The sequence below is a fragment of the Muscardinus avellanarius genome, assembly GCF_963383645.1.
Source record: "Muscardinus avellanarius genome assembly, chromosome: 16".
Taxonomy (NCBI): Eukaryota; Metazoa; Chordata; class Mammalia; order Rodentia; family Gliridae; genus Muscardinus; species Muscardinus avellanarius.
The window spans coordinates 902,831-1,032,037 of NC_137802.1; the positions used below are offsets into that span (position 1 = coordinate 902,831).

Here is a 129,207-nt window from a genome sequence, read left to right on the forward strand (position 1 = left end):
TCCACCTCGGTGTATGTAGATAAATGGAATTTGTATTAAAGGAAGAGGGTCTGAGCCCGGCCACCGCCGTCTGTTTTGTATCCTGCCCGCATCCCCCTGGGTCGGGAGGGAGACCGCGCAGCCGTCGCCTGGAGTGGCCGCCCAGGCTCAGAGCGGAGCCGGCCTGAGAGGGCGGCGCCTCCCAGCCCGCCTCGGGAGGGAGACCGCAGTGAAGTCGCTCCCCGGAGGAGCCACAACATGACATGTTTAACAGGATCGACTAAAAGGTGAAAAGGCCTTAAAAGCTGAAAGGTAATTCAGTGTTCAGTATGTAATCAAACCCGGGCTGCGTCCAGAGTAGCACTTAGAGAAACATTCTTAGCCTTTGAGTAAACTTTAAAAAACGGCTAGGAGCCGGGCGCGGTGGCGCACGCTTGTAATCCCAGAACTTGGGAGGCTGAGACCGGAGGATCGCGTGGGGACGGCACTGAAAATAAATTACATAGGCCCCAAAGAAGTGCCCAGAGGAAAGCGTATGGCCGTGTACGGACCTCTGGGCAGAGTAACAAAGTAAACTGTGCTTTAAACCCGAGCGCCTGCCACAGGAATGAAAAGGAGAAAACCCAAAATCCAGAGGAAGGACTCCAGGGTCGGCACCGCGGCCGGCCGAGGCGGAGCTCAGCCACTCAGCAAGACTGAGCCACCTAGCACACCCTTGCTTCAAAACAGTAAAGAAAGGTCAGGTGGCGGCTTCGAGGGAGAGCGCCTCGGGGGCGCCCCTCGCACCCCAAAGAAACGAGACGGCCACCAGGCCACAGGGAATCTCAACGCTCAGGCTCGAGGCTCCTGAGCGTTTCCAAGTAAAGTAGAAACTAGGTCTGGGAGTGTAGCCCGGAGGTACAAAGCCCCGGGTACCTTCCTAGTACCAAAAAAAAAAGTTGGGCAGGCCCGGCGGTTCTGGTGGTTCAGCCCTGGAGCCCCAGTGCTTGGGAGACAGACTAGAGGCCCAGAGGGTTGAAGACAGGCTCAGCGAGCGGTGAGGCCATGTTCCCAAAGAAAGCTAAAACTTAGGGCCGGGGTGCAGTTCAGAGGTAGAATGCCCCTGGGTTCAATCCCTGGCACCACCACCAAGAAAAGGAACCTAAATAAAAACATGAGCCGAAGCCGGGCGTGGGGCGCCATCCCAGCTTCAGGCGTGGGGCTGCCATCCCAGCTTCAGGAGGCGGAGACGGAGGATCGCGGTGCGCGGCCAGCCTCGGCTGCTTAGTGAGGCCCTCCCAACTCGGGACCCGGTTTCAAAATAAAGATTAAATACAGGGCTGGGGTGTAGCTTGGAGGTCGAATGCCCCTGGGTTCCATCTTTAGTACTGAAAAAGAAAGAAAAAAACATGAGCCGAGGGTGGCGCACGCCTGTCATCCCGGCATTCAGGAGGCTGACACACGAGGATCACAGTTCACCGCCAGCCTCAGCTACTTAGGCCCTCGGCAACTCGGTGATGTAAGGTTGGGGCAGGGCCGGGAGCTAGGAGGTGGAGCCCTCCCGCCCCGGAATAAGAGGAGCAGAGTTCAGAGAGGACCCGGAGAGGGAGGGAGGCATTCTCCCGCCCGCCACCGGCCCCCGCAGCCACGCGGGGGCTGGAGGCCGATCCCCCACGAATAAAGATATCCGTAAGACTTATTATGGATCTCGGCGTGTCTCGATGCGACTGGACACACACACGCTCATACAATCTTACAGGTGAGGCCCTGTTTCAGAATAAAGAATAAAAAATAGGCCGGGCGTGGTGGCCATGCTTGTAATCCCCGTACTCAGGCTGAGACCGGGGGATCGCGGTGCGCGGCCAGCCTCAGCTACTTAGGCCCTTGGCAACTCGGTGAGACCCGGATTCAAAGCAAAGAATACAAAATAGGGCAGGGGTGGGGCTCGGAGGTCAAATGCCCCTGGGCTCCATCCCCAGACCCGCAAAAAAAGGAATAAAAACCAGGGCTGGGGGTGGGGCTCTGCAGGAGACTGCCCCTGGGTTCCATCCCCAGTACTGCAAGAAAACGAAAAGGAAAACATGAATTTGCAATTGAATGAGAGACTGTGAGTTAAAGCCTGGGGTAAGTGCCCAAAAATGTGCTGGGGTAAAACCTGCGCCGCGTTAGTGACGGGTTAAGCTTGGCAGTAAACTGTGAGCAGCCAGAGGTGTACTCGGAAATGTGCGGCCTGCGAGAATCCGTAAGGGAAAGAACTGAGGGGAAACTTCCGACTCGAGAAGCTGGCACGGTAACCAGCAGAAGAGGCGCGCCGGTGCCTCCCTGGGGCCGCACCCGGCCTTCTGCACCCAGCCCCGGTTCATTTCAACGCAGTCTCGCCAGGCGGCTGAGCCGCGCCACTTGCTGACGTCCGTGAACCTGTGGCCTCCTCTCAGCCTCCACTATGGGGTAACAGGTGCGCCCGCGCCCGGCGCGCAGTGGAAGACTGAAACCCGCTGGCGGACTGTACAGAGTTAGGCGCGGTGGGCGCTCGTCAAACCCTCGCTTGGGGGGCGGGGAGGGAGGATCGCGGTTCGCGGCCAACCTCGGCTACTAGGTGAGGCCCTCGGCAACTCAGTGAGACGCTGTTTCAAAATAAAGAATTAAGAAAGAAACCAAAACAGCACTGAAACCCGGCAGGGCGAAAGCATCGTCCCGCAGCCCGCTCGCGGCCGGCCGTGGCGGCGAGGTCTCTCCAGGGCCCGGCCGCCGCCTCCGCGGCTCCACCGATGTCTCTGGCGTTTCTAACCCTCAGGGAGTCCTCTTGCGACTGCAGTTTCGCCCCACAGCTCCACAGCGCCCGCGGGGCGGCGTGCGGCCTGGGCGGCGGCGGCGGGGAGCCCCCGTGACCCCTTCACACGGGCACCGAGGTGGGCGCGGGGAGGCAGCCACCCCCAAAGCCGGCGCCCGTGGCCTTTATTTCTATTTTTGGCCGTAGCAGGGAGGGAACCCAGGGCACTCGACCCGAGCCTCGCCCCCGCCCTGGTCTTTATTCTATTTTGAGGCAGGGGCTCGCGGGGTCGCAGAGGCCTCACTCGGGAGCTGAGGCTGCCGCGGGCCTCCGGGCCCAGCCTCCCGGCGCCGGATGGCGTCCCCGCTTCTCTGAAGGACGACGTGCCTGGGCTCCGAGCCCTGCAAGCGGATCCCAGTGACAGGATTTCTGTTGCCCTTGCGCTGGTTTTCCCGGCCGTCTGCCTTGCAGCTCAGATAAGACTCTACCTTTTAAGTGTTCGCGAGTCAAAGAAACGTCGGTCGGCGGCCGATAGAGTCAGAAGGGCCAAAGCGCGCGCCGTCCTCTAAACAGCGCACAGCCGCTGGATCCGCTGCCGTCCCGCGGAGGGGCGGCCCGCGCCCGGCTCGAGGCGGCGGCCTTGTGTGCCCGCCATGGCTGGCCGCACCGTGAAGAGCGGCGGGCCGGCGCGGCGGCCGCGCTTGTCATCCCCGCGCCTGGGAGGCGGAGACAGGAGGATCGCGCGGGTTTGGAGCCAGTCGCGCTGGCTTAAGAGACCCTGTTTCCAAATAAAATATAAAAAAAAAGTAGGTCTGGGAGTGGAGCCTGGAGGTAGAAGGGCTTCCAGGAACCCCAGCACCACCAAAAAAATTAAAATAAGAAATAAGCCTCGGGCCTTTTGTGTTTTTATTTGCAAACAGGCTCTCACTGAGTTGCCGAGGGTCTCATTAAGTTGCTGAGGCTGGCCGCGAACCGCGATCCTCCTGCCTCGGCCTCCTAAGCACTGGGATGACAGGCCTGCGCCACCGCGCCAGCTTAGACCCTTTTTTTTTTTTTTTTTTTTCCGGCACTGGGGATGGAACCCGGGCCATCGACCTCCGAGCCCTATTTTTTATTCTTTATTTGGAAACCGGGTCTCACTGAGCTGCAGAGGGCCTAAGTAGCTGAGGCTGGCCGCGAACCCCTGTCCTCCTGTCTCAGCCTCCCGAGTGCTGGGATGACGAGCGCGCGCCCGCGCCCGGCTCAGCCCAAACTCTTGCCAGTGGCCGTGTTTATCCTAAGGACTCGCGCCCCGGCGCGGTGCCCGCCGCAGGTGTCGGGGGTCCCGGGCACCGACTCTCCCAGGATTCCAGAAGCTTTTGGAAGCTCCGAGCTCCGGAGCCAGATTCCAACGGCAGAGAGAAGCCCAGGCAGGTGCCTCAAATAAAAGGCGCCAGCCCGGCGCGGGCGGACACGCAGCCAGCCCGGAGAGAGGCGGCCCGGGAACAAACCCACACTCACCCCGACGGCCAAGTCCAGCCGGGCTCCAGCCACCGGCGCCCTGGCCCTGCCAAGGAATACTAGTCAGCCACGAAAAGGGACGAACGATGTCACTTAATGTGCGTGGGGGGTGCTGGGGGTTAAGCCCAGGGACACGCAGTTTCCACCCCGGGCCGTTCCACCTCCGAGCTCCACTCCCGCCCGGCTTCATCCTTATTTTGAAACCGGGCCTCACTGAGCGCGGGGGCCTCGCTAAGCAGCTGAGGCTGGCCGCCAACGCGATCCTCCTGCCGCGGCCTCCCTTTTTACTTTTAAGTGGACGCGGTGTTACTGCGTGGCTAAGCGTCCGGCTGAGTTGCTGAGGCTGGCCTTGAACCTGCGAGCCTCCTGTTTTCGTCTCCCAAGTACTGGGATCACAGGCTGGCTTCCTCCTTTTTCTTTTTTATTGTGCTGGGGGTGGACCCCGTGTCCGTCCACACTCCAGGCCCATTTTATACTTTATTTGGAAACAGTCTCAGCTGCAGAGAGCCTCACTGAGTAGCTGAGGCGGGCCTCAAGCCTTCGGTCCTCCTCCCTCAGCCTTCCACCCAGCTGATTTTAATTTTAATTTTATGTTTTGGTTTGTGTGTACTCTGCCTGCGCTACTTAGTGAGGCCCTTCGCGGCTCCGTGAGACCAGTTCCGCCCGGCCTGGCGCAGGCCCCCGCGCGCCGCACACAAACACCTTTTAATTTGCCAGCGGGGACGTCACAAGGAGATTATTAGTTTTCTGTAAGAGTTTATTCAATTAATGAGTTCCCAAATATCGGCCTATCCAGGCAAGCCAGGGGACACAGACAAACCCCAGCCGGCCTCGCTTCCTCTCTGAGAACCCTTAACTCGGTTATTAGCTTTAAATTAGGGAGTGCCGGCAGCTGCGGGGGTCCTGCCCGCCCGACACGCCCCACGCTGGGCGGCTCGGCCACGCCGCTGGGCCTGCCTCCCCTCTCCGCCGCCCTGTGCTGGTGAGGAGCCATGGCAGAAAGCGTGAAGGCCCAGGCAGGGGAGGGAATCAACCCAGAGGCTAACGGTCTCAAAATATCCAAGAGCCGAGTGCAGGAGGGGCTCTGCTGGCCGGGGCCGTCGGCTGCTGTGTGCGTGAGCGAGCTGCGATCTGTCCTGTGGAATACTACACAGCCAGGAAGAGCAGGTGGCTGCAGAAACACGTGACCCCCCAGTGCTCGGTGCTGAGGGGGGGCGCGGGCGCCCACTCGGGCATCAGGACAGACTAGCCTTTTGGGGGCAAGGCCAGAAAGTAGTGTAGGGATGGAGGTAACGTCCCCTGGTGCACCGAACCTTATATGCAGGCCATCAGGGAACTTTCTAGAATGCAGAGGAGGCCGGCAGGACCCTGCACGCCACCCGCACACACGCCCTGCTCTTCACGCGCCTGGACCGCACCGCGGCGGGGGGCTGGGCGTGGCCCAGGGGTCCCGGGTTCTACTCCCAGTGTTCCTCCTTGCTTGCCATGGGTTCGAGGCCGGCCTCGGCCAGTGCTGAGACTCATCAGCCCCGTGAGACCCTGGCTCAAAACAAAGAGCAGCCGGCGCGGGGCGCGCTCGTCATCCCAGCACCCAGGAGGCTGAGCCCGGAGGATCGCGGGGCGCGGCCGGCCTCGGCTACTCAGTGAGGCCTCTGCGACTCAGTGAGACCCTGATTCAAAATAAAGAATAAAAACAGGGCGGGGGTGGAGCTCGGAGGCCGATGCCCCTGGGTTCAGTTTCCAGCCACACACGTGCGCGCGTTTCCGTCCGCTCGCCCCTCCTGGGCCGTGTCTCGAGATTCCACGGGAAGGTGAGGCGTGCGTGGAGGGCGCGCGGCCTGGGCGCGACACGTTAGGTGCTGTGGACGCCAGCAAGGCGCTCAGTGACTCCCCTCAGCCCTCCATTTTCTAGGTAGGCCGCCATTTTTTTTTTCGGTACTGAGTAATTTTTAATTTTTTTGGTGGTACTGGGGTGGAACCCAGGGGCTTTCTACCTCTGGGCTCTACTCCCAGACCTATTTCTATTTTATTTGGAAACAGGGTCTCACTAAGTTGCTGGAAGCCTCATAGCTGAGGCTGGCTTCGAACCTGCGCGATCCTCCTGTCCCAGCATCCCAAGCGGGGATGACAAGCGTGCGCCACGCCCGGCTTCCCTGCCCTATTTTTTATTCTTTATTTGGAAACAGGGTCTCACGGAGTCGCAGAGGGCCTCCGTCCGTAGCTGCGGCTGGCCGCGAGCCGCGAGCCTCCAGCCTCAGCCTCCTGAAGCTGGATGACGGCGCGCCCACCACGCCGGCCTCGGCCATTCTTTGACACAGGGCCTCGCTCGGCAGCTGAGGCTGGCCGCGAACCGCGATCCCCCTGCCTCAGCCGGGCGCCGCCGCTCTGCAGACGTTGGCCCCGGCCCCTGGCCCGGGCTCCTGGCCCGGTGCCGCAGCCGACCCTGCAGGCTCCCGCCCTTGGACGCCAGGCCGGGCGTGGTGCCGAGCTCCAGGCCTCGCCTCGCCGCCTGCATCACCCTCGGGCCTCTGCGGATCGTTTATTTTTTATTATTATTTCGTTTGCGGGTCTGGGGATGGAACCCAGGGGCGTCCTGCCTCCGAGCTCCACCCCAGCCCTATGTTTTATTCCTTTTATTTTGAAACCGGGTCTCGCTGCGTGGCGGAGGCCTCCCTAAGTAGCTGAGGCTGGCCGCGCACCGCGATCCTCCGGTCTCAGCCTCCCGGATGCGGGGCTGACCAGCGTGGCTTTGTTCTTTATTTGGAAACGGCCTGCACCTGGAGGCCGGAGCAGCGAGGCGTCTCTCAGCCCCTGTAGGGGAGACACGCGCCCCACGCCCGCCAAAGCCGCCTTTTTGCCGCTGGCGCTGGCGGGCGCCCCAAGGACAAGGCCTCCTGTGGAACCTGCCGCCCTGCTCCCTGGCCAAGGGCGCACACACTCTCCTGGGCCAGACGCCGAGGCCACTCCGTGGTCCACGCAAGCGTGTGTGTGTGTGTGTGTGTGTGTGTGTGTGTGTGTGTGTGTGTGTGTGTGTGTGTGTGTGTGTGCGCGCGCGCGCGCGCGCGTGGTCGCCATACATGAGTGAACAGACCTGGGTGTCAATAAAACTTTATTTTTATTTTTGCTTTGTGGTCTGAGGATGGAACCCAGGGGCATTCTATTCTGAGCTACACCCCCAGCCTTTTTTCATTTTATTTTGAAGCAGGGCCTCACTGCTAAGTAGCTGAGGCTGGCCTCAACTGCGATCCTCCTGCCTCAGCCTCCGGAACGCAGGGATTACAAGGGTGCCCACCGCGCCCGGCTCCAATGAACTCTCCTGCCGATACCAAGCGCAGGCCGCCCGGGCCAGGAGGCGCTGAGCTCAGCCCGGGGGGCCTCGGGCTCCCGCCGTCCGGAGCCACCGAGGCGCAGCTGCTCGGACGTCGCCGCCCCCGTGACCGGCCACCGCCAGGGGCCAGAGGACGCGGCCTGGCCCTTCATCTTGGGCGGCCCGTGGTGCGCTGAGCCCCACGCCCTCTGCCCCAAGGGGCACAGGAGCCGGGTTGCGTCTGACAGACCCACCCCCCAGCACATGGGGAAACTGAGTCCCAGGAGTGGAGACCCACTAAGGACACCAAGGATAGGGCAGCCCCTGGACCAGAGGAGACCCAGGGTGCAACCAGGGCGAGACTGAGGCTGGACGCCGCCCGCACACTCTCTGCCAGGCCTGCCCGCACACCTCCCCGTCACCCCCCCTGAGCCTGCTCCTCCCCACCCGCCCGCAGAGCCGCCTCCCCTCGCCACCACAGCGGCTCTCACCACTGTGGCCAGGGCCCGGGTCCTCCTGCAGCCCACGGCCCGCAGAGCGGCTGGGCCTCCCTGGAGCCTGGCTCCCCCGGCCTCCCCGGGCCTTTGCACAGCCCTGCCCAGCCTGCCCTCTCTCTGCTCTGGGTCCACCCACAGCCCCTCCTCTTCCTGAGCCCCGCCCACACCGACCGCCCGGGTGGCACAGGGGTGCAGGACGGAGGGGCGGGGGTCTCGGACACACCTGGTCGTCTGCCCTGCGGGGCACGCTGCTTGGCTCCCCTGGCCGAGGGCAGGAGTGGGCTGTAGGGCCGCCCAGCCCCGCGCAGAGCCCCCCCAGCACGCGGCCCCAGCGCTGGCGGGAAATGAAGAGGCGGGAGGTCGGGGAGGCGGGAGCCGCAGCGCAGAGCCTTTAATTCTTGGAGACCTCGGGCAGGAGCGCAGGCGAGTTCCAGCTCCAGGACCTGGCCGCCTCGTCCCGCTGTGGCCCGTGCACCGAGCGGCCCAGACCCTGCGCGGGCGGCGCCCAGACGCGGAGCCGTCCAGTCCCTTTACAATATAAATAGCGCTTTCAAACTACAAGCGCGCCCCGAGGGGCGCCCGCTCCGTCCTTACAGAGCTCTCGGGGACGGGGCGCTGGGCTCCTTTCTCTGTACAAGCCGGCCGCCCTCGCCCTCGGGAGGCCGTGGGCGCAGGCGGAGGGCGGCCCCGGCCCTGGCCAGGCCCTCTGCACACGTGGCCGAGGGCGGGGTCCCCAACCCGCCTGCCCACCGCCCGCCCCGGGGCCGGGCGCGGAGTGCTCGCTTGCTGGCCGCTGGGCGGGCAAGTTTTAAAACAAAAACAAAAGTGGCCGCGCAGGCGGGCCCGCGGAGCGTCTCGGTTCTGCGGAAAGGAACGCGTGTCTTGTTTCGTCCGTGGGTTTTAAAGCCACAAATCCAGGAAACAGCTTTGGGCGTGCCGTCCCTGCTCCTCCTGGCTTTCTTAAACAATCGCACTGTGGGAAGGGCCTCAGAAGGTCCGTGGAGTCGCGGGCTGCCGGGAGCAGTGCGTAGCACCTTTGACAGGAACAGGGCCGCGGCCGGACCGGGCCGCGCCGTCCGCTCCTCTGGAGCGCTGAGGGCCGCGCGGTGGCCTCTCTGGTGGCCGGGGAGGCCAGGACGGGAGTCACAGCCGGCCGAGGCCGGGCCGCTCGCTGGGCGGAGGGCGCCGGGCGGCGGCAGCCTCAGAAGGGCGGGCCGGGCCGGGCCTGCGTCTGCAGCAGGCTCTCCACGCAGGCCAGGGGTTCCGGGCCGCGCCCCGATTCCCCGGCGGCTGCCAGCGGGGTGCCCACCCGCGGGCGCTTCGCAGCCTTGGCCTCCTCGCCCAAGAAGGCCGGTTCCCGCGTCGCGCCCGTGCTGAGGGACTGCGGGAGCCAAGACACAGGTTAGCACGCACGGCCGCCCCACGGGGCCCTCTGGACAGCGGCCTGCGGCGGCGCCAGGGCAGGGCCCGCACCTCCCTCTGCTGCTCCCCGGAGCACCCGGCCCGGGGGCCAGCGCTGGTTCTGCCTCAGGGGTCAGCGTCCCCCTCACCATCTGCTACCGGGGCTGATCCCAGGAGCACCGGCCTCAGCTCCAGGGCTCGCTAAGTCGCAGAGGGCCTTGCTAGGTTGCCGAGCCCGGCCGCGAACCTGCGATCCTCCCATCTCAGCCTCCGAGTACCGGATGGCAGGCGTGTGCCCCTGCGCCGAAGAGCAAGCCTTGACGCGCCAGCTGGGCGTGCAGGCCTGAGGCTTCCCGGGACAATCTCTCTCCGGCTCCTCCCACCCCACCAGGCGGCGCCGGCGCCGTGCCTCCGTGTGGGGACAGCCAGCAGGAGAAGGGCGCCCTCCAGGAGGCCGGCCGAGGGAGCTGGTGTCCTGGGGCGCCCGCCCTGCCGCCCTGGGGCAGGCGCACACTCACCAGCCGGGACCGCACCCGCTTGGGCAGCTCCTCCTCCAGGGTGAACATGTCCCCGCGCTTCACCGTCAGCTGGGACCCGTCCTCGAACTCCACCTGCAGAGGGGCATGGCTCTCACGCCTGCCCAGCGGCCACCTGGGCCCCGGGGCCAGCCGGGGCTCCTCCAGGGGCGTGCTGGCATGGGGAAGGGTGGGGGCAGATGGCTAACACCCCCCGGGGCCAGCAGTAGAGATATGGTGGGGGACCGGGAGCCGGGCCGGGCTAGGAGGAGGGCACGGACTTGACTCAGCCCCTGGACAGGAAGCAGGAGGCAGAGGGCAGGCTCCAGGCCTGTGGCCGCCAGCCATGGCCCAGCGTGGCGCAGGCGGCCCAGGTCTTGCAGCTTAAAGGCTCGCACGCAGGGCCAGATGCCAGCAGGCAGGGGCATGGTGCCCAAGCGCTGGGCTGGGCAAGGCGGCCTGGACATGGCCCGTGCCTACTGGTCCCTGCCAGGGCAGCAGAGCACAGGGCGGGAAGCCCCTGTCACGGCAGGTGGTCAGAGCTGTAGCCACCGCCTCAAGGGCAGCCACACAGGGCACCTCCTCCCGGTGGCCGCAGGGCCCCGGGGGCTGCCTCTTCCCTTAAAGCACCACTCCAAGGCCTGCACGGGGGCACACAGCTGGGTGCCAGGGGCCTGACCAGCGCATGCAGGCCTGCGCCACAGAGAGCCCCAAACCAAGCCCTCTAAGGCCTGTGGGAGCTGGGCCTCGCTAAGCGCCACGTGGCCACGCGCTCCCAAGGCTGCCCGCCTTACCCCGGGCAGAGAGGACACGGGCACCACAGAGACACAGTGGTGTGGACCCCAGGGAACCTCTGCACAGAGGGGCCCAGGAAAGCAAGACAGCAAGGGTCAGTGGCCTCATCTGCCACTGCTGCGAAGGGCCTTCCTGACTGCACTCTGAAATTGTCTATCACCGGGCGTGGTGAGACCCTGTTTCAAAAATAAAATAAAGCCAGGCGTGGTGGCGCACGCTTGTCATCCCGCACTTGGGAGGCTGAGACAGGAGGATCGCACAGGTTCGCGGCCAGCCTCAGCTATTTAGTGAGGCTCTCAGCAACTCAGTGAGGCCCTGTTTCAAAATAAAAAAAAAAAAAAAATAGGGCAGGGGCTGTCGCTCAGAGGTAGAATGTCCCTGCTGGGTTCCATTTGCAGTACCACCAAAAAAAAAAAAAAAAGGGAGAGGAAATTTGATGTCATTTTGATTAAAGACAGGACCAGCCTCAGCTACTCAGTGAGACCCTATTTCCAAATAAAGAATAAAAAACAGGGCTAGGGCTGAGGGTGTAGCTTGGAAGCAGAATGCCCTGGGTGCAATCCCCAGGACCACGCACACAAAACAGGACCAGGGCCTCAGCTGGCGCCGGGACACGGTCACCGTGGCTCTGGCCTGCGCTTCGGTGTGGAGGGGAGCTGGGAGCAGGAGGCGAAGGCTGCACCTGCGGGCACAAGCGTGTGCAGACACGCGCACGTGCACACACGAAAGCGGGGAAGCTTCTCTGAAAGGCCAGCAGCACCGCCGGCGGCCCTACCTGATAGATGTGGCTGGTCGCCGAGGAGATAAACTTGGCCTTGTACAGGTTGCCGTCGGTCCACCGCAGCTCCACCAACTCGCCCTCGGCCGGGGGCCCCAGCCGCACGCAGTCTCTACTCTGCAGCCAGGACGGGAAAGTGAGGACGGGGCACCTGCGCTGATCTCAGGAGCCCTCGGCCGCAGGGGGCGCCTGGGCCCGAATGCGGGGCCCAGTCGAGGCCTGCAGGGCCGCCTTCCTCGCAGACCCAGGCCGGTGCAGGGCCTGATGGACAAAGGGCCCTCTGCGCTCCGTCAACAGGCGCCGCCACGCAGGCACTTCCGCCCGCCCCGCCGGCGCCGCGCCCCTCACCGTGATGCTCTCGGGGTACAGGTTGTCGCTGTAGGAGCCGTCGTCGAAGTTGACCTCGTAGAAGGTCTGCGCGGTGGCGCCGATGACGCGGCCGCGGTAGTAGAGCCCGTTGCGGTTCTTGGTGATGACCACCTGGCCCAGCGCCACGGCCCGCAGGAGCTGGAGCTGCGGAGAGGGCGGGTGAGCGGCGGGCGGGGGGCGGGGTCCGCGGGGGTGGGGGGCGGCGGGCGCTCACCGTGGGGCCCGGCTTGTGCTTGAGGCAGGTGATGGACACCACGTAGGGCCAGTCGTCGGGCTCCATGAGCACGCCGGCCGCGTGCGCGCAGGTCACGTGGAAGGACGTGGAGCAGCGCTCGTACGAGCACTGGATGCAGGCGCCCGACACCTTCTTCACCCGCCTCCGGCAGTACACGCACTTCTGGGGCACAGGGGGCGCTCAGGCGGGCTCTCCCCGGGACCCGCCCAGGCCGAGGCCAGGCCCACCCGCCCCACACGGGCCGAGGGCCGCCCCAGCTGGCCGTCTAGTGCCCCCGACAGCACCAAGAGCCCCACCCGCGGCGTGGCGAGCGCGCTGTCACCCGCATTCCAGAGGCCGAGACAGGAGGGTTGCAGGTTCAGGGCCAGCCTCAGCTCCCTAGTGAGGCTTACCACAACTGAGACCTTGTTTCCAAATAAAGAATAAAAAATAGGGCTGAGGGTGTGGCTTGGAAGTAGAATGCCCTGGGTTCCTTCCCCCACCCCATGGCCCAGGGCGTGCTACACCCAGCAGACGATCCAGTCCGAACAGGAGGGCGCGGCGGGCGACAGGTGCAGGTGGCACCCGGCCGTGTGACGGCTGCACAGTGGACCTGGCGCACTGGGCGAGCCGGACGGCCGGGGTGCGGCTCAGCGGCAGAGCGTGAGCACAGCCCTGTCTGATCCAAGAGTAAGCAAGGCCTGGCATGGAGAGCTGCCCTCGGCTTCCAGCAAAAGCCCGCAGGTGCCTCTGCCCTGACCCACGCACCCGCAGCCTGCCGGCTCACACGGACCCTTGGCGGCTGGGCCCTGCAACCCCATCTCGGGCCAGGTGAGCCCCGTGGCCGGGGATGGGTGGCCACAAGACCTCCTCATTGGCCGGCTTCACCCACAAGGAGCTGGCAGCCTGAGCTAACGGTGACGCACCCCACGGCCCACAAGGGTCCGCGCAACCACAACACCCGTCCTCGGTTCCCTAGCCTCAAGGACGCACACCAGGCCATCTGTGTCTGTCAGGAGCCCGCAGGCTGCAGCCTGGCAGGGCCGGAGGTGCCCAGGCTGGGCTTCCTCAGCGTTGGGCCCCTCCCGGGAGCTTCGGCTGGGAAACCTCACCCAGAGGTCTGCCAGGCCGTCCTGGGCGCGTGCGCTGGTGCTGCGGCTTCCCAAGGAGGGTGCTCAGGGCGCCGTGGCCGTCTGCAAAGCCACACTGCCAGGCAAGCAGGGGCATGGCTGCTGTGCGGCTCCGCCTGGGCAAGGCAGCCCGCCCTCTTGTAGCAGAGCCTGCGCAGTGCGGTACAGCTGGCTCCGCGTGCCTGCCCAGGGAGCTTCCTGCATGGGCACACCCGCTCCTCCAGGCAGAGCCCCACGCCCCTGCCTGGGGAGGTGGGCGAGGGCGACCCAGGCCGCTGTCCTGGCAGGGCCGGCCGCGGCGGGCAGGCGCGCAGGAGCGAGCTGTGACTCCCGGGGCGGCGGAGCCAGGCGCAGCCGTGTGTGAGAGCGATCGTAGTGCGCCATCACAAGCCAACGGACAGGCAGCTTGCTGGAACATCAGCTGAGCCATAATGCCCTCACCTGCGCGCCACAAACGACCACGCTCAGCCCCGGGGGGGGGGGGGGTGTGTCACCGCCCATCGCCTGGCTGAGCCGGCAGCCGCGCGCTTCCTAGTGGGCCCTGCGGCCGTGCCTCCAGGCTGGCGGCCTCCGTGGGGCAGTCCACAGCGGCCTGGAGTGTGAGCCCCAGGCCTGCCCCAGCAGGGGGAGTGGGCGGGCAGAGCGGGGCGCCAGGACACTGTGGAGGGCAGCAAGTCCACTGTGCCCACAGGACGGCACCGTACCCCGAGCGCCCAGGTCTGGGCTGCGCCTGCTGGGTCAGCGCTCTCCCGGCTCAGGAGGCATTTATTTATTTGTTTATCTATTTCTTCTTCTTTTTTTTTTTTGCAATGCTTGGGATGGAACCCAGGGGCATTCTACCTCCGAGCTACACCCCAGATGCCGGGATGCCGGCCTCCGGGGGGAAGGCTCAGCTCTCCAGAGAGCGACTGTGGCTGACCACACGCGCCGACTGTGCTCTGCTGAGAGGCGGGCTCGGCGCATCAGAGGCAGCGCGAGCCCAGCCCGCAGCGAGGGAGGAGGGCAGTGTGCCAGGCTCCCGCAGGCAGAGCCCTCTGCAGGGAGCACCTCCGACCCGGGCCTGCTTGCACCCAGACCCTCTGTTTGGGGCACTATGAACGGAACCCAGGTGCATTCTACCTCTGAGCTAGGACCCCAGCCCTGGCTTATCTTTTATTTTGAAATGGTCTCGCAAAGTTGCTGAGACTGGTCTCAGAAGTGATCCTCCTGCCTCGGCCTCCAAGTACTGGGATGACAGGCTCGCACCACTGTCCCCAGCAAGTCTCTGCTTTGCGGGGCTGGGATTAAACACATGGCCTTGGGCTTGGCAGTCAACACTCTACCGCTGTGCGTCTGATTCCGTGCCAGGCCCCCAGGAGCCGGCGCAGCCCCTCCCGCCGCAGGCCAGCACCAGCGGGTCGCCGAGGTCCAGCCACCACCCCAGCACTCCGCAGGGCCGGCGGCCTCAGGCGTACCAGTTTCCACCGCTGCTCTGGGATGCCGCTGATGTCCACAGGCTGGCGCTTGATCACGTTCAGGAACCGCACCTCGGGGACCGCGATGGCGCACGTCACGTGGGTCCACCTGGGCGGGCGGGCGGGGTCACAGACCCGTTCCAGGAGGGCCCTGCTCCCGCCCCCGTGGCTGCCGGCTTGGCGGGGGCTCAGGGGCCTCCCGAGCGGCCTGGCGGCTCCGCAGAGGCACCGGGACAGGGCTGGGCACCCACCTGCTATCGGTGGTGGCCTGCAGCGCGCCGCCCCGAAGGTTGCACAGGCAGCACTCCTGTGGGCAGACGGCGGGTGAGGTGGGCCTGGCACCCAGGCACGGCTGTGGCCAGTCCACCCTCCGTAGGCAGGGGACGCGTAGGGTTGGGCACTTACCGCTGTCCAGGCGTGGGCCGTGCACCGGGAACACGTCCACCCTTCTTTGACCAGCTCGGGGCGGACGCCGTAGCAACCTAGAAGACAGGGGGCTAGCCTCGCCGCTGTGCCGCGGGGCCTGGTCCTCAGCCCACGGCGCCTGCCAGTGGCTGGTGGCGTGGGGGGGCAAAGCCCACCTCGCCAGGTTGCTTCTGCTCTGCCAGGCAGGGGGCGCCAGCCAAGACAGGGCACAGCCTTCGACTCAGGACCACTGGGCTGGTTTGCAGACTGAATCTTTTTTTCTTTGTGGTACTGGGGATGGAAGCCAGGGACATTCTACCTCCGAGCTACACACCCAGCCCTATTTTTATTCTTTCTTTTGAGACAGGGTCTCACTGAGTTGCAGAGGGCTAAGTAGCTGAGCCTGTCCGTGAGGCGTGACCCTCCTGTCTCCGCCTCCTGAGTGCTGGGCTGACAAGCGTCAGACTTACAAGCGCCTGGCTGGATCTTGACTTCCACCTCCATAGGCCAGAGCAGGGGCCTGGCCCTGGGCTCGGGTGGGACGGGGGCTGAGGGCTGGAGCACGGGGGGGGGGGGAGGTGGGCGCAGCCTGCTCCAGGGAACCTGCCTCTCCACCTGACCCTCCCCACAAGCCCACCTGCCTGGGAACAGGTCTCCAACCTGGGCCCTGGGTGGCAGAGCTGACAGGCCGCACCAGGAGCCCCCAGAGGAGGTCACCCAGAGACCTGTGGGGGCTTTCTTGGGCGAGCGTGGGACGTGCCCTGCTGTGCCCGCCGGCCTCCTTCCTGCCGGGCCAGGCCGCACTTCAGGACAGAGGCAGCCATGGCAGCACAGGGCACCGCGCCCCAGAGGAGGCGCCCAGGAGGCTGCGGGAGCTGGGAAGGAGCGGGCTTCCCTGTGCTGGCGGCTCCGCCCTCGTGGGCTTCCTGGCTACGCCTGGCTTGCTCGGGTCCAGTGAGCCTGTGGGCGCAGCTGGCAGCAGGACAGGAGAGGGCCGGGAAGAGCGGGCCTGCTCTGCCAACAGAACCCGCAGGCAGCCTGGGCGCGGCGCTGGGCGGGCGGCACTCACTGGCGTGCACCTGCAGGAGGCACGTGGCGCAGGCGATGAGCGGGCTGGTCCCGTCGTCGCCCACGCAGGAGCTGGCGGGCAGCGGCTCCGGGTTCTCGCCGCTGGAGGTGAAGCACATCTCCGGGATGAGCGGCCGCGTCCTCAGGCTTCCGGCCAGGGGGCCGTCCCCAGGGGAGCCCGGGGGCGCCTCCTTCTCCACCTGCGGGGACTGCGGGGCATCAGCAGGAGGTACCCGGGGCCCCCAGCCCCACCCGCCCCTCCTGAGGGTCTGTGTGTGTGATCCTGGGGTGCAACCCAGGGGCTTTCTACCTCCGGGCTACGCTCCCAGACCTCTTTTATACTTTATTTGGGAACGGTCTCACTAAGCAGCTGAGGCTGGCTTTGAACCTGCGCGATCCTCCTGTCTCAGCCTCCCAAGCGTGGGGATGACAAAGCTGCGCCACCACGCCCGGCTCTCCTGAGGGTTCTAAGTGCAGCCCTGTCCTGCGCCAGCCCCAGAGCCCAGCAGCCTGGCTGCAGCCGCGGGCGGGATGTGACGACAGAAGACGCCCGCGCCGGCTGCCGCAGCCTCTCGGCAGCCCAAGGACAGCGCGTGACTGGAGGTGTCCACAATTACATCTTGCTTGTTTTGGTTTCAGGGCCCGAGCCCTGCACGGAGGTGGCACCTGCGGGGCCTCTCGATGGGCCAGGGCCCTGCCTGCCGCCCCCAGCCCAGGAGGGGCAGGCCCCAGGGCAGCGTGGCCAGTGTCTGCAAAGCTGGGGCAGAGCAGGTGAAGTGCATGGTCCTGTCTTCGGGGGAGTAAAGCCAGGGGACAGGCACGAAGGGCGGACTCGAGGGGTCAAGAGGAACACTGGAAGCCAGGTGCAGGGGCTGCCTCCAGCCCAGCCACTCAGGAGACTGAGGTGGAGGGTTGCAAGCTCAAGGCCAGCTGGGCACAGTACTGAGACTGACCTGTTTCAAAATGAGGGGAAAAGAGAGGAGAGGGCCGAGTGTGGTCACATAGCGAGACCCTGTCTCAAAACTAGGGAAAAAAGCATGGGGGAGGGCGCAGGCATGGGGTGGGCCCGTGATCCTGAGACTTGGGAGACTGAGACAGGAGGACCTCACGCTGGAGGACGGTCTCGGCAAATTAGGGAGACCCTGTCTCGAAATAAAATGAAATGGCGTTAGGGCTGTAGCTTAGAGGTAGGATGCCCGGGCGGTCAAGCCCCAGTACCCAAGCCAAGCCCACGGGGGCAGCGGCGGGACCTGGTGGCTCTTGACACAGGGCAGGAGGGCCCGCCGGGAGGACGCAGGCGTGGAGGCCGCTCCACACGCCGGCCTGGGCCCGCGGCACCTCAGCGCCTGCGCCCCGCGGCTCATTTCTGCAGCAACACGCCCTCTGGTGCAGGTGGGTGTGCGCAGCAGAGCACCTTTGGGGAGCCTAGCCTGCCCAGCCCTGGAGGGCCACAGAGCCCACGCTCTCCTGAGGCAGCACCGGCCTGAACTCACCTGGCTGGAGGGGAAGAAGAGGGCACAGATGGCGCAGAAGGGCGCGGCGCGGGCAGCCGCCGCGTTGAACTTGCGCTCGGCCTGGAAGCTGGCCGCCTGGCCCTCCCACTGCAGGCCCAACAGGGATCGCAAGGCCTCGGGATGGCTCACGTCCTCCTCCGCAGGGAACGGGAAGGCTTCTAGAACAGAGCGGGCAGGCCGGAGGAATGGCAACTTGAGCGCCCTGCACACGCCAAGGGCCCAGCCACTGCTCAGCTCCCCGCGGTGCCCGCCCGCTGGGTGCCGTGAGCAGGACGCCAGGCCAGGGCTGCCCAAGCTGCCCGGCCCACATGGGCCCTGGGCGGAGACCCAGAGATGGACCCTCCTCCCCACCGCCGCAGGTGCTGCAGCCCCTTGGGTGCCTCCTGGCACAAGCAGCGGTCAGCACTCCGCTGTGTCCACCGCCGGGCAGCCGCGGCCTCCCCCAGCTCTTCAGGCTGCCAGAGGAGCGTGGGGGACGCTGGGCGGTGATGACCCGATGGGCCTTCCAGAGCTGGCCTCTTCCAGCGAGGTCACCTGACATGGGTGCTGGGACCCCGCCGGACGCAGGAGCTCAGGCCGAGGCTGCGGGGCCCAGGACCCAGGGCCCACGGGCCAGGCTGGCAAATCAGCCAGGATGTCGGAAGCCTCCAGCCGCTCCCCGAGCCCCACACGGCGGCATCCTACAGGAAGCTGAGGCCGACATGAAACAGCGTGCAGACGGGGCCGTGCTGACGGCACACTCCACTGAGCTTGTGCCAGAGGTCTGTGTGGTGCGTGGGGTGTTGAGGACTCATGGGGGGTCTACGTCCAAGTTATACCCCAGCCCTGTTTCATAATTTTGTTTGTGTTTTGCAGTACTAGGGGTGGAAGCCAGGGGCGTTCTACCTCTGAGCTCCACCCCCAGCCCTATTTTTTCTTCTTTATTTGAACTGCAGAGGGCCTCACAGTGTAGCTGCGGCTGGCGTGCGCGATCCTCCTGTCAGCCTCCCGAGGGCTGGGTTCACAGGCCGCTCTGCGCGCTTACTGGCACCGCGGCTCAGTGACAGAAACGCAGCACCTGGGCCTCTCCTCGCCCTCTGCGCGTGCAGGCGGGCGGCGGCCCCTCAGGGCAGACACGGCTGTGGGTGGGCCGAGCCCCATTGATCTGAGGCCCCTTTGCTTCCTGCTCTCTCTCGCTTTGCGTATGAGGAACTACTGCCCGTAGCTTCCTGGGCCGGCGGCCCCGCGTAGTCTTCTCCTGTCCCGTTTCCCTGCGGAGGTCGCGACTGGATGCTCCGTGGCCAAGTGGCACCCATTTGCGCGGGGCGCATCTTTCCCCGGCAGACGCCGGCGCTGCCTCTATGCCTGGCTTTGCGCGTTGCGTTGCTATAAACACAGCGGCACGGTCCCCGAGCGTCCTGACTCGATCTCCTTTGGAGGCTACCGTGGGTGGTGGGGCCGGCCACCGGGGCAGCCGCTCCTGGTCTCCGAGGAAGCTCCACACGGTCGACCGCAGGTGCACCCCCACGTCCTCGCCAGCACCTGCACGCAGTGCGTGGCGGGAGGCTGGGGACTGCCGCCTCGCACTGCCGGTGGCTCCCCACTCATCGCCCACTTGTGCTTCTCCTGAGAAGTGCCCGTGCCATGCGCCTGCCCGCGCCGTGGGCGGGCTGCTTCCTGGGCTGGGCGTACTGCTCCTCAGTCTAGCTACCGGCCCTCTCCTGAGGGCCTGGCCGGTCTCTGCGGCTCTCTTCAGACTCTTGCTTTCTTTGCTTCTGGAAACAAACGCAAACATAGAAGCTTTGGACTCTGGCGCCGTCCCACTGACTGACTGTTTCACTTCCCGAGCTTTGGGGATTTTTCTTTGTGTGCGGGTCTAGGGATGAAACCGAGGCGTTTGACCCGAGCTACACCTCCGTCCTATTTGGTATTTTTATTCTTAAACAGGGTCTAAGCTGCAAAGGGCCTCACTAAGTAGCTGAGGCTGTCCACGAAGCGCATCCACCGGTCTCAGCCTCCCGACACCAGGTTACAAGTGAGCGCCACACGCCCAGCTTAGCTTCGGGGGTCTTACCAGTGCCTGCGTGCGGGGGCGCGGGCCTGTGGCTTCAGCCGGTAAGTACGACGCTCCTGATCTATTTCTAGGTCCCTGATGCATCTAGGCTTGAGTCCTGAGTACTTGGAGGGCAGAGGTCTCATTTTATTCTTGTAAATCTAGACACCCCATTTCCCAAACACCCAATGTTAAAAAGGCTATCTTTTCTCTAGCTGTGTTATTGGCACCTTTTTCAAAAACCAACTGGCTGTGTGGACTTTTTTCTTCTCTTTTTAATGGTACTGGGGACTGAATCCCAGGACCTTCTATCCCTGAGCTACACCCCAGCCCTTTTTTTTTTTTTTTTCCTGAAACATGGTCTAAGCTGCAGAGAGCCTTGTGAAGTCCCTAAGGCGATCCTGTCTCAGCTCCCAAGTATGCAGATTAAAAGCCCATGCCTGGCATGGATTTGTTCCTGTATCTTCTGTTCTCTTCAACTGGTCTGTGTCTGTTTTATGTGCTGGTTTTGTCATCATATATTACTATCATAGTAGTCTAATTTGAAATATGGTGTTGTTATATCTCCAATGTGGCTCTTTTTGCTTGGAGTGAGTTGTTTGGACTATTTTGGGTCTTTTGTCTTCCCATGTGAAATTTTTACACTATTTTTTTCTAGCTCTGTGATGAATGACTTTGGAATTTTGATAGAAACTGGGCTGAATCTGTAGATCACCTCTAGTAATAGAGCCACTTTGACAATATTTATTCTGCCTATCCATGAACATGGGATGCCTTTCCATCTTATAAGGTGCCGGGGTCCAGCCCTAGCAGGAGTCGGGGGTCGTATGTTGGTGAGAGAAGAGTCGACTCCTGCTAGGGCTGGACCCTGGCAATAGGGTCTTCGGATTTTTTTGGAGGGGTATTCTATAATTTTTTTTGGTACTGGGGATGGAACCCAGGGGCTTTTCTACCTCCGGGCTATACTCCCAGGCCTATTTTTTATACTTTATTTGGAAACAGGATCTCACTAAGTTACTGAGAGCCTCACTATGTAGCTGAGGTTGAAATCGAACCTGTGCGATCCTCCTGTCTCCGCCTCCCAAACACTGGGATTACAAGCGTGCGCCACCACACCTGGTGGCATTCTATAATTTTATTGTAGAGGTCTTTAACCTCCTTGGTTAGATTTATTCCTGTTTGTTTTCAGAGCCTATTGTAAATAGACTTGCTTTCTGGATTTTTCAGTGGATTCATGGTTGGTAAACAGAAAAGCTACTGATTTTTACAAGTTGATTTTGCATCCAGCTATTTGGCTGAATTTGCATATTAGTATTAGAATATTAGAATTTGCATATTAGGTTTCTGGTTGAGGTTTTGCTTGTTGTTGGTTGTTTGTGTTTGGTACTAGGGATGGAACCCAGAAGAGTTTAACCTGTGAACTACACTTCCAGCCCTCTTTTTTATTCTTATTTGGAAAAAGAGTCTATGTGGCAGAGGCTGGCCATGAACCTGTGGACCTCCTGTCTCAACCTCCCAAGTACTGGGGTTACAAGCATGTGCCACCGTGCCTAGCTTCTGGTCAATTTTTTGTGGTACTGGGGATCGATCCCAGAGGCATTGTGCCTCTGAGCTATGCTCCTAGGTTTTTTTTTTTTTTTGTTTTTTGGGGTTTTTTTTGGTCTTATGGTGCTAGAGATTTAACCCAGGAGCATTCTACCTCTAAGCTATGCTCCCAGACCTACCTTATGTTTTTATTTGGAAACCGGGCCTCACTAAGTCGCTAAGCCTGGCCACAAACATGCAGTCCTCCTGTCTGAGCCTCACAAGTACTGGGATTGAGGCATGAGTCACCATTCTTGCCTCCAACAAGCCTCCTGCCTCAGCCTCCCAAGCGCGGGGATTACAGGTATGTGCTCCCACGCCCGGCTCACCCGTCTTTTCAGAACATTTTTTGGTAGTTTTGAAAGAAGGTCTTGCTGAATTGCTGGGCATGCTGTTACGTGGCCCTTCCATCTCAGCTCCTCCCAAGCGTTGGGGTTACGGGGTGCTGCCATGCCTGGCTCTGCTGAGGTTTTCCTGGGGTTTCTAAGGAGAGGACCATGTCCACTGCCAGCAGGCCACCCTGCCCCTTTCCCTGTCGGTGCCATTTTCTTCTGGCCGGAGGACCGGCTCCAGTCTCGAGAGCCACACGGAGGAGGAGTGGTGGCAGTAGTGTCCTTTTCTTGCTCCTGGCTTTGCGGGCTTTGCTGTGGCCTTGGCTCTGGGCTTACCGTCTGCGCCTTTATGATGTCGAGGTAAGTCCCTTCTATCCCTGATCTCCTCGGGGTTCTGACAGGAGCGGGTGTGGGGCTGACAAATGCTTTCCCTGGCTCTGCGCGGTGTCACATCTGTTGACCCGCACAGGCAGAACCAACGTTGCATCCCTGGAAGGAGCCCACTGGGTGTGGTTGCCATCTTCTGCACGTGGCTCTGAAGGCAAATGCTGGGATGTTAGTAGGAATTCTTGCGTCCACGTCCATCAGGGCTCCTGATCTGTACTATGCTCTCCTTGAGGCATCCTGAGTCAGCCTTGGGCTTCCGTCCGGGCCTTGGCTCTGCCTTGGGAAGCCACCTATTCGGAGCCCGGCTCCCCGTCTGCACACGTGCTCCAGCAGCGATGGCAGGCAGGTGGAGCCCGGCGCAGGCCATTTTCCTGTCCTTGCGAGGCCACCATAGTGCCTTTGAGGACAGACTTCTACCCCTGGCTGTTTGTGCTGAGGGACGAGGCTGAGAGGAGGTTCCCACCAGGAGGAATAGGTTTAGGGCGAGGAAGGGGTGAAGCCCCACCCTCCCAGCCTGGGACTCAACCCACTTCCATAATGCTGAGCTGCAGAGAAGGGAGGGCCAGGCTGGATGGTGGCCTGATGTGGGCCACCGTGTCCACAACGGCACCGGCACACATCCCAGGAGGCCCGCTGGGTGACGGGCACGCCAGCAGATGCCGAGGCTGCCAGGCTGCAGAGGGAGCCTGCAGGCCAGGGATCGGACGGCAGCCCACCAGGGTCACAGGCCAAGTGACAGACAGACAGATGCTGGCTTCTGGACTGTCCTGACAAGACCCTCAGAGAGCCAGGCCCCTCTCCCTACAGGGTGAGCCCAGGGACCAGAGCCCAGCAGACAGGGGTCCGAGCAGGTCTGGCCACATGGTATTTCGGGGGCCTGTGAGTGATCTAGGGGCCACGAAGGAGCATGCATAGAGCCCGGGCAGTGAGGAGAGGGGCCCGAGTGCGGCCTGCACCTTGTGCCAGGGAACTCACAGGCAGGCCTCTGCTGGTAAGGGGGAAGCCCAGAGGAGGCTGGGGGGCAGCTTGGAAGCAGCTGACTGGCCAGGGTGGAGACTGTGACCCAGGGTGGCAGAAGGGCTGTCGGGCAGGCTCTGGTGCCAGGAGGCGGGAGCGGGCCGTGGCCCGGCGCGGGGACCGCAGCTCACCCTCGTCACTTGAGGCCTCCTGCTTGACCACCGACAGCGGGGACCGGGTGGGCGGCCTGCCCAGGGGGTGGCGCCGGCTCTTCCTGATCTCCACCTTTGATTTGGAAAGGGCAGATGGTACCCGAAACAGAAGGCAGGCCCCATCCGGGCGAGGGCGAGGGTGTCCCTGCCCTGTGCGAGCCCTTTTGTGGGACCTACCTGCACCTCACTGGCGTGGGCCTTGGCACCCTCCTCAGACCCCGTCAGCTCCATGGGGGCTGCCTGCTGGCCAGACCCACGGTCCCTGTCTGGCGCGGCCGTGTTGGCACGGGGCAGCACGTACAGCATGGGGATGATGGGCCGCGGCTTCGCCTCCTGCTCCTCGCCTGGCACCTCGGGGGGCAGCACGTTCAGGGGCGCAGGTGGAGAGCTCTCCTGGGCAGCCGCAGGGCCTGGGGGCGGCAGCGGGGACAGGAGGGGGCCGCAGCTCTTTCTCCCGTGGTCACTCTTGGCCTTGGCTGGCCGCACCTTACCCGGACCATCCTCTGTGGGGAGAGAGGCCGGTGAGAGCCAGGCGGAGCCATGGGTGCAGGGCCAGCCCCGCAAGGTCCCCAGGTGCCGTGCAGCAGGAACTGGCCAGGCCTGAGGCCTTCCCCGGCACCCGCTGAGCTGTGCGAACCCAGCTCCTCAGCAGCAGGTGGTCTGCAACCAGCTCATACCCCAAACACGTCTGTGTGTGGCTGGGGCGGAACCCAGGGCATTCCAGCGCAGAGCTACACCCCAGCCCTATCTTATTCTTTGATTTCCAAATAGAGTCTAAGTAGCTGAAGCTGGCCACACATCCCCTACCTCGGCCTCCCAAGGCCTGGGATGATAAGCGCACACCAGCACACCCCCTTCAAGGGTCTTGAGGACGAGGTGACTGGCATAGAGAACCTTCTAGCCGGCCGAGGGCGCACGCTTGTCATCCCCGCACTTGGGAGGCGGAGACAGGAGGATCACGCAGGTTGGAAGCCAGCCTCAGCTACTGGGTGAGGCTCTCAGCAACTTAGTGAGACCCTGTTTCCAAAAAAGTATAAAAAATAGGTCTGAGAGTATTTCTACTATATAGTATAATAGAAAAGCCCCTGGGTTCCACCCCCAGTACCACACACACACACACACACTCACACACACACACAGAACCTTCTGGAATGGCACCAAGCGAGAGGCAGCGCAGAGCGCAGTGCAGACACGCCCCCGCCGCGAGCGCCGCCTGGAGTCCTGGCGCGGGGAAGGGGTTCTGGGAGCTCCGTGGAGATCTCCCGCACACCACTCTAGGGCTTTCTACACCCAAACCTCACGCAGCACGCCACGTCCAAACGGAGCGTGAGCGGCAGCCGAGCCTGGGGAGCCCGAGGGCTTGCTGCTCGCTCCGGGGCAGTGGGAGTGGGGGTGCAGGACACTGGTCCTCAGAGGCGGCCATGTCTTGATCTCTGCCACCTCCCACGACAGAAGGGGACTCTGCAAATGGGACTGCGTGACCACCTAGGGCCTCAGGTGGGGCCGGGCCGGGGAGAGGGTGAAGGAAGGGGCTCGGGCCATCTCCAAGCCACCATGTGTCGTGGGTCAGGACGGCACACAAGAGTGGCGTGCCTCAGAACTGGGCCGGCTGTTTGGGCTGGCAGGGGGCGCAGGGTCCCAGGCTGCGGAATACCAGCACGGATACCAGAAGGTCTGGGGATGGGAAGGGGCGTCTCCTGAGCGTCCTGGAGCGAGCCCCAGTGCACGAGACAGAATAGAGGGAGGGCAACCCCGCCACGACCCAGTGGGGCCGCCTGCCGCTCTGGGACGTGGCAGGGAGAGCGAGGGGCCCCCTCCCACAGACACCGCGCCAGGAGACATCACAGACCCTCCAGCTCCTGCAGCGAGCCCGGCACCTAGCCCTCCTCCTGCCCCCGCCTGTAGGCTACAACCACAAGCCAGCCAAACACAAGCGGGGGCACTTGCCTATCCAGAGATGCAAGTCCTGAGGCCAGGCACTGGCCGGCCCTGCCTGGGCTATTCTTTGGCCAAGGAAGCTCCTGCCTGGTGGGCAGCAGGCAGACTCTGGCCCTGGCCACGGCGGCTGGGCAGCCACAGTCCTGCCCTAGGGGTGCAGGTCGGAGGCTCACCTGCCCACGCAAGAGTGCTGAGGCTCGGCCAGGCCCTGGCCTGCAGAGCAGCCCGGGCTGGGGTGACCGAGGGGTCCATGTGCTGGCGGCACCTGCGGGGAAGTCCCTGCTCCTCCTGACACATAGACAGGCGGCGACTTCCGGGGAACACCTCAGTCCCTCTAAGGGAAGCCGCCAATCCCTTCTTCCCAACAGGGAGCAGCGCGGACGGAGTCAGCCCGAGTCTTCCAGCTTGGGATGGCAGGCCTGGGCCCATCTCTCTCCACGCCAGACGCCACCATCAGCAAAGCCCAGGGCCGCGCCCCGCCAGCTGGGGCAGCCCCATCCAGGACACCGGTGGGGCTGGCGCACAATGGGCTCTGATCTTCCTGGACCTGGCCTCCTGGGCGCTGCACCCATGCGAGGCAGTGTGGAGGGCCCTCCCCAGCACACGGGGGCATCCTCCTGCCTGGGGACACGGGGCAGGCGAGCAGAGCCACAGCCAGGAAGCCCGTCCGCGGGGCTCCTCAGCCCTGACACTGGCCCGTGGCCCGTCCCATGGTGGGCCCGGCGCGGGCAGCCGGGCGGCTGGGAAGCCAGCGCGCGCTAACAGCCTGGCTGGCAGCCCCTCACAAGCCACCCTGCGTGGCCAGGCTGGCCCGGCAGCCCTTGCTGTCTGTCCTGAAGCCAGGCCCAGCTGCTGGGGCCTCTCAGGACAATGTTCGCGGTGCATGAGCTCCTGCCGGCCTTCTGTCACCTCCCCTGGCTTGCTTGTCGCCGCCCCAGTGCTCCCACGCGGTCTCTGCAGGGCCTGTACCCGGAGCGGAGGTCGGGGCTGCCCGCGGGGTCCCGTGGCGGGGGTGGCCGCGGCTGCTCTGCCAGTGCGAGGCGGTGCCTCTCTGTCGCTGGCGCCGTGAGCACCCGGCGGGTCCTGCGCGTCTGGTGGGCCTCGCCGCCCTTCCTCTGCGGCCGCTCCTCGGGGCTCTTGAGCGCTCCTTGTTTTGTGGTTCCGGGGATGAGACCCGGGGTGTTCTACCTCCAAGCTACACCCTCAGCCCTTTTTCTTCGGAGACAGGTCTCGCCCAGTTGCTGAGGGGCTGCGGCCGCCCACTACTGCACGCTCGCCTTCCTTGAGAGAGCACTCCTCTGCCGAGGAGCACCACACTCGCCAACCCATCCCTCTGCTTTACGGGTCTCGTGGGAACCACTCTCGCCTAAGCCTAGGGAAATGTTTTCCTTCTTTGCACTGACAAGTTTTTTAACATTCTCTTTCTAACACAACTCTTTTTTTTTTTTTTTTTTCCCAGTACTGGGGATGGAACCCAGGGGCATTCCACCTCCAAACTGCACCCTCAGTCCTATTTTTTATTTTGGAACAGGGTCTCACTGGGTTAAGAGGGCCTCACTTTGAGGTTGGCCATGAACCTGCGATCCTCCTGTCTCAGCCTCCCGAATGCTGGGATGACAAGCGTGTACCACTACGCCTGGCTCCCAGACCCATATTTATTCTTTATTTTGAAACAGGGTCTCACTAACTTGCAAAGGGCCTAAGTAGCTGAGGCTGGCCTTGAACCTGCGATCCTCTTGTCTCAGCCTCCCAAGTACCAGGACGACAGGCGTGCAGCACCACACTCAGCTCCCACGCACGTCTGTAAGCTGGACGGCATGCCTAGCACTGCCTCTTGGAAGTCCATGCTGACCCCCAGATCGCGAGGACACGCCACCTTCGTGGCGGAAGGGGCTCTGCAGACGGAGACAGTGAAGGGCCCTGGGCTGGGAGGCCGTCCTGGTCCCCTGGGCCACACGTCACCATGGGTCCTCAGGACAGGGAGGCAGACAGGCTGGCGCACTCGGCGCTGCTGGCTCTGAGGGTGGAGCAAGGGGCCCGAGCTGAGGGCTGCAGGGCTGGGGAGCTGCAGGAGGCAGGCGCAGCTGGCCTGGCCTCCAGCCCTTTGAGAGGAGACCTCTGTGCAGCTAGGGTGCCGGCACTGAGGCTTTCCGTTGCTGCAGTCACGGGGATGTGGAGGGACGGCCGGTGGGCAGGCCCATGTCAGACTGGCCTCAGCTGTGAGGGAGCGGGCATGTAGGTTCCGAGCTGCCAGCTTTGGGGTGCTGGGCCTTTTGGCCGTGGGGGACACAGCCTCCTGGCCACGCTGCTCTTAGACGCCTGGGTGGAGGTGGCCACGCTCGCTGTTCCTGCTCTTGTCCATCTGCATTGATCCACCATGGCCGGAGGGGCCCGTGAGGAGCCACCGAGGCGAGGACCCAGAAGAAGCCACACCCGGGGGTCCTCCTACACTGGTACGCACTCTGGCTGCCTGGCGATTCAGTTTGAAAAAGCTTCTCATTTTCTCCGCAAAGGCCTTAGATCTCACTAGATTTATTCCAGGGAACGTTATTTTTGTTGCTGTTGTTTTAAATGGTATCTTTCTTTTTTTCTTTTTGTGGTCCTGGGGATGGAACCCAGGGGCATATACCTCCCAGCTATACCCCCAGCCCTATTTTTTATTCTTTATTTTCTTGAAACCGGGTCTCACTGAATTGTGAAGGGCTTCGCTAAATAGCTGAGGCTGTCCGCGAACCGCAATCCTCTGGTCTCAGCCTCCCAAACGCTGGGATTACCACCCGGCCCTTCTCTCTGGAAGTGATATTTTCTTTGAATAGCTCTCGCACAAAGATGGCGACAGGCTGTGTATCAAGCTCGTCGCCAGGAGCTCCGCCAGGCCCTGCCTCTCTCTCTCTCTCTCTCTGGCCTGTCCATGGCTCGCCTCCTTCCCATGCCCACGCTCTTCCCTGCTGGCTGGCAGAATCCTGAGGTGAGCGGGCACAGGGGCGACTTCCCCAGGCCGCTCTCTCCTGTCAGGAGCATGCCCGAACCCAGAAAGGGCCGAGGGGGGGTGGCTGCCCCGCAAACTAAGGGAACGGGGGCACTGCCAGCACTGGGCACCTGGAGGCTCATTCAGTGCTCTGCAGCCGCCAACGCTTCTGAGGGGTCTCCCTGCAAGCCAGGCCGCTCTGCGGCTGTCCCTGCGCCAGGCCCGCCCTCCCTGGCCCACAGTTGGCCATCGGCCCTGCGGTACAGGTTTTGCCGCAAGAGCGCCCCTCCCTGCAGCACTGCGGAGGCAGGCGCAGGGCCCGGGCCGCGGTGCGCCGCCCTCCCGTCACCGGCCAGCACTGACCTTCCACACCCTCGGCCTCGCGGCCCTGCGGCAGCTCCTCTTCCTCCTCCTCGGGCTCGGCCTCCTGCATGGCCTCCTCCTTCCCACAGCCCCCGGCCTCGTCCAGGAGGGCCACCCCGGCCGCACCCTCCCCTGGGCACTTGGGGTCCTCGGGCTTGGGCTTCTTGGGCTGGCTCCGTTTCCGGTGGGACCTAGAGAGGAAACACATCAGGGGAAGGGGAGCGACCAAGGGAGAGAGGAGGGAAGGCCCGGCCTGTGCTCTGCCAGGCAGGATGCGCCGCGTCCCGCCAAGTGCCCTGCTGGGTAGTGCTGGGGAGGAGGGGAGGGCAGGGCAGTGCTGGTGGCGCTGGAGATGGGCACGGCCGACAGGACGCGGGGTGCGTGGGATGAGGTGGCGGAGACGCACTTACGCCGGCCCCGGCTTTCTGGCCTGCTCTCTCCTCCTCTCTAGATTAGGCCTCCTCTCCTCCTCCGTCTTTCTCCAGTGTCTGTTTTCTTTCAGACTAATTTGTCTAGAATGTAAATTTCAGGGCGTTGTTCTCTAGTGCCTCTGCGGGCTCCCCTGACCGTGGGCGCAGGGCCTGGCCGCGGCGGGGAGGCCGTGCCTGCACCCTGCCCGTCAGGGCTCCTTGGTGGAAACAGGCCGGGTTAGAAAGGGAGGGGGGCGAGGGCAGCGTGCGGGTAGTGGCCGGCCTCCCCCGCTGGGGGGCTGCCTCCCTGCAGGCCTGCGGGGGCTGACTGGCCCTCCCTGCTGCCTACAAGCCCAGGGGCCGCTCCGCGTTGTCGGTGGTGTGGACCCACAAGATGAGCGGCGGCAGAAAGCGGTGCAGCATGCCGGGGTGGGGCAGGCGGCAGGACACAGCAGGCAGGGCTGCGGGAGGAGGGCAGCTGGATGGGAGCACAGGGAGAGCGGGAAGGGGGGGCAGTGGCACCACCTCCAGGCAGCAGCGCTGCGCCAGGGGTGAGATGGGCAGCTTAGGGCTGGGCACCCCAGGCTGCCTCCTGCCAACGCACCTGGAGGTTCCTGGGCCACCCTAAGACCCTCAGACAGCCTTCCCTGCCAGCCCCGTCCCCGCAGAGCTAGGGCAGTGGGCCCTGGAGCCACAGCCTGCTTGCCCCCAGCCCAGGGGTCCTGACCTGGGGCCACACGCAGGGTGCCAGGGCGGGCACCCCGTGCGCACGCCTGCAGGTGCGGGCCTGAGCCTCGGCTCCTTCACCTCCACACGTCCACAGCCCACACACACCTCTCCCCACACGACCAAGCTTCCTGGGTGCAGCAACGCCCCGCATTCGCCTGTGTGCGAGCCGGGAGCCCTCAGTGGCACGCTCAGCCTGTTCAGGGCACTGAGCTGGTGTGTGTCCTCTCGGGGCCCGCGGCCTGAGGTTTGGGCCTCTGCTGGCTAGACCGCTCTCTGGGTGCCTAGGCTTCGTGGGTCCTGCTCCAATCGCTGAAGCATGCCTTGGGCCCCTCCTAAGGAAGCCGAGCTCCCACAGGCCTCTACGTGCACGCCGCCGCCTGCCAGCCCGCCTCCCAGGAGGAGGACTCCCCTCCCAGCCCAAGACCTTCTTCCTTCTTCATCACCGACTGGCAGCACCCTGACCCCGTCCAGGAGCCCCGGGGTCTCCTGCTGGACCCGAGACGGCACTCCGGGGCTGTGCCGTGGCCTGGGGAAATCTGTGAAGCTGCGGGGACAGGGAGTGTCCCGTCTCCTGAGGCGGGCGTCCACAGTGGCTGGGCCACTCTCCGGGCCTCCTCAGAGCCCCCGCCCCACAGGCTCTTCCCGTCCAAGGCCCACAGATGCACTCTCCAGCAGCAGGCTGTCTTCCCATAATGTGTCGCCACCTCCGGCCAGCGCTTGAAGCCCCGAGGGCGGGCTGCCGTGTGTGGAGACCCAGGCAAGGTCCGGAGCGCTGGGTCTAGGAGAGGCCCCTCTGTTCCCAGGGCCCCAAGCTCCTGCTCCCGGGCTTTCCTCCTATCTGCGCAGCGCTGCACCGGGTGGGCCTCACTGCCACCCTGCCAGCCCTCCCTCGGTCCTCGCCCACCACAGGGAGTTGAGGGGCACTTCAGGGGAGTCCGTGCCCCTCACACCTGGCCGAGCTGGACAGCATATGGTTGATTTATACCAACCAAGCCTGGCACGTAGCCCAAACAACACTAGCACTTCCAAGATGGAAGCAGGTGCCCCTCGGATGGTGGCGGGTGGAGTGGATGCTCGCGGCAACGGCCGTCAGCTCTCCCAGTGTTGGGTGCCACCTGGAGACACCGGTTCCTGGCCTGGAGCAGGAGGGGGCTGGGAACACGGCCCGGCTCTGCAGCACCCAGCGCGCCGTCTGGGAGCACTGTCTGGCTGCTGTGTGCACAGGGCCCTGGGTTAGGGCGGTGCCATGTGTCCGTGCTGCCCAGCCCCAAACAGGCCTGGGAGCTGAGAGCTGGGCCTCGGGGGCAGGAGGCCGGCCGGGCGGGGGGCGCGGGAGAGCTCGTGAGAGCCAGCCACCCACAGGCGGCAGAGCCTGGGGCTGCAAGCTCTCCACCTGACTCACCATCGGCCGCAGGACTTTGGAAGGAAAAAAAAAGGCTTCAGCCTCGTTTGACACACTAAAGGCTTTAAAGAAAATGATGTCCCTGCAAACATGGCTTCATTAGTTCTTCAGCCCCACTGGTTATGCCGGCTCCCCACCAGGGCCACGCGGAGGCTCCAGGGAGGAGCAGGCGCTGCCGGGCGCTCTGGCCGCGCGGCCGCTCCCCTTGGCAGCCTCGTAGGCAGCCTGCAAGCCATTCGGCACCCGTTTGTTGGCAGGCCACTCTGTCCACCAATTAGCGTGGGCCGCAGCCAATTAACCAACCTGCAAATGGCGCACCCAGGTGGGAGCGGAGAGCTGCCTCCTCTCTGACTAGGAGCGCACAGGAGAGGAGCCCAAAGGCCAGACACCGAGGAGCCCGCCAAGGCAAGCTCGCCGCCGCCCGTGACGGGTGACAGTCGCGGCAGGGCTCTAGGCCCCGGGGATTGACATTGTGTGTGTGTGTGTGTGTGTGGTATTGGGGATGGAACCCAGGGGCATTACCTCCAAGCTATAACCCCAGTCCTAATTTTTATTCTTTACTTGGAAACAGGGTCTCACTGAGTGCAGAGGGCCTCGCTAAGTAGCTGAGGCTGGTCGCGAACCGTGATCCTCCTGTCTCAGCCTCCCTAGTGCTGGGAGGACAAGCGTGCCCACCACGCCAGGAAACTTGACACCTTCCAGGCCTAGTCCAGCAATGGGACAGTGCTGGGCGGCCCCGCGCTGGGCCCAGTGGCCAGGCTGGGGTTGCACCATCTACCGCCAGCTGGGCAAAGCCAGAGTGCCCAGCAGCTGCGGGTGGAGAGGCCAGAGCCGCAAGCCCCCAGCGCGAAGCCCGGAAGCTCCTGGGCTGTCGGAAGAGCCACGGCCAATGAGAGACTCATGTTATTTTCCCTGTAGGACTAGGGATGTTCCCAGGGACAGTCTACCTCAGAGCTACCCCCCAAACTATTTATATTTAGAAACAGGATCTGGTAGGTTGATGAGGGTTTCACGAATTGCGGAGGCTATCATCAAACCCGTTGTCCTCCTGCCTCAGCCTCCCAAGTGCCGGGATGACAGGCGCACACCATGACACAGGGCTGTGCTCAGGTTCTTAAAAGAAAAGTAACCTGACCCTGCACATGTGAAAAGTGTAAGACCAGCCGGGCGTGGAGGGCACGCTTGTCATCCCCGCGCTCGGGAGGCGGAGACGGGAGGGTTGCGCAGGTTCGCAGCCAGCCTCGACCACTTAGTGAGGCTCTCTGCAACTTAGTGAGACCCTGTTTTCAAAAAAATATAAAAAATAGGTCAGGGGTGTAGCCTGGAGGTAGAGTCCCCTGGGTCCCATCCCCAGGACCACCAAAAAAAGAAAAAAGAAAAAAGAAAAAGCAAACGGAGACCCAATCCCAATGTGCACGCGCACGGCTGTGCCACGTGTCGCACGTGGCCCACGCCGCCCTCGCCGCGGTCCTGGCCGAATGCGTGGCCAGGACAGTCGCCTGCGGGCCGCCGAGCATCCTTCGGGCCGACAAGCTATGGGCTCTGTCACAGACGCGCCTGTGGATAGCTTGGGTCCTGAAAGCCCAGGTGTTGTCCAGAGAACGAGAAATGGAGTCGGGGCCACAGGCTCAGGAGCCTTGGGCTGCGCCCGTGCCCCCACCACAAAGTCAGTGTCCTCGTCTGGCCCGGAACCCACGTACTCTGACCGCGGGGACCCAGGGGCCCGAGTGCTGCCCAGGACCACTGTGTGGGGGGCTGTCATCCCAACGGTCAGGCCTCAGCACGTATGCCACAGAGCGCACCCTATCCCCGAGTGGCGGCGGGGCCCGGCCACCTCCAGAGCCTGCCTGACGACGCAGACGGGGCCCTCGCACCCAGGCTGAGGCAGGTGGAAGAAGGAGGGACACTGCGGCCAGGGGCCCAGGGCTGGGCTCGGGCTCTGGAGGGGTGGGCGTTTGGGACGCAGAGCTTCCTGCCCCACGCAGCACCACCTCCCGCAGACAGGCGGGCCGGGGAGGCGGGCTCAGAAGCAGGGGACGCCTCGACATGGCAGGGCATGGCGGAGGGCGGGCGGGGCTCACCTGCGGAGGAGCTTGGCCTTGAGCGAGGCGCGGGAGGCGCTCCAGGAGCTGAGCTCCGGGCTGCTGAGTGCCGTGGGCCGTGTGTGGTCCAGCACGGTGAGGTCTCTGCCCTGCTTCCACAAAGCGTAGCGCTCGGGCTGCAGGATGCGCACAAACACGTCCATGGAGATCTTGACCATGTCCTTCCGGCAGGTGCACTGTGGAGACAGAGCCGCTGCAGCCTCGCTCCCCCGGGCCCGCTGTGGCTGGCCGCGAGCACCCCAGAGCCCTGCGCCTCGGGACAGCCCCGGGCCAGCAGGTAGGAAAGTCTCCCCACGGCCATGCGTGAGGATGACAGCATCGCAGGTCCCGAGGGCACAGGGGAGGAGGGCACAGGGGAGGACCCAAGACACACGGCGCTGCTCTCCTCTCTCTCTCTCTCTTTTTTTTTTGTACTGGCAATGGAACCCAGGGGCATTCTACCTCAGAGCTCCACCCCCAGCCCTATTTTTCTTCTTTACTTTGAAACAAGGTCTCACTAAGTTGCAAAGGGCCTAAGTAGCTGAGGCTGGCCGCAAACCATGATCCTCCTGTCCCAGCCTCCCAAATGCTGGGATGACAAGCATGGCCACAACGCCCCGCTCCCCAGCTCTGTTTTTTATTATTTATTTTAACACAGGGTCTCAAGCCGGGCGTGGTGGTACACACCTGCAATCCCAGCATTCGGAGGCAGAGACAGAGGGTCGCAGCTTGTGGACAGGACAGCCTCAGCTACTTAGCAATGCCCTTCACAACTCAGACCCAGTTTCAAAAATAAAAAGACAGCTGGGCATGGTGGCGCACGCTTGTAATCCCCACACTTGGGAGGCCGAGACAGGAGGATCGTACAGGTTTGAAGCCAGCTTCAGCTGGCTTAAGAGACCCTGTTTCCAAATAAAATATAAAATAGGTCTGGGAGTGTAGCTCAGAGGTAGAAGGCCCCTGGGTTCCATTCTCAGTACCGGCAATAAATAAATAAATAAATAATAACTAAAATAAAATAAAAAGACAAAAAGATAGGGCTGGGGGCGTAGCTTGGAGTTACAATGCCCCTGGGTTCCATCCCCAGTACCACAAAAATAAAATAAAATAAAATAAAACAGGGTCTCACTAAAGTTCAGGAGGCCTCACCACGCAGCCGAGTCTGGCTGCGAACCTGTGATCCTCCTGTCTTGGCCTCCCAAGTATGGGATGGCGGGCGTGTGCCACCACTACTGGCTCACAGCGCTGCTATTTGTTTTTGTTTTATTTATTTATTTATTTATTTTTGGTGGTACTGGGGTTCCTGGAAGCCCTTCCACCTCCGGGCTACACTCCCAGACCTATTTTTACATTTTTATTTGGAAACAGGGTCTCCTAAGCCAGCACACGCGGCTGGCTTCGAACCTGTGCGATCCTCCTGTCTCTGCCTCCCAAGCGCGGGGATTACAAGCGTGCGCCACCGCGCCCGGCACAGCGCTGCTATTTGAAGGCTGCACCCTCCCGTGGGCCTTGCCATGGGGAAGCCACCTCAGCCACAGGGGCTGGGAGCTGCTGGAGAGGGCGCCGGGGCCTGGGAGTCCCAGGCCGTGCGGCTGCAGCCTGCGCCCAAGTGCCTCGGCACACAGGTCTCCGGTGGACACGCAAACGCCTGGCAGGGCCCCACTCGCACGAGCAAACTCTCGATGAGGATGAGCTGAGGCTCGTGCGCTGACTCCAGCGGCCCTGCTGGCCACCTGCCCCAGGCCGCTGCCCTCGGGCCAGGCCTCAGGTCACCTGCAACACGCACAGCTGCGCAGGACGCTGCACCGTGAGCTGGTGACACCGGGAGCTTTGGGCCCACTGTGAGCAAGCTAGAGGGGAAGGGCCCGGGAAGCTGCAAGCTGGGTGCCCGCCCTCGCCTCTCAGCGGCCCGGGAGCGCACGGGCATCACAGACACACTGTAAATGAACAAACAGGGCAGGCCTTTATCTACAGAGGATACAGCGGGCCTGGACGTCCCCGCAGGAGGCCGCGGGGTGCACAGCCCTGCCTCGAGCCCCGGAAGCTTCTGCCTCCATCAGATCCGCTGGCGTGCAGTGGCTGCTCGGTCCTCAGGGCCACCTGCTGCCACCTGGCCTCTTCACAGAGGTGACAGGGCTGAGGGAAGCTGAAAGGGCCTTTCGGGCAGGGGCTGAGCCCGCTGGCACTCTCAACTGCACACTCCCTCTTGCAGCTGGGCATGGGAGCACAATCTGCGATCCCAGTACTTGGGAGCCGAGAGAGGGGAATCACAGGCTCAGAACCCAATGGAGGTTCTGCGCCCATGGAGCCCAGCGCCCACGCTGGGGTGGGAGGCCCTGCTGCTCCCCGCCCGCCCTTGCCGCCCAGGGCAGCTGCAACAGCTCCCCGGACCCTGCAGGGATCAGGGACAGCAGGACCAGGCCATGCCCAGGAGGAGGGAAGAGCTGTGGCCACGACCTGCAGCCAACACAGTTCACGTGAGGAGGAGCGGGCCGGAGGCGAGGCGGCGGCGCCATGCGGAGGCGGCGAACGTGGGTGGCCGGGGCGGTGTCCCCGGCTCCTGAGCCATCTGCAGCCTCCCCAGGGTCACCGCCGCCAGCAGCAGCGTAAGGGAACTGGATATATACATATATTTTGGTGGTATTGGGGTTCCTGGAAGCCCTTCTACCTCCGGGCTACACTCCCAGACCTATTTCATATTTTTATTTAGAAACAGGGTCTCCTAAGCCAGCGCGGCTGGCTTCGAACCTGCGCAATCCTCCTGTCTCCGCCTCCCCAGCGCGGGGATTACAAGCATGCGCCACCACGCCTGGCAGGGAAACTGTCCTGAGTGGCTTCACAGACTGCATCTGTGAACGCCTGTGCCTGGAGGGGGGTGGCGCAGATGCGCTCCGGGGAGCAGATCACGGTGCCTGGAGCCCGGCCAGGGCTGGGGCGATTCTGGCACATCCTCTGCCAGGGCTGAAGACACCCGACAGGACAGCGTTATGCACAGCCCGTCCCAGCTCCATCCAGCCCTGGAGGCCAGAGGCTGTGGGAACACACACAACCGTCCCGTGGCTCTGCAGAGCTCCTGGAGGGGCAGCAGGCCGGGGCGGGTGGGAGGTCAGGCCACGGGCAGGGACAGCCAGCCTTGTGGGCGAGATGTGCAGTCACTGAGTGCTGAGCGGCTGGCAGAGGGCGCGAGGCCGGCGGCACCTAGCTCGGCTCCCCTCATCTGAGGGACGAACATGCAGAGCAGTAGGCTGGCACCTGTTGTCCCCACGGGCACCGGAGCCCGGCCTCATGTGGCCTTTCCAGCCGCCCTTCCTGCTGGCTGCCGGGAAGGGCCGGCGGGAGCCTGGGGTGGGCTCGACCCACCACTCAGCAGGGTGCTGGCCAGTGGGCCGGTGGGGCAGCTGTCCCGGGAGCCCAGGAGCCAGCGTGGCACAGAGGGCAGTGTCCTACCCACCCGACTCAAGGCAGGCAGTCGGTGACTCCAAGGGGCCCAGGGCCCTCTGGCATGGTACAGGAGCAGCAAGCTGCAGGACTCAGGGGCCCCCTCAGCGGCGAGCGGCCCCACCAGCACCTGCCCTGCCCTGGGGTCTCTTTGGCTTGGCTTGTGGGGGCAGCCTGCCCTCTGTAGCTTCCTGGGCTCACAGCTCCCAGTGCCCGTGATGCCAGCCTGCGATGGGAGCCGCCCTTGGCGATCCTGACGCTGCAGGATGAACAGGCTCTGTGGTGCCTGGCGTCAAGAGGCGCCTGGCAGCCCGCAGCGTGCACCTCAGAGAGCCCTGGCCAGCCGGCCCACCACGCCAGCCGTGTTCATCAGCAGACGAGCGTCCTGGCGCTGGGGCTCAGGAAGGTGCGCAGGCAGAGCGCCTCACAGCAGGCGGCGGAGGGGAAGGCCTCGACCACCACAGCCCCGCACAGGCCTCGCAGACGCCGGGCCGGCGGCAGAGGGAGGGGTAGGCATGCTCCCGGGGGCAGCGGGCACACGCGGTGCAGCTCCTGGTGCCTGGGGCTGCCTGTGCCACCGAGGAGCTCGTGGAGGAGATGGTCAGACAACAGCGCTCGGCTGTGGTGCTGCAAGAGAAACGCCTGCAGGAGCCCGGCCGTGCATCCAGCCACCGTAGCGGGCGCAGCGAACAGGCAGCTACGAAGGGCCGCAGTCCAGGGCCGGGCTGGGGCAGGGCGCCCTTGCGACGCCTGGTATCCAGGGGTGTGCAGAGTGTGTGGCCGTGAGTAGCTGCCCCAAACCCAGCACTGGCAGCCCTCGGGGCCCAGACGGCGCCCCCTGCTCACAGGTCACAGGGCAGGGCCACCAGCCGTCCTCACTCACATCCCACCCGCCCACAGGACCGTGGCCAGCGTGGCGCCACGCTGCGGGCTGGTTCCAGGGTGTGGCCGCATCTCCCTGCACTTTGAAGCAAAGTGACCGTCACCTACCCGCAGGGACGAGTGTCCTGCAGGTAACTGTCCACGGCACTGCACAGTGGACCTCGTCACTCGTCCACCGCGCCTCGCTGCTGCTGCACTGCACCCCAAGGAGCCCAGGCAGGAGCCACTGGCTAGGTGGGCTCTGTGCCTGGCTCCAGCAGAGGTCCGGGGCAGCTGCAGGCTGGAGAAGGTGAGGGGACAACCCGCCCCAGGGCTGCTCACCTGCCACGCCCCACCTGGGCAGCCCCGTGAGGCTGGGGCTGGCTGAGTCAGCACCATCTCCTACCGGGAAGCACACCCCGCCGGTTACATGGCCCTCTCCCCAGCAGAGGGTCACGCCAGGCCAGGTCCCCAAGCCTGTTGTCCTGGGCTCAGTGGTTCAGAAATTGTCCTTTTTTTTTCTTTTTGTGGTACTGGGGAATGGAACCCAGAGGCATTCTATCTTAGCATTACACCCCCAACCCAACTTTTTTATTTGAGGTACTGGGGATGGAACCCAGGGGCATTCTACCTCCGAGTGACTGCCCCTGCCCTATTTTTCACTCTTTATTTTGAAACAGGATCTCACTGAGTTACAAAGGGCCTAAGTAGCTGACGCTGTCTGTGAACCACCATCCTCTGGCCTCAGCCTCCCAATGCTGGGATTACAAGCGTGCGCCGCCATGCCCGGCTCTATTTCATTTCAAAAAGGGTCTTGCTAAGCTGCCAGCTGGCCTCAAGGCCTCCTGAGTCCCTGCTCGGCGCCACCCTCAATCTTGCCGGCTGGGAAGGTCCCGGGTGCGGAGTCTGGCTGCACCAGGTCCTGCCCTGCGCCCTGCTGGGCGTCTGCTCCTGCGGCCAGCTAAGCAAGGACAGTTCCGGCTGCGCTGCCTGGAGCCCAGGGGTCCGACACGCCACATCTTCTCACTTACCCAGCACTGAGTGTTAATCGGGGGCCATCAGTTTTGAGACTGAACAGGTACTGGGCTTGGCACATGCTAAGAGCCTGGTGGGAATGGAGGCGCAGCGGCACCGAGAGGAAATTACTACGGGAGCTCAGCAAAGCCATCAGCCCAGATAGCGCCTGGCGGGCTGTGCAGCTCAGTCTCAGCGCCGCACGCCGGCCTGCAAATGGACGCGGGAACCAGGGCGGAACATTGAGGACGCACGCCGCGGGCGGGCGCGCCAGCAGGGGCGGTGACCCAAGGCTGCTGCGCTGCTATGCCGTGCCAGGGCAGGAGGCGGACTCGGGGTGGCCCAGCATCACCGCGTCAGGCCGTCCCGTGTGGGGCGAAGGGGCCCTGGGGACCCAGTGGGCGGGAGGCAGGGGTGGCTGCCATGTCCCTGTGCGGGGCCTCCCTCTACCCGGCATGCCTCGGGCTCCACTCCTCGCTTCTCTAAAGTATGTGGTGCCACCACGGTGCAGACGTGGCCACGCCGAGGCCCTGCACCCTCTCTGCATACACTGCCCTCAAGCACCACCCAAAAACACAGCTACCAGATGCCCCTCCGCCCGCAGCCCCACCCTCCCTGCCCAGGGCCTCCCTGGCTCCCTGCTGAGAGCCAGGCCCCCAGGGAAGCTGAGCTGCTGGGCAGGTGGAGTGCCCCTTGGGTGCCACATCTGACAGGCTTCGGGCTGTGCCGACTTGGTCAAGGCATGAAGCCAGGGAGAAGAGGGCGCACCGGGGCAGGATGGTCCGAGCGCTTTAAGCTACCTGGTCTGAGGACTGGGTTTTGCAGTGCCAGATATGGACCCCACATTGAAAGGGCAGCACCAACTCCCAGCGCCCCCTACCCAGCACTGCCCCAGTGCGACCCCTCCTCCTGGCCCTTCTCTTCCTCTGGATCGCTTCTCTTCCGCATCTCCACATCCCCACATCCTCCCAGCAACCCAGGGGCGGCGCTCAGCAGCCGTACGCACAAGGGCATGGGTGCATGTAGCCATCTGCCGTGGGGCAGGCGCCGGGCACTTGCGCCCACGGGGTGTTAACCCCGCAGAGTGGACAGAAAGCTCAAGGAGCAGCGTCTATGCTGGCAGCTCGGCCCCGTTTCTGATGTCATTCCCAGCACTGCAGTGGGAGCTGATAACAAACCAGCTCATTAGGAAATCTGCTAGAAACCCGCACAGCGCTTCACAAACAAAACAATTAGCACCGGCTCCCCGGGCTCTGAGCGCCAGGCCCCGGCCCTGCTCCCCCCCCACACAGACGCAGCTCCCGCAGCCCGGCCGCCCGGCTTCCCCGCACGCAGCGGTAGTCCACGCCGGGCCCGCCTCCGGTCCACAGCGCCGCAGGGCTGATGAACCATGGGTGGTGCCAAGTGCTGCAGAGAGCAGGAGGCCGCCCTGGGTGCGGAGCCTCGCACTGACGATGGGGAAACTGAGGCGCGGGGCCTCCCGGACCAGTGCTCCAAAGCCGCTCCACGACCCGTCCTCAAGGGGAGGCACTGCTGGGGACACGCGGGGCCCCCAGGAGGCCGCCCTAGCGACCTGCTCTAACCCCTGCACCCGCTGTGCAGCAGAGGAGAGGCTCCGCCCTGAGCTGCTCCTCCCTGCCTCAGCACCCTGAGACACGCGGCCCCGTCCTGCGAGGAGAGTCCAGCTCTCTCCAATCATGCTGCGTGGCAGTGGCTACAGCCCGGAGACAAACTGTCCATGCAGGACAGCAGAAAAGCCTGGGCTGGGTCACCCGCGCTCCCCTCCGCCCCAACCACAGCCACCCGCTGTGCTCCAGAAAAAGCCCGGCCTGCGCGCGGGCTCTGCAGGGGCCCTGCCCCCCCCCCCCCCCCCCCCCGGCGTCTGGAGCTGTTACAGCCTCCTGGCCTGGGTGGCTGGTGGCAGCGACACTGCTCAGAGCTTACGGTCCCAGAGCCCGCCCGGGACACCTTCCGGGCTGCTCAGCATCATGTCCAGGCCATCGCTCTTCCAGCCCGCGGTTCCAGACACAGCATGAGCGAAGGGTCAGGGTGCAGAGTCCAGCGCGGACACCAGGCACAAGAGCCCACGCACGGCCTCACAGCGGGCCCTCCCAGGACTTGGAAACCGGGAGCTCACACAGCCAGACGCGTGACAGGGAAGATCGGGGAAGAGAAAAGGGAAAACATATTTGGCAAAGCAATCTGCAGCCAACTCCGCACCCAGGCCATGAGGCCATAAATCAGGGGGCTCGTGAGGCAGAGACGGTGCAGGCGCACGGCTCGGGCACAGGAGTCAGGGTGCAGGCCTCCAGCGCACCTCCCTTGGGCTCTGGGCTGATCACCAGCGCAGGCACGTCGCCCCTAACGGAAGGGGCGTGCTGCCCTGCTCTCAGTAACTGAGCTCAGTCACGAGGGCTGGGGGCCAAGCGCCCCTCCTTCCTGCCAGGCTGCAGCCTGGACGTGGGAGGGCTGCGGGTTCCTAGAGCGCTCCTTGCCATCTGAGGCCACCCCTCCGGCCTCCAGAGCTGGAGCTCTCGGGGCCCAGCACTCAGCAGCCGGCAACTAGACCGCAGACAGAACCAGCCACGGCCGCAATCCCACGCGTGGCCGCACCCCAGCCACTCAGCCCAGCGAGTGGTGATGCAGGCACTGCCATGTCCCCAGCTCCCGGAAGGGCCCTGCCCACGGGGCACGAGCTGTGCCAGCACACCCGCTGCGCTGGGCCTGGGCTGTGAGCCGAGCTAATCGACCGCGCCGGGCGGCCTTGGGAGCCCAGGTCAAGTCCAGCCCCAAAGAGGCTGCGCACACTTCACCCTCCCGAGCCAGCGGGAGCGCCTCTGATCCCATCAGCCACCCTGCTGCAAAGCCTGTCCACTTGAGCGTGCGTCCAGGGGCCAGCACACCCAGCCAGGAGACTGCCCGGCGGGGCGGGGCGTCCCTGGGGCCACCCACAGTTGTGAGCATTTTGCTTTTCTCTTTTGGGGGTTATTGGGGATTGGCCATTCTACCCGAGCTACCTCCCAGGCCTGTTTGATTTTTTATTTGAAAACAAGGGCTACATTGCTGAGAACCTCATTAAACAAGAGGCTGGCTTTGAACCTGTGCTCCTCCTGTCTTAGCCTCCAAGTACTAGGATTACATGCGTGTGCCACCATGCCCGGCATAATTGTTTTCAAACAGTATATCTAAAATTATGATGAGCAGGACTCTTACAGGCTTACTGAGATATAATTCACAAGTCACCTATGTCAGCCAGGCATGGAGGCACAGCACACCCGTGTCATCCCAGTTCTTGGGAGGCTGAGACAGGAGGATTATAGGTTGGCGGCCAGCCTTAGGAACTTAGTGAGGCCCTCTGCATCTAAATGAGACCCTGTTTCTAAATAAAGCATAAAATAGGGCTGGGGGTGTAGCATGGAGCAGAATGCCCCTGGGTTCCACCCTAGTACCGCACACGCACAAAAACGCAGTCACCTGATCCCGTCATTTTCTGAATACCAACGGACTGGTATATCCCCCCCCCAAAGTCAGCCTGCCCTCACCGCCCCTAGAAGCCCACCCTGAGCACTGCCCTCGCAGCCCGGCACGCACGCACCCACCCCGTCCTGGACACTCCCGTCCACAGAGGCGCACCGAGGGGCCTGTGCCTGGCTCTCCACCCGGCACGCCGTCCTCGGGGCCCCACCGCCCTGCCGAGCAAGTGGGTGCAGGCGCATCTCTGACAGCACAGCTCCTCCCTGACTTCCGCTGGCTGGGGGCCGGCCCCTGCGCCCCGTCTCAAGGATGTCCCCATCCCTCATCCCCTTGGGACCTCGCAGCCCTGCTCGGTCCTCCTGGCCAGGTCAAGGCTGGACTCCGGTGGACTGTGCAGGCTGGCCGTGAAGCTGAGTGAGTCTGGGACTCTCACTCCAGCGGCCGGCAGCTTCCACCGTACTGCCAGCACAAAAACAACAGATGGACAGACAGACAAGGGCATGGGCGTCGGGATCCTGGGAAGCTGAAGGTGAGACAACCAATAAATCAAACAGTCCCGAAGACACAGAGCAGAGCCAGGCCTGCAGGCGCACACCCGTGATCCCAGGACTCGGGAGGCTAGGGCAAGAGGGGCCAGTGTTTGAGGCCAGCCTTAGCAATTTGGTGAGGCTCTTGGCAACCTAGAGACCTTAGGGAACTTGGCACGGCCCTGTTTCAAAACAAGAAAAAAGGATTGTGCGTGTGTGGTATGGGAAGCCATTAAGGTTTTCCCCTAAAAGAATATTTCTACTCACTGACTGTTCTTCACCCAGAGTCAACAAGGTTTGGGTCATAGAAGGTTCAAAGGAAAAGGTCTGAGAGAAGTCAGGTGGTGATGGCAGGAGGGTGCTGACTGACCAACTGCAATGTGTGGGCTTTGGATTGGTCTCTATTGTATTCTGGTGGTGACAGCACGAGGATACCGATTGACCTGTAACTCTAAAAATACCTCTAAGTGGGCCCAATAGAGAATATTGACCCAGGAGCAGGGGTCGGCCAGTAGAGATAGTAGGCTGGCACCCCCCCCCCATGTTAGAATTAAAAAATTCCTGGAATCAAAGTCTTAAGACTTGAATTCTTCATCCTCACGCCTCTCTTCGGAACCGTTCCTTTGCCAGCTGGCTCCGGCAGTGCGGTCCTGGGGATGGAACTCAGGGCATTCTACCTCCGAGCTGCACCCTCAGCCCTAATTTACTCTTTTGTTTTGTTTTTTCTGGTGGTCCTGGGGTTCCTGGAAATCCTTCTACCTCCGGGCTGCACTCCCAGGCCCATTTTATACTTTCTTTTTATTTGGAAACAGGGTCTCCTAAGCCAGCGCAGCTGGCGTAGAACCTGCGCCATCCTCCTGTCTCCGCCTCCCAAGCACAGGGATGACAAGCGTGCGCCACCACGCCCAGCTAATCTTTTGTTTAAAAAGGGTCTCACTAAGTTGTGGAGGGCCTCACTAAATTGCGAAAGCTAAAAGCTGGCCGCCGTGAACCGGCGATCCCCATCTCAGGCTCCCCAGTACTGGATTTACGAGCGTGTTTCACAATGCCTGGCTCAAGAAAAAAAATTTAAAGAGCTGAGTGGGAGCTGGGTGCCGCGGTGCACACCTGTCATCCCAGTGCTGCCCGGCTCTCGGGAGGGCCAAAGGTTCAAAGCCAGCTTCAGCACTTTAGTGAGAGCCTGTTTCAAAACAAAAAGTAAAATACGGCTAGAGGTGGAACTCAGAAGTAAAATTCCAGGGTCTAATCCCCGCACCACAGGAAGGGGCGCTAAGGAAGTACCTGAGAGGCAGCGGCCCCGGTCCAATCCCCAGCACCGAAAGAAAACAGAGTACAGAGCGCCAGTGCCCTGGGGCCTCCCGGCCTGTGCGCGCCGCCCAAGGCGGGGCGCTGGGGCTCCCCGTCAGTCGGCGCGTTCCCGGCGTGAGGCCCGCTGGCGGCTGGCGGCCTGGCCACGCGGGGCCGAGGAGCTCCGCCGCGCCCGTCTCCGCTCGCTGCGGCTACTTACTCTGTAATTTCACGCTCCGCCGCCAACAGAGCACCGTGGAGGCCCACGGAGGCGGCTCCTCCCAAAGTCGCTGGTCTGTGAACACACGGCTGAGCCCCAAATTGCCTTTATTATCTAGGCCGTCCCCCCGGCGCGCGGCTTCGGCTGACAGCCGCAGGACGAGCCAGGCTGGGCTCGCAGCGCAATCCCGCGTGGACGGGCCTCCCCGCGTGTGCCGGTCACAGCGTGGCCGCCACACCTGGCCACATCGGGGGAGTCCTGCCTGCAGGACAGCCTTCATCCACTATTTATTAGCACTGAGGACTGAACCCGGGGGCGTTCTACCTCCGAACTACACCCCCAGCCCACCTCCTTTTCTTATTTTTTTATTTTTACTTTTTGCAGTACTGGGGATGGAACCCAGGGGCATTTTACTGCCAAGTGACAACCTCAGCCCTATTTTATTCTTTATTTTGAAATATGGTCTCAATGAGTTGCTGAGGACCTCACTAAGTAGCTGAGGCTGGCCGCGAAACGCGATCCTCCTGTTTCAGCCTCCTGAATGCTAGGATGACAAGCGTCTGCCACAATGTCCAGCTTATTTTTTTATATCTTTATTTTATTTTTATTTTTGGTGGTACTGGGGATGGAACCCTTGTACCTCCGGGCAACACTCCCAGACCTGTTTTATATTTTATTTGGAAACAGGTCTCTTAAGCCAGTGAGGCTGGCTTCAAACCCGCGCAATCCTCCTGTCTCCGCCTCCCAAGCCCCAAGCGCAGGGATTACAAGCGTGCGCCACCACGCCCGGGTTATTTTATTTTATTTATTTATTTTTTGCGGGTCTGGGGAATAAACCCAGGGGCATCAACCTCCAAGCTACACCCACTGCCCTATTTTTTATTCTTTATTTTGAAACAGGGTCTCACTAAGTTGCAGACGGCATCGCTAGCTGAGGCTGTCCGTGAACTGGAATCCTCCGGTCTCAGCCTCCAGAATGCTGGGATGACAAGCGTGCGCCACTACACCTGGCTTCGGCTTTTTTTTTTTTTTTTTTTTTTTTTTTTGAAACAGGGTCTCACTAAGTAGCTGAGGCTGGCTGCAAACCCGCAATCCTCCTGTCTCAGCCTCCCAAGCACTGGATGACAGGCATGCACCACGGCACCCAGGTAAGAGCTTCTTTTAGCCAAGCTCGGTGTCTTCAAAGACAAGCCTGCTGGAGCTCTGCACTGGCGCCCTGGGGCGCGTCTGCAGGCTTCCTCAGACACCCCTTCCTTTCCAATTAGAACGCGCGCCGGGGCGCACAGGCGCGCACCACCGGCCTTGTACACAGCAAGCCCTGGCTTCCGTCCCCGGCACCACCAGGGGTAAAAACAAAAGCCCACACCAAAACAAGGTACAGCGCAACGGTAAAGACGACGGCGGGAGGCTAGAAAAGCAAGGGCGGCCCCTCCAGCCCAGCGCCCCGCCACCTGCGAAGCGCTCAGTTCCCCAGCAGCCAAGTTAAAAAGAAAGCTAAAGTCACTGCAAGAATGAATTGTGAAGCCGGGCGTGGTGGCGCACGCTTGTAATTCCAGTGCTTGGGAGGCTGAGACAGGAGAATCGCGAGTTCGAAGCCAGCCTCAGCAACTTAGTGAGGCTCTCAGCAACTTAATGAGACCTTGTTTCCAAATAAAATATAAAATAGGTCTGGAGGTGTAGCTCGGAGGTAGAAGGCCCCTGGGTTCCATCCTCAGCATCGCCAAAAAAAAAAGTATTTTGTTTAAGCCAGTACACCTAAACCTACAAGCCTACATAAGCAAAAGGCCGGGCCCACGCGGGCATGTGCCATTCCGGGTCCACACGGCGCCATTCCTCACCACACGGAGCCTTGAGGTCTTGGCCTGAGGACGGTGGCGCCTCATGCTGGCGAGGACAGAAGGCCCGGCCTGGGGGCAGAGCCAGCCCCTGCCCTGGGAGCAGGTAGTCGCCTGCAGGAGAGCCCGCCCGCCGTGCCGCCACCCTTCCTGCCACCCCTCCTCCGCCAGACACAGCAGCCCGTGGCCTCTGGCTGTCGACAGACCGCTCAGATGGGAGCAGAGCTCAGAGGAGTCAGAACTCGCACTGGGCTGGGTCTCGCAAGGCCAAGAACAGCAGCCGCTGGGAGCCGCCATCCAGGTGGTCACCTCGTCTCCCATGACCCCAGGGCCCCCACGAGCAGGGCTGGTCCCAACACTGCCCCGGGCCACCACGGAAAAGCCCGCGAGCAAGCTGGCGAGAAGCAGCAGAGCAGATGTGGCCCAGCGGCACTCACAAGCGACCATCACCTAGCCAGAAGAAAACTCCCCAGCCCGGGCTGCAGGCCACCTGGGGCTGGCCGGGGGCAGGCGATGCCAGCCGGGGAGAGCGCAGCCAAGACAGCCAGGCACGGGCTGGCCAAGCCCAGGACCATCAGGCCACCATGCCGGGGCGCAGGAGCAGAACACGCTGGAGACCTGGCCACCACGCGGGCCCTGCCTGGACCCTCCCACCTGCAGGCCACGAGCGTTCTGGGGCCCGGGCCAGGCACAGCCGCCTCCCCACCACGAGGCCTGAAGACGCGCGGCGCCTCCCTACCTGTGTGGCCACCTTGCCATAGTCAATCCAGCGCAGCGTGGCGAAGTTGGTGGACTCGGCGCAGTTGAAGCCGTGGTTGAAGCCTGCGTGGTAGCCATAGGGAAAGGTGATCATGAACTCCCCAGCCTCCTGCGTGATCTGAGGGGAGAGCGGGCAGGTAAGGAGGCGCCCGTGCCGCCAGCGGAGACACGGAGCCCGCGTCCAGAGCAGGCCCGGAGCCGTGAGCTCCAGCCGCGTTCCCCACACACTCAGGCTCCGCCTGGGGCACCTCGGCCTCGAGGAGCCCTGTGGCTCAGGTGGGTGGGCGCCGGGGGAAGGGCGACACCCAGAGCAACAGGCCCAGCAGCAGCAGCTGTGCGCACTTGGCATGCCGGCCGGGGTCCCAGCTCGTCACCGTCAGGGCGTGGATCTTCCCCTGGACCCCAGGAAGTGGTCCTGAAGCGGTCACCACGACCCAAGGAACATCGCAGCATGCAGGGGGACTCAGTGTCCCCAGCTACGACCACATCAGTTCCAATGGCCCAGCAGACCCTCGTCTCTGCCACCGAGCCTGAGGCATCATTGAGGAGAGGTGGAGCTCCTCCCAGTGCTGGGCACAGTCCTCCCTGGGGACCCTGCTTCCAGGGCAGGGTGTCCCCCCCTGATCACTCTGCTGTGGACTGCTGGGCCCATCGTGAAGCCCTTCAAAAGGCCCATGTCCACAGAGTGTTGGCATGGAGCCAGGGGCCTGCTCCCACAGGCCAGCTCCCGGGCAAAGGTTGGGGCAGGGCTCTCTCTGAAGCCGGCCACACGGCCTGCAGAGCCAGGCAAGAGCACCGGCACAGCCAGGGGCCCCGGGCGCCCAAGGGGAGAGCGCTGCTCCATCCGGGACAGGGTCCGTCCCCTTCCCCATCGACGTGCACGCGTCACCCTCGGGGTGCTGTCCGTCCTTCCGCACCGCACGAGCCGGCAGCAGGGCTCGCTGAAGCGGCTCTCGGCCCAGGCCAGGCCTCCCCTCTGGGCAGGCAGTGAGCGCAGCCGGCGCTGGGCCAGCCACGGCTCGGTGTCCGCGCCCACGGGTGGTGCCCAGAGCGGCAGCACCCTCGCCGCTGCCCCTCACAGGCAAGCGCGCCTCCTGCTTTCTTATTAGCGCACCGCGGGCTGGCCCGGGGGCGTTCCAGCCCTAGTTTACTCCCACTTCGAATCAAGGCTTCGCTAGGTCGCTGAGGCTGGCTGCAGACCTGTGATCCTCCCGTGTCAGCCTCCCCAGCACCGGGAGGACAGGCATGCGCCACTGCGCCCGGCTGGTGCCTGGGTTTGGCTGCGCCCCTGACCACGCAGCGTCTCTCCCTGGTCTCGTGAGCACTGAAGGCCGAGTCCTCTGGGTCACTCCCAATCCCCTTTCACATAACGTCTGTTCAGACTTCTCCTAGCGCTTACTGGGTCTTCACTTCCTACTGCCAGTCGGTGGGTGTCCTCAGACGGCTGACGTGAGTTTATCCCCCCGGGTAGAGGAGCAGAAATCAAAGCGTTGGATTCACTTCAGGAGCCAAGGAAAACTAGACTCCTGGCGGGCTTGGAGGAGGTGCAGGAGACGGGCCGAGGCGCGGCGCGGAGCCACTGCATCAGCAGTCAATCCAGGCTTCCGCAGCCTGGAGAGCCGGCCCTGACAACACTACTTGTCTTTTCGAATAATTAATTGCTCCAATCAAGGACAGCCAGAGTGCATTGAGTTATGTTTGAAGTTCCTGTCCAAGTGACAGCTACACGCGGAGGGACGGGGCAGGCGGCAGGAGAACTCACGGGTGTCCCCGGGGCCCCAGTGACCGCCGTCCACGGCCAGGGTCCTCCCGCCCGCGTCTGTGCCTCGCTCGGCCCCACGTGACCAGCTGGTGAAGCTGTGTCCACGTGAAGGCCAGTTGGGGAAGTGAGGTATAACTCCTCGCTTTCTTGGCCCGTTGGTGCTGACCAATGGGCTATTTATTTATTTATTTAATTATTTTTTATTTATTTTGGTGGTACTGAGGTTCCTGGAAGCTCTTCTACCTACAGGCTACGCTCCCAGACCTATTTTTACATTTTTTTATTTGGAAACAGGGTCTCCTAAGCCAGCGCACGCGGCTGGCTTCGAACCTGCGCGATCCTCCTGTCTCTGCCTCCCAAACGCGGGGATGACAAGCATGCGCCACCACGCCCGGCTCCAATGGGCTTTTTAAAGGCCTGCTGACTCTTCCTCTTTTTATTTTATTTTTGTGGTACTGGGGATTGAACCCGGGGCATTTTACCTCTGCACTACACTCCAAGATCTATTTTATTATTTTATTTTGAAACAGGGTCTCACTAAATTCCTGAGAGCCTCACTAAGTTGCTGGGGCTGGCCTTGAACCTGCGCTCCTCCTGTCTCAGCCTCCCAAGTATTGGGATGATAAGCATGCGCCATCCTGGCCAACTCTGACTCTTCCTCTAACCGGCTGGACGCCCCCTCTCTCCCAGAGTGATCCGCATGGTGGAGACCTGGCCTGTGGGCTCACAGCCCCTAGCCAGGGCCTCCTGGGGGCCTGGCCGGGACTCTGCAGCACCCAGCTGACAGCCGGAGGCGGAGGGCAGACAGTGGGGCCCGCTCCAGGACTGAAGGAAACTGGGTACGCATGTGTCCTGCAGAATAGGCAAGGAAGCCCATGGCAGATTACAGAAACAAGCACTGTTAATTATTAAAAAGCTCTGCTATTGATCGGCGTTTCATTGGAGAAGCAAATATCATTACAAAGATTTGTAAGTGGAGTGCAGGGAGCCACGGGCTGGAGGTGGCCCGGGCCCGGGGAGCGAAGCCAGGGCCCAGAAGGAAGGTGTCTGGAGGCCGTCACTGGGTCAGCTGGGGGAGTCGTGCTTGTCATTTCCGTGAGCGACAGTTTCAACCAGAGGAGGGAGGAAACGGGACCCTGCAGCTCCCAGACGGACACGGGCTGCCGCTGCGCCCGCGGACTAGGAGTCAGCCTGACAGGAACAGCGCGAGCGCGAGGGTTGTGATTGAAATGTCAAAAGCAATTTCCGAGTGCCGACACTGGCAGAGAGCGGGAAGGACGGGGGAGTGAGGGGCCTCATCTCAGCACGCTCCCTCCCCCTGACAAATCGCTCTGCAGGGAACCCTCACCGCCAGGCTCCCCAGGCTCCTAGCCTCTGCCTCGCCGGCCTTCAGTTCACCTCCCAGCTTCTGCCTACGCTGGCCCAGAGGTTCTGGGCACAAGCCGCCACCTGAACCACCCGGGGACCCAGCCCACAGTTTCCTGCCCACGGGCCGGGAGCCGGCCTGGGTCCCGGGGCTCCTGCAGCGGGAACTGGCCCTGCGGCACTGCGTACCCGGCCCAGTATGCCCCCTGCCGAGAACGCCAGGGGTTGGCTTGGAGGGGAAGGGAGAAAGGGCCAGCCAAACCCCACCCAGCCAAGCTCCTGCCTCTGGGAAGTTGAGGCCACCTTTGGGGCACCGTCCAGAACCGTCTGGGGCCAAGCAGCCTGTCCCCAGGGCCCTGAGCCCGCCCCCGGCCCACACGCACCCGGCTGAAGGGGATCCCGTACTTCTTCAGGATGATGGGCGAGATGAGGGTCATCTTGTGCCGGAGGAAGGCGTCGCAGCCCTGTGAGCTCCCGGGAAAGAAGCCTAGGGCAGGAGAGACAGATGGGTGAGCGGGCGGCATGGGCCAGGCCACCGCGGTTGAGCACCCCCCCCCACATCTCCACAACAGGTGGGTGCGGCCCGGCCTCTTGGACCAGCCCACTGCACACCCCGAGGGTGCAGTGCAGCCTGGGAGGGCCAGGTGGGGCTGCCCTCCCCCAACCCCAGAGAGCTGCGCTCAGGACCAGCCAGCCCCAGCGCAGTGGGCTCCGAGCAGCCTCCTGCCCCACCACATCCTCATGGCCCGCCACCTGGGGCCACACGGGCAAGGCGACTCGGCGCCCACCCCAGCCGGCAGCACCCAGCCTCCACTCGCTCAGCAGGCAGGCAGACGGCGGCGCCTGCACCCGGGTGCCAGGACTCTCTCTGTCTTCTGAGCAACCACGGACCCCCACACGTTCCCAAGCACAGGCCCCCGCCGGCCGTCAGACCACTCGTTGGCTCAGGGTCACGTCACAGATGTATGACCTGCCAGCTCAGGAACAGCGAGTGTCAGGACCCGGACAGGAGTCCTGCCACGTCCACCCACCGGGCGGGGTGCAGTCCACCTCCTGACGCCTGCTGAGCGGCAGGAAGCCAGCCCTGGCGGCGCGTGGAGCATGAGCTGGAGGGTCCCGTGGCGATGCCCGCTTCCCAAGCTGGCTGCTCACTTTGCAGGCCCGGCCCACCCACCCACGCCGCTGTGCCCCGTCCCTGCCACCGCCAGGGAACCCAGGCTGCCGGGCAGATTATCAAAGGGCGGGCGGGGGCGGGGGCATCGGGCCGCCCCCAGAGCGGGCTCCAGGCCAGGACCTGGCCCTCCCATCTCGGCCTCCCGGGTGCCTGCTGGAGGCGCCCGGGGGAGACAATGGCGAGGCCCTGGCGAGGCTCGAAGGACGAGTCCTGCACCTCTCCTCCGCGCTAAAAGCATTTCAATTAGAATTATGACTGCCTGCCGCGGCCGGGCGCCACCACGGCTCCTCTTTTTAATGCGCGGTTTAAGTGGCGCTCATTAAAGCTCTAATAAAGACGCGCGTTTTAAGTGATTAGCACCAATAATGCGCCAGCACATTAGGCCCTCTCGGCGGCCCGCGGCTCTCCTGGCAGCGCAGCTATTCATTCTCCATGCTAACTGCAGCCCCTCTGCCCATCTCAGCAATGGGTCTGTGCCGCGGGGGCCGGAAGCCAGCCTGGGGAGGAGGCGCCAGGCAGCTCCTAGGCCCCGCCCTCCCCGCCAGGACTGACCCGCTCAACTGCTTCTCAAGACCTCACAGGAAGCCACAGTCTCCCCTGGCGTGCGTCCCGCTCTTCCCATCCTGCCTCCCCGGCCCCAGCACACCGAGGCGGCGGGCTGCTGCTGGCCGCGAGAGCGCGGAGGGGCGTCCCAACAGTGGCCCCTGGAGGCCCCAGCTCTGGGTCTCCACTGGTCTGGGGTCAACCTTTCTTTTCGTTTCTTTCTTTTTTTGTGGTATTAGAGATTGAAGCCAGGGGTATTCTACCTCTAAGCTCCATCCCCAGCCCTATTTTTACCCTTTATTTTGAAACAGGGTCTAAGTTGCGGAGCCCTGACGAGGTATCTGAGGTTGGCCGCAAGCCTGCGATCCTGTCTCAGCCTCTCAAGCACTGGATTACAAGGCTCCGCTTCGGTTTTCTAACAGAGATGCAAGCTGGGTGAGAAGACAGGCCGTGGCTAGAGCAAGGCCTCGCTGAGTGGACAGAAGCTGTGGCCGAGGCCAGGCTTCTCCCAGCGCTGCCAGCTAGCCGCGCCCCAGGCCCAGAGCCGAGGGGACTCTGCAGGTGGGCTGCGTGCAGGGCCTGGGCACGGATCCTCACGAGAGGGGGCAGAGGCTCAGAGGCAGACGGAGACTGGGAGACAATGTGCTTCTGGCTCGAGGATGGAGAAGTGTCCAGCCGAGGCTGCGGCGTCTCCAGCAACGGGAAGAGGCCCTCCCTGAGCGGCCAGGAGGAACCAGCCCTGCCTGCGCCCGGAGCCTGTAAGGAGAGCTTGTATCCTTTGGGAACAATGCCCTACGAGTGAGTGCACTCGGAAGACATTTCTCACGTGCATTTCTAGTTAAAAGTTTTCATTTTTTTATTGCCGGGGGAGATTATTTTAACGTGTCTGTTATTTTGAGTGTGGTTACCACAGAAATAGAGGAGACTTTGGCATGGGCTACACCTGCAGACTGCTACGGGAACGGCAGGTTGCCGTGACAGGGCTAGCCTGCCTCACATCAGACCCACGTCCCTAAGCAGGGCTCGGATGACGGCATCCTAGCCGCTGCCCGAGAAGCCGGGTTGCCTTCCGTCCACTGCAGCTCACCATCGGGCTCAGGAGGTGCCCACGGCAGGTGGCAGCCTGTGTGGCCTCCACGATGACGTGCTACGTGTCCAGAAAGGCAGGCCATTCCCTCTCCAAGGTCCCAGGCCGTGTGGGGCCGAGAACTGTGCAGGCATCCTTTGGTGAAAGGCCATGGGGACAGAGGACAGCCGCCACGCGCCAGGGGCCAAAGGACTCCCAGGCAAGGCTGGGGCCGCCTCCCAGCACCACAGGCTCTCACCATGTGGCACTGAGGGTGTCCAACTGACTGGCACGGGAGCAGGCAGCCCTGAAGGGAGAAGCCGCCTTGGGATCCGGGACAGGCTGGAGAGAGCACCTGCGCCATGAGGCCACACAGCTCAACCATGGCTGGGCAGGCCACCCCAGACCCACGCCCGCTGGAGCTGCGAGTGCTGCCTTTCTGCCGTTGCTGAGGAGCCAATCAGGGTGCTCCGGCAGCCCGAGCAGATGGCGCAAGACTGATGTCTCCGGCACCTAGGGGCCACATGGTATCGGAAAACTTCTGCTGGGACCAGGAGAGCAGGCGCCATGATGGGGCGCTGCTGCGGGCTGGTCGGAGTCCGTGGTGGGCCCCGGCCGGTGTGTCTGGCTCTCTGATATCACACAACCTGAGCACCCAAGGGCTACGTGGACAAATCCCTCAGTGTAAGAGGCCAGCGAGGGCCTCCTGCAGCCGCAGCCAGGCCCGGCCCGCACAGGGTGAAGAGCCAACAGCAGCCACTCAAGAACACAGACAGCAGCACCCAGGGATCTAGAGCCAGGCCAGCTGTGTGTGTGTGTATACCCTGGAGCACATCACCTCCCCAGGCCCAAGCCCACACACAGGCAGCCCGTCCCCAGGGTGGCCACGGCCCCCCACTCCCAGGGCAGACACCTACCGATGGCCAGCCGCTCCAGGCGCTTGCCGTGCTCTGGCGGAATGGCGTACCTGCGAGAGAAGGGAGGCACGTCAGAGGCAAGGTCCTGAGCAGCGCTGGGGCGGCGGGGCGGGGCGGGGTGTCCAGCAGGAAGTGTGGGCTCAGAAACAGGCCCCGCTGGCCACAGAGGACACGAAGCGCCGGGTCGGAACTGCAGTGCGTGCGTGCGTGCGTGCGTGCGTGCGTGTTGGGGACAGAGTCTCGAACCCAAGGAGCTCGGTCCCACCTGCTCGCCAGCCAGCCTGCACCATCTCCCACCCAGCCCAGAGCAGGAGAGACTCATCACCCACTCCGTGGGTTTATTTTTACACATTTCACGTGTCAAAGATTCCTGAGGCTATATCATCAATAAGCAAGATGTCAGGGGAAAGTTTGCAAACAGACGCAGTGGGAGTGTCACGCTGCTGAGGCTGTGGGTGTGGGCTGCAGTGCGGTTGCCCAGGGGCCGACGGGTGAAGCAGCCAGGCCCGCAAACCCGGGTGCGGGCCAGGGACACCGCGGTGCCGAGCACGAGCTCCCGCTGCGGAGCTGTGACGCCAACATCTGGGCGTGGGGCCTGTCCCTACACCCTCGGGATGCAAGACGCGAGACACAGGGAAGGCCAGTGGAGACTGCAGCCTCCAGCTGCCATCAGCCAGGCCGACCAGGAGTCTGGGTGCTTTCCAGATGAAAGAAAGGGGCACATTAGGAGATAAGGCGGCCGGCCGGCGTGGGCCCCCATTCTAGATAGAATGCAGTAATCGATTTCCGGGCGCACGCCTGGGCCCCTGCCTAAAGCAACTCAGGCACCTTGAACTCCATGGTTCTTCCAGAAAGTTCCATTGTCCACACAGAGATGAGGCCATTCTTTCTAAAATGGCCTCTTATCTCTCACATAAGATGATAAAGTTAATCCCGATGGCAAGCACCTTGGTGGGCCCGACAGGGAAGTGAGCTGCTCCCGGCCTTCTGGGAGATGCTGGCGGCCAGGAAGGAGCTAATTTATGGCTCCGCCGCTGTGGTGATTAATGCACTATCCCGTCCACAATGCTGCTCTCACTTAATTACCGCCTGTAATTGGGAGTTATAAAGATAAGATTAATTGAATCTGGCGGATGTTAGAAGTTTAATACGTTGGAACGTGGCTCCTCCGTTATCGGGAAGCACAGGCTACGGGGTGCAGCGGAGTGTTCAGAAGCGCAGCCCCTGGGGAGGGCAGAGGGGCTCCCGGACGGGAAGCGGGCAGCCACACAGCCCGGACGCCAGGCCTGGGCACGCCGGCAAGGCCAGGTGCATCTGCGCCTCCCACCACCCCCCGGACCAACCCGCCACGGCCTCGGGGGACTGAGACGCCCAGCCAGCCTCTGCTTCCAGGCCCGGGAGCATGGAGGACGTGCCGGTGGCCGCCCGAGGAGGGAGGCACACCCACGCTGACAGAGCAGAGCACCATTCCCACGGGTGACCCTGGAGAGCAGAGCCTCACAGGCCACCCCGCCCGGACCCAGAGCGTGGACGGGTGGTTCTCTGCACCGCCACTCTGCCAGGATGGCACACGTACGTGTTTAGCTCTGGTGTAAAGGGAAGGGCGGCCACTGCGTGGAGGGTGTCGCCCGCCCGCCCGCCCACGGCAGCGGAGCGTCCATCTGCCGCCAGGGAGCAGCGCTGGGCTCGAGTCACCACCACGCGGCCTGGGGCTGCCCTCCAGAAGGCGCCCTCCCTGGTGACCAGCCCTCTGCGTGTTTTACGCTTTTAGTGCTGAGGGTCGGACTCCAGGACATTCGACCTCTGAGCTACATCCTCGTCCCTGTACACTTGCTAAGTGGCCTGCAGTGTCCTGGAGCCTGCGATCCTCCCATCTCAGCTGCCCAGGTGCTGGGACTCCCAGCGGGCGCCAGGCCCAAGGCCATCTCCCTATTGCAAAGCCCTCCAGTTTCCCCTCCCTGCCTTCCCAGTGCCTGTATGGAGGATTTCTGGAAGACTGAATTGGGAGCGGGTGAAGAACTCCATTTCTTGCCTCTCCGGCATTTCCAGGTGGCCTGCCCAGGCCTGCAGCTCAACGGGACAGCTCTGTCGCTCTGAGTCCAAGGTCGCGGCGCAGCGTCCCAGGCTTCCACCAGGTCAAATGTTCTTAGATTGCTAAGCTGCCGGGCGCGAGGCACATGGACCCCAGGAGAGAGACAGGTCCAGAAGTGGTTGCTGGGGACCTGAGATGGAGGACTCACCCATAGCTGAGAAACCCAATGTGGCCCCAGGAAGTGCTCCAGAAGGTTCCAGAAGGAAGTGGCATCCTGAGCCTGGGAGCCCCGGGCTGGGTGGCCAGGGAAAGGTGGGCTGCCTCGGACTCGCCACCCTTCCACCCTGAGCTATGGTAGATACGGAATATGGCCCTGAAAAGGCAAGGCTAGAACCCACACACCTGCAGCTGGGTGAGAAGAAGAGGGCCGCTCCAGCGAGGCCGAGCTGCGTGGAGCACCTGGGAAATGCCAAAGACCAGCCCTCGGCTTCTGCACCACAATGTCCCCGATTCTTCTGGCCTCAGAGGCCAGAGGCCAGGGAGACGGCCCCTGCTGCCGGCCGGACCTGGGCAACGAGGAGGGCAGGGCCGGCTCCCCAGAGGCCGCCGCACGGCCCGGCGCAGGATCCACCGCCGCAGGGCTGGGAGAGCTTCCTGCCCGCCACAGAAGGTGCTATTAATAGTGCAATTTTCTTGGTGTTTTGTTTAGTCCCCTGGAATGGCCTGATGGATGTGAATAATTATCAGACTATAAAAGCCAGCAAATGTGCTATTTTCTATCGCTCTAAATCATCAAACAAATAAAGTGTGAAACAGCATTTTTGAATATAATTTTCCCCTCTAATGGCTTAGAATTATTATCAAGAACAATGAAAATAAATAAGCGAATGCCTTGTGAGTTAAAAATTAAATGAGTGTGTCAGGAAGAGGACACAGAGCGTGGTGGGGAGCAGGGACCCGCTCAGGAACCATTAGTCAGGACAGCGACAGCAGCCGCCGCCCTCTGCTTGGGCCCGCCAACTGCAGGCGCAGCGTCCCCACCCGAGGGTGCTGCGAGGCGCTCTGGCTAGGGAGGTGTGGTGGCGCAGCTCTCCTGCTGCTCTGGGGCGCCCCTGCAAGCTGCCCGTCACGATCGGGCTCAGCGGCCCCGCACCCTCGGGAAGCACATGGGCGCCTGGCCCACAGGCCAGGCCTACGCTTGGCCGTCTCTGCCTTTCCACACAGGAGGTCAGGGGCCGTGGCCACACAGGAGGTGCCATGCTGCCTCCTTTGCTGGCACCTGAAGAGCCCGAGCCCTCGGAGGGGCAGGCGCACTCCATGGTCACAAGGCCATGAACGAGGCCCAAGGCTCAGGACCAGGGTCCTCCCCAGGCACGCTCTGCCTGGGCCACCTTGTCTGGTCCCCAGGGCGGCCTGGCATCGGGGGTGGGAGCTTGAGGCATCGTGCAACATCCTGACAGCGTCAGCGCTCATGAGGCTCCTGGGAAGCCCGTGGCCTCACCCTGCCAGGCGAGCGCCCAAGAGCGGAGCCCACCCAGGAGCGCTCTGGAAACGTCAGCGCGGCCACCGTGCCCGAGGGCGCAAGCTCCCTTTACAGTGTGCGTGGGCCTGGTGGACGGCCCCTGGCCGCTTAGCGCGCTATCATCACGACAGTGGAGACAAGGAGAAAGCCCGCGAGGGCCCAAGTGCCAGCGGCCTCCAGGGCACCAGGTGGCGGGCACATCAATATGCCCTGCAGACAGTGCCTGGCGGCGCCTTGGCTCCTCCCTGCGCTGCACGCCCCCAGCAGGATGCGCCGGGCCCAGGGCGGGCTTCCCGAGCCCTTGGCAGCTCCGTCGGCCCGGGAGCAAAGTGGTCAGGGAGCTAGCTATGCCAACTGCTCAGGGAACGGCTCCGAGACGCGACGGCCCCACCGCAGACAGCCTCGCCGCGGGAGACTCAGCCGCCCTGTGCCTCAGTGCCCTCAATTACACCTGGCACTGGGGGCCGGCCGGCGGCTCTGCCCTGCCCCGGGATGCGCGAGCTCGTCAGAGAAACCCAGGGGCCCAGGACGCGCCCACTCTGGAAAGGCTCTGGCCCTGGCGGCTTACCGACCTTCTCCCTTTCCTTCACACTAAAGGACAGGGCCCGCTGCACGGGTTGTCAAGAAGGGGGTTAGTTGCTGAGCTTGCCTTATGATCCGCCATACTGTCTGAGTAGATGAGTGAATGGGACCCCTGTCACCAACAGTCAAGGACGCAGAGCCAATGACAGGCCCGTCTCCTGTGGAAGTCCTCAGGCAGGCACCGTGAGCCCAGGCAGAAGGGTGGTCTGGGGCCAGACCTTATCCCCAGGGCTGCACATGTAAGTCCACATAAACTCACGCCGCCCAACACTGAATCCTCAGCACGGAGCGTCACGGTGCGCACCTGTCATCTCAGCACTCGCGAGGCTCGGACAGGAGGATCGCAGGTTAGACCCTGTTTAAAAACAGAGATTGTGCTGGGCGCACACCTGTCATCCAGTGCTTGGGAGGCTAAGACAAAAGGACTGTGGTTCGCGAACAGCCTCAGCTACTTAGCGAGGCCTCCACAACTTAATGAGACCCTGTTTACAGATAAAGAATATGAAATAGGGCGAGGGTGTAACTTGGAGGTAGAATGCCCCCAGGTCCAATCCCCAGAACCACAAAAAAAGAAAGGAAAAAGATCTGGGCGTGGTGGTGCACGCTTATAATCCCAGCATTTGGGAGGCTGAGACAGGAGGATCCCAGGTTCATGGCCAGCCTCAGCTTCTTAAGTGAGGCCCTCTGCAACTTAGTGAGACCCTGTTTCAAAATTAAGAACAAAAAAAGGGCTGGGATATAGCTTGGAGGTAGAACACCCCTGGGTTCCATCCCCAGTTTCACAAAAATAAATAAACCAAAAACCCCGAGCCACCTAGGACTGGAGGGGCCTTCCACCGTGTGCCTAACAGTGAGGCCAGAGGAGCATTCGGAGCCTATTAGAACCAGACACCAGCGCCGTGCCCGACACTGGCCAATAGATATGCCAAGGAAAAGCCACAGGAGGGGGCAGACAGGCAGAAGCCAACCCACAGGACGCCAGAGAGGAGCAGCAGGGTGCAGGGCGCAGGGCGGGCCGGCGAGGGCAGAGCAGGAGTCAACCCCAGAGAGTCCCAAGCCCTCGCACCTAGGAAGGACAGAGGCGGCCCGGAGGCCTCCCTCTGCAGGGCGTCTGGACACGGCCCGCCGGGTGTCCGCCCCACGTGCACGTGCCCTGCCTGCTGCCTGCTGCTGAGCCGGGGATGGAGGCACAGGAGGCCGCAGAGCCCAGACAGCCCCGGCTGCTCCCGCCACCAAGTGGTACTCTGGCAGCCTCGTCCGTGCCCCCAGGGACCCCCACCTTGGTTTATTTCTGTTCAAACACACAGGCTGTGCCAAACAGAAAGGAACAAGGCCAGGTCCACTGAGAGTGAGGAGTTTCTGGAGGTCCTGGCTAGGGGCTGGCGGGGACAACAGGCGCGGGGTCAGCAGAGGACTGAGCCGAGGGGCAGGAGGTGTGGGCAAGGTCGGAGCCACACACCTCCCAGGGGCGACGCTCAGGCCACTGCGGGCCTCCTCCACGTCCACACTCTTCCTCTCTAGAGGCGACATCTAGGGGCCCAGTGTGCACGCAGGCTGGGAAGGCCCAGTGGCCAGGAGGCCTGGCTGGCCCTCTAATATGGAAGGGCTCCTGGGTTTGCAGGCACACTCCTATCTGCACGCCCACCATGTGGGCCAGAACGCACGTCCCTTACGGTGTGCAGGCCCCATGCCAGGAGGGTGAGTGCGCCAGCTTGCCATCAGCTTCTTGAAGCCGGCAAAGGAGCTACTGCCATGCGGCCTGCTCCATCAGGTCACGAGGGCTCCCGGAGCTGCTGCCAGGCGGCAGGAATGGGGCCACAGTCCCAGGACCTGGCGCCTAGACAAAGCTAACAAAGGCCCCTCCACTCCTGAAGTCACCATCTCCCTGCTGGGGCAGAAGCCCACCACCAGCAGTCCTATGAACAGAAGACATTTGCCCCAGAAACCAGACCCTGCCAACAAGGCAGACCTCTGCCGCCTCAGTGACGGGCGGGCAGGCAACTCACGTCCCCCACCCACAGCCCCGACCCAAACACCGCCCCCCGCGACTGCCTGCCGACGGGAACTCGCTCCCAGCTGGGACAGTTCAGGCAGAACCACCAGGACCCTACGCTGGCGGCCAGGAGAGGGCCTGGCAGGCTCCCACCCGGACCCAGGCTTAGGCTCTCTGAGGCAGGAAGCCTCACGGGCACCGTGGCCAGCGCAGTACCGCACTTTCCCAAGGCTAAAGCGCCCACTTTGAGCAAAAGACAATAAAACACAGGGCCGCCTGCTCCTGCCAGGCCAGGCCAACACACTGGGCGCGTGGTGGTGACTGCGGCCACACGTAACACACAAGGGGCCGATGGCAGCCACGCGGCTGTGAGCCCTGCAGGGGAGGGCCCGCCCAGGCCTGGCGTCCTCTAGACCTCCCTGGAAGGTGGGCCCTGGCCCTGGCCCTGGCTCAGGAACACCTGGGCTCCCTGCTTCCCGCCTGCCCCCACCTGGGCAAACCCCAGGCGGCTGTCCAGCCCCTGCCACTAGCAGTGCCTCAGTTTCCCGACCTCAGTCCCGGGGACTCCTGGGTCAGGCCCTGCTCAGGGTTCTGCTGCCTGGCCACACCGAGAGCCCCCCAGATGTGCTGTGCCCCACAGGGATGCTTTCGGGGCTGAGCTGCCCATGGCCCCTGACCCCGGAGGCCGCCTTGCTCGCCCACTGGATCCAGGCACGTGCAGCCACAGCAGGGCACGTGCAGCTCCCACCAGACCACAGACTCCACGTAGGGCCGCCCTGTCGCGGTGCGGGCACCACTGGGTGCTTGCCCCTGGGGCAGGGGAGCTGCACGCAGGTGACAGTGCCCTGAGGCTGGACCCACAGACTGTGTGGCCTCTGTGTCGGCAGGAGCCACAGCGAAGCTGGCTGGGCGGGCTCGGTGCCAGAAGCTTCAGGGCCCGCTCTCCCCACACCTCCAAGTTCAGACCACCTTTGCCAACGGGGACAGACCCTCCCTGAGGCCAGCGGTATGTCCACCACCACTCACGATTCGCAGGACCACACGTGGGCCACCGCCACAGCCCCCTCCTCCCAGCCCTCCGGGACAGCAAGGCTGGAGCCGAGACGCGGGGGCCCGGCCGCCCAGCACCCACAGGGAGGCTGGGCACGGGGACGTGCGTGCTGGCAGGCCTGCGGGGCAAGGGGATCTTGCCCAGCCACACTAGGAACAGCCAGAGGTCCTGCCGCAGGCCACGGTGGGGCACAGCCAGGAGAGCGGACAACTGCTGCCACACGCGACGGGAGACCGCGCACCGTGCACGACCATTGCCCGTGCACACCGCACTCAGCCCTGCTCCGCGGGGCCAGAGCACTGACGGAAGAGGAGGTCAAGCTGGGCTGGGTGTGCCTGCGGGCATGTGCCAGGGTGCGCAGGCACGAGCAGGTGTGCACACACGTGCCTCGGGAGGGGCGCGGTGACAGGTGTGGCTAGGATGCCCCACACTCCACGGGGGCTCGCACACTGGTCCTGCCACTTGGTCACACGCCCCCTTGGCTGCCACAGGGGTCCTGTAGATGCCCCATGGGAGCACTGCCGCAGCCCGCCTCCGGCCTGGGTGCACCCCGCCCGGCACAAGGCCCAGCAGGAGGCCAGCTCCTGGTGCGGGCCCTGGGGAGGCAAGCTGGCGCTCGCCCACACCAAACCTGGGTCTCCTGAGCACATTCGGGGTGGGACACACTCACCCTCTCCTCCAACAAGTGCACACGCGTGTGCACAGACCTACAGGGCAAGTGCACACCTCACGCGCTCCGTGCGGCTCGCTGGAACCCAGGCAGTTCCAGGATGCAGGATCGACAGCCACGGAGCAGAGCGGCAGGGGAGCTGTCACCTCCCGCGGGTGCACACAGGCGTGTGGCTGAGGCAGACAGATTAAAAGCCGGCAGCTCAGATGCCATGGCCGCTGTCGGCGCCAGAAACGGAAGGCCAGAGAGGTGGCTGGCAGGACCCCGCACAGCCGCGCTCGGCCCGTGCACAGAAGGCTGCTCCACGCACCCACGCCAGCGCCGCCGTGCCAGCCGATGCTGACCACTACCTGGGGAGAAGCCACCTGCCCCGTGTGCCGGCTCCACGGCCTGGTTTGGCGGCCACGGCAGCCGCCCTCCCCAGGAGGACAGGGCACTCCTGCAGGGGACCCTTCACAGAACACAGACCTGAGTGCGGCGCGAGTCAACCCTGCGCCAGCGAGGCGCGCCCAGCCCTGAGTGCCGCCCGACCCCAACCTGACTCCATCGCTTGCTTTCTTTCCTCATTTTTTTGTTGTTGTTGTTACTGAAAGTTGAACCCAGGGTCCAGGTGCGTTCTAATTCCAAGCTAGACCCCAGCCCTGTTCTGATTTTATTTTGAGATAGTCTTGCTAAGTTGCTGCGGTCCTCCAGACACCCCACTCCACTGCTGCTTTCTGGAGAGCAGGGCCCTCACTGCTCTGCTGCCGGCGCTCTGCCCCTGCGGGAGCTTTTCTCCCATGACACTTCTTGGATCCCTGTCACCTGGGCTCGCTTGCAGGATGGAGAGCTGGCTGGCCCCTGTTATGCTAACAAGGCTGGCATCGCCCCACCTCCAGCATCCAGCAGGGGGCCTCTCCGGCTGGGCTCCCCAGCCCCCCCCCCTGCTCTGACCCAGCGCGGGGCTGGGCTGGGCATGCGCTTGCGGGGAGGAAGCGCTTCCCTCTATCTTGTACCAGCGACAGCGTAGCGTGGGCAATGAGCTATTAAAGCCAATCTGCAAAGCTGTCAGGCTGTGTCTGATCTCCATTCCACACTGGCAGGGGCGAAGCCGCTGCCGCCTCTGCAGAGATGCACTCTGGGCCGCCTGACCCATCAGACCCTGGGGAGGCTGAGGAGTGGGTGCGGTGCTGCCTGAGGGGCCCCGCAGGCAGAGGGCTTGGAGCAGGAACACGTGGGCGCTGGCCTCGCCCGCCCAGCCTGCAGCTCACGGCAGGTGGCCCGCCAGCCTCTGCAGAGCACTGTGAGCAACCCGGGCTGGAGAGTGCATGCTTGGAGGCCCAAGGAGCACACACACCTGCGCACACACACACCCTGGCACACACAGGCATGCAGCGGGCTGCCACGGGAGGCCCGGCACTTGGGCGCAGCTCCCTTGGCAGCCAGAAGGAGCCGAATGATCCCTCTCTGAGACTCCCCTGAAAGGCAGGAAGACGATCAGCTTCAGGGCAGCTGACCAAAGGAAGATGCTTGGTGCCAGGGCTGCGCCTGCGCCTGGCAAAGGTGAGAGCTGACCCTCCCGAGCAGGGCCTGCGGCTCACGGAGGGATCCTGGGACCTGGAGACTATCCTGAGGTAACGGGGCAGGGACCACGAGGAAACATGGGCAGGATCTGGAGAGGATCTGTGGAGCACTGGCCCAGTCAGGCCACACAAGCATGCCACCGCCCCGCACAGCAGGCCCTTCTTGGGCCGTCAGGCATCTGCTGGACATGATCACGTGCCGGATGCCCTGGGCAGCGTGCATCTGAGGGCGCGGTACACTGGACAAGGCGCACTCGCAGGACAAGCTGGACCCGCCACACTCAGGTCCTGGCGGGGCCACAGTCTGCCGACAGCAGCTCAGGGCCCAGTGCTCAGCACCCTGGGTGGCCACAGGGCCAAGGGGAGGTGGGGCGGAGAGGGTTAGGGCCACTGGCGCGTCCTCAAGGGGTCCTCTGGCTCCCTTTCTCCTCCCTTTCTCTCCCCCCTCGCCACCCTGAGGCGAGCAGGCCTCTACCACGCAGGCCTGCCAAGCCCCCCAGCCTCGCCCAGAGCCACAGCTGAAGGGCCTCGGGCGCCCCCTCCCCCCCCGCCCAGCCAGCCCTCGGAGCCAGCCTCGGGAGGCTGTCGGAGGCCAGGCATTGACCGCCCGCTGCTGAGTGCCACGCACGCCCGCTCTGCCAGGCGGGCACGCACGGGCGGGCAGCCCTCGGCCAGGTGTGGTCCCTCTGCAGGAGGCAGGAAGGCGGATGGCCCCTGGACCACCGCGCTGGCTAGGGGAGTGGTGCTCCGTGGACTTTAAACGCCGCGCTCTGCTCCTGACAGCTGCCTCCGGGCGCTTATCCACACCCGGCTGTTCCCGTCACTTTGACACACAAATCACACTTCCGAGTGGCAGCAGACCCAGAAAGGCTTAATAAAGTGCTGTGAACCAACACGCATTGACACTTACCAAGCTGTGCCACCAAAATGCTCCCAAGCGGTGCCACTGAGCCTCGGCGACGCACGCGGGGTGCCGCCAGAGACAGATGCAGGCAGGCACCAAGCCCCGGGCGGGGCGGTGGCTCAGCTCCCTCCCGAGGAGACAGCACACGGCAGCCCAAGGCTGCCGGTGGGTCCTGGGTGACCTGGAGCCTGTCTTGTCCCATCCCACAGGCAGAGCTGGCAGGGGGAAGCCCACCCCATCACCCCTGAGTGCCGACACCCAGGCCTCTCAGGCCCAGCGAGACTCAGCACATGCGGCCCGCTACACACTGCCATCAGAACCCTCACTGGACGCTGGGCGTGGTGGCGCACGCTTGTTATCCCAGCGCTTGGGAGGCTGAGACAGGAGGATCGCACAGGTTCGAAGCCAGCCTCAGCTACTTAGTGAGGCTCTCAGCAACTCAGTGAGACCCTGTTTCCAAATAAAATAGAAAATAGGTCTGGGAGTGTAGCCTGGACGAAGTAAAGCCCCTGGGTTCCATCCCCCGTACCACCAAAATAAATAAATAAGAACCCTCACCGGAGCACCTCACACTGCCCTGCTGGCTCTTCCTGAGCTCCCGCCATCCTACCAGGAGGCCACAACAGGGCACCCAGGCGGCGGGCCAGGGACCGGGCAGCTGGACGCTGGCCTGCAGAGGACCTGGCCGCGGTGGCCACAGCACACCACGGAGGCCATGCTCAGCCTGCGCTCGCAAACACTGCTTCTTTGTTTTCAATGAAAAGATGAGGCTTGCCCCCTTAGGACCTTGACCACGACCAGGGGTGGGCAGAGCAGGCATGCCACTAAGCCCGCAACGCTGTGAGGGAAGAAGTCTGCGGCTTGACTGGCCCTGTGAATTTGAGGGGAGCCTAGCCCATGCGAAGGGCAGGAGCACCACCTAGTGGCCCTCAGGGGCAGGACAGCTCCTCTGCCCCCGCCCAGGCCCCAGCAGAGTAGGGGCACACCAAGAAGCATGTGTGAACCACACACACACACACACACACACTCACTCACTCTCTCTCTCTCTCTCTCTCTCTCTCTCTCTCTCTCTCCCCCTCTCTCCCCCTCTCTCCCCCTCTCTCCCCCTCTCTCTCTCTTTTCTCTTCTCTTCTCTCTCTCTCTCTCTCTCTCTCTCCTGTGGACCATGCAGGGAGCTGACACAAGGCGCCAGTCTGGGCTTGCACTGGGATGAAGCCAGGCGGCCACCCACCATGGAGGTGGGCAGCTAGGGCGCAGGTGAACGTCTCCCAGGGGAGGCAGCGGGAGCGGCCACGGGGACGGGGCGCCAGGTCATCCCGGCCTGTCTATTCCACACACGGCCAGGCAGGGCATCTGTCCAGGGAAGGCCAGCGGCTGTGGCTCAGGACCGCCCTGGACAGCGAGAGCGGCAGCTCGTGAGGCGGTGGTATCACCAACCCGCCAAGATCTGTGCAAAGCTTTCGTGACAGCGACGCCTTCCGACCGACAAGCGTCTGGACTGCGGGCTGCGCGGGGCTGCCGAACGCCACCACGAGCAGGCACATGGAGAGCACGCGAGACCACAGACTGCGGGGACCCCGGCCAGCGAGCTCGGCGCCGCAGCTCGGCCTGAAGGTGCCACTTCCTCTGCCCAGGGACCCGCGGCCACGTCGTGCCACGGCCATGGGCTCTGGTATGCCCGGAGTCCTCCTGAGGGGAGGCAGGAAGGCCAGGGTCAGAGAGAGGCTGGGAACGTGAGCCTCCTGCGCCTGGCCTTTGACCTGGGGCTCTCACCTCGGTGACTACTCGGCCGTCTGAAGACACAGCTGAGTGTGGAGCCCATCAAAGCCCCGCGCTCAGCCCAGCGCCGCCCGTCCTTCCGCCGGCAAGCGGGGCAGGCCCGCTCTGGCCAGCGTGGGCCACAAGGGCTGGCCACAGCTGGGCGGCGGGGAGGGGCCTCCTGGGTCCCTTCCTGCACGAGAGCACCAGCGTGCTCAGCCCCGGCACCCTCAGGCGCCAAGCAGCTGGCCAGCCGGAAGGCAGGGCGCTCTCCCTTCACCCGCCATCTCGGCCCGGCCCTGGACGTGCTGGCCCTCCCAGCGCTTGTCTACCCCACAGGCAGCTCGGCCAGGAGACGCGGCCAGCGCACCAGCCACAGGGTCAGGTGGCCCGGCTGCGAGCTCACGGCCCGGGTTCTAGCCCCGATCGCGGCGTGACCACCCTGGGGGCCTTGTTCCACTCTCCCTGCCCCTGCTGCCAGCCTGCCGCCTGGACACGGCACCTGGGGGAGGGGAGCCGGCCCCGTGGGAGCCCAGGCGAGACCCGACACGCGCCCTGAGTGTGTCTGCATGCTGAGCGGTGGGAGAGACAGAACGCCTGGGCCCGGCGAGGAGTATTTCGTCTTCCTTCTGGAACATTCCAGAAGCTCGCCAGGGCAAGACAACCGTGCACTCTGCCACGCTCAGAATGCCCTGGGGACCAGAGAGGAGGGCCCAGCTCGGGACACAGGGCTGCTCGTGGGGCTGAGGCTTCACTGAGGACGTGCGGGGACAGTGCTCCCGGCTGAGACCCGACGCTTAGCGATCTCTCAGGCCCCTAACTGGGTGGCCGACTAGGAATCCAGATGATGTCCGAACTCCCGCACCCAGGAAGGGGAGACGCTCCGACCGCCTCTGCGCACGCCTCTGCCGACGCTCACGGCAGCGTGCACGCCCGACCTGGTCCACAGCCCACTCCGGGGCACGGCAGGCTGCCGGGGGCGGCGAGGAGTCACCAACTCTCGCCTGTTTCCCGGGATCCCTCCACACCTGGGGACACCAGGCCAAGTCTCCTACACACGCTGGCCAGCTCCTGCCTGCGCCTGGTGGACGCCAGGCACGGTGGTGGGCGTGCAGCTCCTGGGCAGGGCTGCGGGGCCGGGGCCCACAGGCCGACGCCACGGCGCCAGCCAGGGCCGGCTCCGGGAGGCGCGGCACTCACCAGGACTTGGGCTCCCCGAAGTGCAGGTAGTTGATGCTGTAGAGGTCCATGTCCTCGGTGTGCCAGGCGAAGGTGGTCTTCCACATGCCGAAGTACAGGTAGGGGGTGTTCACGCCCTCGATGATGGTGCCACACTCGCGCTCCACCATGTCCAGGATGCTCCGCAGGTTCCCGATGTTCCACTGCGCCACGTCCTGCGGGGAGGCCGCCGTGTCCAGTCGTCCCACCCCGCGAGGGCCGAGCTGCTCAGCCTCCGAGCACTCAGAAGGCCCACTCGCAGCCGGCCACGTGGCCGTGCCCACCGTGCCTCCGGGTGCCACAGGAGCGAGGCCCGCGGCCAGGCTTCCAGACACCCCGGGCCCTCCCCTGAGCTGGAGCGAGTCCCCAGCCACCAGCCTTACCTGTCCTTCATACCACAAGCAAGCAAGCCCCGTCCTGTCCTGGCAGGTCATAAAACACTAAGCAACGCCCAGCCCACAGAAGGCCCACCACCGCACGCTGGGATCCGAGCCGACATGGCGAGCGTGGGGTCCTTGCATCCTTCCGGGGGGAGGCGGCCCTGGGAAACGCGCGACCCGCAGTGAGGGGACAGCGCCAAGCCCCTCCCAAGGACCTCAAAAGCAAAGCCGCTCGGGGCTCAGGGAAGAGGCACCAGGAAGTCACCTCCACTCTGGTTTTTTTTTTTTTTTTTTTTTTTTTTTTTTTGCAGGTCTGGGCATACCTCCGAGCTACACCCTCAACCCTACTTGGTTTTTTATTCTTTATTTTGAAACAGGGCCTCACTGAGTTGCAAAGGGCCTCGCTAAGTAGCTGAGGCTGGCTTCGAACCCGTGCGATCCTCCCGTCTCGGCCTCCCGTGCTGGGATGACGAGCGTGCCCCCGCGCTTGGCCACCTCTATTCTAAGTCCCACGCAATCGCCCACCACGGCTGGAGGTGGCGACGGTCTCATCTGAGCCGGCTGCTTCTCTGTCCTAAGCCTGCTTCCCCACCTGTGGAAGGAGCGTGCTACACTGGGCCGGCACAGCGCACCCGCGAGCTGCAGCCGACTCTGGAGCCTGAGGCTGGCCTCGCTCGGCTCAGCCTGGGTGCGCGGCGACCAGCGCACGGCCGGGAGACCGCTGCGGGTGGCACGGGGCAGCGGCCCGACACTGCTCACTGCTCGAGCCTCTGCCTCCTGGTCTAAAGATGGTGACGCACACCAGGCGCGGTGGCGCAGGCTGTCGTCCCGGTGCTCGGGAGGCTCTGACAGGAGGACCGCGGGCCCCAGCCTCAACCACTGGTCAAGAACCTTAGCAACTTGGCCAAGCCCTGCTTCAAGATAAAAGCGAAGGCTCCTGTCCCCCGCACGTGGGAGGCTGACCCGGGAGGCCACAGCTCGAGACCAGCCTCTGCGACGCAGTAGGACCCTGCTTCAAAAGTCCCTAAGCCGGGCGCGGTGGGCGCGCTTGTCATCCCGCGCTTGGGAGGCTGAGACAGGAGGATCGCACGGGTTCGAAGCCGGCCTCAGCTATTTGGCGCTCAGCAACTCAGTGAGACCCTGTTCCCAAATAAAGTATAAATAGGTCTGGGAATGTAGCCTGGAGGTAGAAGGCCCTTGGGTTCCACCCCAGTAGCACAAAAAAAAGGAGGGGGGGCATGGTGGCGCATGTTTATAATCCCAGTACTTGGGAGGCAGAGACAGGAGGATTACAATTTGCGGACAGCCTCAGCTATTTAATGATGCCCTTTGCAACTCAATGAGACCCTGTTTCAAATTAAAGAATAAAAAATAGGTCTGGGCCAGGTGTGGTTGCGCACGCGTGTAATCCCCGCGCTTGGGAAGTGGAGACAGGAGGATCGTGCAGGTTTGAAGTCGCCTTGCTGGCTTAAGAGACCCTGTCTCCAAATAAAAACATAAAATAGGTCTGGGAGCATAGCCCGGAGAAGGCCCCTGGGTTCCACCCCCAGTACCACCAAAAAAAAAAAAAAAAAGAGGCTGGGCATGATGGCACACGCTTGTAATCCCTTTCTCGGGAGGCTGAGAAAGGAGGATCGCAGGTTCACAGCCAGCCTCATCTAAAGGGGCCTGGAAATGAGCAGAAAGCGGGGCAGGACAGGAACACAAGCATGTCACCCCAGGTGGCAGGACCTGGGGAGCACCCTGCAACCCCGGGTGACACTCATCAACCACCAGACTTCTGAGGGCAGGGAGAGCTGCCGCTGGGGCAACGGGTGCCCACCAGCGCGGGGCTGGGCGACGCAGGGCACCTCCTGCTGTGCCGGGCCCCTCTACTAGCTGTCGCCGCGCCCCGCAGCGCACAGCCCTGGGCGGGGCAGTCCAGCCATGTGGTCTCCGTGAGGCTGGTGCCACTGGGACCCCTGGCTAGTGGCCGCGTGGCGGATGCAGAGCCGAGGCTCTGTGGAAGGCATCCCCAGGAGGGCTTAGGTGGCGCTCTTGGGGTGGTGCAGAGCTGGCAGAGGGGAAGGAGACCAGCGGGAGGTGCCTCGGGCCCCAGCCACGGTGCCCACGCAGGCCAGCAGGAGAGGATAGGCCCAGCTACCCCCCGCAGCTCCGAGCTCGGGGGCTTGGTCACCCAGGGCCCCAACTGTGAGCAAACGCTCCCCAGGAACACACTGGCACCCTTCCCGAGCCTGGGGCCACGGCCGCTGACCTGAAGTCCGCTCTGCCTGCCCCACAGGCAGGCCGGCCGCATGGACCCCTACCGAGCTCTCGGCGCCAGGCAGGGCCTAGACATGGGATGTGCCCAGCAGGAAGGCCTTACATGTGCCCTCTCCACTAAGACCTGGCACAGCACGCCCCTCCGCAGAGGTGAAGAGCGGCAGCCCCAGCCTGCCAGCAGATGGCTCCGGATCTGGCCCAGAAGCCCCGGCACTTACGTCGTCGTACAGGGAGCCGCTGATGTCGGCCCCGTAGATGGGCGAGACGAAGGTGAGATTTTTCCAGTACTTGCGCTCCAGGTCGTCAAAGTCCTGGTGCCGCGGGGTGCAGTACCTGGTGGGCGAGAGCACCCGACAGGCTCAGGGGCTGGCGCCGGCGCCTCGGCTGCAGACACAGGGCACGGGCGACGAGTGGAGCCGGCCCCTGCAGCACCCCTCCAGGGCAGGCCAGGCCAGGCCCAGGTCAGGAGCCCCAGGGAGGCTGGAGGGATTGAGACCGAGCCCGAGGTCCAAGGGGAGATGAGATAGGGTGGAGAACGTGGTGACCAGCGTCCACCATGGGAGCCACGCGCACCTGGGCGTGCGTGGTGTCTCGGGCCCGTGGAGCCGCAGTGGCACACGGGAGCCTATGGGCCCTCCGGGGACGGGACGCGGGCGGCACGGGCCGCCGACAGGGTGCGGCCCGCCACCTACTTCTCGCTGTTGGCCAGCCGCCGGTACTCGCCCACCGTCATGGCCTTCTTCTGGATGTTGTACTGCGTGAAGAGGCCCGACTGCCCCGTCACCACCTGCTGGATGGGGGCGGGGATGACCACGTCGTCGATGTCATCGTACGTCTGCCGCGGCTTCCACTCCTTCGGGGGAATGATCTGCAAGACCCAGGGGAGTCGGTGACGCGGCCCCCATATGTGCCCCTGGAAACGCCCCGGGCGCACCAGGGACCAGCTCTGGCTCCACCCAATCCCTGGGGAGCCGGGCGCTGCCCGCCAGGCTTTGCACCCGCGCTGGGTGGGCCCCTGCTGCTGCTGGGCCTGGCCAGCCCACGCGGATCAGCAGGGCCGCCCCGACCCTGTCATGGGTTCGCGTGGTCACAGCAAACCCAGACCGAGGTCCACCTGCGCGCTGCGTGCTCTCCAGCCACAGGAAAGAGTGCTCTGTCCAAAAACGGGGCAGAGAGCAAAAGGAGGAGGCCGCAGCTCCTTACGAAGCCCTGGGCGGGCGCGTGGCCACGAGCTGACAGTGCCTCAGTGACTGGGGGACACGCAGAAGGCAGGGACAGACACTCGGTGACTGTGGGGCGCCACCTCACCCACCCACGAGTGAGGGCCCGAGGCCATGTCCTGGAGAAGGACGGAGGCCAGCTCAAGCCAACCTCCGGGAGGCCGGGCCATGCGAGGCCACAGGAGACTGACCCGCCCTAGGTTCTGCCTCCTGCCCTGGGCAACATCTGGGACCACTGCGGCCCAGTGCCGGGCACTCCTGGGCTGGAATGGGAGGAGCCCTCAGCACCCAGGACACCCTGCCCAGTGCCCACAGGCCGTGGCGCCCTAACCCAGAGCTCGGGAGGCGCCTCCTGGGGACACTGCACTCCACGGCACTCCTGGAGCGGTGTGACGGCAGGGCTGGAGGGCTGGAGTCTCGTGGGTGGCACCTCCTCTCTCCAGACCTGCACCTCTCCTGCAGGAGCCTATCTGGCAGCTGAGGCCCCGCAAACACAGCTCGCGCGTGCCCGCTGCTCGGCTCTGGCAGGGGACGCTCCCGGGCAGCCAGCCTGCCACTGACCAGCGCCCCAATCATCCACACCGACACACCGGGCCACTCCTTGTCCCCTGCCCCGCCCCGGGCATGGCAGCACGGCGTCCAGAAACAAGGAAGGCAGCCGTGGGTGTGCGCACGCACCAGTGGCTGACACGTGCTGAGGTGTGGGAGAAGCCAGCAGAGAGCCGTGCGTCAAGCCTCCACCCAGGGCCTCCGGGCCGAGGACAACAAGGGAGGCTGGAACCTGCAGCAGCCCGACTTCCTGGCGCCCCACTGAACACCCTCGTGGGAGCTCCTGGAGGGCGGACTCGGCCAAGGCGGGCCAGGCGGACATGTCCACACTGGGCCAGGTGGACACAAGGCGGTGACAGTGGTAGGGCCGGCAGGGGCGCGGCAGGCACCCGGAGGACAACAGAGGCACGCAGGTCCCGGGGGCTGCAGGCCGAGCCCTCCATGGCTCCTCCCTCCTCCCTCCCACCCAGCCAGCACTCCTGGGGGTGCTGAGCCTCATCTCAGGGCAGCTGAGGCCGTGCCCCAGCACCGCACCCCAGGGAGGGCGCCTGACAGCCGGGCATCTCGGTGCCCAGGCCCAGCTTTGCACTGAGCCCGCGGCGCTCACCCCAGCCCAGCCACACCACAGAGCAGAGCTGGATACAGTCCTGACGGCACGACCCCATACCGGGTGGCAGAGGTGAGCGAGCCCAGGTGAGGGCTGCCCGTGCCCCAGAGCTCGCACACACCCAGTGGGCACACACCACGCCGCTTCTCCAGGAAGGCTGCCGCCGAGAGCCCTCAGCAAGAGCAGAGGAGTCAGGGCCCCGGCAGCTGCTCCCTGGAGCCCATCTGTCCCCACAGAAGGCGGGGACACGCGTGCCTGCTGTGCCACACGCGGGCACCAATGTGACTGCAGCTGCCGGGAGCCCACACAGACCGCGTCACCCGGGACCTGCCCATGCTGCCGTCCCTGCGCCACAGAGGGGCCTCCAGGCAGAGAACACACAGCCCAAAGCGCCACTCAAGAAGAGGGAGCGAGTCCGCAAAGCCAAGCGGGAGGGCAGAGGACAGAACGCCCACCGCAGAGACATCCAGTCTACACCCGCTCCCCACCCACACCGCGCCAAGGCAGTGCGCCCAGTGCCGGAGGGGGCTGGAGCGAGGTGCCGGTGACCCGCGGAGGAGCGGCGGCGGCACAAAGGGGCCTCAGCAGACAGGGCAGGACAGTCCAAGACACTGGCCCACCACGACACGCCCCAGTGACAGCTTGCAGGAGGCCAGGAGGAGGGCAGAGCCGCTGGCGCAGGGACAAGGGGAGGACGAAGGGGGCCCTGGAACAGCCTGCGTCAGGGCAGACATGGCCAGAGCCTGTTAAGGAAGGGCAGGCCGGGCAGTGGCCCACACCGTCATCCCAGTACCCAGGACGCTGAGCCAAAGAGGCTCGCAGCCTCGGCCAGTCTTGGACACTTAGCAAGACTCTGTTTCAAAAGAAAAAGTAAAATTGGGCTGGGGGTGTAGTTCAGAGGTAGAATGCCCTGGGGTCCAGTCCTCAAGAGCCAAAATAAATGGATATATAAATAATCGAGTCAAAGCCCACCACCACCACGGGAGGCCTGGCGCTCAGCACCACTGCTCCTGCAGGGCTGCCAGCTGAGGATGTGTCCTAGGACGGCTCAGGGAAGACACAGAGGGACGCTCCGGGAGCGAGGGCAGCAGCGATCCCCGTTCCGGCACCAGGAAGCAAGGCCCCGGCACCCGCCACCTGGCGCCAGCACTCACTAGGTGGCGCTCGGCACAGACTGCTTGGGGCCCTGGTCTAGATAGCGGGCAGAAAGAACCCGCACACCCAGCACTGGCCCTCCCGGCCCTACCTCACCCATGCCGGAAGACCAAGGGAAGACCAAGCACGGCTCCCGAAGGACGCCTGTCAGCTGCCGCCCGCTCTCCCCCTCAAGCAAACGGCTGCGTGCCGCCCCTCGACTACTCTGGAGGCTGAGGCGGGAGGTGACAAGTTTGAAGCCAGCCTGTGCATCACAGTGAGACCCTGTCCCAAGGTCTAAACAGAGATCATACAGTCTGGAGGTGGAGCTCACTGGCACAGCGGCCCTAAGTTCAATCTCTAGTGCCACAAACAGTTTAGAAACCAGGCCTGTGGTCCCAGCTGCTCAGGAGGCTGAGGCCGGAGGAGCCCTTGAGCCTAGGAGTTCCAGGGCGACACAGGAAGACCCCAGCAGCGGCTCAGCCCGGCCCCAGCCCGGCAGCGCTCTTGGTTGGGCCAGGCCCTGTACTGATCAGGAATCGACTCGGGGTCCACGACGGTGCCGAGCACACACAGAGCGCGCCACAGACACGTGTGGGCAATGAGGCCAGCTGAGGGGCACAGCAGCCAAAGTGCCAGGGGCCACCTTGGAGGGAAGCCCGCCCGTGGCAGGGTCTGCGCGGACGGGCGCCACCCACCTTGGCCAGGCCTGCGCGGTGAGCCCCCTGCGACTCGATGTAGGCCACGTATTTGTTGAAGTCCTTAAACTCTTCCATGGTGGGCCGGAACGTCATGATTTTACAGCTGGGGTTCTGGGCCCCGGGGTCCTCGGAGCCCATGGCTGCAGCTGCGGGGGCGCCACACCTGCGGGAACGAGAGGAGTGTGAACAGCAGTGCCCCGCCCGCCACCCTCGCTGAGCCGCACGGGAGGGCTGCGCGCCGCCTCGCTGCTCTGCAGCCACGGGGCCAGGAGGCTTCCAGGACCAAAGCGCCCTGGTTCCAAAGCCAAGGCCGTGCTGGAAGCCAGCGCGCTGATTTCAAGCAGGGCCCTCGGAAGGAAAAGCTGGCCTCCGGAGGCCACCCATTCTCTGGCCCAGCCCCAGAGCAGGACATCGTGTCTCTGTGGGACACGTGCACCCGGCAGCAGGGCTGGCGGCGGGGGCGAGAGGCGGCACGGGCCGCTTCACAGGTCCTGGGCGAGGGCGCCCTCCCAGCCTGAGTGGCTGCCACGGGCAGTGCCAGGACTGAAGCAGAAGCCCGGCACCAGGCCGTAAGAGGCCAGCCAGACCGGTGCACCCAGCCAGAGAGGGCCAGGGTCTCCTGAGGGAGAGGCCTGCACGCTTGCTCGGCACAGGGCTCGGTCCCAGATGCTGGACCAGGAAGGGGTTTTGGCCAGCCTCGGGGGAAGGGTCCCCCTTAACCAATCAAATTCTCCTAATTAGATTTTCCAAATCTAATTCTAATTCTAGGAAAATTATACTTTCCAAATAGGTTTAGAAAAAGTAAGAATCCAAGTGCACATGAACCCAAGAACTTAGGAACACGTTTTAAACGCCCACCTCCAATGGGGCGGGGCACACATCAGTCATCCCAGCATCGGGAGGCTGAGACCGGAGGATGGCGGTTCGCGGCCAGCCTCAGCTACTTAGTGATGCCCTCTGCACTCAGTGAGACCTGCTTTCCAAAACAGGAATGAAAAATAGGGCAGGGAGTGTAGCTTTGAGGTCGAATGCCCCTGGGTTCCATCCCCAGTGCTGCAAAACTAAGTAAATAAATAAAAGCCCACCTGCAACCCTAGTACCAGGGAGGTTGAGACAGGGAGGACTGAAAGTTCAAGACCAGCCTCAGCAAGCCTAAGGCTTTCAGTAACCTAGGGAGACCCTACTTCAAAAACTAAAATGGGCTGGCGGTGTAGGTCGGAGGCAGAATGCCCGGCTCCCATCGCCGGTGTCAGACACACACACTAAAGCCCAAGTGACCGGATCGAGGAGGGCACAGGGCGCCCGCCTGGAGGCAGCTCCTGTCTCCAGGGCAGCACTCCCCATTGGGGGCACTAGAGGGCAGCACGCAGAGGAACCTGCCCTAGTCTAACCTGGGCCTCCTCGCCACCTGCTGTTTCCAGCACCGCCCTTGACCGCCCCCAGGTGGTGCCCAGGGCTGGCGCTAGGGAGCAGCTGGGCCTGCTGGCCTCTGCCCTCTGTGCGCAGTCCCGGGCTTCTCCACCAGGGCAGCCATGGAGCCGAGTGCCGGGGCGGCAGGCGGGCTCTCCACAGGGTGGCATGAGTATGTACGGCAGGCCGTCTCAAACCTCTCCAGAGCAGCGGGGCGAGTCCCTGGCCATTCACGAGGCTGCCGCCCCAGGCCACCACCCTGTCCCAGCCCGACCGCGCCCACCCCGAGGCCAGGCACCAATCCACCAACCCAACAGACTCCAGCGCCCCGAGACCCCTCAGATACCCCACGTGACGCCCACACGGCCACAGGTACTGACAGGTCACCGGAGCGTCATCACGAGTGCACTGATGGCTGGGGCGGAGCACGGGGGAGTCAGGTCCCCGGCCTACCTGATCTTGCCCGGCCCCACGCCCGTGGGCTGCCGGACACAGGCCGGCCGGCAGCTCCCCTCCCACAGCTCCCACCGCGCGCAGGAGCCCGGGGAGGCAGGTGCCGGGGTAGAAGGCCACACGATGGACGTCTCCTCCGTCCCCTGCCCCCAAGGGCGGCCAGGCCCGTGGCCACTCAGTCCCTGGCCCTGTGCTCCTGTGGGAGCCCCGACCGGCAGGCCTCCGGGCCACCTCGCCGCAACCAGGGCACTGCATCCTGGGACGGGCTTCCCGCCATGCTGGCCGTGGTTCTCCAGGAGGAGCGGCCTCCACTGCACAGGGGCGTTGGGGCAATGCGCACGCGCAGCACACGGACCCTGCGGACGGCGGCCACCACATGGGCGCAGGTCTCAGGCCGGGGCACTGCGTGAGTGTGTATATACATATTACCCCCTATTATGACGTTAAAAACTACTTTTTAGCAGCTAGATTATGGAGATGTATATGGTTCATAATCTCTACGCTCCACAACTGCTGTCATCTTTTGTTAGACCGCAAAAAAAAAAAAAAAAAAAGAATCCAGATGGAGGTGGGAGGCGCGGAAGCGGCGCCGGCGGGGCGAGGAGGCGGGTCCCCAACCTCGGCCCTAGGCGCTGAGGAGCGTGCCCGCCACGTCCACGGCCTCTGACACCGCGGTCCGCGTCGCTGCTCTTTCTGGCAAGGTCTGGCTGTCGGCGAGGGTGGACGAAGCTGAAGGCTGGCCGCAGTGGCTCCACCCGTGTGATGCGCTGCCGGCATGTGGCGCGGAGAGAGGTGCCAGGAGCCGGCGTCGCTGCCCTGCACCTCACGCTCCGGCCACGGGAGGACCAGGACAAGACTCCAGAAACCATTCTGTACTGAAATCCAGGCCTGGCGCCACCTTCCAGGTTACCGAGCATGGGAGAGGGAGGTCTTTCGCAGAGTCCCCACAGAGCCATGGAGCTGTCCAGAGAGTAGCAAGGTCCTGAGCAGTGTGCTGCTCCACAGGAGGGGAGCGCCGGCCCAACAAATGACAGGAGCCCGCTCGCAGACGCTTCTCCACAGAGCGCTGGCAAGCGGCCAGTGAGCCACAAGAAGGCGCTTGGTGTGCGCGGGCGTCAGAGCGCTGGCGAGGACGAGGCAGAGGTGGCCAGGGCTCGGGGACACGTGTCCACGCCGCGACGTGCGGCCGACCGCCCCGCCCACGGCTAGAGGGAGAGGCCTCCGTCGTGAAAGGGACTGGGCAGAGACACGGCCCCGCGTGGGTGAGCCCGAGAGACCCAGACACAAAGACCACGCGAGGCACCCTAGGCTGAGGGCCATCTCCTGTGGTGGTAAAAGTGTGCTCCGGGCACTGTGGCAGCTGGGCAACTCCGGGTACCCTAAAGTCCCACACGTGTTCACTTTAAATGGGCAGGCTAAGCCGGGCATGGTGATGCACACTTGCCACCCCAGTACCCGGGAGGCTGAGACAGGGCGCTCTATCTCTGAGCTAAACCCCCCGCCTGATTGAATCTTTCATTTGGAAACAGGGTCTCACTAAGTTGCCGAGACCCTCACTAAGTTGCTCAGGCTGGCCGCGAACCTGCGACCCTCCTGTGTCAGCCGCTGAGTACTGGGATAACAAGCGGGCACTGCCGCAGCGGCCTGACTGATATCTTAGTTAATGTATTCGCAAGAGAGAGGACAGGGCAGCGAGCAGGAAGGAGAGAGGGGAGCAGGCTGTTCTCACACACTCGCCAAACGAGCCAGCTCTTCTGGCCCCACGAGGAGCAAGCCCGCCTCGCTGCAGCCTCGGGCGGCGCAGGAAAGGGCTGACATCAGGAGACCCATGGCGTCTCGGGACGCTGGCCTCGCTAGGACAGTGCTCGGTCATTCTGGGGTGAAGGGTCAAAGGATGCATGTTTGATAAGAAACGTGCACGTGCTGGGCGTGGCGGCGCACGCTTGTCACCCCAGCATTTGGGAGGCTGAGACTGGAGGATCACGGTTCGCGGCCAGCCTCAGCTACTTAGCGAGGCCCTCTGCAACTCAGTGAGACTCTGTTTCAAATTAAAGAATAAAAATCAGGGCAGGGGGTGGAGCTCAGAGGTGGAATGCCCCTGGGTTCCATCCTCAGACCCATCAAAAAAAAAAAAAAAAAAAAAGCAGCGTGCAATGCCGGGCACGGAGGCCACCCCTGTCACAGCAGCGCTCAGCGCTTGGGAGGAGACGCGGGGCTCGCAGGCTCCAGGCCAGGCTGCTATTTGACAAGGCCCTGGGTAGCCTAGTGAGACCCTGTTTCAAACGTAAAGGGGGCGGAGGGCCCACCACTGCTGTGTGTGTGCACGCCCCTGCCAGCGCGACTCTCCTGGGACGGGCGGTGACAGCGCCAGACAAGGCCACTGGCAGGGCGTGCACACAGCTCAAGCAGGCTCGGAGCCCTAGGAGCAAGACAGCGCCCTCACGGCCGCCTCGACCGAGCCCGGGCAGCCCGAGCGCCGGGCACCACGGGGTTATACACTCCAAAGGCGTGGGCTGTAGTTTGTAAGTTATGTCTCAATAAAGCTATTATGATTATCTCAAAAAAAATAAAAAGACAAGCCAGCATAGCGATACACACATCACTTCAGGCGCAGGGCCTGAGGCAGGAAGCCCGGCTCCGAGGGGAGGGCCTTGCAGACGCTTCTTGTGCCCCTGTTCTCTTTAAGCCAGGCCCAAGCGGGGCCTTGGGGGCCACCGTGCGAGGCGAGAGGACAGCGAGGTGCGTTTCCAGAGGTGGCAGTCCATCGCAGGCGGGAATTTGGGTGGGTGGGAGCTCTGTGGCGCTGGGCGAGGTGGGTGGGACTCTGCCTGGAGCCACGCTGCCCGGCCCCATGACTGAAGACTTGTGTCTGGAGACCCTGGGGAGGAGTTGCAGGGTAGCCGCCCGGAGGGCGTCCTGGGCTGGCTGTGGCCATGGCCTCCAGCCTCCAGCCTGGAGCAGCTGGCCTGCGTTACCTGGGCTGAGGCGTCCCTTCTTGTCAGGGCAACAGGGACAGCGTCCTGTCAGATGTAGCCGTGGCCCAGGGACCCGGGCTGTGGTGCTGGGCGGCCTGCGCCCGCAGGGACCCTGCACAAGTGTGCGGTACTGTGCGTATGTGGTGCTCTTTGTGTGGTGCAGTGGAGTGGACCCTGGCATGTTCTAGCTCTGCACCACTCTTATTTTGTTTCTTTATTTTGGAACAGGGTCTCACTAAGTTGCTGTGAGCCTTGCTAAGTTGCTGAGGCTGGCTTCGAACCTGCGATCCTCCTGTCTCAGCCTCCCGAATGCTGGGATTACAAGCGTGCGCCACCATGCCCGGCTGGGGGGCGTTTTTTTGGTACTGGAGATTGAACCCAGAGGCATTCTACCTTCAGACTACACTCCCAACCCTATTTTATTCTTTTATTTTGAAGCAGGGTCTCACTAAGTTGCAGAGGCTGTCCTCAAACCTGTGATCCTCCTGTCTCAGCCTCTCAAGTCCTGGGATGACTAGCGTGGCCGCCACGCTCGGCGTGGTTGGGTTTCTGTGTGTGCCTGTGGGAGTCAGTACTGGGGAGAGAAGGTGCCCACCACTGAGACACATGCCAGGCCTTGTATTTTCTCCACAGCAGTTGGGCACCTTGGGCGAGTTCTGTCCCCAGCCATACCCAGGCCCCGCAGCTCTGAGGTGGCACAAAGAGCCTCCCTCAGGGCAATCACGTCGCAGCGGGCACCGCAGGCTGGCAGCGTGACCTGACACTTTCTTTTTTTTGTATTCCTTTCTGGTGGAGCTGCGGATGTACCCCCAGGGGCATCCTGCCTCTGAGAACACCCCAGCCCATTTTATATTTTGTTTTCAAACAGGGTCTCAGTATATTGCTGAGTCTCACCAAGTTGCTGAGGCTGGCCTCGAACCTGGGATCTCCTGTCTCAGCCCCCAAGTACTGGGTTCCAGGCGACCTCTAAGCCAGGTCAACGAGGCCCTGTGGATGAGGGGCAGCGGGTGTCACAGGTCAGAGCGTGGCCCGCGTTCTCCATTCTGCTGCCATGGCCTGGCCGCACGTGCTCAGGAAGGGGCACCCCGCGTGCTAATAAAGTGGCCAGACTCCCTGGCCACGGCTGGCTGACTGCAGTCAGATGCCCCAAGGCCCTTCCCTCACTTCACCCTTCATGGGGGCACGGAGCAAGGCAGCCAGTGGCCAGGGCAGTATTAGGACGGGGCAGCCCCAAGCACGACGCGCCCCCCGGCGGACGGCACACCGGTGGTCCCTGGGCCACTGGGGCCACGTCAGGGGCGGTGGCTTCAGGAGGGGAGGCACCCCACACACAGCCTGTGCCCACAGGGCGGAGGGCACCAGATAGACGGCTTGGGAGCTCGGCGCCTACTTACTCCAAGTCCCGGGTGGGAGCCAGGCAGCAGGGCTGCGGTGGAGGACGTGCCAGGGCTTGGCTGGGGCTTCTTTCTGTCGGGCAGGCACCTCCAATGGCAAGAACGCTCCTCCTAACATGAGCAGACAAAGCACAGTTATGGGCGCGCCGCGTCGCCCAGCCGCCGGGCAGGCGCGCACCCAAGAGCGCCCGGCTCCCCAGCCCCGGGCCCTGGCCCGTTCACAAGGACCTGCCGGGGCCTTCGGCGTGGCCCGAGCGTGCCAAAGCCCAGCCTCTCCAAGAGGAATATGGAGGAGCCACAGGCGCAGCACCACGCCCCGAGCTGCAAGAGTGCAGGGAGGGGCCGCGGGAGGCTTGAGGAACGTCCTCAGGAGCCTCGGCCCAAGCACGCGCAGGTGCTCCTGCCCGCTGCCGAGGCGCGAGGGGACCCAGGCCTGCGTGGCACAGCGGCCCCCGCCTCTGCCTCCCCACAGGACCTCCGGGCTGGAGCTGCCCACCACTTCCCTGGGAGTTCTACCTCCAAGTTACACCCCGGCCCTTTTGACTTTTTATTTTAACTCACTTTGCGATACTGGCCATTGATCCCAGGGGGCTTCTATCTCCCAGCTACACCCCAGCGCCATTTTATTTTTTATTTCATTTTTTTTTAATTTTTTAAATTTTTTTTTTATTTTTATTTATTTATTTATTTATTTATTTATTTATTTATTTATTTATTTTTTGGTGGTACTGGGGCTCCTGGAAGCCCTTCTACCTCCGGGCTACACTCCCAGACCTACTTTATATTTTTGAAACAGGGTCTCTTACGCCAGCGCGGTTGGCTTCGAACCTGCGCGATCCTCCTGTCTCCGCCTCCCAAGCGCGGGGATTACAAGCGTACGCCACCACGCCCGGCGCTTATTTTTTATTTCAAAACAGGGTGTCACTAAGTTGGAGAGGGCTCCACTAAGTAGCTGAGGCTGGCTGCAAACCTGAGATCTTCTGTCCCAGCCTCCCAAGGATCACAAGCATGCGCCACCACGCCCAGCTCATCCTGTTTACTTTTTATTTTGAAGCTTAATGGGCTGAGCCAGGTGTGGTGGCAGACACCTGTAATCCCCATCCTTGGGAGGCTGAGACAGGAGATCCCAGGTCCAAAGCCAAGCCAGGCATGGTGGCGCACACTTGTAATCCCCGCGCTTGGGAGGCTGAGATAGGAGGATCGCACGGGTTTGAAGCCAGCCTCAGCTACTTAGTGAGGCTCTCAGCAACTTAGTGAGACCCTGTTTCCGAATAAAATATTTTAAAAAAGGTCTGGGAGTATAGCCCGGAGGTAGAAAGCCTCTGGGTTCCACCCCTAGTACCACCAAACCAGGTTCGAAGCCAGCCTCAGCTACTTAGGGAAGCTTCCTGCAACTTAGTGAGACCCTGTTTCAAAATAAAGTATAAAAGAGCCGGGCGTGGTGGCAGACGATTGTAATCCCTGCACTTGGGAGGCTGAGACAGAAGAATCGCACAAGTTCGAAGCCAGCCTCAGTTACTTAGTGAGCCTCTTGGCTACTTAGTGAGACCCTGTTTCCAAATAAAATATAAAATAGGTCTGGGAGTATAGCTCGGAAATAGAAAGCCTCTGGGTTCCAACCCCAGTACCACCAAATAAATAAATAAATAAATAAAAATAAAGTATAAAATAGGTCTGGGGGCATAGCCCGGAGGTAGAATGCCAGTGGGTTCCACCCCTAGTATCACTAAATAAATAAATAAATAAGTAAGTAAATAAGTAGCTGAGGCCTGCCCACAGCTGCAATCCTCCTGCTCAAGCTCCCGGGTGCTCGGGTCACCGGCACAGCCACCATGCTGCCCGCACCCACTGCTGCTTCACCAGTGCCCGCGCTGCCCACACGCCAGCCCGCTCTTGGTGCCCACGCACCTGGCGCGGAGCCCACCAGGGCACCTGGCTTCGTGGAGCACCCGACCATCCCACAGCTCATCAGCGACCTCAGCCACGCGAGCCTGACGGACAGACGCCTTGCAACGCAGCCCGACACGGGGCCTGGATGGCAGAGAGGTGACCGGCCTGAGGCCTGCCACCGCCCAGAGCCCAGCAGGCAGCTAAAGTGTGGCCCCTGCCCTCGCCCCAAACCACAAGACCATCCGGCAGGTGGACAAAGCCAGCCGGGGGTGGGCTCCCGGGCCTGGCACGCCTTCGCAGCCCCAGGCCGGGGCCTGCGCAGCCCGCAGACATCCCCACAGAAGGCCGGTGGCAGCCAGTCGAGGGCTCATGGCCCAGAGGGCCCAGGGAGGCGCCTGTCCTGTGGGCCCCGGGCGAGGTCTGAGGCAGAAAGGGCGTTGGGAATAAAGAGGAAGGTGAGGGCGTTAGTGAGCTCCAACACAGCTCAGGATGGAGCAGAGCAGTGTGCGCAGGGGCGAGGCCTGAGCGGAGGAGGGCTGGGGAGGGGCGGGGGCTGTCCGTACGTCTGTCCAGCATCTCCGTGAGTCCAACACCATTCTAAACCGGCCGCGGTGGCGCGTGCCCGCCCTCTCAGTACCTAGGAGGCTGAGGCAAGAGGATCAGCGCCTGGGCAAAATAGTGAGACCGCGGCGGCTTTTTGAGCTCCCGCCTCAAGGTAAAAAGTGAAAAGAAGTGGGGCCCCGGTCCAGTTCTCAGTACGTAAAGAAGAGGCAGGAAGGCGGGGCTCGCGGACCTCGCCGCGGGTGCAGGCAGACCTGGGCACGAGGCATGGAGCTGGCCAGGGGCTGAGGCTGGCCAGGACTGGAGCAAGGGGACGGATGTCACGAAGGGCTGCCGCCACAGCCGCTGCGCTGCAGGACCCAACCCCAGCAGGCTGCTCTTGGCTGGCGGTGGGCTGCGGGCTCCCCTGCAGGCCCTCTGCACCCACGAGGAAGCCGCCTCAAGCCCGTGAGCTCTCACGAGCAGCAGCTGAGCACGCCGGTGTGTACTCTGCGGCGGAGAGGGCCTGCAAGCAATGGCCCCTTAGCAGCGGCGGAGAGGGCCTGCAAGCAATGGCCCCTTAGCAGCAGCCCGGCTGCCAGCACCCCGGCCCGCCTCAGAGACTGCGAAAGGAGAAATCTGCGTCAAGGCCGTGAAAGAAGCGAGGAGTGGAAGCGCCCGCAGCCTGCACCAGGAAGGGGCACTGCCAGGGTGCTGGGGCCAAGAGCTCAGCCAGCAAGCAGCAGGCCGCGCCTGCGCAGGTGCTGCCAGGGCTGTGCTGAGCGCCAGGCGCACAGGCCCGGCACCCCGTGACATCCCCGCCCGCCTAAATTATCTCCAAATCCGAGGGTACACACAGCACTCGGGCTCCGTCCCGCAGCCCGGGCGTGAAGGGAGCCGTGGACGGCGGCGAGCGGCCTCAGCGACGCCGACCAGCGGGTGGCCCATCTGTCCCCTGAGAACAGAGGCGCAGCTCTCTTCACTAACCCGTGCACTGGAAGAGCCCCTTACCACGGTGTCTTGCCACGCCTTCCCGTGCGGACTGCAGCTGAGCGAGCTCACCCAGGGAAGGCGAGGACTAGGCTTCCTGACCTCAGCTAAGAAGGCTCCCGGCCCATCACACGCACACGCAACAGACCTATCATCCAAGCGGGACACAAGACAGCGCAGGGCAGCGGACCAGCGGCAAAGGACGGCGGGGCCACAAATAAAGGCCACGCGGCCGGGCCAAGGCCATCGAGGGAAGGGAACAGCCGCCCCCACACCAGGCCCCAAACGGACGTGCACACGGGGAAGAGGGGCCTGCGCCCGCTGCGCACCCTCGCACTCACTCCAGAGGGATCACACGCTGAAGAGGCCCGGGGGGCGCGGGGCGCACGCTTGTCACCCCAGCATTCGGGAGGCTGAGACAGGAGAATCATGGGTCATGGACAGGCTCAGCTACTTAGCAACACCTTCTGCAACTTACAGAGACCTTGTTTAAAATGAAGAAGCCGGGCGTGGTGGTGCACGCTTGTCATCCCAGCATTTGGGAGGCTGAGACAGGAGGATCGCGGTTGGCGGCCAGCCTCAGCTACTTAGGCCCTTTGCAACTCAGACCCTGTTTCAAAATAAAGAATAAAGAGCCGGGCGTGGTGGCGCAGGCTTGTCACCCCCGCACTTGGGAGCCTGAAAAAGGAGGATCGCACGGGTTCAAAGTCAGCCTCAGCTACTTAGTGAGGCTCTCAGCAACTTAGTAGCGAGACCCTGTTCCCAAATAAAATATAAAAAATGTCTGGGAGTATCACCCGGAGGTAGAAAGCCTCTGGGTTCCACCCCCAGTACCACCAAAAAAAAAAAAAAAAAAAAAAGAATAAAAAAATAGGGCTGGGGGGTAACTCGGAGGTAGAATGCCCCTGGGTGTCATCCCAAGTACCACAATAAATAAATAAATAAATAAATAAATAAATGTCCCAAGGTATAAAACTCTTAGGAAAAAACACAGTCCAGTATGTGCGCCGTATTGGGATTGAACCTAGTCAGGAGCATTCCTACCTCCATGTTATTCCCCAGTCCTATTTTAATTTTCATTCTGAAACAGGGTCTCTAAGTTGCAGAGGCTGGCCTTGAACCTGTGATCCTGCCCCCCAAGTACTGGGATGACAGGCAAGCAGGCCAGGTCACAGGCTCACTGAGCTGTCCTCGCACCAGCCCTCGCTGGCAGTGGAGCTCAGTGGGCCCGCTCCACGCTGCGCCGTCTCCCCGCAGCCCTGCGGCAGGGCGCCCAGGCCCCCATGCAGGGGGCGCAGGGGAGCGCCCGGAGTGCCCGCAGACGTCGGGCGGCAGGGCATGGGGCAGGAGGCGGCTGTGGCAGTGCGGATGGATGGGTGTGGGAGCCATTAAGGCCTCCCCTGGATTGGTGTCTCTGACTCAGCTGACTGTCCTTCGCCCAGAGTCAACAAGGTTTGGGGTTATGGGAAGTTCAAGAGGTCTGAGAGAGGGTCAGGTGGTGGTGACAGAGGGCACTGATAGGCCTATCTGTAATGATGTGTTTTGTATTGGTCTGTATTGTATTCCGGTGGTGGTAGCGCAAGAGTGTTGATTGACCTGTGGCTGTGTATAAACACCTCCGGGGAAACAAGTCGGCGTCGGCGCAATAAAGATGAGATTGACCCAGGTGCAATAGAGAATACTGACCCAGGCATGGTCGTCGACCCGTAGGAAATACTGACCCACGAACAGGGGTCGACCAGTGGAGATAGTAGGCTGGCGGCTCCCCCATGTTAGGATTTATTTATTTTTATTTTTTGGTGGTACTGGGGTGGAACCCAGAGTCTTTCTACCCCAGTCTTTCTACCCAGTGAAACAGGGTCTCACGAAGCTGCTGAGAGCCTCACTAAGCAGCTGAGGCCGGCTTCAAACCCGTGCGATCCTCCTGTCGCAGCCTCCCCAGAGCGGGGATGACGAGCGTGCGCCACCGCGCCCGGCTCACGTTAGGATTTAAAATTCTCCATCCTCCTGCCTCTCTTCAGAACCCGTACTCTTGCCGGCTGGCTCCGGCGGATGGGACAGCGGCCGGCCTGGCTCCCCGGGCCTGCTCTCTCCTTCACCCCAAGAAGCAGGCTGAGCCGCTCCTGCCCACCAGCTGCCTGGTGGACGGCCGGGAGCTGCGGCCAGGCAGAGGACAGGCGCCTGCCGACCCCGACTAGCGGACAGACAAGGGCCAGGCAGGGCTGCAGCGGCAACCGAGCCCCCGGGGCAGGAGGGCTCGGCTGGCGGGAAGGCTGAGGACCCGCACCCGAGGGGACCCCAAGGCTCCGCTCTCCCAGAAGGCAAGGTCTGCGAGCCTTGCATCTCACAGCATGCTGGCCGGAGGCACAGCCATCCGCCAGCAGAGGGTCGCTCTGACTCAGAGCACACATGGTGTGCAGACGCCCGGAGTACCTACAAGCCCAGAGAACCACCCCAACACCCGAGGGAGCTGGAGACCCCCACCCTGCCTGGCAGAAGCACGCATGCCGCGATGAGACTGGGTGGAGGGAGGGCCGCTCACGCTGGGCGCTCCCCTGCCCACGCCACGGTGTTTGGGGGTGGGCGAGGCCCTCCCGGCACGAGCCAGGCTCCTGGGCCGGGGCCAGCACCGCCGAGGGCCTGGGAACTTCTTTCTTCCCAAGTCAGGTCTCCAGTCTTCTGCTCTAGCGACACGGAGACTACAGCCAAGTCCTGCAGTCTACTGTGACTAGATCAGGGAAGAAGGAAGGGGGGCAGAAAGACAAAGAAGACATTCTACTGAGGCTGAAACGCCAAGGAAGGGAAGGCGACTCGGGAGCCAGGCGTGGGACGCAGGCTCGGAGCCCCAGGCTCGGGAGGCTGAGACAAGAAGACTGCAGGTTCGAGGCCAGCCTCCGCAACTTAGTGAGACGGTCTCCAAGTTTAAAAAAAAGAAAAGGGCCGGGAGTGTAACTCATAGGTAGCACGCCCGGTTTCGCTCCCCAGTGACACAGAAATAAATGAAACGACCGAGACTGAGACAGAACACTGCGGTCCGTGCCGTCAGACTCGGCTCCCTGCTGTCCACGTGGGAGCTTTAACCCGGGAAACCCGGGCGGAAAGCAGGAGCAGGTCATTCAAAACGTGAAAATGGCCCTTCTCCCGTGAGGAGCTCAACCCACTCAGAGACAAACACAAACTCCACCCACATCCGGGCCTCAACGCTGACGCCAGCGGTGCTTCTGGCAGGAAACAGCGCGCCCTGCTGGTGACGCGGGGAACCGCCCCGGACCTTGCCGACCCAGAGACCCCAAGGGGAGAAAAGTGTGCCGAAGGCCCCCCCACACACACACACTCAGCCGCCCCTGGAGACACTCCTCAGCCGCCACAGGCCTTGGGGACCTTGCTGGCCACCCATGCACCCAAGGAGCCAAGAGATAACTCGATGGGCGCCAATGCAAACCCAACGAAGAGCTGAGGCCAGCCAGGGCCCTGGCAGGCAGTGGGCAGGATGGACGGACAGACACATGGATCGATGTCTGCATGTGCCAGGAAGGGGGTGCAGAGCAGGCCTGGCGCAGTGCACGCGTCCACGCGCTGACGAGCGCGTGTGCAGTGTGCACACGTCTTCCTCCCAACTCCCGAGCCGAGCCGAGGAGGGCGGGCGGGCGCCACACAGTGCTGCGCCGGGAGCACCAGGCCGGGAGCGGGGAAGGGCCCAGCCGCTGGCCCGTCTGGCTCCCTCTGGACAATCTGGGGCCACCCGTGGATTAAAACCTCTCAAGGAAGGATTCACAAGTCCACGGGTGGAAATACACAGGGGTGGCGCCTCCTTTCTTCCCTTCTTCGTTATTTTTTTTTTTTCCTTTTGTGGTCCTGCGGATTGAACCCAGAGGCAGGCTGTGCCACGCTACGCTCCTACCTTTATTTTATATCTTATTGTGAAACCGGGTCTCTACTTGCTGAGGCTCACCTGGGACCTATGGTCCTCCAGTCTCGGCCTCCTAAGTACTGGGGTCATAGGCACGCACCATCACACCCGGCGAGGGCCGCTCCTTGTAAAAGAAGCCAACTGGCCGAGGACCCGGAGGATCGCGGTTCATGGACAGCCTCAGCTACTTGGTGAGGCCTCTGCAACTTAGTGAGACCCAGTTTCAAAATAAAAACAATAAGCCAGGCGTGGCACACGCTTGTAATCCCAGTGCTTGGGAGGCGGAGACGGGAGGATGGCGCAGGTTCGAAGCCAGCCGCGCTGCCTTAAGAGACCCTGTTTCCAAATAAAAAGTCTAAAAATAGGTCTGGGAGTGTAGCCCGGAGGTAGAAGGGTTTCCAGGAACCCAGTACCACCAAAATAAATAAATAAATAAAATAAAAACAATAAAAAATAGGGCAGGGGCTGTAGCTCGGAGGTCGACTGCCCCTGGGTTCCATCCCCAGACCCGCAAAAGAGAAAGAAAGAAAGGAAAAGAAAAAGAAAGAAAGAATGAATAAAAACTAGGGCTGGGGTAGGAGATCGGTAGAATGCCCCTGGTTCCATCCCCAGGGGAAAAAAGGGAGGGGAAGGGGTTGGGGACGTTGCTCAGTGATGAGCGAGCACCTGGGAGACTCTGAGTTCAATTCCCAGGACCAAAAAAAAAAAAAGCTGGGCATGGTGGCACACAGGAGGATCTCAGGCTCAAGGCCAGCCTCAGCAACTTAGCGAGACCCTGTTTTGAAATAAAAGAGGGCTGCAGGTGTAGTTCAGAGGTCGACTGCCCCTGGGCTCCCTCCCCAGGATATAAGGAAGAGGGAGGGAGGGGCCGCCGCAGGTGAGCTGGCAGGAAGCCTGCGGCGGCGCTCCCACCTGCGCACAGGACACAACTGGGCTCTGGCCGCAGCAGGCACTCGGCTTCTGTCCTTCAAAAGGCCACACTCGAAACCCAAGACAGGCAGGAGCTGTTGCTCAGGCAACTGGGCCCCTGGACTCTGCATCCACAGGGCACGCTGCAAGTCCAAGAGGGCTTGTGGCTCCATGTCCCAGTCTCCAGCTGGGGGAGGGCCTCTGTCTACAGCTAACCAGTGCAGCTGGGAAGAGCACAGAGGGTGCCGCTGGCTGCGAGGGGAGGCAGGGGAGGGAGCGAGGGAAAGAGGAGAGGGGGAGGAGGCAGGGGAGAGGAGCGCCAGCAGGGACCTGGGGATTCTTCTTCGTGTCCTGCAACATTTCTGTCCCTGTGAAACTGGATAAAAAATAAAATCAAAAAGCAGAGTTGGGCTGGATATGGCTCAGGCTGGAGTACTTGCTGGCTTGCCAGGCCTAGGTCCCAGCCCCAGCAGATCCAAGAAGGAAGCACAAAGGGCTGGGGGGGGGGGGGGGGCACGCCTGTCACCAGGGCTGGGGAGGATCGCAGTTCACAGCCAGCCTCAGCTACTCAGTGAGGCCCTGTCTGAAACCCAAAAAAGTAATATTTTGAGTAAAATACAGAGTTAGAACACCCCCGGGTTCAATTCCCAGCACCTAAAAACACAGGTACAAAGGACGAGCTTGGGGAAAGAGCTTGCGGGGGCCAGGAGGCGGTGGCTGGGGCCCCAGCTCCCCGCCACACCTCACCAGAGGCGCGCTGCAGGGCGGGAGACCGGGCAAAGGGGCAGAGGAGGACCGCGACAGGGCCCGCACCCTCAGGACAGCAGGCAGCCACAGCAACAATCAGGCGGCGCTAGGGCTCTCCCGCTCCATAAGCGGCTTGTTAAATACAGTCCTCAACACCCTGTCTGCGACTCTGCCCTGTGGCCGGGTGGAAGCTGCGGTCTGGTGCACAGCGATGGGCCTGTGGGGACCCCGCGGCCCAGGGACAGAGCAGCCTCTTCTAGAATGTTGTGAAGCCAGTACTGGGAGGCTGAGACAGGAGGATCAGATTCGAGGACAGTGTGGCAAAACCCTCAGCAACCTAGAAAGATCCTGTTTCAAAACAACCGGATGAAAAAGGGCCAGGATGTTCGGGCACGGCAGTGCCAGGGCTGGGAGGCGGAGACAGATGATCCGGCTAATCACCAGCCTCAGCTGCCCAGTGAGGCCCCGCTTCAAAATAAAGAAGAAAAGATCGGCTGGGGTGCAGCGCAGAGGCTGACTTCCCTGGGTCCCATCCCAGTGCACTAAATAAGTAAATCAGAAAGTAAGTACGTGACGGGCTGGGGGTGCGAGACGCAGACCGGCCCAGCTCCGCCCGCCTCACACAGCCTGGGCCCACAAGAAGACGGGCGCTCCAGCAGGTCACAAAAGCAGGCCCGAGAGGGAAGGACGGCCATGGCGACCATGGCACGCTGAAACCCTCTAGGTAACAACACGTCAAAGACAAGCCTGGAGGTAAAGCAGAGACAGCAGAGCGGCAGGTACTGAGGACAAGGAGGAGCCACGTCCTGTGAGGTACGGGGGCGCCAGGGCGGGCCACACCAAGCCCCACCCCAGCCCAATTTTAGTTTGTATTAACAAAAAGGGACTCAGCGCCCGGCATGGTGGTGCACCTTGTCATCCCCGCGCTTGGGAGGCGGAGACAGGAGGATCGCGCAGGCTCGAAGCCAGCCGCGCTGGCTTAAAAGACCCTGTTTCCAAATAAAATATAAATTAGGTCTGGGAGTGTAGCCCGGAGGTAGAAGGGCTTCCAGGAGCCCCAGGACCACCAAAAGAAATTTTAAAAAGCCAGGATGTGAGAGACATGGGACACAGCCTCAACTCCCAGCACTCGGAGGCTGAGACAGGAGGACTGAAGGTTGAGGACAGCCTCAAAACTTAGGCCCTCAGCGACGTACCAAGACCCTGCTTCAAAACAAAAAGGGCAGCCAGGCGTGGTGGCGCACACTTGTAACCCCAGCACTTGGGGGGCTGAGACAGGAGGCCTGCAGGTTCAAAGACGCCTCGGCTACTAGTGAGACGCTCGGCAACTTAAGAAGACCCCGTTTCAAAAGTTAAAAAAGAAAATAGGAGGCAGGTGTAGCTGGCAGGTAGAACGCCCCTGGGTTTCATTGCCAGTACCATTAAAAAATACTAAATTGTTCCTGGAGATGGAGCTGGCTGTGGTCATGTGAAGCCCTGGGTTCTAGTTCTTGAAACTATGAAAGTAAATGAACAGAGTAGCTGGAAAGTTTTTATGATAAAACTGCCAACCACCAGGAAGACGGGGCGATTGCCCACCAGCAGTGGCAGCGGCTGCAGCAGCGCTAGGCGGGGGGGCACACTTGGAATCCCCACGTTCAGGAGGCCGGAACAGGAGGATCGCGGTTCACGGCCAGCCTCGTGAGGCCCTCTATAACTGAGACCCTGTTTCAAAAGTAAAGACTACAACAAGTAAGATCAATTATTACTGGTACTGAGGATTGAACCCAGAGGCCTTCTCCTCCCAGACACCCCTAGCCTGACTCTGTACAAGCCAGAAGCTGGGCCTATACAGCTAGTGCTTGGGAAACTGAGATAAGAGGATCACAGAAGTTCAAAGCCAGCCTCAGCTACTTAGTGAGGCTCTCAGCAACTTACTGAGACCTTGTCTCCAAATAAAAGAGAAAATAGTGTAGCCCAAAGTGTAGCCTGAAGGTAGAACACCTCTGGGTTCTATCCCCAGTATCACCAAAAAATCAAAAATACAAGCCAAAAGCAGTGGCCCGCACTTATAATCCCAATACTTGGGAGGCTGAAATAGGAGGATGGAAGGCTCAAGGCTAGCCTCAGCAATGTAGCCAGACCCTGCTTCAAAACAAAAAATAAAAATAGGCTGGGGTTGTACCTCAAAGGTCAAATGCCCCTGGGTTCAACCCCAAATACTGGAGAAAAAAAGAAAGAAAGGAAGGAAGGATGGAAAGAAAGAAGGAAGGAAATCCTATTAACAAGTCATTAATAAGAAAACTCAAATTAGGTGTGGCGGTGCACGCCTGTGACCCCAGTACTTTGGAGGCTGAGACAGAAGAGTGCAGGTTCAAGGCCAACCTCAGTAACATAGCAAGACCTTGTTTCAAGATTAAAAAAAGAAAGGCTAGGGTTATAGCTCAGAGGTGAAATGAACCCTGGGTTCAATCCCTAGTACCCAAAACTAAAGACAGTACCAAAAACAAAAAAGAGCATAAAACACGAAGGGTTTCTGTACCATCGCGGGTTAAATGACTACATCCGGTCTGCTGGAGGAATAAAATTAACTCATTAAAACGAAGTTCACCCGCGGTGCACGCGTCACCCCAGAGCTCCGGAGGCTGAGACCGGAGGATCGCGGTGCGTGGCCAGCCTCGGCTACTTAGTGAGGCCTCTGCAACTCAGTGAGACCCGGTTTCAAAATGAAGAATAGAAAATAGGGCAGGATGGCCTTGGGTTCCATCCCCGACCCGCAAAAAATAAAAAAATAAAAAACAAATGAGCCCGCCACGGGAGCGTGGGGACGCGCTGCTCCGTGAGGGAGGGGAGGCAGGAGGCAGGGAGGGCCGGGCTGGAGGGCTGTTTTGTTTGGGGTTGGTTTTTTTGGTGGTGCTGGGTTCCTGGAAGCCCTTCTACCTCCAGGCTACACTCCCGGACCTATTTTATACTTTTTTATTTGGAAACAGGGTCTCTTAAGCCGCTCGCAACCTGCGCGATCCTCCCGGGGCTCTGTGGGCGCGGGGATGACGAGGTGCGCCCCCCGCGCCCGGCGGGGCGGTGTTCTGGAGTGATGAGAGTGTTGTAGGATCTGAAGAGGGTGACAGGTGCATGACTCCGTGAACACACGAAAAGCTTCTGCGGATGGACTAGCTGGGCCAGGTGGCGCACGCCTTTAATCCCAGCACCTGGGAGGCTGAGAGAGGCCTGCAGTTTCCCACACAGCCAGCCTCGGCTACTTCGTGAAGCCCCTGCAACTTAGTGAGACCCTATTTTATTTTAATTTTTTTACTTTTAATTTTTTTTGGTGGTACTGGGGTTCCTGGAAGCCCTTCTACCTCAGGGCTACACTCCCAGACCTATTTTTACATTTTTTTTATTTGGAAACAGGGTCTCCTAAGCCAGCGCGCGCGGCTGGCTTCCAACCTGCGCGATCCTCCTGTCTCTGCCTCCCAAGCGCGGGGATTACAAGCGTGCGCCACCACGCCCGGCAAAGAGACCCTATTTTAAAATAAGAAATAAAGGGCTGGGCGTGGTGGCGCACGGGGGCAGAGACAGGAGGATCACGCAGGTTCGAAGCCAGCCTCGCTGGTTTAAGAGACCCTGTTTCCAATTAAAATATTTTAAAAATGGGCCTGGGAGTGTAGCCCGGAGGTAGAAGGGTTGCCAGGAACCCCAGTAGCACCAAATAAAATAAGAAATAAAAACTAAAGTCAGGTATAGTGGCGCACGCTTGTAATCCCTGCACTTGGGAGGTGGAGACAGAAGGATCGCGCTGGTTCGAAGCCAGCCCTGCTGACTTAAGAGACCCTGTTTCCAAAAATAAAAAAGTATAAAATAGGTCTGGATGTGTAGTCCGGATATAGAAGGGCTTCCAGGAACCCCAGTACCACAAAAAAAAAAAAAAAAGAAAGAAAAACTAGGGCTGAGAGTACAGCTTGGAGGCAGAATGCCCCTAGGTTCGATCCCAGTGCCACAAAATATATATACTTATATATTACATATTTACTCTATGTCCTAACACATATTAGTAATATTAACAAGTATACTGGTTACGTATGGGCTTAGATGCTATGAATGTACTTTCATAGATGTAATATGAACATCTCATAGACCTGTTCAGCCAGGCACAGGGGCACATGCCCCAACCCCAGTGATGTCGGGGCAGCAGGCGACTGAAACCCCAGGGGCCTGGACACCAAGCGAGGCCATCTCCAAATCAGATCAGGGCCGAGCCCGGCCTCCTGTGCCACGAGCTGCTCGCAGCCGAAGCCGGCCGGGGCCTGCTGAACAGGCCGCTCGCTGCTGGCTCGGGAGAGGTCTGCCCTGCTGCTGCTCGGGCAGGGTGCGAGGAGGCCGGGGCCAAGGAGATTCTGTGGCTGCACCACCCACAGCCCAGAGACAGGCCCGCCTGTCTAGGTGTGAGGGAGCCAGGCGCACGCTCCTCCCCCTTCCTCGGGAAGCAGCCAGACAGAAGTCGCCCCAGGCCTGGCTCCGAGGCAGGCAGGTGAGCAGCCGGCTCTCTGCCTCTTGCCCAGCACAGGCAGGGCCAGGTGCCCACCCTCTGAGAGAGGCAGCTGGGCACAGGCCCTTCACAGGCGACACACAGAGGGAGAAGCCACAGAGCCAGAGAGCGGGCAGCTCCGGGGCCAGCAGCAGCGGCCGGCTGCCCAGCCCACAGCCCCGCAGCCACCTGCCGCTCCCCACCGAGGGCAGCAGTCCAGCTGGCTGTGCTCAGGGGCCCTGGGACCATCCCACCCTGCTGCCCCTGCAGTGTCCTGCCAGCCCCCGTGACAAGCTTCGCCCTCCTCCACGTCCTAAAAACAAAAGGGGCCACCCCACGCCAGCTGCCCGGAAAGTCCCCTTGCTGGGTCCAGGTGCGGGTACAGAAGGGCGTGCTGACCCCAGGCCGTGAAGGCTGAGGCGGGAGGATCGCAAGTGCGAGGCTAGCCTCAGCAACTGAGCCAGACCGTTTCTTTTTTCTTTTTCTTGCGGGTCTGGGGATAGAACCTAAGGCATGCTACCTTCCAGCTCCACCCCCAGCCCTATTTTTGATTCTTTATTTTGAAACAGGGTCTCACTGAGTTGCAGAGGGCCTCACTAAGTAGCTGAGGCTGGCCACGAACTGCGATCCTCCTATCTCAGCCTCCCGAATGCTGGGATGGCAAGTGTGCGCCACCAGGTCCCGGCTCAGACCATTTCAAAATAAAACGTAAAAAGGCCCGGGCCCCTACAACACCCTGGGTTCAACCCTCGTACCAAATAAAGAGGGGGACACTGGGCGTAGCCACCTGTGGGTGAAGGACACGTGCCCTGCATCCTGGGACAAACACGAGCCAGGCAAGAGCGGCACACCGACCTGGCGCCAAGCACTGCAGGGGACGGGGGCTTGGCAGGAGCTTGGCGTCGGATGGGCACGTGTGGGCTGAGGGCGCGGGGACGTGAAGGAAAGAGTAAAGGGAGGGAGGGGCAGAGGCGACAAAAGTGAGTGAACAGCCGGGCGTGGGCACGCGCACGTCACCCCAGCACTCGGGAGGCCGAGACCGGACGGTCGCAGCTCACGGACAGCCTCAGCAACTTAGTGAGACCCTGTTTCAAAATAAAGAGTCAAAAATAGGGCAGGGGGTGTAGCTCGGAGGTCAAATGCCGCTGTGTTCTATCCCCAGACCCGCCAAAAAGAAAAGAGAAAAAAAGAAAAGAACAAAGGACACAACTTTCAACGCCAGGAAACTGACCCCGCAGTCGGAGCGCTCCCTGGCGGCCTGTGTGCCGGGAACGCGCCACCAGCCTTTACTTGCAACGGCTCAATCGTCGTGGGAGAAGAAAAGCCAAGCCGGGAGTGGTGGCGCGCGTCATCGCAGCACTCGGGGGCAGAGACCGAGGGCCGCGGTTCGTGGCCAGCCTCAGCGACTTAGCTGGCCCTTCCCAACCCAGTGAGACCCGGTTCAAAAATAAAAGACTAAAAAATAGGGCTGGGGTGTAGCTGGAGGCAGAATGCCCCTGGGTTCTACCCCCAGTACTGCAAAAAAAAATAAAAGAGAGAGAGAGAGAGAGAACAGAAAAGCCAAGGGGAACGCGGTGGCCAGGCCGGCCTGGCGCCCCGTCCTGCTGGGTGGCGGCTCAGTGTCAGGGACCAGGCCCCCACGGTAAGGGAAGGGCTGCCGGGAGGAACAAAGGACTGGGAAGCTGGCCTGGGTCTTCCTTGCTCTCCTCTCCTTAAGGGAGGAACCTGAGCTCGCCCAGCCCTTTTTGTTTTGGAGGGCTCCTTTGAAAGGGGCTGCCCGATTCAAAGGGTCTCACTACATGGCTGAGCCGGCCTGGAAGCCGCAGTCCAGCGCCCTGCCTCAATATGGCCTGTGAGCTCGTAGGCTGTCACAGAATCGAGCCCGGGGAGAGGGAGCCCGGGGAGAGGGAGCCCGGGGAGAGGGAGCCCGGGGAGAGGGAGCCCGGGGAGAGGGAGCCCGGGGAGAGGCGCCAGGGCTATTTCTTGCCTGCTTGGTGGCAAGCTGCTCAGGCGGACACCGCACAATATGCCTTTCGCTCCCTGCCGTCTTCCTTCCCCTCTCAAGCCCTCAGAGCAGGAGCCGGGAGCCTGCCTGCGAGGGCTGCACAGGCCGCCAGAGGCCCTCCCCGCAGGGGCTCTCCACCACCGGTGGCGCCTGCCTCACACCGCGTGGGGAAGAATGAAGCGGGGCTGCAGCACACCCCTGTAACCCCAGCACTCGGGAGGCCGAGACCGGACGATCGCAGTTCATGGACAGCCTCAGCAACTTAGTGAGGCCCTGTCTCAAATTAAAGAATAAAAAAATAGGGCAGGGGATGTAGCTCGGAGGTCAAATGCTCCTGGGTTCCATCCCCAGACCCCCCCCAAAAAAAGAGATTCCCTGGGTTCAATCCCTCACACCAAAAAATAAACTAAAGAAAATTTAAAAGAGGATGATGTTGACCTCTTTAATGATGGGGTGGGGGAAATTTTCAAAAGAAAAAGTATTTCCCAAAGCAAAGGCCGCGTGAAACTTCCACACCACGCGCAGAAGTCTCGTGGGGCCTTGCAGCGGGCCTTGCTGGGGGGCGGGCAGGGGGCGGGAGGCTCGTGACAGTAAAAATACTCAGCCCTGGTCTGCAGACCCCCCATGGAAACGACGACGCACACAGGCTGCCTAGGGGCGGAAGAAGGGGCTTCAAGCAGGTCGCGGCCCCCTCCCAGAGCCCAGGTGGAGCACCAGGACTGGCGGCCGGGACAGCGGCTGGGCCTGAGGGAGCCGGGGCCGACCAGCAGGGCCGCAGCCGGCCTGGAACTTCTCTCAAGGGCAACAGGAAGCAGCTGGAAGATTCTGAGCAGAGTAAGGCCGTTTTGGGTTTTGTGCCTCTTAATTTCTTTAACATAGACTCATTTATCTATTTACATATTTATTTTGGTGCTGGGGATTGAACCTAGGGACCTTCTACCTCCAAGCTACACCACGGCCCTTTAATTTTTTTATTTTTTATTTTTATTTGAAACAGTCTAAGCTGCTGAGAGTCGGCCTCACTTGCTGAGGCCGGCCTTCAACCTGAGATCTTCCTGTCTCGGCCTCCAAGGGATGACGGGCCTGAGCCACCATGCTGGGTGAGGAAGGGTGTGTGGGGTGTTTGTTTTCTAACTGGGGCTGGACCCCAGGGGCACTCTACCTCCAAGCTGCACCCCCAGTCCTATTTTACTCTTCCTTTTGAAACGGTCTCCCTGGGTTGGGGAGTCTCCCCGTGGCTGAGGCTGGCTGCGATGCTCCTGTCTCGGCCTCTCAAGTACTGGATTACAAGCGTGCACGACCATCTACCATGCCGTGTCAAAGGCCTTTTTTGAATTTCTTTTGGTGGTACTGGGGTTCCTGGAAGCCCTTCTTCCTCTGGGCTACACTCCCAGACATTTTATACTTTTTTTTTTTTTTGGAAACAGGGTCTCCTAAGCCTTCGTGGCTGGCTTCGAACCTGTGCCATCCTCCTGTCTCCGCCACCACGCCCGGCTCAAAAGGCCACTTTTTATTTTTATTTTTTGGTGGTACTGGGGTGGAACCCAGAGGCTTCCTACCTCCGGGCTATCCTCCCAGACCTGTTTTATGTTTTATTTGGAAACAGGGTCTCACTAAGTTGCTGAGAGCCTCACTCAGTAGCCGAGGCTGGCTTCGAACCTGCGCGATCCTCCTGTCTCAGCCTCCCAAGTGCGGGGATGACAAGCGTGCGCCACCACGCCCGGCTCAAAAGGCCATTTTTAAAGAGCCCACGCCCCTTAAGGGAGCAGGAGGGACACTGGCAGAGTGGCTAGGACCTGTTGGCCAGCCAAGGGAGGGTCCCAGACCGGCCTGGCCAGCAGACATCAACTCAAGAGACCCTGGGCAGGCTAGCGAGCATCTGGCGCATCTGCCGTCCCAGCCACTGGGGAGGTTCCCACAGAAGGGTTCCAAGGCCAAGGCCGGCCTTCTCAAACTCAAAACCAGAGCCAGGTGTGGTGGCTCAGAATCCCAGCGTTTGGGAGGCTGACACCGGAGGATCGTGGTTCATAGACAACCTCAGTTACTACTTAGCGAGGCTCTGCAACTCAGTGAGACCCTGTTTCAAAATAAAGAATAAAGCGGGCGTGGTGCGCACGCTCGTCATCCCAGCATTGGGAGGCTAAAACCGGAGGACTGCGGTTCACAGACAGCCTCAGCAACTTAGTGAGGCCCTGTTTCAAATAAAGAATAAAAAATAGGGCAGGGAGTATAGTGTGGGGGTCGAATCTCCCTAGGTTCCATCCCCAGACCCGCAAAAAAAAAAAAAAGTTTTTCAGCGGGTAATCCCCGCGCTTGGGAGGCGGAGACAGGACCGCGCAGGTTCGGAGCCAGCCGCACTGGCTTAAGAGACCCTGTTTCCAAATAAAAAAGTATAAAATGGGTCTGGGAGTGTAGCCCGAAGGTAGAAGAGTTTCCAGGGACCCCAGTACCACCAAAAAAAAAAAAAAAAGGGCCGGGAGTGTAGCCCAGAGTTAAAAATCCTCTGGGTTCCATACTCAGCACCGCAAAATAAATAAATAAATAATAGAAAACAGGGCTGGGGATGTAGCTCGAAGGTAGAGCGTCCTTGGATACAAACCCCAGTACCAAAAAATAAATAAAATAGTGCTAAGGGTGGAGCTCGGTAGTAGAATAAACCTGGGTTCCACTCTAATACTGCATAAAAAATAAAAGGCAGGCATGTGGTGCACGCTTGTAATCAATCCCAGCATTTCGGAGGCTGAGACAGGAGGATTGCAGTTCATGGACAGTCTCAGCTACTTAGTGAGGCCCTCTGCAACTCAGTGAGACCGGTTTCAAAATAAAGAATAAAAAAATAGGGAAGGGGAATGTAGCTCGGAGGTTGAATGCCCCTGGGTTCCATCCCCAGACCCGCAAAATAATAATAATAATAATAATAATAATAATAATAATAATAAATAAATAAAATAAATTTGCCCGATTTTTTGTGTGTGTGGTACTGGGGATTGAACCCAGGACATTCTACCTTTGAGCTATATCCCCAGCCCTATTTTTTTTTTTTTTGGTGGTACTGGGGATGGAACCCTTCTACCTCCGGGCTACACTCCCAGACCTATTTTATATTTTATATCTTAACCCAGGCTGGCTTTGAACCTGCATGATCCTCCTGTCTCCGCCTCCCAAGCGTGGGGATGACAAGCGTGCGCCACCGGCAGCCCAGCTCTATTTTTTATCCTTTATTTTGGACTAGGGTCTAAGTTACAGAGGGCCTAAGTAGCTGAGACTGGCCTCAAACCTGCTATCCTCCTGTCTCAGCCTCCTACATACTGGGATTACAGGTGTGCGCCACCACGCCCAGCACAATTTGTCCAAATGTTAAAACTCATTTTTTTCCTGCAGTGTCACCGTGGAACCCAGGGTCTCAGGCACGCTGGGCACGCACCATCCTCTGAGCAGCAACCCCAGTCCTGATGCAAACTCGGCGCATTTCAATGCATATTACCAGAAGTATCTGCAACTGGCACATCAACCTCCACGACTTCAGGGACATCACTGTGCAGGAAGCGGGCAACACTGAAGAAGTGAGTCACCCTAAAGTCCTAGTGAAGAGCAGCAGGATTGCCGCGCCAGGCGGGACCGCTGTGCGAAGGGCACCAAGCGCCACCTAGGGGCTCACCTGGGAGGCAGCCAGGGGGCACCCGCAGGGTGGGCGAGGCCAGGACAGGGCTTGAAATGTGAGCCAGACATGTCTAAGGGCTGGGAAATCAAGGTTCAGGGCTCTCCGGCAGGATGGCCTCCTGGGGACCACAGCCCCAGGGGCCATGGGCAAGGTCCGGGGGCACCTGTGCTTGACCCCTCTAGGGGAGCTCCTGGCACAGTGGGGTGAAAGCCAGAGACACTGCTCAGCACCTGTAGTGCCCAGGCTGCCCTCCAGAGGATACCTGGCCAGCCTGAGGAGGGTTATGCAGCGCGCCCCGGCAGGGGTGTCACCCGGGAGCTGCTGGCAGCGCCCTGCCACCTCTTACCCCGCCGGGCCCCACAGCCACCGAAGGGGAGGCATATGCTCCGTGGACCAATTTATTGGGTTTTTTTTACTTTTTGGTACTAGGTGTTGAACCCAGGAGCATTCTGTCTCCAAAATACCCCCAGCTCTATTTACTCTTATTTATTTTATAGTTTTGGTACTAGGAATTGAAGTCAGGGGCCTTCTACTGAGCTAAAACCTTTTTAACTTGAGAAAGGGTCTCACTACATTGCTGAGGGTCTAAGTTGCTTTTTCTTTTTTTTTTTTTTTTTTTCTGGTACTGGGATGGAACCCAGGGGCACTCTATCTCCAAGCTACATCCCAGCCCTTTTATTTAGTCTTTATTTGGAAACAAGGCCTGAGTTGCAAAGGGCCTCACTACGTAGCTGAGGCTGGCTGTGAACCGGATCCTCTTGTCTCAGCCTCCCGAGTGCTGATATGGCAACTGTGCCCACCACGCCCAGCTTGTTTTTTCTTTTTTTCTTTTTTCTTTTATTTTTTTATTTTTTTATTTTTATTTATTTATTTTTTTTGTGATACTGGGGTAGAACTCAGGGGCTTTTCTACTTCCAGGCTATACTCCCAGACCTATTTTATATTTTATTTGGAAACAGGGTCTCACTAAGTTGCTGAGAGCCTCACTAAGTAGCCGAGGCTGGCTTCGAACCTGTGCGATCCTCCTGTCTCCGCCTCCCAAGCGCCGGGATTACAAGCGTGCGGCACCACGCTTGGCTTGTTTTTTCTTTTTCTTTTCTTTTTTTTTTTTTTGGTGGCACTGGGGTTCCTGGAAGCCCTTCTACTTCTGGGCTACACTCCCAGACCTATTTTATACTTTTATTTTTGGGAAACAGGGTCTCTTAAGCCAGCGCGTCTGGCTTCGAATCTGCACGATCCTCCTGTCTCCGCCTCCCAAGCGCAGGGATGACAAGTGTGCGCCACCACGCCCGGCTTGTTTTTTCATTTTTTAATTGGCTGATTGAATGATTGTGTGTGTGTGAGCCCCAGAGACTGAGCCCAGGGGTTCTGCCTCTGAGCTACACTCTCACAGCCTTTCCTTTTTTATTGTGAAACAAAGTCGAAGTTGCTGAGGCTGATCTCAAACCTGTGATGGTCTTGTCTCAGCCTCCCAAATACCAGGATTGTAGGCATGCACCACCACACCTGGCTTTATTTTTTTTTTGTTTGCAAACAAGGTCTCTCTAGGTTGTTGAGAGCCTTAACACTGCTGAGGCTAGCCTTTAACCTGCGATCCTTCTGTCTCAGCCTCCCAGGTACTGGGATCACGGGTTTACAGCACTGGCTGCTTTGTATTTATTCTGGAATAGGATCTAAATTGCTGTGGCTGGCCTCGAACCTATGATCCTCCCATCTCAGCCTCCCAAGAACTGGATGACAGGCATATGGCACTGTGCCCAGCTCGCACATACCCATCTCAGAGATGAGAGGAGTGGGGCGCAGACAGCCTAGCTGGCCACTGAGAGGAGGTCTCTGAACCAGGCCTCTGGGCAGAGCAGGGAGGCAGGCCTGCCCCACTGCCCGGCGCCTAGAGAGTGGCGGAGGCCCTGCGTGGCAGGTCTCTGGAGCCCAGCCAGGAGCCAGGGGCAGGCGGGCCTGAAGGCAGGCCATCTGTCACAGTGACCAGCCAGCCACCCGCCCGTAGCTCCCTTGCCCTCCGCCACCCTCTGACCCAGCGGCCTGGCAGGGTTAGTGCCCCTCACATCGCCCGGTCCCAAGCAAATGACTGGCCCAAGGACACGGAGCCCGGAGCCCCAGCCACGCCTCCAAGCCAGGAAGAGCCACCTCCTGGGCCCCAGCCCGGCCCCCAGCAGACCCCAGGCACCTCCGCACGCTGCCCCCCGAACTGCAATTCCCCAGGCCTTCAGGGCCCTCCCACTCCAGCTCCTCCAGGCCAGGCGCAGCAGACCCATGGACAGATGGGCTCCCGGGCAGCCGGGACCCCAGGGCCTTCCAGGGGGCAGGGCAGGCCACAGAACAGACAGGGTCGGGGCGGAGACACCAGGTATCAAGTTCATCGCGCAGGCTAGGGTTTCAGGTATGTGGAGCAGCCCCCTCCCCAGAGTGCAGAGGGCAGGGCTGGAGAGCGGAGGGAACAAGACTGCCACGACATGCCAGGTCTCAGCAACCACCGACACGCCTGCCGCGGCGCACACGTCCACGCGAGACCCGGGCCCCACAGCTTCCCCGCTGACCCGCCGGGTGTCCCCCGCACAGCAGGAGTGCGGAGGTCTGACAAGTGTCCAATCAGACGACCCGGAAGAGGTGGCAAGTTTTAGAAACCTCTAGCAACCAAGAACAAAGTTGAGTCCGCCGGTTTTTGCCTCTGTCGTTCGGGGGTTTTCAAAGACAGCAAAAGGCAGAGCTGAGCGAGGCTGCGGCAGCTTCTGCGCGGTGGCAAGAAAAGACTGCCGGGCGCTTCCCTCCCGGCGGCTCTGAGGCAGCTATTATCTGAGAATTAGGGGAGTCATTAGCGCTTGCTCGGCGGTGATAAAAGCCCACAGGAGTCACCTAATGAGCCCGTTTCAGGGCAGGGGCTGTTTCCAGTCCAACCTTCGCACAGTCAGGTGAACCGCTGTTGGGACACGGCGATGGGCAGCACCCCGCCCTCGGCACCCCGCATCCTGGGACCCGAAGGCCACGCCAGGGCTGGCACCCTGGGGGCCCGGAGGGGCGCGCTAAAGGGCGCAGCTGACACAGACACAGGGAGAAGGCGCGCTCTCGGCGCACGCGGGTGGCCTGGGCTCGGCTGAGACGAAGCACCGTGCATGGTGCCCAAGTGGACGCAGAGCCCCACTGGGCAGACCCGACCCTGGACCCCGGGGCGAGGGCTTTTCGGGATGAATGGGCCCCGGGGCGTCCTCGGAGGGGCGGCCACGAGGCATCCCTGCGACCTCCCGCGATGGCGATCCGGAGGCCAGGGGAAGGGGCAGGCGGCGCGCCCGGGAGCTGCCAGTGCCGAGCGGCACCGTTTTTTAATAAAAGCCGGCCTGCGGGCTCGCCGGCGGGGGCGCGGCGGGCCCGGGGTCCGGCGCTCCCGTCTCCCCCTCCTTTCTTCCCGGGCCTGGCTCTTCTTCACATCCTCCCGAGGGCTGCTCGGGGCCGGCCGCCCACGCTGTCACCTTTGTGGCGCCGCCCGGCCCGGCCCCCGCCCGGCGCGCCCCGCCTTTGTCCGCCGCCGCCCCCGCCCCGCGCGCGCCGCGCGGTCAACGCCCCCAACCGCCCCGCCGGCCCGCACAAAGCGCGGCGGCCGCGCCGACCAGGCCGCGCCCGAGGCCTGGGCCTCGAGTCCCGGCGCGCCCGCAGCCCAGCCGCGGCGCGGGGACGGCGAGGCGGCGGCGGGCCCGCGCTCGGACGCGGCCGGGCGGCCCCCCGCGGGCTCACCTGAGGCGGCGCGCGGCCCGGTCCGGAGCCGCGGCGCGCGCTCCCCCGCCCTCGGCGTCGCACCCCCAGGCCCGCTCGGGCCGGGCCCCGCTCGCTCGCTGGCGGCCGAGCCTTCCGCGAGCGCCCCCGGGGGGGGCTTATGAGGCGGCGCGCCAGCTCCGCCCCGGCTGCCATTGGCTGCGGAGCCCACGCCCGCGAGCCTATTGGCTGCAGCTGACAGCTCCGCCCCTCCCCTCCGTCGGGCCCATCAACACCCCACGGCCCGCCCGCCGCGCGCCGCGATTGGGCGGGGGCCGGCGCCAGCCCGGCTTTCTCATTGGCCGAGCGCACAGACGCGCCGGCGCCCACTCACGTGCCTGCTGACCGGCTCCACGCTCATTGGAGCGGGCGCACGCCAGCCAAAGTGGGCGCGTCCAACCCGACGGCCGCTGGGTTTAGGATTGACGAGGACGCCTCAGGCACCGCCCCACGACCTCACTGAAGCCAGCGGGTATTGGCTTGCGGGATCGGCCCGAGGCGCTGAATGGCTGGCCTAGGTGCCAATCGCCGTCTTCTCGCTCCAGGCCCCGCCCTGGTTATCAGAAGGCTGCTGAGTACGTGAGAGCCGGCACAACATCAGCACCCAACCAGGCCAGGAAAGCGCGAAGAGGGTGTTCGAGACCCGTCGCTGGGGTTTGGGCGCTGAGTTCTTAAAGCTTGCAGTATGCGAAGCGAGGAAACGGAGCACCGGAAGCAACTCGTTTTGCAATGGGGAAAGACTGAGAAACAAAGAAATATAGATAGGGTCCAGCGACAAGAGCCCAGAGCCCCCCAAAGCCGATCAGCAAACTTTTGCAAAGGGGCAGAGTCTTCGGGATGACTTAGGTGCCCTTCCCAGAAGTTTGTTGCTGCCTGACCTGGGTTCGAATCTCACCAGGACCCTGTGCCTCACCGGGATGGCCTCCAGAAAAGTCACCTCGCTGGGCCTCAGTTTACCCCTGGAATGCATTTGCTAGTAGTACCCACACCGTCCTCGGGACGTTGCGAGGAGAGGGACGAGGCACGCCTCTCTCGTCTCCGTTGTCTTCCTTTGCAAACTGGGCTCCCTTGGGTGCCATTTCCTACGCTTGCACTTTGCACACTGGGGAACCCAGCACCCGGATCCGGGCTCTGGAGCTGGAACCCGGTCTCCGGCTGTCTTCAGCCAGAGTTTCTAACCTTCCTGTCTCACCCTCCCATGCACTGCTGACAGGTGCACGCCACAGTGCCTGGCTCTGAATTATTTTTGTGATACTGAGGCTTGAACCCAGGGGTGTTCAACCTCCGAGCTACACCCCCAACCCATTTTATTTTTATCTTTTTGGTGGAACCCAGGGGCTTTCTACCTCAGGCTATACTCCCAGACTTTATTTTTTAAACAGGGTCTCACTAAGTTGCTGAGAGCCTAAGTAGCTGAGGCTGGCTTCGAACCTGCGCGATCCTCCTGTCTCAGCCCCTCAAGTGCTGGGATTACAAGTGCGCGCCACCACGCCCGGCTATTATTTTTGAAACAGGATCTCACCGAGTTGCAAAAGGGCCTCACTAAGTAGCTGTGAACCCTGCGATCCTCCTGTCTCAGCCTCCTGAGTGCTGGGACGACGAGCCTGTGCTACCATGCCTGGCAGCCCTCTGTGACCCTAACGCTGCCCCAGGCCCTGGCAAACACTAACATGGCTTCCGTCCCTACAGATGTCCTGCTGCGGTTTCTCTTTTGTGGAACTAGAGATTGAATCTGAGCACTCTGTCAGCTAAGCTAAACCCGCAGCCCTTTTTTTTAAAACCAGGACTGGTTATTGGACCCTGGGGCATTCTATCTCCAAGCTACACCCCCAGCCCTCTTTTTTTCTTATTTTTGGTGGGTCTGGGGATGGAACCCAGGGGCATTCAACCTCTGAGCTACATCCCTGCCCTATTTTTTATTATTTTGAAACAGGGTCTCACTGAGTCGTAGAGGGCCTAAGTAGCTGAGGCTGCCCGCGAACCGTGATCCTCCTGTCTCAGCCTCCCGAATGCTGGGATTGCTGCCCAGTATGGGCTTTATTCTTTATCTTGAAACCGGATCTAAATTGCAGAGTACTGGGATTACACGCTTGCACAACCACTCCCAGCCACTGTGTGTGTGTCTCTAGGAATTGAATACCTCCAAGCTACAGACCCAGCCCTCTCTTTATAAAAGTAGGGGTGGAAGCCAGGGGCTTTCTACCTCCAGCCTAAACTCCCAGACCTATTTTGTTTTATTTGGAACCAGGGTCTAAGTTGCTGAGAGCCAGCTACAAACCTGCGGCCCTGTCTCAGCCTCCCAGTACTGGGATTCTAGGTGTGCACCACCACGCCATGTTGAATAGAACCATGTATTTCTTGTGATTTTCTTTACCTAGCATTAACTTCCTCAAGAACATTTTCCTTTCTCTTGTGTCACCAGAGACGGAACCCAGGGTGCTCTATCACACGGGTACATCCCAGCCCTTTACTTTTTGGTTACTGGAGATGGAGCCCAGGGGCATCCCACCCCCGAGCTACACCCCCAGCCCTACTTTTAATTCTCTATTTTGAAACATGGTTTCACTGAGTCGCACAGAACCTAAGTAGCTAAGGCTGTCCTTGAGCCAGCATCCTCCTGTCAGCTGAATGCTGGGATTACAAGTGTGCGCCTCCACGCCCAGCTAATTATTTTTTGTTTTTGAAACAAGATCTCGCCAAGTTGCTGAGTGTGTCGGTATGGTAGAGGCTGGCCCTCCAACTGTGGTCCTCCTGGCTCAGACTCCCAAGAACTGGAATGACCAGGTGTGGTGGTGCATGCTTATAATTCCATCGCTTGGGAGGCTGAGACAGGAGGATCGCACAGGTTCAAAGCCGACCTCTGCTACTTTAGTGAGGCTCTCAGCAACTTAGTGAGACCCTGTTTCCAAATAAAGTAAAAATAGGCCTGGGAGTATAGCCCGGAGGTAGAAAAGCCCCTGGGTTCCACCCCAGTACCACAGAAAAAGAACAAGAAGTGGGATTGCAGGCCGGCACACCTCCGACCACCCCTCCACACCTTTTTAGGCTGGTCTCACAAGAAAGCACCCAGGCTAGCTAGTCCTACCTGCCCCAGCCTTCTGAATCGCTGGGGTAACAGACACACGCACCTGACCCAAAAAGTGTGGGATGTTAAGGACCAAAGGGCACAGACTAAAGGTGTATTTTAAGTTGCGGAGGGCCTCGCTACGTAGCTGAGGCCGGCCACGAACCACAATCCTCCAGTCTCAGCCTCCTGATGCTGGGATGACGAGCATGCCCACCACGCCGGCTGCCCCACAAGGTGCCCGCCACACCGGCTGCCCCACGCTTACTTTACTATCAATAACATGTGCCAGGCGTGGTGGCGCCACTTGTCATCCCAGTACTTGGGAGGCAGGAGGATTGCAGGTTCGTGGTCAACCTCAGCTCCTTAGTGAGGCCCATTGCAGCTCAAAATAAAGAATAAAAAATAGGGCTGGAGGTGGAGCTCTGAGGTAGAATGCCCCTGGGTTCCATCCCCAGTGCAGCAAACAAACAAACAAAACAAAACAGAGTTACTCAACCTCCAAACTGCACCCAGACGTCGTCATTCTGAAATAGGGGCGAGCCGCTGAGGCCGTCCTGGAGCCTGTGCTCCTGCTCAGACCGAGGGCCGGGGAGCCGCGCCCGCTCCGGCAGAGGTGCTCGCCACTAGCGTGGTCCGCGAGCAGCGTGGCCCAAGCGCGTCTGTGAAAAACCTTTATTCTGAGAATCTCAAGTCTGACAAAGAACAGTCAACTTTAGAAAACGCCTCCACAGTCCCGCTGCTTCTTCCCGACACGTGAACAATCAAACCAGAAAGAAAACCAAAGCCCTTCAAGAAAACAGTGTTCCAGTTTGTCTGCAGTTATGATTTAAGTCGCCTGGTCCTATTGAGGTATAAGCTGCAAACTTTGGTAAAGTTAGGAAAATTAACTAGCCATTGCAAAAATTACAAACTTAAACAAGAAAATAAAACAAAAACCCAATACAAGCAAACCCTAACTTAAATCTTTCTTGATTCATATACAGTAACTACAAAACAAATTTCATTAAAAAAAAATCTCTTGTAATTCTCAGTTACAGAGTTTAAAAAAAAAAATTAAACTTAAGCGATGGATTAAACGCTAACCATCCCCAACGCCCACGGGCACCGGGAGAGCCAGACGAGCAGTTCCCAGGACCTGGCTGGCGCGGCCTCAGTGCCGCAGGGGCGTCAACGCGCTCCCCTGGCCGCGGCCCAGCTCCCTCCTGCGCCACGCGGTGGGGCCGCCGGCCCGCTCCTGTCCCGCGACAGCTTCTCGAAGGCCGCCAGGCCCATGTCCAGCCCCGCGCCGGCTCGGCCTGGGGCGCGGACCCAGACATCGCGAAGTCCGTTCGTGCTAGCCCGTTCTCAGCAGCCGGACACCTCCGGAGTCGGAGCGGGAACTCCTGAGACCTTCACGCTGCCTGTGTGGCTTTCAGACTGCACAGCTCCTACGTCCATCTTCCAAAAATCAGCTTTGTTTTTTGTTTTGCGCATAAACTGCAGACTTGAAACTCTTCCAGAAACTCAACGAAACACCGGGAAGCCCAACTTTCAGCCGGAATTCCTGAAAACGTACACATTCAAAACATAATAGGGAAGACAAGCCTCTTCAGGGAATGGGGAAGGCTACGTGTTTAAGTTAAGCCCACTACGAATGGAAGAAGGCCGGGGCGAGGCCGGGCGGGCGCCGGGCGTGCGCGTCACCGGCCGCGGCCATAGCCGGGGAAGAGCTGGCTGAGCACCGTCTGCAGCGGCCGGTTCACTTGCATGGCGTAGCTGCGGCCCAGGTCGTGGCGGCAGGCCGGGCAGCTGAACACCTGCGCCCGGAAGGACCTGTCCAGGCAGTCCTGCAAGACAGGGCAGGGTGAGAAGCCGCCCGCCCCAGGCCAGCCGGGGTCCCAGGCGAGAGGCCCCGGGCCCCGAGGCTTCCTTTACTGGGGGTGCAGCCTGCCCGCCCCCCCGCTCACTCCGGCCCCCAGGCCGGGCCCTCAAGCCCAATGGGCTCCAGTGGTGCCTGGATGCCTCGCTAGGGCTCCCCGGTGGTCCCCGGCCAGGCCTACACCCCGCCTGCCCCGCAAGGGCTCCCGAGCGCCAAGACGGGAGCAGCGCCAGGTGCCCTCGCCCCTCGGCACGAGCGCCAGGCTCCGAAGGCCAGGCCCGCGTGGCGGCCCACCTTGCACACGTTGTGCCGGCAGTCGGTGGTGACGGGCTGGAACACCAGCTCCTGGCAACAGATGCACTGGAACGCCTCCTCCACTTTGCTCAGGAACGCCTGGAACTGGGGAGCAGGGTCGTGAGGCGCCCCCGGCCTTGCCCGTACCCCGGTGAGCAGTGAGGCTACAGCACGGGGCCCGAGGGACAGAACGGGGACTCGGCCGGCGTCAGGAGGGATGCGGAGGCACCCAGGGACCAGGCCGCGCCCCGCAGGACACCAGGCTGCAGCGGTGGCCAGAGCCGCGCGGTGGGAACCCAAGGTGTGGGCCAGCAGCCCAGGGACGCAGCCACGCAGAGGGCAGCGCCGGGGTCAGGAGGAGGGCACTCCTTATAATCTCAGTACTTGGGAGGCTGAGACAGGAGGACCACAGGTTTGAGGCCTGCCTCAGCAACTTAGTGAGACCTTATTTCAAAAAAAGAAAAATGAGGCTAATCCCAGCATTCGGGAGGCAGAGACCGGGGGATCGTGGTTTTCAGACAGCCTCAGCTACTTGGCGAGGCCCTTCATGACTCAGTGACACCATATTTCAAAAATAAAGACAAAAATAAGACTGGGGGTGCAGCTCGAGGTAGAATGGCCCTGGGCTCCATCTCCAGGACCACACAAAAAAAACAAAAACAGGAAAAAAACCCAGGGCTGGGCGTAGCTCAGGGGTCGAGCGCCCCTAGGTTCCATCCCTGGAAGTGCAGAACGGACGACATAAGGCCAGATGTGACCATCCACCTGCCCGCCGCTCTCCCCGGGCACACCCAGACAACTGGAAGCGGGGAGCGGGCCGTTCGTGTTGGAGGCCAGGGTGCCAGCAGTGAGAGGGCAGAGCCACCGAGCGTCCGTTCTGGAAGGACAGACAGCGCAGAGAGGGCCGTCCGCAGCTGGAGGACGGCCAGCACTCACCGGCCCGTCGTGGAGGGAGCCGAGCACCTCGTTCCACAGCTTGGCGTTGCCCTGGTCCTCCCTGATGAGGCTGCTCTGCTGCGCCGTGAGGCTGTAGGGCTCCAGCTTGGTCTTCTTGGCGGAGCGCGGCGCCGGCGCGCACGAGCCTTCACACTTGCGCTTGCCCTTGGCCTTCCTGGGCGGCGTGAGGCCTTCCCCCGGCTCGCCGCCCGCGGCCGGCCGCTTGCCGTTCTCCTTCTCCTTCTCCCTGTTGGCCAGCGCCTCCAGGTAGCCTTCGGGGTACTGCGGGGGAGCCGGCCGTGAGCTGTGCAAGCTCCAGGCGCCCACGAGAGCAGACGGGGCCGGCTGGAGTCCAGGAGCGCAAGCCCGGCCCCGGCAACGCGGCCCGGCCCCTCGGTGAGAACTTGGGGACGGAAGCCAGCCCTGAGTCCTGCTCCCACCGGAAAGACCGCCACACAACGCCGCTTCTCTCTCTGTGGTATGAAGACTATACCCAGAGTCCTTCCACCTCTCAGCAACACCCTAGCCCCCCATTTTTTATTTTTTTGCAGTACTGGGGCTGGAACCCAGAAGCACTGTACCTCCGAGCTACACCCAGCCCTATTTTTTAGTCTTTATTCTGATACAGGGTCTCACTGAGTTGCAGAGGGCCCCATTAAGAAGCTGAGGCTATCCTTGAGCCGCGATCCTCCTGTCTCAGCCTCCTGAGTGCTGAGATTGCAAGAGTGCACCGTGACACCTGGCTTATTTTTTTTATTTCCAAACAGTCTTGCAAGTTACTAAGACTGGCCTCGAACCTGCGATCCTCCTGTCTTGGCCTCCCTAGTCCTGGGATGACAGGCCTGCGCCAGCACAGCCATTCTTGCTGCGGGCTCCTCAGCTTCTGAAGGTCCTGATACACGACCTTCGTACTGGGGGGCGCTGGGGACGGAACTCAGGGGCAGTCCACCTCCGAGGCACACCCCAGCTGGTACTTTTACTTAGAAACTAGGTCTCCCTGGGTCGCCGGAGACTCGCTGTTTGAAGCGGCTGGCCTGGAGCCTGGCTCTGCACTCTGCTATAGACCGCGGGTCATGGAAGGGGTGGAAAACGCCAGTGCCGGCAGGAGACCCGCTGCTGTCCCCGGCGGAGGAAGAGGAAGCTTCCAGGAGCCCCCGCCGTGGGCGCCGCGATGGCGGCCCTGGGCTCTGCACGGGCTCTCTGGTTTTAGGAGTAAGGGCTAATCACCAGAGAAAAGCCCAGATTCCAATCGGACCTGCTCCTGACCTCCCACAGCCAGGCCGGCAAGGCCGCTCCCGCTCCAGCACTGCAGGCTCAAGGCCAGCCTCTGCAACTTACAAGACCTTCAGCAACCCAGCGAGATAAACACAGAAAGGGCCGGGGAGGAACACCCTGGCTCAATCCCGGTAACACCAAAGAAAGAAAAAGGCCTACGCACATCCACAGGCAAGTGAGCGCCACGGAGCCGGAGCCCTCCCCGGAGCCGCCCGCGGCTCCCGCCCGCGCGCCCGGAGCCCGGCGCACCTGCATGGTCAGGCCCAGCTTCTTGATCCGGTCCTTGCCCTCCTTGGTCCAGGGCCCCGGCTCGTCGTCATCCCTGCGCAGGAGGTAGCGCCACACGAGGAAGCCAGACTTGCCCTTCTCGGGCCAGTACTTCACCACCTGCGGAGAGCGGCCACGGTGGGCGGGGCCTGTGATGGGCGGGGCCGGGCCCGGGTCTGTGGTGGGCGGAGCCTAGCCCAGGCCTGTGGTGGGCGGGGCCGGGCCCGGGTCTGTGGTGGGCGGAGCCTAGCCCAGGCCTGTGGTGGGCGGGGCCTGGCCCGGGCCTGTGGTGGGCAGGGTCCAAGCTGGGGCCGTGGTGGGCAGGGTCCAAGCTGGGGGCGTGGTCTGGCCTGTGGTGGGCGTGGTCTGGTCTGTGGTGGGCGGGGCCTCACCTTATAGATGCCGTCATAGCGGTTGCCCTCGGCCGGCGCGTACTTGCTGTGCTTGCCTCCCTTGACGTTACGCACCACACGCACCGGCTTCCCTGAGCGCCAGTCCTTGGACTCCGCGCCCTCCTTGTCGTTGATGGGGGCGCTGCAGTTGAGAGCCAGGGCCCTGCAGGAAGGCGAGACCCCAGGTGCTGCAGGCCGGCGGGGCCGCCCCCAAGAGGCGCTCAAGCCCCCGCCTGCGGCCCTCCTTGGCACCAGGGGCCCAGCAGCCGTCAAGGCTCCTCACCCAGGGACTCGGGAGGCCGAAGCAGGAGGATGGCCAGCTCTGGAGCCGTAATTTTTTTTTTTTGGTGGTACTATGGATGGAAATAGGGGCCTTCTACCTCCAAGATACACTCCCAGACCTATTATATTTGGAAGCAGACTCTCACTAAGCTGCTAAGGCTGGCTTTGAACCTGCAAGATCCTCCTGTTTCAGCCTCCCGAGTGCTGGGATGACGGATGCGGCCACCACAGCTGGAGCCATGAGGCTCAGCCCAGCAGGTGGGCAGCAAGCTCATCCTTGGATGTGCGTCTCGTGGCGTGGGGCCGAGCACAGAGCCCAGTGATGCCCGTCTGCCACGGAGCTCACCCCGCCCTCAGCTCCTGCTGAGCCGTGAGGAGCCCACCAAGTGCCTGGGATGCCCAGGCCGGCCCGAGCCTGCGATCCTCCCCCAGGTACAAGGGTCCCGCGCCCCGCGGACCTGTTGGTGTTGGTGAGCTTCTGATCACACGACTGCTCCGCCGTCCGCTTGTTGCCAGAGAGATCGCGCCCACCGCTGCCTGTGTACGTGAAGAAATTCCCATGGTCCTGCAACAGATGAGAAGCCGGCTGAGCCCTCCAACAGGGCAGAACGATGCCCCAGGAACGCCCGCTCTCCGCCCAACCAGGAAGCGGCCGGGCCTGGGAGGGCAGGTGCAAGAACAGCCTCTGCCACTTGGTAAGACCTCAGCAACCTAGCAAGACCCTGTTTCCAAGTAAGAAACAAGGCTGGAGGTAGCTCAGAGGGAGAACGCTCCTGGGTTCCATCTCCAGGACTACAAACAGTAAACACGGCCAAGCCCACGCATACTCACCACGTCGTCCTCGTAGCCCCCCGCCAGGACCAGGGAGTAAGCGCCGTCATTGCTGCGGCCGTGGATGCCCGCCACGTGCGGCCGATGAACACCAGACTCGCTGACCTGCAGGCGGGGTCGAGACGGTCAGCACCCCTGCAGTGACCATGCAGGAGCCACCCTCTGCGGTGTGAATGAAGTCACCAGCCCCTGCGCCGCCCCTCGTCCAGGGGACGCCAGGCACGTGCACCTTCCACCCCAGAGAGCCACCTAGCCCCGCTTCGGCTGTGTGCAAGGACCTCTTCCTCCGCCTGGAGGCACAGGCCAGAGGCTGGGGGCACGCAGCCCTCCTGGCCACAAGTTGGGGCTTGTGCAAAGCGGGCCCCTCTCCCTCCTTTCTTTTATAGTACTAGGGATTGAACCCAGGGGTTCATACCCTCCCTCTGAGCTACATCCCCAGCCCTTTTAATTTTTTAATTATTTGCAGTCCTGGGGATGGGACCCGGGGATGTTCTACCTCTGAGCTCCATCCCCAACCCTATTTTTTATTCTTTATTTTGAAACAGGGCCTAAGTAGCTGAGGCTGGCCATAAACCTGCGATCCTCCCATCTCAGCCTCCTGAATGCTGGGGTGACGCGCGTGCGCCGCCACGCCCGGCTTTTATTTTAGAACAGGCTCTAAGTCGCTGAGGCGCCAATCCCGTCTCAGCCTCCCAATGCTGGGACGAACTGGGTGCCACCAGGCCAGCTAAGCAGGTCCCTTTCCAGCGAGTCCCACTGTGCCCTGGCCCAGCGGGTCCCGGAGGGGTCTCGGCCTGAGCGCCGCTTCACTCCTGGCGGCCGGAGGGGCTCGGAGCCGGCCTCCCACGCGGGGTGGGGGCGCCGCAGGTACCTGGACGCGGAACCTCCACATGGTGCCGACGGGGATCCCAGGGATGGGGCCGTAGTGGTTGGACGGGACGATGGTGCACTCCTTCGTGCGCCCCACGCACGCCATGCCCTGCCGCGCGGGGAGAGGACAGCGTGAGCGCGCAGGGGGGGAGGGGGGCGCAGCCGGGGTGCGGGCGCTGGCGGGCAGATGGCCTCACCTTTCCCCAGTCACGCTGCGAGGACGACGTGGCCGACGCCATCTTGGCCTTCTTCTTGCTCTCCTTCAGCCTCTCCCCGGCCAGCACCACCTCGCTGGCGTCATTGCGGCAGTCTGGGCAGTACCTGTGGACGGGAGGGTCACTGCGGGGCGCGGCCCGGAGCCGGGCCCCCACCGCGCCCACGGCCCGCTCAGGGTTCAAGTCTCAGGCTAAATGAGAATGCAGCTGGGTCCCAGATCCCGGGAGGCGGAGGCAGGAGGATCGCACAGGCTCAAAGCCGGTCTCAGCTGGCTTAAGAGACCCCGTTTCCAGTAAAAAGTAGGTCTGGGAGTGCAGCCCCGAGGTAAAAGCTCCTGGGTTCCATCCCCAGTACCACCACAAAAATAAATAAATAAATAAATAAATAAATAAATATACATATATCAGGCTGAGGTATCACTCAGAGGTCAAATGCCCCTGGGTTTGATCCCCAGTATCACAAAAATAAATAAATTTTATAAAAGAATAGACAAGGGAGCGCTTGTTTAACAAGAGGCTGCGAGTGGTGCAGCCACCAGGCCTCTACTTGGGAGGCAGACAGAGGCTAGAAGTAGCGAGACACTTTCAAAAAACAAAATAGGGCTGGGGCTACAGTAGAGATGGAAAGCCTCTGGGTTCAAGACACACACACACACACACACACACACACACACACACACACACACACACACACACACACACACAGGCTCCGTCCCTAAGGCCACTTCCTGCCCTGGGCCCCATCCTCCTGCTGCGCAAGCTCGCGGTGAGCGCGGCCCAAGGGCCTGGGAGCCCCAAGGACGCAGGACAGAACAGCCGGCAGGCGCGGGCCGGCTCTTCCCATTACAGGGTGGCCGCAAGGCACTGGCCGCCCATGTCAGTACCCGGCCGGGGAAGGGCCCCGCAGCGCTGTGCGCCGGAGCCAGCCGCCAGCCTTTCTTCCTCTTTTTTCTAATTGGATTGGACCCAGAAGCATTGCAACTCCAAGCTCTATACCCCACACCTGTTCTTTTTTTTTTTTGCATTACTAGGGATGGGACCCAGGGGCTTCGACCTCTGAGCTCCACCCCCTGCCCTAGTTTTTATCTCCACTTTAAAACAGGGTCTCACTAAGGTGCAAAAGGCCTCCCTAAGTCGTAGCTGAGGCTGGCCGAGAACTGCGATGCCCGCCTCCGCCTCCCGGCCCTGGGATGCGCTCACCACTCCTCCTCGGGGGGCACGCTGGTGAGGGGCGGGCTCAGGCAGTACAGGTGGTACGCCATGTCGCACTCGTCGCACATGAGCTGCTTCTCGGGCGCCTCGCGGCCGCCGCACTCATGACAGGCACAGATGCGGCACAGCTTGCTGGGGTCGTCCTTGCAGTACTTGCAGATGGGGCCGCTCTTGCCTGCGGGGACACGGGCCGCAGCTGAGCGGGCGCCGCAGGCAGAGCCCGCCCGCGGGCCCGGGGCAGGGCTCCAACTCACGCCTCGTGGGGTTCTCGAGAAAGGAGCTGGCGTCACCCGGGCGCTCGATCTTGAAGATTTCATTCACAAACATGATCCGACAGTCATTCAGGGAGTCGCCCCTGCGGGAACGTCCAGAAACGTTACAAGAGCCCAGCTGGACGCGTGTAACCCAGCATTCGGGAGGACACAGGAGGATCGCAGGTTCGAGGTTAGCCTCAGCTACTTAGCCCTCCACAACTCAGACCCTGTTTCCAAATAAGAAGTAAAATCAGCCTGGGGTTTAGCTCAGAGGTAAAACGCCTCTGGGTCCAATCCCGGGTACCACCAAAAAACCAAACTAACAAACATATGTGCGCGTACACACGTACGCACACGGCTAGTGGCAGAGCTGTGAGGTAGAGCGCCTCTGCGTTCAATCTCCAGCACCACGACAAAAAAAGGGGGCGCAGCAAGAACCCTGAGCGGAAACGCTTCTGATTCTTTTGGTCAAAGCCACGAGGGGATGGCAGGTGTGCGCAATACCCGGCCTGCTTTTCACAATGGAGGATCGAACCCAGGGGCAGTCCACCCAGAGCACCCCCAGGACTTTTTTTGCGGTACTGGGGATGGAACCCCAGTACCAGAGGGGCATTCTACCTCTGAGCTCCACCCCCAGCCCAGTTTTCTTTTCCTTTTTTTGGTGGCACTGGGGTTCCTGGAAGCCCTTCTACATCCGGGCTACACTCCCAGACCTATTTTTTTTATTTTTTATTTGGAAACAGGGTCTCTTAAGCCAGCACAACTGGCTTGGAACCTGCGCAATCCTCCTGTCTCCGCCTCCCAAGCGCGGGGATTACAAGCGTGCGCCACCACGCCCGGCTTCCATTTTTTATTCTTTATTTTGAAACAGGGTTTCACCGAGTTGCTAAGGGTGGCCTTGAACCTGTGACCCCCCCCCAAGCCTCCTTAGTGGCTGGGATAGCGGCCTGCACCCCACCCCCGGTCCAGCCACTTTTCTGACCCTCCGGAGCCAGGGCTCCTCCCCTCGGGCAGCACGGCGGCCCGAGTCCCATGGAGAACCTCCCCGTCACCTAGATGGCCGCGCTGGCCAGGCCGGGCAAGGCCAAAGCTGAGGGCCCGTGGCCCTGCCTGCCTATGGTCAGGGAAGCGGGGCAGGAAGGTGGCTGGAGCCGGCGCGCGGGCCGGGCAGTGTGGAGAGCCTGCCGGTGCCAGGGACTGGGGCTAGCGGCCTCACTCACCCCAGCACCACGTTGGCGTAGAGCTCCCGCAGCGTCCGCGTCTCCCGCTTCCTGCAGATCTGGGCGTCGTACCAGAAGCCGCGCTCCTTGGGGTGGTCGGCGTTGTAGTTGAGCATGACCACCTGGCCCACCGCCAGCTCCTCCCAGCGCAGCACGGTGCGCGCACGCGTGCGCACGTCCCGCGAGTGCAGCTTGGCCACGCCGTTCTCCGGGTAGCTGGTGGAAGGAGGCGCCTGAGACCCAGGAGCCCACGCTCGCCCTTCGGCAGGGAGCACGGTTCCACGGGGGTCTGTGCAGATGTGATCGCTCTGGGCGAGGTAGACTAGGCTTTGTGCTGGGGACAGAACTCGAGGACTTTCTACCTCCGAGCCACACCCTGAGCACCTCGGGGAGCAGGGCTCCCTCAACTGCTCAAGCTTGAGCCACAACCCGCCTCTGCCTACCAGCAGCGCAGTGACGGGCACGCACCAGGGCGCCCAGCCTCTCCAGTGCTACTGAGCCAGACCTCAACCAGGCCCGGCGGCACACACCTCTCACCCCAGGGCTCGGAGGCCGAGAAAGGAGGACTGCAGGTCTGAGGACAGCTCGACAACTGAGCGAGGCCTTCCGCAACCTAGTGAGACCTTGTTTCCAAACAGGAAATAAAACAGGGCCAGAAACCGTTCCAGGCAGAAGGGCCCAGGAGAGCAGACAGAGCCCCCGGCAGCCACCCCCAGGCAGGGCGCTGCGACGCGGAGGCGGGTGGGGTGGCGGCGCGGTGGCCAGGCTCCGCACTTACTCGTCGTATTTCACGTGGTACATCACGTCCTCCTCGGGAGCGGGGCCCGTGGAGCTACTGGGCTCGTCCGCAGGCGGCACCTTCCGCTGCACCCGGACCACCTGCGCCTCAAACCACGCCCCCATCGAGGTGTCCCGGGCGTCCACGTAGTCGTTGACCTGCGAGGAGCAGGGCCGCTGAGTCTGCAGAGCACGCGAGGCCCCCACACAGGACCGGGCCAAGGGCACGGCCCCGCCAGCTCACCACGGCTGCCCCGGCCAAGGGGGACCAGGAGACCCGCTTCTCAAGACGCCAGGCCAGCCTCAGCAGGCGAGCAAGGCCGTCCAGTGTGGCTAGGAGCCCAGAAGCGTTCTACCTTTATTTTTTACTTTTGTGGTACTGGGGATGGAACCCAGGGGCTTTTCTACCTCTGGGCTACACTGCCAGACCTACTTTATATTTTATTTAGCGATAGGGTCTCGCTCAGTAGCCGAGGCTGGCTTCGAACCTGTGCGATCCTCCTGTCTCAGCCTCCTAAGCGCAGAGATGACAAGCGTGCGCCACCACGCCCGGCACTATCTTTTTGTCCCCACTGGTCTCAGTGGGGGGAAGGGGTGGCGCACGCTTGTCATCCCAGCATTTGGGAGGCTAAGTCAAAGGATCGTGGCTCGAGGACAGCCTCAGCTACTTTGTGAGGCCCTTTGCGACTCAGTGAGACCCTGATTCAGAGGCAGAATGCCCCTGGGTTCCATCTCCAGTGCTGCGAAAGAAAAAAGAAAAAGAGAGAAAGAAGCAGGGGCTCGCTAAGTTGCTGTCTCACCACTTGCTGAGGCTGGCCTCAAACCTGCAACTCTCCTGTCTCGGCCTCCCATGTGCTGGAGTTCCCGGCACACAGCAGCAAGCCCGGCCGCCGAAGTCCCTCGTGGCTAGGGGAGCGCCCCTCGCGCTCGGCCGCGCAGGCCAGGCTGCACGGGCCTCACCTTGTACAGCGCCTGGTCGGTGTCCACCCAGTCGTCCTCGTCCTCCAGGCCGGCCTTGCTGTCGGCCTCGGGGGCCGCCTCACCGTGCGTGGACGACTTGTCGGACTCGCTCTGGCCCAGGCAGCAGCCCGAGTCGGTGTCAGAGAGCTCAGAGTCCCGCTCCTTGTGGCTGGGCGGTGGCGCCGGGCTCTGGCGGACCAGCAGCTGGATGATGTCGTTCAGGCGCACATCATAGTCGAAGAGTGTGTGGCCGTCCTCCATCTGTGAGACCAGACACGGGCCCTGGGTCTACAAGCCAGACTGGAGCAGGCGGGCCGCACCACCACCCTCCGGCTCCAGGAGCTTTGTTTCTGGTGGTGTGTGTTTACAGCCCACCCAGGAAACACCGCTGAGGCCTGGGGACCCGCGAGGCCATCACCCTGGTGGGCAGTGGCCAGGGACACGGACAGGGCCCTGCGGCGCCCAGGGTGGTGCGCAGTGCGTGCGGAAGAGGGACGCAGCCCAGCTCACACCACACACACACCCGCAGCGTGTGGCCGGAGCGCCCCGCCCCTCCCTTCACTCCTTATCCTGAAACCCCACCTGTCAAGCAGGAGAAGACAGGGGTTCCTAGGGCCACACCCACCGAGGAGGCCGGGGGCGAGGTAGGAGCCTGAGCTGCTGCACCGCTCCGCCCCGAGAGAGAACAGATCCCTCCCGGGGGTGCTGACGGGTGAGCGTCAGCTCAGGGTGCTGAGCTGAGTCCCTGGCCGCCCCCGTGCAGTGACAGGAGCTCCCGGCACAGCCACACGTGTCCACAGTAAGGCCCAGGGTCGCTGGGCGCACGCCTGTCATCCCAGTATCTGGAAAGAGCGCGGGTTACGGCCAGCCTCTGTCGCTTAAGACCCCGTTTCAAAATGAATAAAGGGTGTAGTTCAAGAGGTAGGCACGGTGCCCCCGGCTTCCATCCCCAGTAACGCCAAAAAAAAATTAAGGCCCTAGCGGAAAGTGAGGAGACCACTGCAGGGGAGCTGGACGCCCACAGGCCGGCGCCCCAGCTTGGGGTGTCTGTGCACACGCACACTCCCCCTGCCCGCAGCCGCGGGTCCCAGGGCAGAGGGGACAGGTCGCCCGGCACCCAGCCCGGCACACCGCGGACGGCGTGATCCAGTCACACGGCGGACGGGCACGCGGGGAGAAGCTGCGTGGCCGGCACCGCAGCGCGCACGGACCCCGAGGACGCGGAGCTCGGGGAGAAGCGGCCACGCGGCGTGCGAGCGGTGACGGGACCCGTGCAGGCCAGGCAGGTCCAGAGACGGGAAGCGGGTCTGTGGGTGCTGGGAGGGGACGGGGAAGGCAGATGGGGGGGCCTGGGCGTCCTTCGACCGGTGAAGTTCCGGCACTCTGCAGTCTGACCTAAAACCACTCAACTGGACCCTAAATGGCTACACTACAGGCGCGGCGGGCACGCTCGTCATCCCGGTGCTGGGGAGGCCGAGACGGGCGATCGTGGTTTGCAGCCAGCCAAGTCTACTTAGTGAGGCTCAGAACCCAGTGAGACCCTGTTCCAAATAAAGAATAAAAAAAAAAGGGCTGAGGGTGGAGCCCTATTTATTTTTATTTTGAAACAGGCTCTAGGTTGCCAAGGCCAGCTTCGAACCTGTGACCCTCCGTCTCAGCCTCCCAAGGACCAGGATTACAGGTGTGCACTACAAGACCTAAAAAGTCGTCACGCTGGCCTCGTGTGAGGCGAGGGCGGCGGCACTCGGTGCCAACGCCATTTCCCTGACGCCGCGCTGACGTCGCGCACCTCCCACTGTTCAGCCCTTCAGCAGGTTTGCCCATCTCTGCCAGCCCATCCACGGGCCCACGGGGAGATCCGCTACGATACAGGACAGTTCAGCCGGGCGTGGTGCCGCTACCTGTGATCCGAGGCTTGAGAGGCTCAGACAGGAGAATCACAGGTTCGCGCCTGGCCCCTACAACTTGTCAAGGCCCTCAGCAACTCAAAAAGGCCCTGTTTCTAAATAAGACCTAACCCGGGTGATGTGGTGGCACACACCCAACATCCCGGTACTTGGGAGGCTCAGCCAAGAGGATGGCGGGTGCGAGGCCAGCCTCAGCACCCTAACAAGACCACTTCAAAAGCAAAACAAGGCCGGGCGTGGTGGCGCACGCTTGTAATCCCCGCGCTTGGGAGGCGGAGACAGGAGGATCGCGCAGGTTCGAAGCCAGCCGTGCGTGCTGGCTTAGGAGACCCTGTTTCCAAATAAAAATGTAAAAATAGGTCTGGGAGTGTAGCCCATAGGTAGAAGGGCTTCCAGAACCCCAGTACCACCAAAAAAAAAAAAAAAAAAGCAAAACAAAACAAGGCCAGGCGTGGCGGCACAGCTTGTAACCCCAGCATTTGGGAGGGGGAGGATGAGAATCACGGCTCGCGATACTTGGGGAGGCCCTTCGCAGCTCAGCAAGATCCCGGCTCAAAATAAAAAGATTAAAAAATAGGGCTGGGGTATAGTTCCTCTGGGTTCCATCCCCAGTACCCCACACACACACACACACACACACACACACACACACACACACGTCAGAGGTGGAAGTTGGAGGGAGGTGTCCCTGGTCCCAATCCTCAAGACTACAAAAGAGGAAAAGAGGACAAGCCAGGTGCGGCAGCGCACGCCCCTAACCCCAATACTCGAGAGGCTGAAACAGAAGGGGTGCAGACTCAAGGCCGGCCTCAGCAAGCAGTAAGATTCTCAGCAACCTGGCAGGATCCTGTCTCAAAATAAAATTAAGCCGGGAATGGTGGCGCACACTTGTAATCCCAGCACTTGGGAGGCTGAGACAGGAGGATCTGGGTTCAAGGACAGCCTCAGCTACTGAGTAAGGCCTTCTGCAACTGAGCCCCTGTTTCAAAATAAAGAATAAAAAAGAAAGGCCGGGCATGGTGGTGCACGCTTGTAATCCCCGCACTTGGGAGGCTGAGACAGGAGGATCGCACAGGTTCGAAGCCAGCCTCAGCTACTTAGTGAGGCTCTCAGCAACCTAGTGGGACCCTGTTTCCAAATAAAGTATAAAAAAGGTCTGGGAGGATAGTCCGGAGATAGAAAGCCTCTGGGTTCCACCCCAGTACCACCAAAAAAAAAAAAAAATTAATTAAATTAAAATAGGGCTGGCCTCATAGCTGAGAGGTAGAATGCCCCTGGGTTCAATATGGGAAGGAAGGAGGGAAGGAAGGATGGAGGGCAATCTCACCAAGTTTCCGCACTGCCCTCACGCCTGCCATCCTCCTGCCTCTGCCTCCCAAGACCTGGGCTGAGGCCCTGAGACCTGGCTTCAGGCTTAAGCTTTCAGTTTCAAGTGGTCAGCAGCCGACAGACTGGCCGCATCCACTACAGCTCTGGGGCTCCTCACGCAGGACAGGACACAGCGGGCCCTCCAGGCCTGGAAGGCGTCTTCCCACGCAGCGGCAGCGGCCTGGGCCCCATCTACGGCACGCCGCTCCGGGCGCAGCGGGGCCCAGCCACCGCCTCCCGAGGCCAGGGCGCTGCGCAGGGGCACGGATGGGCCCCTGGGTCTCGCTGTCGCCCAGGCCGGCCTTGGCACGCCAGGCAGGCCAGGAGAAAGGGACGCAGTGCCCCTGGGGCCACCTGAGCTGGCTCCACGCAGAGGCACGGGCAGTGTGCGGGCGGCGAGCGCCGTCCTACCGCACGCCCGACTGCCCGTACCGAGCGGCACCGGGATGAGTCGCCTTGCAAGGCCGCCCTGGCCACCATTCCGACCAGCTTTCACTGACCTCAACGCCGGCTCTGAGGCCTGGCCTAGCTAGCCACTTTCCTGAGTAGGTCATGTACCGGATCAGTGCTGTCCAGCGGGGCCCGTCCCTCACCAGGGAGCCCAGGCAGGATTACGGAGCCTTCCTTGCAGGCCAGGCAGCGGCTAGGTCACCGGCCCAGCTCATCAGGGTCTCGCAGGGCCAGCCATGTTTGCAGGATGGGGAGGGAAACGGGCAGTCAGGCAGTGGCTGGGCAGACGCCCTGGGGTCGGGGAGGATCTGGGAAGACCTGAATGGCCTGCTGTTATTTTTATGGGCAGCTAAAATAAGGCTGTCAGGTGCCTCTGCTTGCGCCCAGAGCCCAAAAGCCACCACTCAAGAGACATAAATACCACCTACTCGGACCAGGAGGACCACCAGAACATCCTCGCACTTGCTGAAGACAGGCCCTGCTTTAAAACCTGTGGCCCTCTCCCCAGACCTTGGCCTGCTGTGTCCTGATTCTTTAAAAAATAAAGTAGAAGTCAGGCATGCTGGCATGCACTTGTAATCCCAATACTTGTACTTGAGAGGCTGAGACAGGAGGATCGCAGGTTGAAGCCCAGCCTCAACTACTTAGTGAGACTCAGCAACCTAATGAGACCGTTTCAAAACCAAAAATTATGCCGGGCGTGGTGGCACACCCTTGTCATCCCAGCGCTTGGGAGGCTGAGACAGGAGGATTGCGCAGGTTCGAGGCCAGCCTCAGCTACCGAGTGAGGCTCTCAGCAACTCAGTGAGACCCTGTTTCCAAAAAGTATAAAATGGGTCTGGGAGTGTAGCCCGGAGGTAGAAAAGCCCCTGGGCTCCACCCCCAGAACTACAAAAAAAATTTAAAAAGAAAAAGAAAAAAAAATAGGGCTGGGGGTGTATCTTGGAGGTAGGATGTCCCTGGGTTCAATCTCCAGTACCACAATAAAATAAAAAATAAGAATTTGGGGTGTAACTCGGGAGGCAGAACATCCCTGGGTTCAACCCCCAGTACAAAAAAACTAAAGCCACCCGAACGCGGTGGCGCACGCCTGTCATCCCAGCGTTCGGGAGGCTGAGACCAAAGGATCGCGGTTCGTGGCCAGCCTCAGCTCCTTAGTGAGGCCCTCTGCAACTCAGTGAGACCGTTTCAAAATAACGAATAAAGAACTTAAGAAAATATATATATATATACACACACATATGTACATACTATACGCATTGTATAATAACGTGTGTGTATAGAGGGCTGTGGGTGTGGTCGGAGGTAGAATGGCCCAGGTTCCATCCCCGGTATCACAAAAAAGGGGGGGCTGAGGAGGATGGGCAGAGGCTGATGCCCGGCTCAACCCAGAACTAAAGGGGCGGGCGGCGGAGTTAAAGGTTCCCAGGGCGGGCGGGCGGGCGGGCATGGCCCTGCCGACTCCCTGCGGGGCGGGCTCAGTCCCTCCCACCGCTGCGACCTGGGGCCAGGCTGCGTCACTGCCGAGAGGAAAACGGAAGCAGGCGACCACAAGTTCCTCCGACGCCCTGCAGGGGCGGGCCCTGGGCTTTGGAGCGAAGCAGGATCTCCTCCTAACAATGAAAGTTCCACTGCCGAAAAGAAACGCAGCGGTGAGAGCTCGGCTCAGACACCCGCGCGCTCGAATCCCGCGGCAGCCGGGACCGACCTGCCGGGCTGCGCCGCACCCGAGGGGCCCCGGGATGGAGGATCGCGAGTGGCCGTCGGGCGGGCCACCGCACGGAGGGCGCGGGCTTCTCGCTCCGCACACATTGCCCTGGGCCCGCAACACTGCTCACGGTTCCTGCCGCCGCCATCTACAAACGCGAGCCAGTCAATAAGGGTCAGCCTGGAACGGTCACAAGCGCTGGACCCACGCCCCCGGCACGTCCAAGTCTGCGAGGGGGCAGAAGTTCGCCCCAAAGACAAGTCAGAGAACACGAGCTGTGGGGAAGCGAGCCCAGCAAGAGGGGGCTGGTGGAAGCCGCGTGCGGGCGTGCGGCGGCGCGCCGGGCTCTCTCTGCTTCTGCTTGCGTGACGTGCGGGAGTTCTGCGGAGCGAGCTCGGTGCCGCCACAGCCGCCCCGAACCTAGGAGGCTAATCTGCCCTGGACCTGCCAGGCACGCAGTGGGTTTCACAAAAGAACGTTGGCAGCAGGGATTGAACCCAGGGGGCCTTCTACCTCTGTGCTACACCCGCAGCCCCTTTGTTCCTTCCTTGAAAAAGCGTCTTGCTAAGTTGCCAAGGGTCTCCCTAGGTTGCCGAGGCTGGCCTCGAACCTGCGATCCTCCCGTTTCAGCCTCCCAGGTCCTGGCACAGGCCACAGGGCCTGGCTCAGACATTCCGTAGGAAACCAACGATCTTGCTCTAAAGGGGCCCACCAAATGGCGGCTGAAAACCCCTTTGATGCCAAGACAAGCGCCCGTGGGAGGCGGCAGCTAAGGAGCAGGCGGCGGCGCTCCACTGGGAAGAAGGCAGCTCTGCCTGGCGATCCCAAGTCCTCTGCGTCTGGGATCCACTTCTCCTCCCTGCCCCGACGGGTTAAGGCGATTCTCAAGACATCCGACTCTCACAGGAAAGGGGGCTAGGCTCCCAGCTCACAACAGCGTGCCTAAGAAATTAACCACCTTGGCTCATCGGATCCGGCGCTGGCCCCGGCACGCCTGGCCAGCGCACAGCGCGTTTCCAGCCTAGACACCAGATGGCAGCAGTGCCCACTCGACACAGGACGACAACAGAGTCGGGCACGGGCGACTTTACTCTGTAGCCTCCTGGTCCAGGCCTCGCTGCCTCCGCCCCGCCCCGCACACAGAACCCACAGCTCCTCCCGCACCACCTCATCCCAGCCGGGGAACCCGGCCAGCAAGCCCGCTGTCCCCCAAAACACCAACCATGGAGAAACCCCGGGGGCCAACGAAAAAACGGCCCCCAAGCGTGACCAGCCGTGAACGCAAGATGGCCACTTTAACTACGACAAAAAAACCTGGCAACAGAGCGCAGGCTGCAGGCGAGGAGACCCCTCAGCCCGGGTGGGAAACGCACGCCGGACCCACCCACAGGTACCGTCCTCCTGAGCTGAGCCAAACTTCTGGGAAAACCACCCCCCGCCTGGGGCTTAATGGGCGCGGGCTGTGGGCTATCAGGACCTGCTGGAAAAGAAAAACCTGCTCCCTCCGGGCCACGAGAGGAGTCTGGGCCCGTGGGAGACGCCTCAGCCCCGTGGGCCACCTCTGACTCCACTCTAGGAATTCTCCCGAAGGGGAGTTTGGATAAGAGGAGCGTGTCAAAGAGCCCGGACGCGCGCCTGCTAGTGTCGACACGTGGGTCCGGCCTTTGTTCCCGCCTCTCTCGGGCATTTGAGGTTTCCGGGAGACTTGAAGTGGGACCAGACGAAGGGGGGCCTGTGTGTGCTGGTGGCTGCCCGGGCAGGACAAAGGCGCCACGGGCCTACCTGCTTGCCCCTGTAAAAGAGCCTCTGCAGGCCGGGCTCCACGTCAAACAGCTCCTTAATCTTGCGCCTCAGCTCCTCCACCTTGGTCAGCCTGGACAGAGAGTCCACGGTGTGCGTCTTCTTCCCGTCCATGGTGCGCACCTGGACCCACATGGTGTCGCCGCTGAAGGGGCAAGAGACAGAGACCCCAGGTCAGCTGGGCTGCGGCCCCAGACCCCGTCAGGCTAAGAGTGGCGTCGGGCTTGCTTTTGTCCAGCTGGGGGCCACTCATAAACCCCCAGAATGCCCTCGGGGCCTCCTGCTCCCCAGGTACGGCCGAGAGCCAGGCACCGCGAGTTAATGCCTTGATGACTACCAAGTGTTCAGGATTGAGCCGGGCGGGCAGAAGGGTCGAGCCCCCACCCCTCCACAGGGGAAGCCCACGTCCAGGCCTCCCCGAGGAGTGACCACGCCAGGTCGCCCATTCATTCCCCCCCCCCCCCCGTTAATATTTACACCGGAGGGAATGCCGAAAGTCCGGAGCTGGCCCCAAACTTCTAAAGTCCCGGGGGCAACTCCGCCGAGGGGGACTCGCTGGACGGGACCCCGACCCGCGACCCCTCGGACCCCCCCCCGGGGGGCCCCGCGCGTGCGCGACCGGCCCCGTGGCCATGGCAACCTGCCGCCCGGTCCCGGCCCGGCCCGTCCCGGCCGCCCCCGCGCGGGCCGGGGGACTCACCTGCGCCCGGCGGCGGCCCGCGCCCCCCGGCCCCGACCCCGGCCCTCGAGACCCCCGCGAGCGCTCCGGGCCGGCGCGGGACGCCCGGCACACCCACGCCCGCCCCGACCGCCCCGGCCGGCGCGCCGCGTCCCGCCCCCTTACTTCAGCCGCCTCTCTTATTGGCCGCGCCGGGCCCGGACGCCCCGCCCCGCTCGCTCCCGATTGGCCCGGACGCAGCCGGGGAGCTCAGGGCGCGCGAAATCGGGCTCGGGCGCGACAATTGAATCGCGGGGCGCCCCGCGCGCAGGCGCGGAGCCTGACATCCTCCCCGCGGCCGCCGGCCGGGCCCTCCCCCACCCGGCCGCGACCCCCGCCCGCCGCCGGGCGCCAGCGGGGCGGCTCCGCGGGCCGGCGGGAGGCCGGGGCCGGGCCACGCGGGAGGCGCCCGCCGCGCTCACCTCTGGGCGCCCGCTCCCTGGCGCGCCTGGCCGGCCGGGGGCGAGGGAGCCGGGGGGCGGGGGGGGGTCCGCGCGCGGCCGGAGCGCCCGAGCTGGCCGACGCTGCCGCCGCGCTGCCAGCTGCTCTGATTTTTTTCCCGCGAAAACGCGGCGTTGGGGAGCCGGGGGCGGGCGCGCGCCTCCTGATTGGCCGGCGCAGTGGCGGGAAGCCGCGGCGGGGGGGGGGCCGGGGTGCGCCCCGCCCCGCGCTCGGCCGTCCAGGCGCGCCCCGGGGCCGGCCCCGCGTGCCCACGGCGGCCCCACGGCGGCCCCCTGCTCGGAGGCCCCCTGCCCTCCGCGCCCCGTCCCCAGGGCACACACTGACCCGCAGAGCCCAGGAAGCGGGAAGACACGTCTAGACTGCAGAGAGCACGAGGGCCCCACGGCCGACACCCCGAGGGCCGGCCTGGCCCCCAGGACCTGGCCCCACTCGGCGCCCCGCAGGGCCGGGCCCCGGGTTTTCCCGCCTCGCCTCCTTTCCCGCCTTCGGCTGTCCAGGCGGGTAGGCCGCCCTGCCCCCTCCAGCGGCCAGCTCCATTTGGCCCCTGTTGGCCGGCAAGCCAGTGGCCGCGCTGGCCACCTCCCTAGGACTGGACAGCCGCGGGCGGGGATACCCCAAGGGGCCCGCTGGGCTCCCGGAGGGTAAATTCCTTCCTGGAATCACCCACCCGCAGGAAATAATTTCAATTCGCGTGGGGTAGAGGAAGAGACCGTACAAGCCGGAGAGAGACCCGAGGCCATGCTGGGGGGGGGGGTTCAGGCAGGCCTAAGCAGAGATGGAGGGGGCCCCCTGGGAAGGTGGCTGTGTGGAGGAGGCAGCTTAGGGGTGTCAGGGGAGCGGGAAGGAGCCCCCGCGGAGCAGGGAGAGGCAGCAGGTAGCCCAGAGGTGCCATGGAGGTCCTCCCAGGCTCCCGAAAGGACTTTGGTCTTCTGACAGCCCAGGACGCTGGGTTCCTCTTTTGTTATTACCCTGGGCCGAGCTCCTTCTGTCCTCCCCCCAAGTGAGTCTGTCTACTTTTCCCCCACGTGGTAGGCACAGTCATGGCCCCCAAAGACACCCCGGCCTTCATCGGGCAATCTGTCCTTATGGTACTTCCTGTGGCAAAGAGATCGCACAGCTGCCAGTCCACTGAGGATTTTGAGACCCAGGCGGGCCCAATACCAGTTCCACGGTAATAAGCAGAGGAGGGAGGGCACAGTCAGAGGCCATTCACATCGGAAGCTGGTTAGACTGATGAGGCCAGGGAGAGGCGGCCTCCAGAGGCTCGGAAACAGCCGGGACTGGATTGTGCCCAGCACACAGCCCTGGAGACAAGTGGATTGTTAACCCCTGAGACTCGTTTCAGACTTCGGACCTCTGGAAGTGGAAGAGAATACACCTGTGTGTTTCAGGCAAATGTTAGCGGCCACAGGAACCTCGTACGCTCCGATACACCCGTGCCAGATCGTGCCCTTAACTGTCTCCACCTTCAGAACACAGTCAGTGCCAGCAACCGCGAGGTGCTGGGCCCCGCACCGTCAGCCAGGGTCACCGAGCCGCCACAGGTGCAAGCAGGGACCAACATGCCCACCTGGGTTTGGGAGGCAGCTGGGATTGTCCAAAGAAACCTGGCCCATTGGCACAGAAGTAAGTCACCCGTGTGTGGCAGGTGTAGCAAACTTGCCCGTTGCTGAAAGAGGGAGTGTTCCCTCTTAAAACAAGAGAGCCGGGCGCCATGGCGCACGCTCGTGATCCCAGCATTCGGGAGGCTGAGACCGGAGGATCATGGGTCACAGGCAGCCTCAGCTACTTAGGCCCTTTGCAACTGAGACCCTGCTTCAAAAGAAAGAATAAAAGATAGGGCTGGGGTGTAGCTTGGAGGTCGAATGCCCCTGGGTTCCATCCCCAGTACCGGGGAGAGAAAAAAGTGCTCAAACTACTTTTTTTTTTTTTAATAGGATTGAACCTAGGACCATCGGCCCTCCGAGCTACACCCCCAGGCCTATTATATATTTTGGTTCAAAGCAAGGTCTCCATAAAGTTGCTGAGGGCCTCGCTAAGTAGCTGAGGCTGGCTTCGAACCTGTGACCCTCCTGTCTCAGCCTCCCAAGTGCTGGAATGACAAGTGTGTGCCACCACGCCCGGCTTTTAGGACATACTTTCTAGACAGTCTGAAAGTTTGGTGCTATATGAAGAAAAACAGTTAAGGATATATTTCAAATATAAACACCTTGCTTTCTTGAACGTAATTTATTTATTGGTTTAAAAAACGACTCTTCTGCTATCAACATAGTGCCCATAGCCGGGCGTGGTGGCGCACGCTTGTCATCCCCGCGCTTGGGAGGCGGAGACAGGAGGATCGCGCAGGTTCGAAGCCAGCCGCGCTCACTTAGGAGACCCTGTTTCCAAAATAAAAATGTAAAAATAGGTCTGGGAGTGTAGCCCGGAGGTAGAAGGGCTTCCAGGAACCCCAGGACCACCAAAAAAAAAAAAAAAAATAGTGCCTACAACCTAAACATAAAATATATTTATTATATCCAAAGTACTTCTTATTAGGTACTTTTAAGCAGTAACGTTTTATCTGAGTGGATATTCATTTATACATCTTGATAATTATTTGTTACAAAACCTCACTCCGGAAAAGACAAACTTTAATATTGAAACGAAAAAGGAAAAAAGAAAGAAAAGGCCTTTTTTTTTTTTTTTTTTTGGAGTACTAGGGATGAAACCCAGGGCCATTTTACCTCCCAGTGACACCCGCAACCCTATTTTTTATTCTTTATTTTGAAACAGAGTCTCACTGAGGTGCAGAGGGCCTCACTAAGGGGCTGAGGCTGGCCGCGAACCCTCATCCTCCGGTCTCAGCCTCCCGGATGCTGGGATGACGAGCGTGCGCCACCACGTCCAGCTAATGAGATCCTATTTCAAAATAAAAATAAAATAGAGCTGGAGGTGTTGCTCAAAGATAAAATGACTCTGGATTCAATCTCTAGTAGCACATACTAAGAAAAAAAAAAAACAGACTATGTTTTCCACAATACAAATGAGACAGAGACAGATAAAAGATAAAGAGCCGGGTGCAAGTTTGTCCATCCCAGCACTTGGGAGGCTAAGATAGGAGGATCGCAGTTCACGACCGGCCTCAGCTGCTTACTGGGGGCCTCTGCAACCCAGTGAGACCCTGTTTCAAAATAAAGAATAAAAAATAGAGCTGAGCTTGGTGGCGCACACTTGTAATCCCAGCATTCCGGAGGCTGAGACAGGAGGATCGCGAGTTTGCAGCCAGCCTCAGCTACTTAGCGAGGCCCTTTGCAACTCAATGAGACCCTGTTTCAAAATAAAGAATAAAAATAGGGCCGGGGGTGTAGCTCGGAGATGGAATGCCCCTGGGTTCCATTCCAAGTACTGAAAAAACAAAAAAGGAAAGAAACAGGGTTTCCGTAAAGTTGCTGAGGCTAGCCTCAAACCTGGATCCTCCCGTCTCGGCCTCCCGAGTGC

At 61.9% G+C, this 129,207-nt stretch overlaps 2 protein-coding genes across 4 annotated transcripts; both read right to left on the minus strand.

Annotated features, from left to right (window-relative positions):
• Positions 1–9,233: 9,233 nt before the first annotated feature.
• KDM4B (lysine demethylase 4B) lies at positions 9,234–73,595 on the minus strand (the record flags this gene model as incomplete). The annotated part of the gene is made up of 22 exons (XM_080712859.1): positions 9,234–9,413; positions 9,952–10,044; positions 11,519–11,638; positions 11,870–12,034; positions 12,105–12,287; positions 14,689–14,797; positions 14,940–14,995; positions 15,094–15,170; positions 16,163–16,370; positions 17,655–17,833; positions 23,159–23,324; positions 23,363–23,682; positions 28,449–28,639; positions 28,859–28,960; positions 33,071–33,267; positions 46,466–46,603; positions 49,996–50,099; positions 53,313–53,362; positions 66,587–66,780; positions 69,465–69,579; positions 69,939–70,114; positions 73,455–73,595. The coding sequence occupies 22 exons, from the start codon at positions 73,593–73,595 to the stop codon at positions 9,234–9,236; spliced, it is 3,264 nt and encodes a 1,087-aa protein (XP_080568985.1).
• Positions 73,596–107,353: 33,758 nt separating this feature from the next.
• UHRF1 (ubiquitin like with PHD and ring finger domains 1) lies at positions 107,354–124,685 on the minus strand (the record flags this gene model as incomplete). 3 transcript variants are annotated; one of them, XM_080712107.1, is made up of 15 exons in its annotated part: positions 107,354–107,500; positions 107,827–107,925; positions 108,763–109,044; positions 110,287–110,424; positions 110,697–110,859; positions 111,437–111,543; positions 111,810–111,914; positions 112,681–112,788; positions 112,877–113,000; positions 114,095–114,281; positions 114,361–114,461; positions 115,581–115,796; positions 116,359–116,516; positions 117,318–117,578; positions 124,533–124,685. In XM_080712107.1, the coding sequence occupies 15 exons, from the start codon at positions 124,683–124,685 to the stop codon at positions 107,354–107,356; spliced, it is 2,349 nt and encodes a 782-aa protein (XP_080568233.1). The 3 variants fall into 3 exon arrangements, with proteins under 3 accessions (XP_080568233.1, XP_080568232.1, XP_080568231.1); XM_080712106.1 differs by having other exon boundaries at positions 107,827–107,931; XM_080712105.1 differs by having other exon boundaries at positions 107,827–107,931; positions 114,095–114,302.
• Between the last annotated feature and the right edge of the window lie 4,522 nt (positions 124,686–129,207).